Source organism: Chlorocebus sabaeus, chromosome 23 (genome assembly GCF_047675955.1).
Source record: "Chlorocebus sabaeus isolate Y175 chromosome 23, mChlSab1.0.hap1, whole genome shotgun sequence".
Lineage (NCBI taxonomy): Eukaryota > Metazoa > Chordata > Mammalia > Primates > Cercopithecidae > Chlorocebus > Chlorocebus sabaeus.
The window spans coordinates 5,670,322-5,812,828 of NC_132926.1; the positions used below are offsets into that span (position 1 = coordinate 5,670,322).

Sequence of the window (142,507 nt, forward strand, 5' to 3'; positions counted from 1 at the left end):
TACATTTACTTGATTGAATCTATAAACCTATTCTGAGGTGAATGGCATTATCTTCATTTATAGTTGGGGAAATTCAAGTTCAGGGAAGCTACAGAAATTGCCCGAGGTTGCAAACCTGAGAAACCAGAGCCCAAATCTGAACCCAGGCCTGTCTGCTCTCTCTCTCCATCATACTAAGTTGCTATTTTTCCACAGGGATACAACAGAAAAGACCTAACTCCATCCTTCTCTTTGACTCTCCCTTCCTTGGCAATGCCACACCACGCTGTTCCTTTCCGGTGTTTTTCAACCTCTCCTTCAGACATAGAAAATTATCTACCACATCTGTCCTACACAGAAAGACCCACAGCATGTTATGAAATTTTTGTTATAAAACATTTAATGTTAACCTACAATACAATGTAAACTTTTATGAAAAAAATTTAAAGTACACTAGATTTCTTCAGTAAATTATCACATGACTATTTAGGCGCAGTACAAGTTGGGGCACTGCATCCTTTGTGGATGGATTTCCGTTGCTGCGTTCCTCACAAGTCCTAAAAAACCAGTTGTAGAGTGGAGCTCCTTGTTCAAGCACCAGATAATGATGCCCCTGATTTTGCATTCTGGGGGTTATCGCTCCTTCTCAGTCATTTTCTGAAACTCTTTGCTTGGCCTTGGCACCATCAGCAATTTTCACAACTGCTCAGTTGAAGGTTCTAGGTTCTTTTTAGCTTAGTTTTTAAAAGGTAAGTGTTATCCTCTGGCCATCTCTTATTCAAATATCATGGTGGAGGCAAGCAAGGAGAAAGAAGTATTTGCTAGAGGAAATTCTGCAGAAGTGGAAGAAAAGATCAGAAGGGCTCCACTGAGGGTATAAATATTCAACTGACTCCAATCGGTTGTCTTTGCTTGGTCACTTCCCATGGCTATTCAGCTGAATCTACAACTTCAGTCTTCGGAGTGCAGAACAAAACTTGAAACAAGTGCTTTTAGTTGATCGCTTGCCATTTGGAAACAACAGCTGAAATATCCCAGAGGTGATGTGGAAACAAGAGCAAATGCTTGCAGATCATCGGCTTCTCAGTGTCTTCTCCCTTGCGGGTCCCGTCAAAATCCCAAAAGTCCTTAGGAGTGACACAGATTGTACTGGCATTAAGTGACAGAATGTGCAGCCTGTGTTTGACTTAGGAGGAAAGGAAATGGCATGTAGGCAGCAGCACTAGGGTCAGCAAGAAGACCGGTGTAGGGTCTCAGTAAAGCAGAACTGTTTCAAATGGGACTAGACAGGGGCATGTGCTTCTGGTGAAGCCTCTTGAAACCTGAAGTAAATGGGTAGGCCACCCCAACAGTTGTACTGACATGAAGGAGACCCTTCTTAATATTCTGGCAGCTGACTTCCTTCACTGTTATCAAAAGGCAAGAGGCATAAAGTGCACATTGTAGAGTAAGATGAGACTGAATTATGACGGAAAAAAAATCGTAACTTCCCCGAAGAGGTGTGGACAAGATACCTACACAGTGTACCTAGCCTCACAAAGGTTCTTAATACCCTCCTGTGTGCTGCCAGGGAAAACCTGTGAATTCCAGACGGGGAGGAAGGCTCTGACTTCAGTGGGAAAATTCCTCGGTTGTCGGCAGGGAAGTTGCATGTAAGGTTATCTTCATGTGGAGAACATGGGTTATCCTGCTGTTCAGTCCAGATACACTTCATTGACAATAGTCAGATGGTGAGTCCCACTCGTCTGGCCTTGGGAGAGCAGAAAACCAAGTGGAAGAACAACAGGTAGCCAGGGACAGAGTTAAATTTTCTGAGAGATGGTGTTCTAGACAGCTACGCCAAGGCCACTGGCAATTTCTCAGGCTCTCCAGGTTAATTTCTGTGGGGTGCCTTACTCTGTCACGTGGGATTTACCCCAACTACTCAGGACTGCAGTGGATAGTAACCATATAATTGCTACCAGAAACAGTGGTCCTTAGGTTTTGGTTAAGCAAGAGAGAAAGCCTTGAGACTACAACTCTAGCAAGTTATGCTTTATGTTGATCTGAACCCCCGTCCTCACAGCATACTAGGAACTGCAGTAACGTCAGTTGGTTGCAGTGGTACGAGCCTGCACCAGTCTAGCTACAGAACACTTTGGAATACTTGTCAGAGCGCACTGGCATCTGTTAATACATGGCCTGACCCATGTACCCATTACTATAAACTGAACCACAGACGAGATATCCAGAGGTTAAAAAAAACCCTATTACTTCAACAGAGCAATAGAGAGAAAGGATAAAAGCTGCCTCCAGAAGGTGGCTGCATCAGAAACGAAAATGTGCCTTCCAATAGATTACACAGGCTGGGAGTTCTGTCTTGGCTCCCTTCAAGGCCTCTGGTGCTTTCTATCCTTAAAACAATAATACACTTCCACTGAGACAGGCAGGGCACTCTCCTGTGGTTCTGCTGGCTCCACCACAGGCCCTGCTAGTCCTTTGGAAAGGCACCAGGCTTGGCAATTCAGGAAAGCCCAGGGCTGGGAGGAGCAGCATGCACATGTCAGAAGAGGAATGAAGAGCTGCTATCCTTTGGTTCAGACCCCATAACCACCGCCTGGTACAGACTCCAAGGAAAAGCTGCAGTTGTGTGTAAAGATGAGTTCCACCACATACATAGGTGTATCTACATACACAGCCTTTGCAGGGCCACAGACCAGGTTTCCTCCTACTGCTCCAAGTGGGGTGCACAGGTGGTAAGAAAGGACAGCAAGAGCTGGACCAAAAAGAATGACCTCTCTGGGAACATGAGAGGGACAATGGCAGAAATAAGCACAAACCAGCCCAGGGCACTTTTATTACACTATTGTGGGCTAAGGAGCCCAGGGCATAAACTCATGGGTTTAAAGAATTGGCTCTTTATCAAATAAAGGAAAAAAAAATACACCTATGTCAGCCTCATTCCTTTGGTCATTACAAAACAGAAACAAAAGTTATTGAAAAATTGTGGGCAGTTCAAGGAACATCTCTGCTTCTCTGCTTTCTCTTCCCTCTCTTCCCCAGAGGCAGGAGAAGCAAGTCCTCAGGAGATGCTGCAAGTAGCTGGTTGATGGAGGTTTTTCACTTTTATTTTCCATAAAAGCAAGAATGAATGAGAACTAGTGGGAATGTCCCCTTCCCAGCTGGGACAATGGATGGGTTGAAGGTGAAGAGTCTCTGTTCACTGGAAGGTGCGTGCGCAGAGGCCGTAGGAAGGGTGGGCTTGCCGAGTAGGTACGTTTGTTGCTAACCTTGAGCGCACACACAAAGGTTGTGACTCTTGCGGGCAGCATGGTTTCTGATCCTTCCTAAGGATGCAGCAGTCTTTTAAAAAAAATATTGTATTATAATAATAATAATAATAATATGAATTTCTCTCTCTCTTTTTTTTTTTCTGTTTTGTCGTCGTCGTTTTCTTTTTTCCCTATTTCATTTAGGGACTGGGGTAGGAGGGGAGAGGAAGAAAAAAATGTCATTCGTCAGTTAGGTCCTGAACAAAAAGAACTTCTGTGTGGCTGAGTCCAGCTTCCTGTAGCGTAGGGGGATTGGGCCACTCCTCTGAAGGGATGCAGGGCAGCACTCGCCTGGGAAAATTGGCTTCAATCTGAAACTTTTCAGGGCTTTCCTTCAAGGAGAATAAGAAGTCGTGGATTACCTGCAGAGGTCATATAGAAGAAGGGCGGTGAAAAAAAGAGAAACACACACACACACACACACACACACACAACTCTGAAGTCAAATATCCCCCAACTCTCCCCAGGATGACTCTATATGAAAGAATCACATCACACTGGAATTCTAGATCTTTTCATTCCCCACGGCATATGCATAGGGCAGCCCTTTTAAAAGAAATCACACAAGCCCAACACTAGTCCTACTCTGAATTCATCTGTCTCTTCTGTGACGTGTATGATAAAATGCTAACTTAGAAATCATCACAAAGTTACAGAAAAGTTGGAAGTATAGGACACAGAATTTTTTTCTTTAAATCAGTTGAGACTGAAGTGCCAACTGTAAGACACATGGCCTCAAGTATTCTGAGGTGATCACAGACTCACAGGACAATCTTCTATATAACCACAACTTGGCTCTCAAAATCAGGAAATGTAACTGACACATTATTTCTATAATATAATATATTATCATTCAGACCCTATTCAAGTTTTGCCAATTATCTTTTACATAATAGCAAAAGGATCCAGTTTTTTCTTTTTTTTTTGAGACGGAGTCTCATTTCTGTCGCCCAGGCTGGAGTGCAGTAGCGTGATCTCAGCTCACTGCAAGCTCCGCCTCCCAGGTTCACGCCATTCTCCTGCCTCAGCCTCCGGAGTAGCTGGGACTACAGGCACCTGTCACTATGCCCGGCTAATTTTTTTGTATTTTTAGTAGAGACGGGGTTTCACCGTGTTAGCCAGGATGGTGTCGATCTTCTGGTCTTGTGATCCGCCTGTCTTGGCCTCCCAAAGTGCAAGGATTACACGCGTGAGCCACTGCACCCAGCCAAGGATCCAGTTTTAAGCCCATCAATCAACGTGTGGATAAAGAAACTGTAGTATATATATATATACACACAATGGAATACTTCTCAGTCATAAAAAGGAATGAATTAACGGCATTCACAGCGACCTTGATGAAAGTGGACACTATTATTCTAAGTGAAGTAACTAGAAATGGAAAACCAAACATTGTATGTCCTCACTGATATGTGGGAGCTAAGCTATGAGGATGCAAAGGCAAAAGAATGATACAAGGGACTTTGGGGACTTGGGGGGAAGAGTGGGAAGGGGTGAGGGATAAAAGACTACAAATAAGGTATAGTGTATACTGCTTGGGTGATGGGTGCACCAAAATCTCACAAATCCAACTAAATAACTTACTCATGTAACAAAACACCACCTGTTCCCCAATAACCTATGGACAAAAAAAATACAATAAAATAAACATGTTGCACCTCATATGAATCTCCTCTCTGTGGGAATGCCCTCCTTACCCTGCTCTGGCTCTCACAAGGTACAGGTAAAATCCTTAGTGAGAAGGGAGGCAGGATCAGGAGAGTCCATGATGCTAAAATTTAAACTGTGTGTGAGATGCCTGTGGAACAGGCCACTGCCATCTCTCCCTCTCTCTGCTCTGTGGCCCCTCCATCTAGCATTCTACTTCTAACAATTCTGCCAGCCTCTTTCAGATCAACCCAAAGATGATGAACGTGTCATTCAAGTTATTTTTCCTTTTTGGGAGGAATCTATTCTTATTTTCTTTTTGATACACCTCTCACAATGATGAATTCTCTGGGTTTTATTTCCCTCTGTGTAAAGCAGCCCTTTATTTCTTAAACTTAGCTCTTTAGGGACCTTTTTTTTTTTTCCCCCAGACAGGTCTCGCTCTGTCACCCAGGCTGGAGTGCAGTGGCACAAACACAACTCACTGCAGCCTCGACCTCTCAGGTTCAAGCAATCCTCCTGTCTCAGCCTCCCAAGTAAGTGGGATCACACATGTGCAACACCATGCCTGGTTAGTTTTTAAAAATTTTTGTAGAGACAGAGTCTTGTCATGTTGCCCTCCTGAGGGATTTTTAAAGGGCTATAATCCAGAATTTAAGCAGTAAATCCATGTTCCTCTTATCTAATCCATTCCTGATTTTATAAACTTCTCATATTTTAGTCTATCAGCCCCACTCATTTTCAGTTTCTTTCTCTCTTTGCAATTCCCACTAACGTTCACTCTTTCTTAAGATGCATCAATTAGACTTACACCAAGTATTCTTGGTATGAAACCAATATGGGTTTGATATAAGAGTGAAAAAAAAAAAACCTTTTTTTTTTTTTGTGAGATGGAGTCTTGCTCTGTTGCCCAGGCTGGAGTGCAGTGGGAGGATCTCGGCTCACTGCAACTTCTGCCTCCCGGGCTCTAGCGATTTTCCTGCCTCAGCCTCCTGAGCAGCTGGGACTACAGGCGCGTGTCACCATGCCTGGCTAAGTTTTTTGTATTTTTCGTAGAGATGGGGTTTCACCATGTTGGCCAGGCTGGTCTCAAACTCCTGACCTCGTGATCCACCCACCTTGGCCTCCCAAAGTGCTGGGACTACTGGCATGGGCCACCTAGCCTGGCCAGAGACAGGGTTTCATCAGGCTTGTCTCGAACTCCTGACCTCAGGTGACCCACCCACCTCGGCCTCCCAAAGTGCTGAGATTACAGGTGTGAACAACCATGCCTGGCCAAAAAAAACACTTTCTGATTCCTTTTTAATCACTGCTTGAGAATACCTGGTACAAACTTGGCTTTTGTTTTTCTTTTTTTTTTGAGATGGAATCTCACTCTGTCATCCAGGCTGGAGTACAGTGGCACGATCTCGGCTCACTGCAACCTCCGCTTCCCAGGTTCAAGCCATTCTCCTGTCTCAGCCTCCGGAGTAGCTGGGATTACAGGTGCATGTCACCACGCCTGGCTAATTTTTGTATTTTCAGTAGAGATGGGGTTTCACCATGTTGGCCAGGCTGGTCTTGAACTCCTGGCCTTAAGTGATCCACCGCCTTGGCATCCCAAAGTGCTAGTATTACAGGCATGAGTCACCGCACCTGGCTGGCATTTTTTATTTACTAATGGCAAAGGGTTGATAACCATCAGGAAACAGATTACATTACTACCAGAGGTCCCTTTCGGTTTGCAATGGACAGAAAAATTAGTTCTGGGCTTTGGATCTCTTATACATTTGTTTAAAACAAAGTCAGTTGCCTCTTTTATGACCACTCATGGGACCTGGCGATTGTTCTGCAGCGTATCCCTCTTATCTTAGCATTTCACTACTTTCCAGAGCTGAGCATTACCCATAAATCTATCACTCCTCAAGATTATTTACAAAGGACCAAGTTCACAGGAAGATGATACAAGGCCTTTTTTTTTTTGAGACAGAATTTTGCTCTCTTCATTCAGGCTGGAGTGCAATGGCACGATCTCTGTTCATTGCAACCTCCGCCTCCTGGGTTCAAGCGATTCTACAGCGTCAGCCTCCTGAATAGCTGGGATTACAGGCCTGCGCCGCCACGCCTGGCTAATTTTTGTATTTTTAGTAGAGATGGGGTTTCACCATGTTGGCCAGGCTGGTCTCAAACTCCTGAACCCAGGTGACCCACCCACCTTGGCCTCCCAAAGTGCTGGGATTACAGGCATAAGCCACCGCGCCCGGCCGACACAAGGTCTTTAAGGGTACTAAAAAATACTACAGCATTATTAGGTTTTATGTAATTATCTCTGTGAATGTTAAATTCCAGGCCGGCACTATCAGGGCACTGCTACTTTACACATTTTTCCATCTCTAAGCCCCATTTATGAGCAAGCATTTCTCTTAGACTCATCTCAGGTGGCCATGATACTCTTTTTTAAAAAACAGCTTTTAGTGAGGAACTCATTTAAAAGTCTTCAAGGATCAATGAAGACTTTTAAATGAATGAATGGCTGGTTCCCTTCTGGCTGTAAGCCTATTCTGTTCCACAGTGCTAACAAATTTTTCCTCCAAAACTCTCAGGAGAGTAAATTTTTGTTAAGTTTTTCATTCTTTTTTTTTTTTTTTTTTTTTTTTTGAGCCAGAGTTTCACACTTGTTGCCCAGGCTGGAGTGCAATGGCATGATCTCGGCTCACTGCAACTGCCTCCCAGGTTCAAGCGATTCTCCTGCCTCAGCCTCCCAAGTAGGTGGGATTATAAGCATGCGCCACCATGCCCAGCTAATTTTGTATTTTTAGTAGAGACAGGGTTTCTCCATTTTGGTCAGGCTGGTCTTGAACTCCTGACCTCAGGTAATCCGTCCGCCTTGGCCTCCCAAAGTGCTGGGATTATAGGCGTGAGCTACGACACCTGGCCTAGGTTTTTCATATATAGTTTTATCTATCAGAATTTTTGGGGTAGAAATTCCATGTAGTTTGTGTGTACAATAGCAAAATTGCTAGTGAACATGAAAGCTAAACTACATATACAAACCCACAGTTAAGAAACGGGACACCAGGGGAAGAAAATTAACACTAATTAACACCTACTACATGTGGATACTGTGTGAGGCACATCCATGTTATCTCAATTTAAAAATCCAAAGGTAGAGACATGGGGCTGGGTGCAGTGGCTCACACCTGTAATCCCAGCACTTTGGGAGGCCGAGGTGGGTGGATCACTTGAGGTCAGGAGTTTGAGACCAGCCTGACCAACATGGTGAAACCCCATCTCTACAAAAAAAAACAAAAAAAACAAAAAAAACAAAAATTAGCCAGGCATGGTGGCGGGTGCCTACTTGGGAGGCTAAGGCAGGAGAATTGCTTGAGCCCAGGAGGCAGAGGTTGCAGTGAGCTGGGATAGTGCCATTGCGCTCCAGCTAGGGTGACAAGGCGAAACTGTGTCTCAAAACAAAGTTAGAGACATGAGCACTTCCCCTAATATAAATAAATGCATAAACGAGAGAGAAATAAAACAAGGAAGCCATTTGCTTCTCTCTTACCAGAATGTTTCATAACTTTAATTTTGTATTAGTTCTCTGAGTCTTACATTCTGTACTGGCCAGTAAGCTCCATGAATTCCAAAACCATGTCTCACTCATCCAAACGATCCCTAGAGTATCTAGCTCAGTGTATGACACGCCTATCTGCAGTTTAAACTTATCAGAGGGCAGATTACAGTTCCAGTTCGCTAATGGGATATCTGAGGCCCTGTAAAAGTTTTGCAACTTGCCCAATGTTGTCCAGTTAAACAAACAGAAGCCATGAATGTACTACCCAGCCTCACCTGACTACAGTGCATCATCTTTTAATTATGAGGTTTACCCTTGATTATTTTGGGTGATCAGGAAAACTGCAGAATCCACTACAGCTATAAATTTGGAAAGGTGACATACTGACTCTCAATATAAACAAATTTTCTTTTGGTTACAAATACCAAAAATAGTAGTGAGTATTTAAGTGCTTACTAGGAGCCAGGCACAATGTTGAGAATTTAATTCTAACAACAATCCTACTAGGGAGTGCCTATTATTATTATTATTATTATTATTATTATTATTATTTTTTTTTTTTTTTTTTGACAGGGTCTCTCTCTATCGCCCGCGCTGGAGTGCAGTGGTGCGATCTTGGCTCACTGCAACCTCCACCTCCCGGGTTCAAGTGATTCTCCTGCCTCAGTCTCCTGAGCAGCTGGGACTACAGGCGTGTGCCACCACACCCAGCTAATTTTTGTAATTTTAGTAGAGGCGAGGTTTCACCATGTTGGCCAGGCTGGTCTCAAACTCTTGACCTCAAATGATCCACTCACCTTGGCCTCCCAAAGTGCTGGGATTACAGGCATGAGCACTGTGCCATGCCATGCCTATTATTAAACCCATTTTACAGATGAAGAAATTGAGGCTTAGAAATTAAGTAAACTGACCAAGGAAACACATTTAGTAACCCTGGAAGAATGAAAATTTGATCCTCATGCTGTGAGACTGAGTTTCTGTTTTTAATGACTTCCACGTGGAAATGACAAACACTATTACATGGCTATCATATATACAAAGTAGCCTCAGCAAATGGGGCCTCAGAAAATGAGTAGAAACAGAAAGACAACTGCATCCAAACTGCAAGTGCACTTATATTCAGGTATGTCATTCCAGTGCTTTTTCTACAGAGCAGGGTCTGGTGGGATTCTGAAGCCAAGGCAGGAAGACAGCACAGAAGAGCCTCCCATCTTCAAACACACAAGTCTTTTGAGGGACTTATGTAAGGTACCTTTTTTTCTTAGCAGAGCCCAAACATAATTACACAAAAACTTAAACATTGCTTTGAGCTGGAAGCTAGAACTGAAGGAGCCTACAGCAGTCCACTCTGCAGTACTGTTCCTGGTGTCCACTGATGGCATACCCAGCTCTCTCTGTTCCCTGTTCATCAGAGCAGCAGACACACCAACACCACTCTCAAGAGTCAGTAAAAGCTCCAAATCTACAGCCCAGATGCTACATACACTTCACAGAACTTAGGTGGTCCTTACTGTTAGAGACTGTGAAAAGTGGAATCGTCTCTCTACTCGAGAATCATTAGGCAATTTGAAGATGATCTTGACACTTTCAGGGTCATCAGGGGAAGGTTCAGGGGGCAGGCATTCCAACTTCCTTTCCTTTTCCTCCTGTAAATTCTGCAGAGACACAAAGCAAAGGTGAGGCTATGGCTTAAGAAATAAATACAATGACCATGTAGCTTTATTATACAGTCGTCAGAAGAAAAATTAATGTTTAAGTATTCTAAGAAAAACCTCTTGGGAATAGTCAAAAACAACCTAAAGTATAATTGCATCTCATGTATTATTTATTATGTCTAGGTATTTATTTGAGAAAAAGGGCAAAGGGAGCAGGGTGCCATGGTAGGTGCCTGTAGTTCCAGCTATTTGAGAGGCCACAGTGGGACTGCCTGAGCCCAGGAGTTTCGGGGTGTAGTGTGCCATGACTGCACTAGTGAATAGCCACTGCCCTCCAACCTGGGCAACACAGTGAGACCCCATCTCTTAAAAAAAAAAAAAAAAGAAATACATTGCTAGGGAACAAAAACAACAACAACAAAACAAAACAAAAACAAAAAGATAATGAGTAAAATGCCAAATCAGCTAATACTGGTATCAATAATGAATATTTAGGGCCAGGCATGGTAGCTCACGCCTGTAATCCGAGCACTTTCGAAGGCCAAGACAGGCAGATCACGTGAGGTCAGGAGTTCGAGAGCAGGTTGGCCAACACGGCAAAGCCTGTCTGTTTTTTAAAATTTTTATTTAAAAAAGAATGAGTATTTAAATGGTATGAAAAATTTAAATCACCCATAACCACAACATGTTCTATTTTTTTCTTTCCTTTTTCCTTTTTTTTTCTCTTAGTCTGTTTAAGGTGGCTATCATTTATTCCTTTTACACTTAAGACCAAGATGGCAAAGTCTCGGCAGTTTGGGAACCACAGGGAGTAAAGCCACAGGTCCATTACCCGCCGCCGTCTCTCCTCGGCCAACTTTTGTTGTTGCACCTCCTCCTCCTTCCGCCGCTTACGCTCCCGCTCCTCCCGTTTCTTTCTTTCTTTCTCCTGGTCAGCCCTAAGAGAGGCCAGGTAGGCCTCATCCTGCTGTTGTCTCAGCACTTGGGTCTGGTTTCTTTCTTCCCTGTGAACAGATCAAAAGCAAGAGAAGAAAAACAGCACTCTCACAAGTTCTGTTTTCTTATACTGAAATTTTCTGTGTGTGTGTGTGTGCGTGCGTGCGTGTAAAAACGTTGATATTCTTAGCAGATGACTATTTCACACTGCCATAAGGGATTCCAAAAGCAAAGCATGGCAGAATCTGAATAAGCCACCTTTTATCTCAGTTTAATTTGGCAGAAAAGAAAACAGCAAGTTTTCCTCTCCTCTTTTAAAATAAAATTTTTCCCCTAATTCTAACAAATGTAACACAGTACTGTTATTATGAAGGGATCATCAACATCATATTTTACAAGTAAATACCATTTTGGGTTACTGCATTTTTGTACTGATCTCATAAAACCAAAACACACACATATACATCCATATACACATTGTAGCAGATCTGAAAATGTAGAGTTTTCAGAGTGATTCAGAGATTCCCTAATCAAAGATAAAACACTATATAACATTTGGCATAGCTCCTATTTTCTCTCCAACAAATTTCTGTTTTGTCTTACCCAAAATATTTAGTCAATCAAAATAGTTGAACAGATAAAACATTCTTGCTTTATACTTTCTTTAAAAATTAAGACAAAATTTACATGCAATGAAATGCACAGATCTTAATGTACAATTCAATGAATTTTGATAAATGTAACCACATAATCACCACTTCAATCAAGAAAGAACATTTCAGTTACCTCAAAGTTTCCTCTTCTATACATTTTTTTACACAGTTAAAATAACACTATATTTATAGGATTTTGATCTTGCATTTTTCTTTTTTTTGGAGACAGGGTGTTGCTCTGTCACCCAGGCTAGAGTGCAGTGGTGCGATCATGACTCACTGCAGCCTCAACCTCCTAGGCTAAAGCAATCCTGCCACCTCAGCTTACAGGCGTGTGCCACCATGCCTAGCTAATTTTTGTATTTTTTGTAGAGATGGGGTTTCACCATGTTGCCCGGGCTGACCTCAAACTCCTGAGTTCAAGCGATCTTCTTACCTCAGCCTCCCGAAGTGCTGGGATTACAGGTATGAGCCAACATGCCTGGCCTGATTCTGCATTTTTCTAATATGTAACAAGCATGTCCCCATGTTATTAAAAGCTTTCCATAAATTTAAGTTTGCTTAACTTTCTTGAGGGCAAGTTGGCATTACAAATCAAAAGTCTTAAACATATACTTATATTGTCTCACCCAGAAACTGTACTTTCAGGAATTTAAATTTTAATCTAAGGAAACCATCACAAATTGCAAAAAATTATCTCCATGTATGCTATTTATAATAGCAACAAACAGAAAGTAATCCAAAAATCCAAAAAGAGTGGCCTGGTTAAATTATGATGTATTTAGATAATAGAATGTTATGCAATAATTTTTAAAATGTGGCAGAATATTTAATGGTGAGGGAAAAGGCTGTGATACATTCTTACATGAAGAAGGGTTGTAAAAAAGTATTGTCCCAATTTTACAAATAAATGTGTACATATAGAGGGGTGTGTGTTGTGTGTAAAATTAAAAAAATATGTAACAATGTTCAAGTGGTGGTAGGATTATCAGTGATTTTAAATTTCTTCCTTGTGCTTTTTTGTGGTTTTAGGATTTCCTATAATTAATGTACATAACTTATGCAATGGAGAGGAATTATAGCCATTCCACTTTTTCTTTTTACATCAAAGTTCTTTATATTGTATTCGGCTATTCTAAAACCACAATGTACATTCTTGAGCATAGAGGCCTGTCTTTATTTTGTTTATTCATTCATTTATTATTTTTTAAAGACAGCGTCCTGCTCTGTCATCCAGGCTGGAGTGCAGAGGCACAATCAGAGCTCACTGCCGCCTTCAACTCCTGGCCTCAAGCAATCCTCCCACTTCAGGCTCCCAAGTAGCTGGGACTACAGGCATGTACCACCATGCCTGGCTAATTTTTTCTTATTTTTTGTAGAGATGGGGTCTTACTTTACTGCCCAGTCTGGGTTCAAGTAATCCTCCTGCCTCAGCCTCCTAATGTGGTAGGATTTCAGGTGTTAGCCACTGCACCCAGCCCTTGTCTTTATTTTGAACATCTCTAAGAACAGATTACCTGATATAGAGTAATTTAGGTCAAACTATGTAAATATTTTGACGATAAATGGGCAAAGCTAAAAGCTAACAGTGGCCTGATGCACAGAAGAAGTCAGTATTGGTAGAGCCCCAGGTCAGCCCTCCAAATTTACAACTGGTCTCTCTCTGTTCCAGAAGGGAACTCCCTTGTACCTTTCTAGGCGTTCTGACACCAGGTAAGTCTGGTTAGCATCCATGATAAATGTCAGTTGGTTAATGAGGTCATCAGGTTGAATGAGGCCTTCTAGCCGTCCCACCACAGTCATCCTTCGATCCTTCAGCATAATCATGGCCAGGAATGGATAGGTGTTCTCTCGTAAAGCCTGTGAGACTGACAAAAAGACCCAACAGATCAAGGGCAGGACTTGACGGTGAAAAAGATCAACCCTTAGACTTTTCACAATGAGTGAGAGAGAACTATTTTAATCCTGGTTGAGGAAGACGGGAGGTATCATTTGGTCTCCGCCTTTCCCCACTTCCTAGTTTCTTTCTTTCTTTTCTTTTTTTGAGCCAGGGTCTCACTATGTTGTTCAGGCTGGTCTCCAACTCCTGGGCTCAAGTGACCTGACCACCTCAGCCTCCTGAGTAGCTGGGAGTACAGGCGTGTGCCACCATGCCTAGTTCTTCCCAGTTTTGTAATCTTTTGTTTTTGTTATCAATTTGCATGCCTATCCCTAGGTGCTTGACTAGAATAAGACAGGCTTTCCTTTTGGCGGTGTGGTTGTTGTGATGATGCCAGGGAAGGCTGCACAGTTCAAGGATAATGTCTACTTGATGGTAGGAAAAGGATCTATAAAGAATTTGGCACAGTTTTCCCCTGTACAAGGGCTCAAACCTAAAAGGGCACAAGGCTGCAAGTCTCAGCTTGATGATACTGATAATAATCTCCACCATTGTCTTTTTTCTCTTGCCTAATCCTTTCCTTACCCTTTCTCCCCATGTATCTTTTCTCTACCCGTAAAAAGGTTAGTTTATCTATTTTAAAGAAGTTTATTAATAGAAAGTTGAGGCTGGGCTGGTAGCTCACACCTTTAATCCCAGCAGTTTTGGGAGGCTGAGGTGGTTGGGTCATTTGAGGTCAGGGATTCAAGACCAGCCTGGCCAACATGATGAAACCCCATCTCTACAAAAAAATACAAAAATTAGTAGGGCATAGTGGTACGTCCCTGTAATTCCAGCTACTTGGGAGGCTGAGGCAGGAGAATCACTTGAACCCGGGAGGTGGAGGCTGCAGTGAACCAAGATCGCACCACTGCACTCCAACCTGGGTGATAGAGTAAGACTTGGTCTCAAAAAAAAAACAAAAAGAAAATTGGTTTCCAAATGACTAAACTTTTTACCATAACAGAGTTTTATCTATGTTTTCCTTATGGTGTGAAATAAGAGATTTTATAAACTTCTATTTAAAAAAGTCCTTACCTTCCTTCTACTCACAACCTCCCTTCTGCCCCCGTCAAAGCTGTATTAGAATGGCAAAATGCATGCAGGAATTTGGATGTTTAAAAACAAATAGGCTAAAGATTCAGATTCCGGGATGCAGGGACAACATCTGCCGCATCTTTGGTTCTAAAGTCATGGCACAGTATGTGGCATGCTAATATAAACTCAAAGGTTGCTGGATACAAGTAGCCGCAAAAATGACTACATTCTTCCTCACTGGATGCCTTCATATCTTTTACTAAACGTCTAAAAATACTTATCTCTAAAGATCTGAACTTTCCAAATCCGTATTAGTACTCAAGGTACTCAAACAACTGACTTACTATGCAAGGGCTCTGTTAAAATTGTTGATGAAAAGAATAAACTCTTCAGTAAAAAGCCCATTAAGATTAAAGGCAAGCTGCTAGCCAAGACTGGATATTTCTATGAATGTGGCAGGCTTTGGCAATGCTGAATGTGAAGAATGGCCTTTAGAATCTGGCAGACCCGATCATATGCTACAACTTGCTAATTATGGCGGGGCACAGTGGCTCACACCTGTAATCCCAGCACTTTGGGAGGCTGAGGTGGGCTGATTACTTGAGTCCAGGAGTCTGAAGCCACATGGTGAAACCCTGTCTCTACTAAAAATACAAAAAAATTAACTAGGTGTGGTGGCGCACACCAGTAGTTCCAGCTACTCAGGAGGCTGAGGCAGGACCATCACTTGAACCCAGGAGGTGGAGGCTACAGTGAGCCAAGACTGCGCCACTGCACTCCAGCCTGGGTGACAGAGCAAGACTCCATCTCAAAAAACAATTTTTAATTAATTAAATAAAAAACAAAAAAATAAAACTTGCTAATTGTGTGATCTTCAGCTAGTGGCTTAAACTCTCTGAGCCTGTTTCCTAAACCATAAAGTGAACGTAATATGACCCCCTATCTCTCAGGACTGCTGAGAGGATTGAATGAGACAATATAAAACAGCAACTAGCATCGTATCCTACCACAGAATGAACACTTTGTAATAAATGGCATGGCATGTCTTTCCAGACTATTCCAAAGATTCTCCAACAACCTGAATGAGGCAGAAGAAACATAACTTACCCCTGTATCCCTCAGGTTTGTTTGTAGAGCATGCCCAGAAGAGCATCCTTGTGTTTATTAGTGAAATAACTTCAGGTGCACAGAGTGTGTTGCTGTGGAAAGGTACGAAAAGGACATGAGAACAACTTGCTGACTACGCACTGTCACCAGAAAGAGTCAGAAAAGAGAAGGAAAATAATCAATCCACTTACCGACAAAACTCATCAGAGTCCTGGTGATCATCTCCATGAAGATAAACCAAAAGAAAGCGAAGCTCCCGTTTGGCATCGTTAAGTGCCTGTGAGAAACAAGATCACTCATTATTACGAAGACTGTGCCTTGAGCTTATATTTAGGCTAAGGGTCCTAATAGATACAGTTATGTATTTAAGAACAAAAGGAAAAAATAAGGAAAAAAGGTGAGTGAGAAATCAGAAAATTCCTGAGCTCCTACCTTCACACCCCTGGCATTGCTCTCCCTATAGAAACTCCATGCTAACAAGCTTTAATGAAAAGGTTTTAGTGTTGTTAGGATTCAAATTGTAAAAGACACATGAGAGTAGATAGGCTTACAAATACAGGTTCCCAACAAATCACAGAAAAGTCAGCTGCACCCACAGTCTAAGGAAGATTAAAAACAGGAGAATCTGACCATATGAAAGGGAGGTGAGAATTTTTCTACTTCACAGCTACAACATCCTTGTAAGTAAAAAATAACTGTGAAGACAACCCTGATCCTAGGCCATATGGAGTAGGAATGATGGACTGTACTATCCAAAGGCGTTCTAAAGAGCATAGGGTGTAAAAGACTTTCAGAGCCTTTCATCCAAGACTCCTGTGTGTGCTTCTGCGTGTGCGTGCTCCTGAGTACACTACACTGTACAACTGCTGACATGGCCAAGGGTGGTCTACCCTCAGGATCATAGCAGAGAGGGTACACGGGAGGTGCTCATCTCACTCATCTCTGTATCTTTAGCACTGAGGACACTGCCTGGCATACAGTAGGTGTTCAGTGTTTGTTGAGTGGGATGGGAACAGCCACCAAGGAGACTGACTATGATAAAAAGCAGATATGGGAAAATCAAAGCAGGAAGCAAGGGTGAGCATTTTTCTCTTTCTCCAGATAGATTCAGGAATTCTGGAGGCTACATAATAGAACCCCCTTGTGCCTATTCCCACGGCATTCCCATAGTTTTCCCTATTCCCATAGTGTTAATTCTATGTATTTCTCTGGCAAACTAGGGACATACCTAACACCCACAGAACTCTAATTTTTCCTCCCCTGAATGGTAAGGTCTTGAGTCAAAGATCTACATAGCTGAGGTTGAATGAGATGTGCTACCCTGAGTCTATGGTCTACGTCCTTGTTCAATTCTGTGAGCGACAAAGAAGATTTAGGCTTTGCCTTCAAGGGGCTTACAGTCTGGTAGCAGAGATTAGACATGAACACAAATAATATAGGAAAGAATATAAAATTGCTATCAAGTTTTAAAAGCTATGGAAGAACAAAGGGAAAGATTAGTATTCTAGATTGTGAGATAGGGGAGGAGAGGGCACAACAATCAGGGATAGTTATAAGTGGGGAGCAACATGAGCTAGTTGAAGGACTGATAAGATTCCAATTAGCAAAAATGTGAGGAAGGCATTCCATATGGAGGGACCAGCAAAAGCAAAGGCACAGAGGTAGGCAAGTATGGACTATGTTCAGGGAATGAGTCAGCTGGAACTGAGGGTATGGTAAAGTAAGTTATGCAGAAAAGACCTCAAAAGAAGGGCAGCATTAGATCAAAGAGGGGCCAGCTACAGGGTTTGGTCTTTTTTTATTACCCCCTGTAAGCACTGAAGAGCTAATTAAGGTTTTCAAGTAAAAGAAGGACATGATCAGTGCTGGGCTATGCTTTCCTTTGAGGGTAGAATCATCTCAGTAAGTTGGCATCTACATGGTTTGCGGCACTGACCTGGCTGTACGTTCCCTGGTAGAAGACAGGGTGTGCCCTCCCATATTTCTCTTCAAAAGAGTGCATAAATGAAACAATGTCCCCAACGGGGTCAGTGACCCGGCTGCGAGGGTCAGGCCGTATAAAACGAAGAGCAAACCTGGGGAAGAAGGAATAAATATCACATGAATCCAGTTTACTATAGTGCATATGGAGTGGGCCAATTTGTACAGATTCCTGTAACAGAGCCAGAGGCATCACAACAAAGGGAGGTGAATGGTCTGTGAGTGGACCATCAAATCCGAGAGTAGAGTCTGGTTCAAAAGCCATAAAGCAGCAAGTGTTATTCTATTGCTTGTTCAGGAAGAATGCAAACTACTGGGATTATAAATTCCAACACTGGCCTACATAAATTCTGAGTATTTTTTGTGGAACAATTTAGGGCTAGAAGGATTTGGAAGGGAAGACACAATATCCAAAAAGATCATGTGTCAGGCTATGCATCCAGACTCTCTAGAATGGCACCATCTAAATACTGTAGCCACTAGTCAAATGTGGCTATTCGGAATTTAAATCTATTACATACAATTAAAATTCAGTTCCTTAGTAATGCTAGCCACATTTCAAGTGCTCAATAGCCACATGTTTAATGGTTTTCATATTGAACAGCAGAGATACACAACACTTCTGTCATCACAGAGAGTTCTACTGGACAGTGCTTTAGAACAGAGGTCACTTTCTGGTTGTCCTACTTGCTCCTCCTTCTCCTTTGTTTTCCCGGGATTTTGAATATTGAGTTCACAACCCCAAACTATTCAAACTAGGGATAGGAACTTCAAATCTAAAGTTGCGGTTATGATTTACTTGCTCTTCAAAGGGGCAAGTACATTTTGCTTGATGATTTATGGTTGATGGTATCCATGGAGGAAGTTATAAAACTGCTCCACAGTACCCTGGCAGATGCGGAGTACTGGCAGCTCTTGTAAAGTGAAGAATACATACGTAATGGTATCACACATCTGTTTCTAAAGGGCCTACCCTATTTGCATAGTACCATTTATTTATCCTTTGGGTTTCCAGAGAAGGCAATGGGACAGAAACTAATGTGTTACCTAACATTAAACAAGCCAGTTGGATGATACAGCTGCATTAAAATTAGTAACACATGCCATGCATATTTTCCCTGGGAAAGCAAACAATATTCATTTACTTGGAAAATTTTCAGCACAGACAAGGTGACTAAACTATGATACTTTCCTTAACAAAAAGTGAACCAATTCATTATCCCAACAAATTCCCTGTGTATACAATTCTACTTGGAATTTCTCCCGAGTAATCAAATCAAATTCATCAACACAAACATTCCAAAGCGAATTAAAAGCACAAAATGCAGTAAGCTGTATACGTGGGGGAATGGTTAGAAATTCTTTAGTAGACTGATGTTTTAACTACTTTCTTTGAAATTAAGCATTTTAGAATTATCTCTTCAAGGCTTTATTTTTTTTCTTCATTATACAATATTCCTACAATCTACACAATGTAGGACAATCAGCTTTTTTTATTTTTTAGAAAAAAACAGAGATGTCAACTTAGTTTTCATTATGATTTTAAAGGTTTTTACCTGTTCATTCTTAAATAAAATGGGGATGGAAAGAGTACTAAGCAATTAATTGATGACCATGAAGAACATTGCTAAAGCAAGAAAGTCATTAAGCCGACAGCCTCATAAAACACCAAGGGGCCAATATAAAAGGTACTATCTGACCCTTGTACTTATGTAGCTGCTGGACCCACACCGTCAGACTCTGCGCCCTACAGCAGGGTAAAGGCTGTCCCATATTTGAAGGGAGGTACAGGTTCCCTGTATACACAAGGCCCAGACTACATATCCCAACTCCATCTGCTCGCCTGGATGCCCATGAACATTTTAGTTCCCCATATCTGGCTCTGGGCCAGATAACCCAAGCCTGACGTGCTAGGAAGTTATGCCTCACTCATTTTCTGGCCCTGGACCCTCTGTAGCTTCCAATGATGAGCTCTTTTAATGGTACATGAAGGAAGCTAGAAGAAAGGTGAAGGTATGAAGCAAGTGGGTATATACATAAAAGGGTCCAGTGTTTGCAACCTAGGGGTTGCTGGAGCAAAGCGAAAAAGTACAGAAGGTACCAGGCGTGGTGGCTCACTTGAGGCCAGGAGCTCAAGATCAGTCTGGCCAACAAAATGAGACTCCATCTCTACTGTCTCTACTAAAAATACAAAAATTAGCCGGGTGTGGTGGCGCATGCCTGTAATCCCAGCTACTTGGGAGGCTGAGGTATGAGAATCGCCTGAACCCAGGAGGTGAAGGTTGCAGTAAGTCGAGATTGTTGGCACTGCACTCCAGCCTGGGCGACGGCAACAGAGCAAGACTATTTCAAAAAAAGAAAAAAAAAAAAGAAAAAAGAAAAGGTATAACGGGAGTGTCTAGAGAGGTCCAACTATTGTGGGAGGAATCAAGGGCAAACTGGGTAATCTCAGAGCAAGAGAATTTGTTGGGATTGTGAGTAGTCAGGTGGAGAAGTAGTTTAGGAAAAAAGTTCTAAGGAGTGTGAAGCTAGGAGATGACAGTAGTTAGAAAGGAAAGGGTGTGGACATCAACTATGAAGTGTAGAGGTGACAAATATGGTTGGGGGAGGGGGAGACAATATAGCCAGACTGGTTTTTGCAAACAATAGGTAAGACTGATGTAAAAACAATTTCATTTCACAATGCCTGCCAATGCTTCAACAATTAAAAATAATTTTATACTGTATTAAAAGACAGTTCGGGAAGAGTATTCAATCTCATGACAAATTGGCAAGTCAATATTGATAGAGCATAAAACTTATTTTGGCCTAAATTTGAGCTCTGAAGTCTTACTATTCTACTAACACATAAATCCAAAGGCACATACCTAAATATATCAAGTATCGTGTAATAGGTAAACCGGAATGGAAGCATTATCAAGTAATAACCCCATCCAAGCAGCCCCTGAAAGTCCAAAAACAAAGTTAGACACAATTCTCTCAATCTCTAATATTTTATCAAATGGCTAGGTCAGATTTTCTGACTCTTTTTTGTCCTTCCATGTGATTTGTTCCTCTAAAATATAGTTCCTTCTTCCTGGCCACCTCATCCTTCCTAAGTGCCACCATCTTTGGTCTTACTTCATCTTACTATCATTTTCTTTTTCGCATAATTTTTGTATTAAATCTGCTTTAAGGTCCAGAGCTGTGTCTCCTGCCTATAATCCCAGCACTTTGGGAGGCTGAGGGGGACGGATCACCTGAGGTCAGGAGTTTGAGACCAGCCTGGCCAGCATGATGAAACTCCATCTCTACTAAAAATACAAAAATTAGCCAGGCATGGTGGCATGCACCTGTAGTCCCAGCTACTCGGGGAGGCTGAGGCAGGAGAATCGCTTGAACCCAGGATGTGGAGGTTGCAGTGATCTGAGATCGCGCCACTGAACTCCAGCCTGGGGACAGAGCAAGACTCTGTCTCAAAAACAAACAAACAAACAAACAAAAACCAAAACTGCTTTAATACTTATTTTTGGCAGCTACTTATACACTTGTCAAATTCAGTTGCAAGTTAATGTCCCCCAAATGATACATACTCATTCTTTCCTTTCTAGATTTATACATCAAAATATGGTATACAGAAATAGGCCAGGCTCGGTGGCTCAAGCCTGTAATCCCAACACTTTGGGAGGCTGAGGCAGATGGATCACCTGAGGTCAAGAGTTCGAGACCAGCCTGGTCAACATGGTGAAACCCCATCTCTACTAAAAATACAAAAATTAGCTGGGTATAGTGGCTCACACCTCTAATCCCAGCACTTTGGGAGGCCAAGGCAGGCAGATCACTTGAAGTCAGGAGTTTGAGACCAGCCTGGCCAACATGGTGAAACCCCATCTCTACTAAAAATACAAAAATTAGCCAGGTGTGGTGGTGGGCGCCTGTAATCCCAGCTACTCGGGAGGCTAAGGCAGGAGAATCGCTTGAACCTGGGAGGCAGAGGTTGCAGTGAGCTGAGATCACGCCACTGCACTCCAGCCTGGGCAACAGAGGGAGATTCTGTCCCAAAACAAAACACACAAACATAAAAACCTAAAATAATGTATATAGAAATAGGAAGAAAGATAATCACTATTACTAACCTTGGACATTGGTATATAAATGTTAAATAATTATATTAACCACAATGACAAATCCCCATACAGCTGCTTATCTTAGTAATAATGCTAATTATTATTGCTGTTATTAATTATTAAAACTAGCATACATCCAGGGCTCTATAGTTTATAAAGCATTTCACAGATGTCACATTGTGTTAACCTAAGACACTTTCTGTGTCTGCGGACAGGAAGCTCTGGAGCCCCATGGCTGACATGGGAATCTGCTACTGTACTTCAGAAAACCACAAAGCACTATTTAGAAACATGTTTTAAAACATCAAGTAGGCCAAGTGCAGTGGCTCAAGCCTGTAATTGCAGCACTTTGGGAGGCTGAGGTGGGCAGATAACTTGAGCTCAGGAGTTCAAGACCAGCCTAGGCAACATAGCAAGACTCCATCTCTACAAAAAATACAAAAATTAACCAGGATGGTGGCGCACACCTGTAGTCCCAGTTACTTAGGAGGCTGAGGTGGAGGACTGCTTGAGCCCGGGAGGTCTAGCCTGCAGTGAGCCAAGATCGTGCCACTGCACTCCAGGCTGGGTGACAGAGTGAAACATTGTCTCAAACAGAACAAAACAAAACAAAAATCAAGTACTCCACAAAAAGGCTTGATGATGGAGAAAATTCTAACTGTTGCAATGTTAAAGGGAATGTTCTCTTAGGATTCTAAATGCAAGTATAAAAGTATAAGAGGTGAGTATAACCCCAAGGATAAGAAAAAGAAAGTCCAAGAAGTTCTTCAGAGTTCATTATCAGGTACACAACTGACTTCCTTCACTAGACTGTGAGAAATTGAATTTGAAATGGGAAGATTGGCTCTTTATTCATGTCTGGATCCCCAGTAGCAAAATACCAGGCTATTGGAGTGCTCTTAAATATCTGTCAAATTTAAGTGAACCACCTCCTTGCTACTAGCCCTTCAAGGCTAATTTCAAAGACGTGGCCAAAGCTCCTACAAAGATTCCATGTACTTCCTCAAAAGTAGTTTAAGTAAACTGAAGCAACAAAGAACTTGAGTAAACAAATTGTAACTTAAGAGACAGAAAACACTCTCCAAATAACTGGCAAAGAATAGAAAACAAAAACTTAGCAGTTTCTATAACAATTCCTTGAGGAATCAAGGCAAAATTATATACCCAAGGGGCCAAGTCTAACAAACAGGTTTACATTCTAAATATTTATTTTGCTCCTGTCACAGGGAGATCAATATAACCAAGTGAATATACTTAAAAATAAAAATGGGGGAAATTCCAGCTATGAAATAACTTGCCCTTGGTTGAGGTCTTGAGACAACATAGCTGTAGATCCTGTGGTCAGCTGTATTAACCTGCAGGGGTCGTGATGGAGGCGGGTTGAAAACACTAGGTACACCCTCTTGTTCATTCAATCTGTCCTGTACAGCAGCCTGAGAAGGAAAACAGAGTAGCAAGAGTTTCAGTGATGCTCAAATCAACCCAGAAAAAGAGGTGAGGCAACTATTGCGTGGTATTCCAAAATAGGATGGCCAGTAATACACCAAACGGTCACTTGAGGAGTGTACCTTCACGGACCTTTTAACCGCCTATACTGGGAGGCAACGTGGAGAGATGGCTCCAGAATGCATACACAGTAGAGGAGACGAAGAAACTTGTCTGGAAGCTACATTTATGCAGCAAGCACACTGCCTTTATTCAGATGGTATGTATTATTTAGGGTTGCTGGGATATAAAGTGCTTCACTGTACAATCCCAGGAAAAGCCATCCTCAGAGAATACAATGTGGGCGGTACCCCTGGAGTTATGCAGTGAAGCAGTCCTGATGAGTGGCATCTGATGAAGGGGTTTGCAGCAGAGAAGCTTCGGTCTGATCCTAGCTCCATCTCTCAGAAAAGTTGCTCAATGTATGAGCCTCAGGTCAGGTGCGGTGGCTCAAACCTGTAATCCTAACACTTTGGGAGGCTGAGGTGAGAGGATTGCTTGAGCCCAGAGACCACAAATTCGAGACCAGCCGAGGCAATGAAGCGAGACCCTGTCTCTAAAAATAAAAAATAAAGAAGAAAAAAACATGAGCCTCAGTTTCCTTATGTGCAAAATAAAGGAACAATATTTCTCAGAGTTAATCTAAAAATGTAATGAGTTGGCCGTACATAAAGATCCTAATACAACTCCTGCCAGACTACTGATATGCAGTTTAAAACACTCATTCCCTCCTGAACTCTGTCCTTAAAATAGATATTTATCTCAATGTAGTAAAAAAAAAGTTGGCCTTACCCAAAGAGATATCTGGCCTTTGCCTTTTGGGAGGTAATCTACGTCAGACCTGATAAGCATGTCTTTGTTACTAGATTTTAGGTTGCAGCTGCAACACCCAGTAGTCTTAGGGTGAAAGCCGGCCATGCCAGAAAGACCAACCATGTGGTTTAGGGTGGGGAACTTTGGACAACTTGGTATCAGTTGACTTGAAGATTGAGTTCAACCATGTGGGCAGCCAAGCAAATCAATCATGCCTATGTAATGATGCCCTAATAAATACTCTGGAAGCACTGAAGCTTCCCTGGTTGGCAATACAGTAGTCCCTCCTTATCCACAGGGATACAATCCAAGACCTCTAGTAGATTCCTGAAACCATGTATGGTACCAAACTTGAATGCTGTCAATTGGAAGCTGTTTCTCTTCATGTCTTCCACTCAGAAAATGCCTTTTCCATCTTAACTAAGCACTTATCATGCACTGTGGCTGCAATTTTTGCAGAAGTGTGACAACAAAACTAGCATGAATTTCTTTTTCTTTCTTCACAATTTCACAAACACAAGCTAGATCTTAGCAACCTCAGCATACAATTTTTTTTTATTTCCTTATTAAGTCAGGAACTTTAACCCTTTTTTTTTTTCTTGAGACGGAGTCTTACTCTGTTGCGCTGGCTGGAGTGCAGTGACACGATCTCAGCTCACTGCAACCTCCCCCACCCCGGGGTTCAAGCAATTCTGCTGCCTCTCAGACTCCCGAGTAGCTGGGATTACAGGCTCCTGCCACCGTGCCCAGCTAATTTTTGTATTTTTAGTAGAGACAGGGTTTCACCATCTTGGCCAGGCTGGTCTTGAACTCCTCACCTCATGATCTACCCACCTTGGCTTCCCAAAATGCTGGGATTACAGGCATAAGCCACCACGCCTGGCCAGGAACTTTAACCTTTTCACTTAAAGGACATATTTCCTGGCTTCTCTCTGGCATATCTGAGTTGCCAGTATCACTACTCTTGTGCTTTGGGGCCAATATTAAGTAAAATAGGGGGACCTGAACAAAAGCACTGTAATGGCACAACAGTTGATCTGGTAACAGCTACTAACTGACTAACACGTGGGTCTGTATACAGTGTGGAGACACTGAACAAAGGGATAATTAACGTTCTGGGTAAGGTAGAGTGGGACAGAGTGAGATTTCATCATGCTTCTCAGAACAGCATGCATTTTAAAACTTATGAATTGTTTATTTCTGGAATCTTACACCTAAAATTTTCAAACCACAGTTGTCTACGAGTAACTGAAACCACAGAATGTGAAACTGTGGGTAGGAGGGGGCTACTATACTTCATGCATATTGTCATACATCTATGCCAAGAAGGTAATGTATCCTGACTCTGCAGGAGCGTAGTATGCAAGCTTCATGTCCAAAATCCTTTTAGTATGCAAGCTTCATGTCCAAAATCCTTTTAGACTCTGCCCCCTTTTTCTCTTTTTTTTTTGAGACGGAGTCTAGCTCTGACACCAGGCTGGAGTGCAGTGGTGCAATCTCGGCTCACTGTAACTTCCGCCTCCCAGGTTCAAGCAATTCTCCCACCTCATCCTCCCGAGTAACTGGGATTACAGGCAGGTACTGCCACGCCCAGCTACTTTTTGTATTTTTAGTAGAGATGGGGTTTCACCATGCTGGCCAGGATGGTCTTAAACTCCCCACCTCGTGATCCACCCACCTCAGCCTCCCAGAGTGCTGGGATTTCAGGCGTGAGCCACGACGCCCAGCTAATTCTGCCCTATTTGTCTCTTCCGTTAGCTGCTTTTAATGTATATGTTCCCTATAATAAACTATAACTATGACTGTAACAGCTTTCAGTGAGTTCTAGTGAATTAGCAAATCTGAAGATGGTTTTGCGACCATCTGAAACTGCAGGTGGTTTCAGAAGTGAAAGTGGTCTTTCGGAGGGCAGTGTGCCCTCTAAACGCAATTACTTGCTTCAAACTTGAAATTTGGCTAATATCAAGTAGGCCCCTAGTTTTATAATTCATTGAGGAAAGAATAATCTTTCAACAAATGATGCTGAGATAACTGGATATCCACATGCAAAAGAAAGTGGATTAACCCCTAGATCACACTATACATAAAAAGTAACTACAAATACATCAAATACATCAAAAACCTAAATATAAGAGCTGAAATTATAAAACTCTTAAACTAGGATATAAATCTTCACAACCTCAGATTAAGCAAAAGTATCTTAGATATGACAACAAAAGCACAAGCGACAAAAGAAAAAAGCAGATAAATTGGACTTCATCAAAAAGAAAAACTTTTCTGCATCAAATTACACTATCATGAATGGGGCAAGATGGCATGCACCTGTAGTCCCAGCTATCAGGGAGGGTAAGGGAGGAGGGCTTCTTGAGCCCAGGCGTTCAAGGTTACAGTGAGCTATGGTCATGCCACTGCACTCTGGCCTGGGCAACAAACCAAGACTCCATCTCTCAAAAAAACCAAAATACAAAAACCACAAACCACTATCAAGAGAGTAAAAAGATAACTCACAGAATGGGAGAAAACATTTGCAAATCAAATATCAGATAAGCGCCAGGCATGGTGGCTTATGTCTGTAATAACAGCACTTTGGAAAGACAAGGTGGGAGAATCACTGGAGCCCAGGAGTTTAAGACAAGCCTGGTCAATACAGCGAGACCCCATCTGTACAAAAAATAAAAAATAAATAAAGTATTAGTTGGGCGTGGTGGTGTGTGCTTGCAGTCCTAGCTACTCAGGAGGCTGAAGTGAAACGATCACTTGAGTCTGGCAGGTCAAGGCTGCAGTTAGCCGTAACAGTACCACTGTACTCCAGCTTGGGCAACAGAGAGAAATCCTGTCTCAAAAAACACAAACTGGCCAGACATGCTGGCTTACACCTGTAATTCCAGCAATTTGGGAGGCAGAGGCGGGTGGATCACTCGAGGCCAGGAGTTCAAGATCAGCCTGGCCAACATGGAGAAACCTCGCCTCTAGTAAAAATACAAAACTTAGCCGGGCATGGGGCACTTGTAGTCCCAGACACTCAGGAGGCTGAGGAAGGAAAACCGTTTGAACCTGGGAGGTGGAGGCTGCAGTGAGTTGTGATCATGCCACTGCACTCTAGCCTGTGCCACAGAGTGAAACTTCATCTCAAAAACAACAAAAACAAAAACAAAAACTTTCACAGCTCAACATGAAAAAGATAATCAAATTTAAAAACTGGCAAAGGACCTGAATAGACATTTTTGCAAAGAAGATACACAAATGTTCAACAAGAATATGAAAAAATGGCCGGGCGTGGTGGCTCACGCCTGTAATCCCAGCACTTTGGGAGGCCGAGGTGGGCGGATCACGAGGTCAGGAGATCGAGACCATCCTGGCTAACACAGTGAAACCCCATCTCTACTAAAAATACAAAAAATTAGCCGGGCGTGTTGGCGGGCGCCTGTAGTCCCAGCTACTCGGGAGGCTGAGGCAGGAGAATGGCGTGAACCCGGGAGGCGGAGCTTGTAGTGAGCGGAGATCCGGCCACTGTACTCCAGCCTGGGCGGCAGAGCAAGACTCCGTCTCAAAAAAAAAAAAAAAAAAAAAAGAATATGAAAAAATATTCAACATAATTTTAGCCGCTAGGGAAATGCAAATCAAAACCACATAGAGATAGTACTTCACACTCACTAGGGTGAGTATGATCTAAAAGACAAATATTAACAAGTGTTGGTGAGGGTGTGGAGAAATTGAGACCTTCATACAATGCTGCTGGGAATTTAAAATGGTATAATCACTTTGAAAACAGTCTGGGAGCTCTTCAAAAGGTTAAACATAGTGTTACCACATGACTCAGAGAAGTCCATTCCTAGGTATAGATCCAAGAGAAATGAAAACACATATTCACACAAAAACTTGAACACCAGGGCCCGGTGTGGTAGTGTGGGCCTGTAGTTCCATCTACTTGAAGCTGAGGTCAGAGGAATGCTTGAGCCCAGGAGTTCAACTGCAGTGAGCTATGATCAAACCTGCACTCCAGCTTGGGTGACAGAATAAGACCTTGTCTCTCTTTCTCTCTTTTTTTTTTCCTTTCGAGACGGAGTCTCGCCCTGTCGCCCAGGCTGGAGTGCAGTGGTGCGATCTTGGCTCACCGCAAGCTCTGCCTCCCAGGTTCACGCCATTCTCCTGCCTCAGCCTCCTGAGTAGCTGGGACTACAGGCACCCGCCACCACGCCTGGCTAATTTTTTGTATTTTTAGTAGAGACAAGGTTTCACCATGTTAGCCAGGATGGTCTCGATCTCCTGACCTCATGATCTGCCCGCCTCAGCCTCCCAAAGTGTTGGGATTATAGGTGTGAACCACCCACGCCCGGCCCAAACCTGTCTCTTAAAAATAAAAAAACAAGGCCAGGTGCGGTGGCTCATGCTCGTAATCCCAGCACTTTGGGAGGCCAGGGTGAGTGGATTGGAAGGTCAGGAGATCAAGGCTAGCCTGGCCAGCATGGTGAAACCTCATCTCTACTGAAAATACAAAAAATTAGCTGGGCGTGGTGGCGCACGCCTGTAATCCCAGCTACTTGGGAGACTGAGGCAGGAGAGTCGCTTGAACCCAGGAGGCAGAGGTTGCAATGAGCCAAGATCACACCATTGCACTCCAGCCTGGGCAACAAGAACAAAACTCCATCTCAAAAAAAATAAAAAGAAATACAGATAAAAAAACAAAAAGCAAAACTCTCCAGATCCTCTGTTCCATTTCCTATGCTCATCTCATTTGCATTCATTTTTTTTTTTTAAATTATACTTTAAGTTCTGGGATACATGTGCAGAATGTGCAGGTTTGTTACATAGGTATACACATGCCATGGTGGTTTGCTGCACCCATCAACCCGTCATCTACATTAGGTATTTCTCCTAATGCTATCCCTCCCCCAGACCCCCAGACCCCTAGTCCCCCCGCCCCGAGAGGCCCTGTGTGTGATGTTCCCCTCCCATCATTTATTACAAACTGAAATTCTCTAGAATTAAGTTCCATAAGAGTAGGGACTTGGCTGGATGTGGTGGCTCACAACTGTAATCCCAGTACTTTGGGAAGCTGAGGCAGGAGGATTGCTTGAGCCCAGGAATTCAAGACCAGCTTGGGCAACACAGCAAGACCCCGTCTCCACAAAAACATTAAAAATTAGCTGGGCATGGTGTTACATGTTTGTAGTCCCAGCTATTTGGGAGGCTGGGGCAGGAAAATCGCTTGAGCCCAGAAGTCAAAGGCTGTAGTGAGGTACGCTTGTGACAATGCATTCCAGTCCAGGTGAGAGAGCAAGACCCCGTCTTAAAAAAATTAAAAAAGAGTAAGGACTTACTTTTGTTCACTAATATAATGTCAGAGCCTGAGTTTAATTGCCCAAAAATGTGTTGAATAATGAAATCATATTAGGAATACATTTTTAGGAATCCAGCATCCTATTTAAATAGCAGATAATAATTAAAACAGTAATTTGAGATCAAAAAGGTGTTTGACAAAATTCAGCATCCACTCAGTATAAACTATTAATATACTAAGAATGGAAGGGAAACGTCAACAGATATTTATTTCCACGTTATATGCTAGGAATACAGTAGTTAAAACAAAACAAAAAAATCTTTGTTCTTAGGGAGCTTACATCCTTGGGGATCTATCTCAAAGTAACAACTGACATCACACTTGCTAATAAAAAATCAGAGGCATGGTCAGGCGCGGTGGCACACGCGGGTAATCCCAGCACTCTGGAAGGCTGAGCAGGGCAGATCATCTGAGGTCAGCAGTTCAAGACCAGCATGGCCAACAAGGTGAAAACCCATCTCTACTAAAAATACAAATTAGCCGGGTGCAGTGGTGGGCGCCTGTAATCCCAGCTACTCAGGAGGCTGAGGTAGCAGAATCGCTTGGACTTGGGAGGCAGAGGTTGCAGTGAGCAGAGAGCATGCCACTGCACTCTAGCCTGGGTGACAGAGCGAGACTCCGTCTCAAAAAAAAAAAAAAAAAAAAAAAAAATTCAGAGGCATTATAGTGAGGACAAAACACTATTATCAACTGACAGTGTTTTAAGTCTAGCTAATTCAATGGTCAGGAGAAGAGTTGCAGAGAACATGACTACTCAGACAATCTCAAAGAATAAACTATAAAATATGTAAGAAGAAGGTTCACATCAAAACATCTGGTTAAAAACTAAATATACAAAAACCAGTTGTTTTCCCAACAAGATACTAACAAACAGTAGGGGGTAGGGCAGTATACCGAGGGATTTAGTCACTAATTTTTCTATGATTTTATAAACTTTCTCACATTCTTTACCTTCCCACACTTTTATTTTTGAGTCATAATTCTGAAAAAAATCTACTGAAAAGATTCCTGCTATGGAAAAACATACGGTTTTGATTCTTAATTAGACCAGAGAAAAAGAAATAAGCTCAGAATGCATCCTATTATACCTCTATGTTCCAGTTATGCTGTTCCAAGGTATGGCGACACTGATCCATAGATTCTATGCCAGTCAGATCCTGAAAAGAAGGATAAAAACAAAAAGTTACTTAGAGAAAAACCAACAGTATACATATGAGTATTTCTACACCTAATGCTGCTAGGAAGATACACTAAAAAATGTTATAAGTGGGTGTGAAAGTATGGTAAAACTTCACCGATTCAGAATTTATACAGTCAGCTAACTGTTCTAGACACATAAAGAACTAAAAAAATGATAATTCCTTTTAAAACTTCAAGGCTTTCAACTAGGAGTACTGACTAAGATCAATATTCCCTCAAATTCAAGTTTGAAAAATTAAAGATTGTTCAACCTGTGGGCTAAGCAAAATATTACTTAATGCTAAACAACTATTCTGTTGATAGTACAGGTTGAGCATCCCAAATCTGAAATCTAAAATGCTCCAACATTTTTTGAAACATTTTGAGTGCTGAAATGTCTCAAAGGAAATGCATAGCGAAACATTTCAGATTTGAGATGCTCAACCAGTATAACATAAATATTCCAAAATCTCAACACAATCCAAATCTGAAACACTGTGGTTCCAAGTACTTTGGACAAGGAATACTCAACCTCTAAATAATGATGTAATGCGCCTTTTCTGCAAAACGTCATGCCTTTCATTAACTTATTTCGTTTTATATACTGGTATTAACCTAGTTTATAATATGAACTGTGTAAAACCTAACATACCCCACCCCCCCCACACTGTTTTTTCGAGACAGGGTCTTGCTGTCACCCAGTTTGGAGTGCAAAAGCGCCATGACTGCTCACTGCAGTCTCAATTTCCCAGGCTGAAGCAATCCTCCCACCTCAGCCTCCTGAGTAGCTGGCACTGCAGGTGTGCACCACCACACCCAGCTAAATTTTGGATGTTTTTTGTAAAGACAGGGTCTCCCTATATTCCTCAGGCTGGTCTCCAACTCCAGGGCTCAAGCAATCCTCCTGCGTTGGCCTCCCAAAGTGCTGGGATTATAGACGTAAGCCACTGCAGTTACAGTATTTTCTCACTATTTCCCTTCAGATATCCAACATTCAGCAAATCTAACAGTTCATGTATGTACACATCTCATGCCCAGAATTTCCACAGAGCTAAACTCTAGCATTCCTTTAAAGTCTAATATAAAAGCCAAAACCATCCATCTATCCATCCATCCTTTCATTTGACAAATGTGTGCTATACGCCTATTCTGTACAGCACTCACTTACTATATTGGACAGAAAATGAAGAAGATATAGTCTCTATCCTCAAGAAACTCCTCTAAACACCCAGTAAGCTTTAGGGCAAAGAGACTGATCTCAACCTGACAAGAATGTAGTAGCATGGACTGATGAGTCTGAAAACTGAAGTTCTTGCCTAATTCTGTACCTTATGGCCATGGACAGGCACATTTTAACTCTGAATTTAGTTTCCTTTATGTGCAATGTGAAGGGTTTAATGTGGAATGCATTTCTTTTCCAGAGCTTAAAAAAATGAAACAAAATTCAAAAACCAAAGTTTAGATTTTTAGGTATACAAGTTTTCATTTTTTATAATTATACATGTAGTACAAAAACTTGCAATCAAAAATTTTAATGTTTAAAATACTGAAATTGAAAAGTTCCTTTAAGAACTGCTGGCTTTGGCCGGGCTCGGTGGCTCAAGCCTGTAATCCCAGCACTGTGGGAGGCCAAGACGGGAGGATCACGAGGTCAGGAGATCGAGACCATCCTGGCTAACACGGTGAAACCCCGTCTCTACTAAAAATACAAAAAACTAGCCGGGCGAGGTGGCGGGCGCCTGTAGTCCCAGCTACTCCGGAGGCTGAGGCAGGAGAATGGCGTAAACCCGGGAGGCGGAGCTTGCAGTGAGCTGAGATCTGGCCACTGCACTCCAGCCTGGGCGACAGAGCGAGACTCCGTCTCAAAAAAAAAAAAAAAAAAAAAAAGAACTGCTGGCTTTGATAGTTCTGAGTCTGGATTTTAGGTTCTGACCATTATAGAACTCTTCTCATTTGACTATTCCCTTCTGGCTTCTAATAGGACCCCCTTCACTTTCAATGCCCTACATTACAACCCACTAAAGGATTGGGATGTCCAGGGCTCCTCCTTCTCGCTGTGGATTCTCTTTAAGAATTGGACTCTAGGCCAGGGGTGGTGGCTCACGCCTATAATCCCAGCACTTTGGGACGCTGAGGTGGGCGGATCACTTGAGGTCAGGAGTTCAAGACCAGCCCGGCCAACATGGTAAAACCCCATCTCCACTTAAAAAAAAAAAAAAAAATTAGCTGGGCACATTGGTGCTGCATGCCTGTAGTCCCAGATACTCAGGAGGCTGCGGCAAGGGAACTGCTTGAACCCAGGAGGCAGAGGCTGTAGTGAGCCGAGATTATGCCACTGCACTCCAGCCTGGGTAACAGAGCAAGACTCCATCTCAAAAAAAAAAAAAAAAAGAATTGGAATTGGACTCATCTTAACAACATCTTCCCAGTGTGCAAATGACTGCTCTCTCCTCTAAATACCAAAATTGTTTTCTCTCTCTATGTGCCTATTGTTTCCTATCTTATGATTATTTACATTCATTCTATTGCCGTCTCAGAGGTAATGTAAGTTCTCTGAGAGCAGGGAACGATTCACTGTAATATTCACCAGTACCAAGCACACAGTATGGGCTTAAATCATTGTAGAAGAATCAGTCCAAGTTAAAAGGATCTTTTTGTACAAGCTTCATCATCATAGCTATCAGCTGAAATCCTCTAGACACTATCAGAAAATCTGATTTTACATTAATACATTGTATTTTTTAATTTTGTTTTGGTTTTTTTTTTTTTTTTAGACAGGCTCTGTCGTCCAGGCTAGAGTGCAGTGGCACGATCTTGGCTCACTTGCAACCGCTGTCTCTCGGGCTCAAATGATCCTCCCATCTCAGCCTCCTGAGTAGCTGGAACCACAGGTGTGTGCCACCACGCTTGGCTAATTTTTCTATTTTTCTTGGGTAGAGACAGGATTTCACCATGTTGCCCAGGCTGGCCTTGAACTCCTGGGCTCAAGCGATCCTCCCACCTTGGCCTCCCAATGTGTTGGGATTATAGGCGTGAGCCACCATACCTGGCTGTTAGGGTTTTTTAACTTCAAATGTTCTGACTAGATGCCAAGCTGGTTGTTAAAACATTACAAATTTGTAGAATTTTCCTGAAAATCAGTAAGGCAGGAAAGAACTCAGGAAGCAGTGTTTGTTCTTAAAGCTCCTCAGCTGATTCTAATGTACAGCCGAGCTGGGAAATCCGTGGTATTAACAGTAATTCTTTTTTTTTAGACGAAGTCTCGCTCTTGTCCCCCAGGCTGGAGTGCGATGGCGGGGTCTCAGCTCACTGCAACCTCCACCTCCCGGGTTCAAGCGATTCTCCTGCCTCGGCTCCCCGAGGAGCTGGGATTACAGGTGCCTGCCACCACGCCTGGCAAGTTTTTGTATTTTTAGTAGAGATGGGGTTTCACCATGTTGGCCAGGCTGGTCTCGAACTCCTGACCTCAGGTGATCCACCTGTCTCGGCCTCCCAAAATGCTGGGATTACAGGTGTGGGCCACCACGCCTGGCCAGTATTGATATGTAATTCTAAGTAGGAGTAGAGATTATAAATCCCTCACTAAAATAACTTTTAGGCTGGCACAGTGGCTCACACCTGCAATCCTAGCACTGTGGGAAGCCACGGTGGGAGAATCACTTCAGCCCAGGAGTTAAGACCAGCCTGGACAATATAGAGAAACTCCATCTCTATAAAAAATACAAAAAAAATTAGCCAGGTGTGGTGGTGCTCCTGTAGTCCCAGCCACTCAAGAAGGATTACCTACTCAGGATATCCTGAGCCTGAGGAGGTCAAGACTGTAGTAAACTGCGCCACTGCACTCCAACCTGGGCGATAGAAAGACCTTGTCTCAATAATAATAATAATAACCTTAAATAAATGGTTATAAACACTGCAGGAGAGAACAGAGTGACTGCCATCTTTAATATACTGAAACACTTAACCTAACTTGCAACCAAAACACTTTTTAAGTAGTAAAGCACGGTGAGCTGGAAACCCAACTGAACAAGCCTGCTTTCAATCACTACTGATCAGTACTAAAACTATGCCCTAGAAATAAGTGATGTTGGACACACCTGGGACAGGATTATTCACTCATATAAAAACATACATTCACTATATATCCAGGATACAGATACAGTCCCTGCCCTCTTTAAATTTTCATCCTACTAAATGGAGACTGGTCAAAACAAACCACACATACTGAAGAAAATACACTAACAAAATTTTCATTTTGTTCTAGAAGATTCCTTTAGATTGGGTGCTCAAGGAAAGCTTCCTCAAGGAGATAATATTTGAGCAGAGATCTGAATGAAAGATAAGGGGCCAGTAATGGGGAAATATCTGGGAAGAGTATTCCAGGCAGAAGGCCAACATATGCAAAAACTCTGAGACAGATAAAAACCCACAGAACTTTACAGCAGAGTGAACCTTAATGTATGTAAATTTAAAACATCATTTAAGAGATCAGAGGATCTCTGGATGGAAGACAGACTTTGACAAAATAATTTAATTGTCTAGAAAATATGTGAAACAACCTCCTCAAAGGGGGATGGGGTGCTAACTAACAAACTTTGGAAATGAAGTCTGTAAGACTAAAGGCAACAGCCATTACACATAAGCGCAGTCCTCTACTTGATAAGGTTTTTCTCCATGGGAGTATGTATTAATTCTGAAGCCACTATATCTGCATATGTATCCCAGATTTGAACAATTAAGTAAACATCATGAATGGTGAAAGCCAGTTTTCTCACTGTAAAAGTGGGAGGTGACAGATAACCAAAGGAAGAAGGCTAGAATGGATAGAGTGGTAATGGACAGAATTGGAAACATCAACTCATGTTTAGCTTAATATAGATACAGATGACTGCATACAGAAAAACTTAGTTTAGTATATACACATGCATATCCCTTGCTCAGTCAGCTGAAAGGCCCTACAAGCAACAACATCCCAGTAGCATGCACACCTAATGCCTAGATATTGGTTTCTAATACCATTCTCTAATAAAAAGAATCAGGGCTCCTTGGAGAAGTGGCTGATTCTAGGACTGGGGCCAGAAATATATAAGATGTGCCTAAAGAATCTTGTGGTCAAAAGGATAGAGGAGGCTGGGAGTGGTGGCTCATGCCTGTAATCCTGACACTTTGGGAGGCCAAGGTAGGAGGACTGCTTGAGGCCAGGAGTTCAATACCAGCCTGGGCAACACAGCAAGATCCCATCTCTACCAAGGGAAAAAAAAAAAAGGATAGAAGACTCAACTGAAAAAGATCCCAGTGACTAAAGCTCGAACACTTTCAGCAATAAAATATTCATGATATAAATACATGGCTGAAGAAATAAATTGGGGAGAATAGAAAAATATCCTGTGCAGAAGAATTCCAAGTAACTTATGTAGATATTTTACCTTTACCTTCAAGGAAGTAGAACATAACTTTTTATTCCTTCCCAGAATGGGCTAGGCATGGTGCCTTCCTTCCAAAGAATACAGTATGGAAACAGTGGCGGGGGGATTAACAGTGGAGAAACCTGACCAACACTACCACAGCTAGGTGATCAAGACCAAAACATTGACAGTGATAAAGCATGCTGAGAGTACCTTTGCTTTGTTGTAGTGAAAACAGCACTTTACCTCCGTAAATCTTCCTGCCAAAAACCCATAATCCCAGCTCCAATTATGAGAAAAACATCAGGCAAATGTCAATTGAGAAATATTTTACAAAATACCTGACTGGTACTCCTGAAAACTGTCGAGGTCACCAAAAACAAGAAAAGCTCAAGAACCATCACAGCCCAGAGGAACCTAAGATATGACTACTAAATAGTATGCAGTGCCCTAAATGGGATCCCGGAACACAAAAAGAATATCAGGTAAAAACTAAGAGAATTAGAATAAAGAATGGACTTTTGTTAATCATAGTGTATCAGTGGCTGGGCGCGGTGGCTCACGCCTGTAATCCCAGCACTTTAGGAGGCCGAGGCGGGTGGATCTCGAAGTCAGGAGATCGAGACCATCCTGGCTAATATGGTGAAACTCCATCTCTACCAAAAATACAAAAAAATTAGCCGGGCATGGTGGCGGGCGCCTGTAGTCTCAGCTACTTGGGAGGCTGAGGCAGGAGAATGGTGTGAACCCGGAAGGCGGAGGTTGCAGTGAGCTGAGATCGAGCCACTGCTCCCCAGCCTGAGCGACAGAGCGAGACTCTGTCTCAAAAAAAAAACATTAGTAATAATAGTGTATCAATATTGGTTCATCGATTGTGACAGGTGTACCACACTAATAATACAAGGTGCTAATAGGAAACATTCAGCATGAGATTTATAGGAATTTTCTATATTATCTTCACGATTTCCTGTTAATCTAAATCTCTTCTAATGACAAGTTTATTTAAAACGTAAAACAAAACTTGAAGGAGGGAGGAAACAAGAAGGGAGAAAACATTGGAGGCAGAACCAGCTTGACAAGTTGACAGATAAGGTCTGAGAAGTAGGCAGGGGAAAGATCATTCATGTCAGGCAATATTTTTCCATTTTACCTGTATAAGAACCACATGAGGAGCCCTGTTTTTTCTTTCTTTCTTTTTTTTTTGTAGAGATGAAGATTTCACTACGTTGACCAGGCTAGTCTCAAACTCCTGGCCTCAAGTGATCCTCCCACCTTGGCCTCCCAAAGCATGAGCCACCATGGTGTGCCTGTATGAGGGACCTTTTTAAAAAATGCTACAAGCTGGGTGCAGTGGCTTATGCTTGTAATCCCAGCATTCTGGGAGGCCAAGGTGGGAGGATCACTTGAGCCCTGAAGTTCAAGACCAGCCTGAACAACATAGCAAGACCCTGTTCTCTACTTAAAAAAATAAAAATAAAAACAGGCCGGGTGTGGTGGATCACGCCTGTAATCCCAGCACTTCGGGAGATTGAGGTGGACAGATCACGAGGTCAGGAGTTCGAGACCAGCCTGGTCAACATGGTGAAACCCTATCCCTACTAAAAATACAAAAATTAGCCAGGCATGGTGGTAGGCACCTGTAATCCCAGCTATTCGGGAGGCTGAGGCAGGAGAATCACTTGAACCTGGGAGGCAGAGGTTGCAGTGAGCTGAGATCGTACCATTGCACTCCAGCGTGGGCAACAAGAGTAAAACTCTTGTCTCAAAAAAAAAAAAGAATGTATAGATAGTGATGAGAATCACTAATCCAGACCCTTCATTCTAAATTTAGTGACAGTGACATGATCATATGCACATTTTAAAGTAAGTCATTCCTGTTTGCATATGAAGTCACTGTAGAAAGCATGAAAGACAGCAAGACACCAGCAAGAAGATTATATAGATGAAGTCCATGGAAAAGAGAATGATGGCATAGAATAGAATGACAGCAGTAAAACGGAAAAGAAATGGACATATTTGGGGTTTATTTTAGAGGTAGTGCCAGAAGGATCAGATGATAGATTAAAAGTGGGGGAGTGGAAGAGAAATATTAAGGTGTACTCAAAGGCTTACGCAAATGGAGTAATGGTGTTATTTATAAACAACGAGGTAAACTATTTACCTTTGTGAGAAATTTTTATGTATGGTAAAGTAAATCTGTCTAAAAAGAACAAGAGATATAAAACCCCTCATTGCTAAATTTGACTGGCTTTAAAAAAGTAAAAAGAATGGGAAAACGTGGAAACAGACTGCCAGCTGAAGGTAAAAACGCTATTTCATCGCACTAAATGCATTGTGTGGGAACTACCTGACCTCACTGCTAGTCAGCAGGATAGTTTTCTAGTGATCTCTTCAAAAAGCCAAAGTAAGCTAGTGTGCTGAACTCATTTGGCATTCACCGTCTGGAAACAGTTGCATTCATAACTCAGACAGGGTTGATTACCTGGGTTTTCTATCGGTTTTTTTAAACCTACTATAAGTTAGGTAGAGTTTATTCATTTATTTATATTTTTGGAGATGGAGTTTTGCTCTTTGTTGCCCAGGCTGGAGTGCAGTGGCGCGATCTCAGGGGCAACCTCCGCCTCCCGGGTTCAAGTGATTCTCCTGCCTCAGCCTCCTGAGTAGCTGGGATTACAAGCATGCGCCACCATGCTTGGCTAATTTTGTATTTTTAGTGGAGACAGGGTTTCTCCATGTTGGTCAGATTGGTCTTGAACTCCCAACCTCAGGTGATCTGTCCGCCTCGGCCTCCCAAAGTGCTGGGATTACAGGCCTGAGCCACCGCGCCCGGCTGGTAAAGTTTAAATATTAGAGAAAGATTAGAAATGGTGTGGGGTAAGAGGCTACCCTGTGGTGGTTCCAATCATTAGTAATACAATTGGTTTACATTTACATATTTCCTTCTAGTTCCCCACACTCCAAGGAAAAGGTTTAGGGCTTGATTCAACCTCTTTTATAATTAAATAAAATTATTATAGGGGAAACTGTTTAATGGTCTTTTCTTCTCCATTCTAGACTGTATGTATGCTGAGGAAAATCTATTCATCTCTGCCTTTGATGTTTACAGGAGTCTTCTGGTGTTTTCTCTCCTGGCTAGAAAACCAACTTTTCCACCCCACCTCTCACATCACTACACACAAGTCAAGGTTTAAGGAGCCTTCTCTATTTTCTCTTACCTGTGTGAGACTTCTCTCTTTTAGATATTTATAATTTTGCACATTTTACAAATTACTTCCTTATAACTCTTCATAAACTTCATACACTCTTCATAACCATGGTTATACAATACTCTAACTGGCTACAACAATTTACATATAGATGTTACGGCTGCTTCCAATTTTCACTATTAAAATAGCACTATGATGAACACTACTATTTATAAAGTTTGCCTGTATTTAGGATTTCTTCTGGATCTAGGTAAAACTTGGAGCCAAAGAATATACATTATTTTTAGAGTTCTTGACCCACAGTGCCAAAACGCATTTCGAAAGGACTATTCCAATTTATATTGGAAGGGCTGGATTCAATAAGTCAAATGCTAAGTATGTCTCAAGCCAATATTCATTGCCATTTCAGTGCCAACCAAAGTTTTGCAATGCCAGATTTGTTCAGAGAGAAAGAATACTGCAGTTTTGGCTGGAGACATTCCAGTAGCTTTGCTACCAATTCTCTGTTCAGCAATAAAATAATGTTTGGCTATCAGCACTTCTGGAAAAGAGGTAAAACAGAGAAGCAGAGGAATGCTAGACTTACATCAGTCACAAGCTTCAAGCTCCCACCAAAGTAATTTCTTCAGAACTCCAATTATAATTCTTTTTTTACAGTTTTTTATTTTTATTTTTAGAGACAGAGTCTCGCTCTGTCACCCAGAGTACAATGGCGCGATCTCAGCTCACTGCAACCTCTGCCTCCTGGGTTCAAGTGATTCTTCTACCTCAGCCTCTGGAGTAGCTGGGATTATAGGCACCTGCCACCATACCCACCTAATTTTTGTATTTTGAGTAGAGACAGGGTTTCATCATGTTGGCCAGGCTGGTCTCGAACTCCCGACCTCAGGCGATGCACCCACCTTGGCATCCCAAAGTGCTGGGATTACAGGCATGAGGCACCACGCCCAGCCTAAATTTTTTTGTATTTTTTAGAGAGAGGGTCTCTCTGCCACTCAGTCTGGAGTGCAGTAGCATGATCATAGCTCACTATAACCATCAGCTCCTGGGCTCAAGTCATTCTTCTGCCTCAGCCTCCCAAGTAGCTAGGACTACAGGCACGTATCACCATACCCACTTTTTTTTTGTTTTTTTTGGGGGGGCATAGATTGCGGGGGTCCCACATGTTGCTCAGCCTGGTCTTGAACTCCTAGCCTCAAGTGATCCTCCCACTTCGCCTTCCAAAGTGGTGGGATTACAGGTGTGAACCAATGTGCCCAGCCAGGATTCTCTTTTAAAAGGAACTTTCTTTTGAGGAGGGAATCTATACTCCCAAGACCCAGTGCAATGCCTTGGCATAAAGTAGGAAATGTCTGAATAAATGAACGAATCCTACCTCAGTCTAACAATCAACTTTTGTTTATCTCTCTCTAGTTTCTTTTTCTTTTTTTTTGAGACAGATTCTCACTCTTGTCGACCAGGCTGGCGTGCAGTGGCGAGATTCCAGCTCACTGCAATCTCCGCTTTCCGGGTTCAAGTGATTCTCCTGCCTCAGCCTCTCAAGTAGCTGGGATTACAGGTGCCCACCAACACACCCAGCTAATTTTTGTATTTTTAATAGAGACAGGGTTTCACCATGTTGGCCAGGCTAGTCTTGAACTCCTGACCTCAAGTGATCTGCCCCCCTCAGCTTCCCAAAGTGCTGGGATTACAGGTGTGAGCCACCAAGTCCGCCCTTCTAGTTTCTTAAACACTGATCTTCTCATTATTACTCATTTATTCCTACTCTGTTTCAGGAACTAAGATAGCTATCTTCACATTTTCCTCAACGATCCTGTAAGACAGATATTGCTATCTTGCCTATTATCAATTGAGAATATTGAATCTTTGAAAAGAATTACATGAAAGTATCCCATACCAATTTGGGTATACCTTCTTTGTGATACCTTCTTTGAGTCATGCTTTAGTAAGAGATAGATCAGGGATCACAGTATTTCAAAAGCTAGTCTCCAAGTGACTGACACCTTCTTGTCTTCTGACTTGGGAGAGGAGGAAGTAAGTGCTTAATAAAGGTCAGCTAAAACTGGCATTATGTGAGCGTGGTGGCTCATGCCCATAATCCCAGAACTTTGGGAGGCCAGGAATTTGAGACCAGCCTGGCCAACATGGCAAAACCCGGTTCTGTATGAATACAAAACAGTTAGCCAGGTGTGGTTGTGCATGCCTGTAATCTCCAGCTACTCGGGTGGCTGAGGCACCAGAATCGCTTGAACCTGGGAGATGAAGGTTGCAGCGAGCTGAGATGGCACCACTGCACTCTAGGCTGGGCGAAAAGAGTGAGACTGACTCAAAAAAAAAAAAATTAAAAAAAAAAAAGTCTATTGACACCTAAGGTGGCTTGAGATAGCATCGTACAAATTAGCTGCAATGGATATAAGGGTTAACTATGGCACCCCCTTCTCTAATCTTTTAGGGCCGAGTGTCTAATGTCATCAACTGCCACCATAAATCCCCCACTGGTCTGGGACAGACAGGTGACAGAAAAAAAAAAAAAAAGGAAAGAAAACCATCCATTGGGCAGGTCCATCCCAGTCTGTCTTACTGAGAAAAATCCATTGCTCCATGATCCTTTCCCTCCTTCCTCCTCCCTTCAGAGATGACTCCCCTTCCATAAACTGACTTTCCAAGGATTTTGGAGAGCACTGCATTTAACTATAGCAACTTAAAAATGTAATTGCCTGATAGTATCAGTGGGAGAAAGGCATTATTTACTTTTGGGGCATTTTACTATAGACTGAACCCCAATCAATCTCTAGTAAAATGCACAGGGGAGACTGGGAAAGTGTGTGAACTATTCTATACTACTTTCCTACTCCAGCTTTGGTCAAGCATCTAGTAAAATATATAGGGGAGATTGGAGAAGTGTGTGAACTACTTTCCTACTCCAGCTTTGGTCAAACTTCCGCCTCTCCCAAGTCAGAAGTCAAGAAGGTGTCAGTCACCTGGAGACTAGCTTTGGAAATACTGTGATCCCTGATCTATCTCTTGCTAAAGCATGACTCAAAGAAGGTATGGCAAACAATAATAGATGGTGTGTAGTATTTTAACAAGATGGCTCAAACAGCTATTTGGATAGGGATTGGGTAACCAGGGTGTAGTCTCCTCATTTTCCTAAGTGGAGTTTATCTTTCCATATCTCATCTGTTTATACTAACAAACGCTGCACGGGGTTGGTGTGAAATCTCAGCTGAGATCTAAATACTCTCTAAATTCCAATTGGCTTGTTGGTTTTAGCTTGCTAAGAATGCGTATTTCAGGTCTTGTTTTCAGTTATTCCCAGAGAGAAACTTGGCAAAACTAGGGATCTTTGTTCTCTCCTTCCGACCACACAGACAGCTTTGCTTTGCTTTATGTAATAGACAGTATGCCTTCTCTGATAGTAGCAGGAGAAATGAAATCTGAAATCCGTTCAGGAAATTAAGTGATCATGGCTAGGCTCTGATCTAATTTAAACTCTTAAACACACTCAGATCTTTATTATTCACATTTAATTACTGATACTCCAATTAAGAACCGGCAACTTACTAAACATCTACCACCATGTAATAAAATAGATACTGTAAGTATTGAAACCCTTATTTTCATCACTGAGAAAGCCAGAGATTCAAAATGTACATGCCTTGTCTAGGAATATGCAGATAATGGTAAATGGTGGAGCAAAGACTGAAATCTAGACTAATTACTTCCAAAGTCCAGATTCTCTCTTATGCCAAAATGCCTCCCATTATTACTAGAAATTTTCTTTTCTTTTTTTTTTTTTTGAGATGAAGTCTCGCTCTGTTGCCCAGGCTGGAGTGCAGTAGTGGGATCTCGGCTCACTGCAAATCCCGCCTCTTGGGTTCAAGTGATTCTCCTGCCTCAGCCTCCCAGGTGCCCAATACAGGCATGAGCCATTGTGCCCAGCTAAAATAGCTTTCAATAAATCCTTAATTCACAAAATTTCAATTTCTGGGATGGGCATGGTGGCTCATAACTGTAATTTCAGCACTTTGGGAGGCCAAGGAGGACAGATCACCTGAGATCAGGAGTTTGAGACCAGCCTGGCCAACATGGTGAAACCCTGTCTCTACTAAAATACAAAAATTAGGCAGGCATGGTGGCAGGTGCCTGCAATCCCAGTTACTCAACAGGTTGAGGCAGGAGAATTGCTTGAATCCGGGAAGCAGGCGCTGCAGTAAGCCAAGATTGTGTCATTGCACTCCAGCCTGGATGACAAGGGCCAAACTCCATCTCAAAAAAAAAAAAAGAAAAAGAAACTTTCAATTTCTTTATTGTATATACTAGTAGCTGAATATCAGCCCATAGATGTATATAAAATTGTTCTCCTTTAGGCATAAGATCAACAAACATGTTAATACAGTTTTTCTCTATGGACAAAGGGTTTGGAGTCAAATAAGACTGGAAAATGGTGCATATCTGGCTAGGCTCCGTGGCTCACGCCTGTAATCCCAGCATTTTGGGACGCTGAGGCGGACAGATCACTTGAGGTCAGAAGTTCGAGACCAGCCTGGCCAACACGGTGAAACCCTGTCTCTACTAAAAATACAAAAATTGGCCAGGCGCAGTGGCTCAAGCCTGTAATCCCAGCACTTTGGGAGGCCAAGACGGGCGGATCGCGAGGTCAGGAGATCGAGACCATCCTGGCTAACACGGTGAAACCCCGTCTCTACTGAAAAATACGAAAAACTAGCCGGGCGAGGTGGCGGGTGCCTGTAGTCCCAGCTATTCGGGAGGCTGAGGCAGGAGAATGGCGTGAACTCGGGAGGCGGAGCTTGCGGTGAGCTGAGATCCGGCCACTGCACTCCAGCCTGGGCGACAGAGCGAGACTCCGTCTCAAAAAAATAAATAAATAAAAATAAAAATACAAATACAAAAATTAGCAGGGCGTGGTGGTGCATGCCTGTAATCCCAGCTACTCAGGAGGATGAGGCAAGAGGATCACTTGAGCCTGGAAGGCGGAGGTTGCAGTGAGCTGAGATTGCGCCACTGTACCCTAGCCGGGGAGACAGAATGAGACTCTGCCTCAAAAAAAAAAAAAAAAAAAAAAAGTGCATATCAAATATCTCTTTTCAAATACCCCTTTTAGAAATCTGCAATATAGGCTGGGGGTGGTGGCTCATGCCTGTAATCCCAGCACTTTGGGAGGCCGAGTCAGGCGGATCATGAGGTCAGGAGATCGAGACCATCCTGGCTAACATGGTGAAACCCCATCTCTACTAAAAATACAAAAAATTAGCCGGGCGTGTGGCGGGCGCCTGTAATCCCAGCTGCTCGGGAGGCTGAGGCAGGAGAATGGCATGAACTCAGGAGGCGGAGCTTGCAGTGAGCTGAAATCGCGCCACTGCACTCCAGCCTGGGCGACAGAGCAAGACTCCGTCTCAAAAAAAAAAAAAAAAAGACATCTGCAATATAATCTTCTAAAGGCTTTGAAAGGTTCTGCTTCTAGAAAAAAAGAAAATTTAATCTCACAACTTCACATAAGGGAAGGTCTAAAAAAAAAAAAAATACTAACATCCCTTGAAGAATTTTCACTTAGAATCAGTTTGGCAGCCTGGGCAACACAGTGAGACCCATCTCTACAGAAAACAAAAACAGTAGCTGGGCATGGCGGTATATGCATTTAGTCCCAGCTACTTGGGAGGCTGATGTGGGAGGGTCACTTGAGCCCGGGAGGTTGAGGCTACAGTGAGCTATGGTTGTGCCACCGTACTCCAGCCCAGGTGACAGAGCAAGACCCTGTCTCAAAAAAAAAAAAAAAAATCAGCTTGGAAACACCAGCTGTGGAACCAAATGGTCTGTGCAAATCAAGATATAACCATATCTTAATCTCAAATAATAGATTCTCAAATATTTGATAACTGATTGGACCCAAATAGCAGTACACAAGTGTGGATGTTTACTGTATAAATATTTGAATATACATAAATACCACATGAATAAACATTTCCAAAAAAAACCCCTACAATATTCTTTATCCAAGCAATTAAAATAGGTGGGGGCCGGGTGTGGTAGCTCACACCTGTAATCCCAACACTTTGGGAGGCCAAGGCAGGAGGCCTTAAGGACAGGGGTTCGTGCCCAGCCTGGGAAACATGATGAGACCCTGTCTCTACAAAAAAAGGAAAAGAAAAAAAAAAGAGTAAGTGGAAGAAGTGGCTGAGCTTTGTTGGAAAGTTAGAGACACAAGCAATTTTAATTTGTGCAGCAGCAATAGAAAAATTTAAGGCTGGGTGCAGTGGCTCATGCCTGTAATCCCAGCACTATGGGAGGCTGAGGCAGGCAGATCACTGAGGTCAGGAGTTCGAGACCAGCCTGGCCAACATGGTGAAACCCCGTCTCTACTAAAACTACAAAAATTAGCCAGGTGTGGTGGTGAGCACCTGTAATCCCCAGGTACTTGGGAGGCTGAGGCAGGAGAATCACTTGAACCCAGGAGGCGGAGGTTGCAGTGAGCCAAGATCAAGTCATTGCACTCTAGCCTGGGAAACAGAGCAAGACTCTGTCTCAAGGAAAAAAAAAAAAAGAAAAAGTAAAACAAAAAACAAAAAACACACATGCAATAACCCTTTATTCTAATTCTACCACGCACTAGCTTGGTAACCTTAGGCATCTTTCTTAGGTTTAGCTTCCTCATTGGTAAAATGTAAATAAAAATAGTGCTCAGTCCCTTGGGTTGTGCAGATTAAAACAGGTTAGCTACTATTACTACTGAGAAACAGGAGGTCTTCCAGTATCTGAGTGAGGAAAAAAAAGAAACACGAAGGACACATTAAGGAGACATTTGTAAAAAGCATCCTGAGATGAGTCTGAACTAGCTTAAAAGGTTCTGAAGTAATACAATTAGATTTTGGGGGAACCAAATAAATTATCTTTCATTAATTCCTTTTTTTTTTTTTTTTTGAGATGGAGTCTCACTCTGTTGCCCAGGCTGGAGTGCAGTGATACCCTCTTGGCTCACTGCAACCTCTGCCTCCCAGGCCAAGCGATTCTCCTGCCTCGCCCTTCCAAATACAGGAGTGTGCCACCAGGTCTGGCTAATTTTTTTTGTATTCTTAGTAGAGATGTGGTTTCACTACGTTGGCCAGGCAGGTCTCAAATTCCTGACCTCAGGTGATCCACCCGCCTCAGCCTCTCAAACTGCTGGGATTACAGGCATGAGCCACCAGGCCCGGCCCCCATTAATTCCTATTCTAGTATTGATTCTTTCACTTAACAGACTTAATTCCACTAAAACAAACAGAAACAAAAAGTATGCTGGCTATATTCAATCTTTCCTAAACGTGAGTTTACCGCTCAGATTCAAGCAGAAACGTTGTTTTGAGAGACATGAAGGTATTTCACTTCAAAAACACTATAGAGAAACAAACTTTATAGGTCCTCCAAAAATAATCTAATAATTTGACCTTCCCTGTTCCCTGCCCATCCTTCACCCCTTCTAGGCTGAGAAAATCTGCCATTATGTTTCAAGACAGCTTGAAATCACACCCCTAGAATTTCACATGCATAAGATGTATATATATTAGCAAAATTTAATGTCAAGTCACAAAATGTTAAAAATTTATCACTGGCTGGGCGCGGTGGCTCATGCCTGTAATCCCAGCACTTTGGGAGGCCGAGACGGGCGGATCACAAGGTCAGGAGATGGAGACTACACTGGCTAACACAGTGAAACCCCGTCTCTACTAAAAAAAAAAAAAAAAATACAAAAAATTAGCCAGGCGTGGTGGTGGGCGCCTGTAGTCCCAGCTACTCAGGAGACTGAGGCAGGAGAATGGTGTGAACCCAGGAGGCGGAGGTTGCAGTGAGCCGAGATCACGCTACTGCACTCCAGCCTGGGCGACAGAGCCAGACTTTGTCTCAAAAAAAAAAAAAAAGGCCGGGCGCGGTGGCTCAAGCCTGTAATCCCAGCACTTTGGGAGGCCGAGACGGGCGGATCACGAGGTCAGGAGATCGAGACCATCCTGGCTAACCCGGTGAAACCCCGTCTCTACTAAAAAAATACAAAAAACTAGCCGGGCGAGGTGGCGGGCGCCTGTAGTCCCAGCTACTTGGGAGGCTGAGGCAGGAGAATGGCGTGAACCCGGGAGGCGGAGCTTGCAGTGAGCTGAGATCCGGCCACTGCACTCCAGCCTGGGCGACAGAGCGAGACTCCGTCTCAAAAAAAAAAAAAAAAAAAAAAAAAAATTATCACTTTTCAATCTTAAAACTTGACATGAGAGGATGCTCTAGGATTTAGATTCAACTACTTATTAAACATCTATTGCATTTTATTTTTTTGAGACAGAGTCTTGCTCTGTCGTTAGGCTGGAGTACAGTGGCGTGATCTCGGCTCACTGCAACCTCCGCCTCCCAGGTTCAAGTGATTCTCCTGCCTCAGTCTCCTGAGTAGCTGGGACTACGGACATGCGCCACCACACCCAGCTAATTTTTTTATTTTTAGTAGAGATGGGGTTTCACCATGTTGGCCAGGCTAGTCTCGACCTCATGATCCACCTGACTTGGCCTCCCAAAGTGCTGAGATTACAGGCGTGAGCCACGGCGCCCAGCCTATTAAACACCTATTAACCAAGCACTATAGTATGTGTTTTCTGATCCACTCTTTTTTTCTTGTTTTGTTTGGAGAACAGAATCTCACTCTGTCACCCAGGCTGGAGTGCAATGGTGTGATCTCAGATCACTGCAACCTCTGTCTCTTGGGTTCAGGTGATTCTCATGCCTCAGCCTCCCGAGTAGCTGGTACTACAAGCGCCTGCCACCACGCCCGGCTAATTTTGTATTTTTAGTAGGGTTGGGGTTTCACCACGTTGGCCAGGCTAGTCTCGAACTCCTGACCTCAGGTGATCCTCCCACCTCTGTCTCATAAAGTGCTGGGATAACAGGCATGAGCCACTGCACCTAGCCTTTCTGATCCTTTTTTTTGTTTGTTTTTTTGAGACAGAGTCTCGCTCTGTCTCCCAGGCTGGACTGCAGTAGGCAGATCTCAGCTCACTGCAAGCTCTGCCTCCTGGGTTTATGCCATTCTCCTGCCTCAGCCTTCCCGAGTAGTTGGGACTACAGGTGCCCGCCACCTCGTCCGGCTAGTTTAGTAGAGACGGGGTTTCACTGTGTTAGCCAGGATGGTCTCGATCTCCTGACCTCGTGATCCGCCCGTCTCGGCCTCCCAAAGTGCTAGGATTACAGGCTTGAGCCGCCGCGCCTGGCCTCTGATCCTTTCTTATAACACCCCTGTAAAGTTTAAAAATATTAGTCATTAAATGTAAGACCTAAAACTATAAAAATCCTAGAAGAAAACCTAGTAGTACCATTCTGGACATCAGTCTTGGCAAAGAATTTATGACTAAGTCCCCAAAAACATTTGCAACAAAAAAAAAAATTGAAAAGTGGGACCTAATTAAACTAAAGAGCTTCTACACAGCAAAAGAAACTATCAACAGAGTAAACAGACAAAATGGAAGAAAATCTTTGCAAACTATGAATCTGACAAAGGCCTAATATCCGAAATATATGAGAAACTTAAACAATTCAATGAGCAAATAATAGTAATAATAATAACCCCATTAAAAAAAAAAGGGCAAAAGCCAGGCGGAGTGGCTCATACTAGTAATCCCATCACTTGGGGAGGCCAAGGTGGGAGGATTGCTCAAAATCAGAAGTTCAAGACCAGGCTAAGCAACATCTCTAAAAAACATTTAAAAATTAGCCCAGTGTGGTGGTGTACACCTGTAGGCCCAGCTCCTCTGGAAGCTGAAGTGGGAGGACCACTTGAGCAGGACTCTGAGGCCGCAGTGAGCTATCATCACACTACTGTACTTTAGCTTGAGAGACAGAGCAAGAACCTGTCTCGAAAAACAAAAACAAAAACAAAACAAAAACAAAAAGCTGGGTGCAGTGGCTCACACCTGTAATCCCAGCACCTTGGGAGGCTGAGCTGGGTGAACCGCTTGAGGTCAGGAGTTCGAGACTAGCCTAAACAACACAGTGAAACCCTGTCTCTACTAAAAACACAAAAATTAGCTGGGTGTGGTGGTGTGCGCCTGTAATCCCAGCTACTCAGGAAGCTGAGGCAAGAGACATCGCTTGAACCTGGGAGGCAGAGGTTGCAGTGAGCCAAGATGGCACCACTGCACTCCAGCCTAAGCGATGGAGTAAAACATTGTCTCAAAAAAAAAAAAAAAGGGAGGTGGGTACAAAGTACATGAACAGACACTTCTTTTTTTTTCTTTGAGACAAGGGTGTCACTCTGTCACCCAGGTTGGAGTGCAGTGGCACCATCTTGCTTGGCTCATTGCAACCTCCATCCCCCAGGTTCAAGTGATCCTCCCACCTCAGCCTCCCAAGTAGCTGGGACAACAGGCCCACACCACCATGCCTGGTGAATTTTCTGGATTTTTGGTACAGTCTGGGTCTTGTCATGTTGCCCGGGCTGGTCTTAAACTCCTAAGCTCAAGAGATCCACTGCCTAAGCCTCCCAAAGTGCTGGGATTACAGGTGTGAGCCACCACACCCACCTCAGACACTTCTCAAAATAAGACATATACAGGGCTGGGAGTGGTGGCTCGTGCCTGCAATCCCATAATTTTGAGAGGCCAAGGTGAGTGGGTCACTTGAGGCCAGGAGTTCGAGATCAGCCTGGCCAACAGGTGAAACCCCATCTCTACCAAAAAATACAAAAGTTAGCTGGGCATGGTGGCACGTGCCTGTAGTGCCAGCTACTCGGGAGGCTGAGGTAGGAGAATCTCTTGAACCTGGAAGGCGGAGGCTGCAGTGAGCTGAGATCATGCCACTACACTCCAGTCCCGGCAACAAAGTGAGACCCTAAGGAAAAAAAAAAAATATATATATATACACACACACACACACACACACACACACACATACATACACACTCACGGCCAAAAATAGTCAACATCACCGATCATTAGAGAAATGTAAATCAAAATCACAATGAGTTACCATTTTGTACCAGTCAGAATGGCTACTACTAAAAAGTGAAAAAATAGGCATTGGCAAGGCCATAGAGAAAAAGGAATGCTTATATAATATTGGTGGGAATGTAAATTAGTTCAGCCACTGCGGAAAGCAGTCTGGGGATTTCTCAAAGAACTCAAAAAACCGAAACTATCATTTGACCCAGCAATCCCATTAATGTGTATACACTCAAAGGAGAATAACTTGTTCTACCAAAAAGACACACACTCATATGTTGATCACAGCATTATTCATGATAGCAAAGACATGGAATCAACCTAGATGCCCACCAACAGTGATCTGAATAAAGAAAATGTGGTACATGGCTGGGCGCAGTGGCTCACGCCTGTAATCCCAACACTTTGGGAGGCCAAGGTGGGCAGATCACGAGGTCAGGAGATCGAGACCATCCTGCCTAACACAGTGAAACCCCGTCTCTACTAAAAATACAAAAAATCAGCCGGGCGTGGTGGCGGGCGCCTGTAGTCCCAGCTACTCGGGAGGCTGAGGCAGGAGAATGGCGTGAACCCGGGAGGCGGAGCTTGCAGTGAGCCGAGATGGCGCCACTGCACTCTAGCCTGGGCGACAGAGCGAGACTCCGTCTCAAAGGAAAAAAAAAAAAAGAAAATGTGGTACATATACACATAGAATACCACGCACTTATAAAAAAGAACAAAATCACATCCTTCACAGCAATATGGATGTAGCTGGAGGCTGTCATCGTAAATTAATGCAGAACCAAAAAACCAAACACCACATTCTTACTTATAAGTGGGAGCTAAACACACTGAGTACACATAGACACAAAGATGAGAACAACAGACACTGAGGACTACTAGATGGGGTAGAGTGGGAAGGGGGCAAGTGTTGAAAAATTAAACTAAGTGTTGGATACTACGCTTACAATCTGGGTGATGGGATCATTCATACAACAAATCCCAGCAACAAATCATTTACTCATGTATCAAACCTGCACACTTACCCCCTTAGCTAAAATGAAAGTTGAAAGAAAAAACAAAACACCCACACCCACACAAATATCTATGTCATTTTGCAGATACAGAAACTGAGGCCTACAAGGATAAAGTAACTGTCAGAGATATCAAATTGCTAAGTTCCTAATATGGACCTCTTTCCCCTACACTGCTGCAAAGATGAGAATATGGTTAACTTTCAACGCTCAAAAAACAAAACAAAAATAAAAAAGAGGCTGAAGCAGGCAGATCGCTTGAGTCCAGGAGTTTGAGACCAGCCTGGACAACTTAAGGAGACCATGTTAGCTGGGTGTGGTGGCATGGGCCTGTAGTTCGAAAGAGAAAAAAAAAAGAATAGAACAAAAAACACTTTGGGATTGAGATTTCTGGTGAATTATTCACTGAACAAATATTAATCAAGCATCTATCATGCAGCAAGCACCAAACAAAGAAATCAGTTTGAACCCCCCAAAACTGTGTGGAGTTAAAAGACATGTAAATAATTTTATTATTATGACAATTACTACACACCAGTAAACAAATCCTTAAGTCCTTCAAGGAACTTACCAAGGAAGAAATCAAGGTTCTGAGCTGAAAGCTAGTGGAAAGAGAAATTTCAGGACAAGGGAAGAGCAAGTATGGAGGCATGAGAAGGAATAATATGTTAGGGAAATTAAAAAATATCACTGGAATAGAAATAGAAAGGGTAAAAATGTAAGGTTTGACAGTGAAGTCAGACCATGAGGTACACAGAAAAATTTTATGCTGCTCTAATCAATGCCACTCCAACTATTTTTGTTAGAAATACTGTTCTGGGCCAGGCACGGTGGCTCACGCCTGTAATCCCAGCACTTTGGGAGGCCGAGGTGGGTGGATCACAAGGTCAGGAGTTCAAGACCAGCCTGGCCAATGTGGTGAAACTCCGTCTCTACTAAAAAAATACAAAAATTAATCGGTCGTGGTGGCACACGCCTGTAGTCTCAGCTACTCGGGAAGCTGAGGCACAACAAAGTTGGGAGGCAGAGGTTGCAGTGAGCCGAGATCGTGCCACTGCACTCCAGCCTGGGCGAGAGAGTGAGACTCCGTCTCAAAAAATATATATATATATATATATTATTCTGAGGTCAGATGTGGTGGCTCATGCCTATAATCCCAGTACTTTGTAAGGCCAAGGCAGGTGGATCACTTAAGGTCAGGAGTTCAATACCAGCCAGGCCAACATGGCGAAACCCCATCTCTACTAAAAATACAAAAATTAGCTGGGCATGGTGGCATGTGCCTGTGGTCCCAACTACCTAAGAGGGGGAGGTGGGAGGATGGCTTGAGCCCAGCAGTGAGCCAAGACTGCACAATTGCACTCCAGCCTGGGCAACAGACACTCTGTCAAGAAGGGAAGGGAAGGGGAGGGGAGGCAGGGGTGTTCCTCCAGATCAAAATATATCATAAGCCTCTATAATTAAGTGCAATATTGGCACATATAGGAAAAGACCAATGGAACAGAAATTCCAGCTGAGGCTGGGTGCAGAGGCTCACACCTGTAATTCAAGCACTTTGGGAGGCCAAGGTGGTTGGATCGCTTGAACTCAGGAGGGTTCCTGTTTCACTGTTGCTTTAATTTGCAATTCCTTAAGGACCTCAAATCCTTAAAGATTTGAGCATTGGGAGTTATAACTAATGTAAATGACGAGCTGATGGGTGCTGACGAATTGATGGGTGCAGCACACCAACATGGCACATGTATACATATGTAACAAACCTGCACGTTGTGCACATGTACCCTAGAACTTAAAGTATAATAAAAATTAAACAAAAATAAATAAAAAAATAAATAAATCATAAAATTATTAAAAAAAAAAAGATTTGAGCATCTTCTCATATGCTTACATGCCATCTGTGTATCTTCTTTGGTGAGTTGTCTATTCTGATCTTTTGCCTACCTTTTAATGGAGTTGTTCATTTTAAGTTTTAAAAATATATTTTGGGCTAGGCACTGTGGCTCACGCCTGTAATCCCAGCACTTTGAGAGGCCGAGGTGGGCGGCTCACCTCAGGTTAGGAATTTAAGACGAGCCTGGCCAGCATGGGGAAATCCCAGCTCTACTAAAGACACAAAAATTAGCCGGGCATGGTGGCACACACCTGTAATCCCAGCTACTCGGGAGGCTGAGGCAGGAGAATTGCTTAAACCCAGGAGGTGGAGGTTGCAATGAGCTGAGATCACACCACTGCACTCCAGCCTGGGCAACAAGAGCAAAACTATGTCTCAAACAAACAAATCCAGTCAGTCTTCATGACTACTTACCTATGCTACGCAGTTAAGTATAATATAATCATATTTCTGTAAGACAAAGACAGAAGTTCTCTTACCCAGCGAGAATGGGACCCATAACTAATCAATTAACTGAAGTCAAAGTGAGTAATAAAAATATTCTACACAGTATGTCAACATTTCATTTTAACAAAGAACTCACAGTAACACAACAACCTTTTGAGAAAAGCCTATCCTTTTCTTTAGGGAATGGATCCACTGGCACTCCTTGGATCTTTTTTAGTTTTTTGAGAGGGAGTCTCGCTCGGTCACCCAGGCTGGAGGGCACTGGTGCGACCTCGGCTCACTGCAACCTCTGCCTCCCAGGTTCAAGCGATTCTCCTGCCTCAGCCTCCTGAGTATCTGGAATTACAGGCACCCGCCACGAAGTCTAGCTAATTTCTGTATTTTAGTAGAGATAGGGTTTCACCATGTTGGCTAGGCTGGTCTCAAACTCCTGGCCTCAGGTGATCTGCCCACCTCGGCCTCCCAAAGTACTGGGATTACAGGCGTGCACCCACTGTGCCCAGCTATTTTTTACTTTTTTTTTTTTTTGAGACAAGGTCTCACTCTGTCACCCAGGCTGGAGTGCAGTGGTGCAATCATGGCCCACTGCAGCCTCCACCTCCTGGGCTAAGGTGATGCTCCCACCTCAGTCTCCCAAGTAGCTGGGATCACAGGCCCACAGGCATGCGCCACTAAGTCCAGCTAATTTTTTTGTTGTAGTTTTAGCAGAGATGAGATTTCACCATGTTGCCCAGGCTGGGATCTTTTTAGCATAACCCATACTGATTTGATTTCTTTAAGTGGAGTGCAACCCTGAACACTTGCCAAGCAGTAAGTGCACAATCTTGCATCTCAATGATTTTTCCCAAAGTCATTTACAGTTAACTTGCCCACACCTAACTGAACAGCAATTTTTTTTTTTTTTAGCAATTTCCCGGACAGAGCCAGTTTAAAGCTTTTCATTTTGGTTTCATATCAATGAAAACTCCTTTTGCACTGGTATTTTATAGGTTTATGTAGTGTTTAATTAAATGCACATGACAAACATAACCAGCACACAGTAGTTTGGGAGAAAACATAACTGCCTCTTGTCAGGAGTACAACTGGACACTTGAGCGTATCACAGAGTAAAGTTTGCAGAAACGCTTGAACGTATTACAGAACAGAGTTTAGGGAAAGGAGGATATCTGTTCCAATTAATCAGTCAAGTGAAGGTTAAGGTTAAGAAAGCTTCCACATTAAGCGTTTGTAGATCTGTACATGCAGAAGACAAAAATACACAAACAACAAACCTGGAACTAGAATGGGGAAATAAAATAAGATTTGATTACTTTTTAAAATACAATTGTATGTTGCTAACTTGCAACAAGCATATATTACTACATTTTTTTTTAGACAGAATCTGGCTCTGTTGCCCAGGTTAGAGTGCACTGGCGTGATCTTGGCTCATTGGTACCTCCACCTCCTGAGTTCAAGTGATTCCCATGCCTCAGCCTCCCAAGTAGCTGGGATTACAGGCCCGTGCCACCACACCTGACTAACTTCTTTTGTATTTTTATTTTTATTTATTTTGATATTTTATTTTTATTTATTTATTTGAGATTCGCACTCTGTCGCCCAGGCTGGAGTGCAGTGTCACGATCTCAGCTCACTGCAACCACTGCCTCCAGAGTTCAAGTGATTCTCCTGCCTCAGCCTCCCCAGTAGCTGGGATCACAAGTGCATGCCAATATGTCTGGCTAATTTTTATATTTTTAGTAGAGACGGTCAGGCTGGTCTTGAACTCCTGGTCTCAAGTGATCTGCCTGCCTCGGCCTCCCAAAGTCCTGGGATTACAGGTCCCCAGCCTACTAGATTTTTTAAAGTAAAAAATAAAAAGAATGCTGTGAACTAGATAATAGTATCTCCAACTTTTTTTTTTTTTTTAAGATGGAGTCTTGCTCTTGCCCAGGCTGGAGTGCAATGGCGTGGTCTTGGATCACTGCAACCTCCACCTACCAGGTTCAAGCAATTCTCCTGCCTCAGCCTCCTAAGTAGCTGGGATTACAGGCACCTGCCACCATGCCCAGATAATTTTTTTGTATTTTTAGTAGAGATGGGGTTTCACCATGTTGTCCAGGCTGGTCTCAAACTCCTGACCTCATGATCCGCCGGCCTTAACCTCCCAAAGTGCTGGGATTAAAGGCATGAGCCACTGCGCCCGGCCAGTATCTCCATTTTATAGAAAATGAAAGAGGTTCAAAGAAGCAAGAACCTGTTTAAGATCGCAGAACTCACCAGAAGCTGTTGAAAAGCTAAGTCATATTTGCCTGGATTTTCAAAGCTCTTGTTTTCTCAACAGTGCCAAATTCTCTGGCAAAAAAACCTCAACTGGACCATCGTATGTTCTGTTTTCAATACATGAACAGCACCATGTGTTTTTTTCCCTTTAGGTAATAATCAGGTGAAGCCAAAAGAAAGATTTTCAAAATGAGTTATAAATTTGATTCTACAGCCCAGCATTCAGACTGTCATTTAAAAGGATGAGGGTCATACATTTCTTCCTCCTGTGCCAGCAGAAAAGGGATCATTTCTTCCTCTGCTGGCCTGCGTAACTCCTTTAGTTCCCCCTTCTCTCTGTCCATGTCATCCTTCTCCAGCTGTTCCAACAGCAATCTAGAGGCAGTGAACCAAGGCACTAGGAGAGTCTGCTATATTTGGAAATCTGGGAAAATGAACGCCAATAAAAGTAACCTTTCACATACCTGCATTAGCTCTCCTTAAAGCCTATGTCCGTATTCTTTCCCATTTGAAATGGCTTAAAACAATTGTCTGCAATAGTTACTCATATTCAACTGATTCCAAAACAAACAGAAGTGGAGAACTATAGAAGAATCCTAGAAGACATCAAATAGGCTGAGAAACATGATATTAAATAAAATGCCTTGGGGAGTTCTAACCAAATCATGTCACAAAAAAAGTGAAACACAGGAAACCTGAGATTTCCAAAATATTTTACTTTCCCTAATTTCAATATACCAAATGAAAAAACATATTGAGAACCAACTCCTAACGTGTCATCCTGTTCTGTCCTAACCCCTGTGGAGATTCCAAACACATACTCCATACTGTTAGTGAAGCAAACCTGAAACCTAGTGCCACTCCCTAGTTGAAAAATCCTTTGATGGCTCCTTTTGTCTACAGATTAAAGTTTAAACCATTTCAAAGCCCTGGCTTTAATTTACCTTTCTAGTCTTACTGTCCGCTTCCAATACTCTTCAGTTCATCACCACAGACACTTCACTTTCCCATCTCCCTACCTTGTGCAAGCTATTTCTTCAGCTTTGAATATTCTGCCCAACACCTGTTGAAATTCTATTCCTCTTCCAAAGTAGCAAGGTATATTGGTAAGAGCTCAGCCTTCAAGTACAGATGTAGACCCACTAGAATTCCACTACCTAGTAGCTTAATCACCTTGAGCAAATACATCGATAGATTTGTTTCCTTATGCATACCACCTATGGTACTTTAAAAACTGCTGTAAGGATTAAACGTAATAGTTATACTTTAACACTACGCCTAAGGCATAGTAGATACTTAATAAATGTTACCTGCTGGCCGGGTCCTGTGGCTCGTGCCTGTAATCCTAGCACTTTGGGAGGCTGAGGCAGGCGGATCACCTGAGGTCAGAAGTTCTAGACCAGCCTGGCCAACATGGTGAAACCCCATCTCTACTAAAAATACAAAAATTAGCCGGCGTGTGGTGCATACCTGTAATCTCAGCTACCTGGGAGGCTGAGGCAGGGCAATCACCAGAACCCGGGAGGCAGAGGCTGCAGTGAGCCGAGATCGCACCACTGCACTCCAGCCTGGGAAACAGAGAGAGACTCTGTCTCAAAAAAAAAAAAAAAAAAAAATGTTAACTGCTAAACTATCTTTCTCCCCTCATGAATACTCTTGGTCTTCCCTAAGCTCCACAGCACTCTTTAAATACCACATTATGGCCAGGCGCAGTGGTTCACACCTGCACTTTGAGAGGCTGAGGCAGGAGGACTGCTTGAGCACAGGAGTTCGAGACCAGCCTGGGCAACATAGGGAGACCTCGTTTCTACACACACAGAAAACTTTAGCCAGGCGTGGTAGCACGAGCCTGTAGTCCCAGCTATTCAAGAGGCTGAGGTGGAAGGATCTGCTTGAGCCTTCAGTTCATCACTGCAGTAAGCCATGATCATGCCACTGCTCTCCAGCCTAGGCAACAGAGCTAGCCCCTGTCTAAAAAATTAAAAAAAAAAAAAAAAATTTAAAAAGAAAATAGAAGAAAAAATTAGCCAGGGCTGGGAGTGGTGGCTCATGCCTGTAATATCCCAGCACTTTGGGAGGCTGAGGCAGGTGGGTCACCTGAGGTCAGGAGTTCAAGACCAGCCTGGCCTACACAGGGAAACGTCGTCTCTACTAAAAATACAAAAATTAGCCAGGCATGGTGGCAGCTGCCTGTAATCCCAGCTACTCAGGAGGCTGAGGCAGGAGAATAGCTTGTACCCGGGAGGCAGAGGCTGCAGTGAGTCGAGATCGTGCCACTGCACCCCAGCCTGGGCAACAGAGCAAGACTCTGTCTCAAAAACAAACAAAAATTAGCTGGGCACTTCTAGTCCTAGCCACTTAGGAGGCTGAGGTGGGAGGATTCACTTGAGTCCAGGAGTTTGAGGTTGCAATGAACTATGATCACGCCACCGCACTTCAGCCTAGGCTGAAGTGTGTGTGTGTGTGTGTATCATATACCCATTATTCATGTGTGTACTTGACTTCTCCATTAAGTTACACACAAGATGGTTGTGGATATAAATTTCTAAATCTCTACCACTTACTACTTGTGCAAGCTATTTGACCTCTCAGAACCTGTTTCTTCATTATTAAAATGAACAAGATTAACCCTTTACACTTTTATATTAAAAGATTTAAAAGAGTTAAGGGGCCAAGTGTGGTGGCTCACACCTGTAATCTCAACACTGTGAGAGGCTGAGGCAGGAGTTTGAGACCAGCCTGGACAACATAGCAAGACCCCCATCTCTACTTTTAAAGTTTCTTTTTTTTTTTTTCTTTTTTGAGACAGAGTCCCACTCTGTTGCCCAGGCTGGAGAGCAGTGGCACGATCTCAGCTCACTGCAACCTCCGCCTCCCAGGTTCAAGCGATCCTCCTGCCTCAGTCCCTCTAATAGCTGGGATTACAGGCATGTGCCACTATGCCTGGCTAATTTCTGTATTTTCAGTAGAGACGGGGTTTTGTCATGTTGGCCAGGCTGATCTTGAATTCCTGACCTCAGGTGATCTACCCGCCTCGGCCTCCCAAAGTGCTGGGATTACAGGCGTGAGCCACCGCACACAGCCTAAAATATTTTTTCTTAAAAAAAGAGTTAATGAACATCAACTGATGCTTGGTATAATGCTTGGCATCTAGTGAGTTTCAACAAATGTTTGTTTAATGGCAATCTGGATAATGAATCTGATCCAGCGATTGCTTATAGAATGGAAAAAAGAAAGATGCATTTCCCTCAATAAATCCAGTTTCATAAGGCAATCTTAATACAGTCAAACCTGCTACCCACCTCTCTTCTAATAAAGATCTCCACAGTTCTGGCCGGGCGCAGTGGCTCACGCCTGTAATCCTAGCCAAGGCGGGTGGATCATGAGGTCAAGAAATCGAGACCATCCTGGCCAACATAGTGAAACCCCGTCTCTACTAAAAATACAAAAAGTTAGCTGGGTGTGGTGGCACGTGCCTGTAGTCCCAGCTATTCGGGAGGCTGAGGCGGGAGAATGGCTTGAAACCGGAAGGCATGGGTTGAAGTGAACTGAGATCACGCCACTGTACTCCAGCCTGGGCAACAAGAGCGAAACCCCATTTCAAAAAAAAAAAAAAAAAAACTCCACAGAAGATGGAAGTTCCTATGCACTTTACTTCAGAAATGCTATCATATATTCATATTCATGCTCTCCCAGTATGAGACTAAAGATACCATAACTCACATTGCTTCATTGCACTTAAACAACATGTTAGCTTACCCCTGAAGAGTTCTAGGGGGTAAAATGGTCTGCCAAAGTTAAACAACACTCTGAAATTGGTGGTCTACCTGGAAGTGTAATGGAAGTGTAAGCTGGTTGTCTGCTGTTTACTCATTCTTTAATTATAATTTGCTGGGTCATCAATTCAATTTCTCTACCAAAAATTCCAATCAAATGTCAATTACATCTACGACAGCATTTTTCCATTTATACACTTCCAACCCACTGCTCAATTTAAGAGGGGAAAAAATAACCACTTCAAAATTTATTATAGTGAAGTCTATTCAAGGAAATTGCAGAAAAGTGAGAACTCGCCAAAAAAATATTTATTATCTCAGCATCTGCATTCCACACTCAACTGTACACTGACATATAAGTTGTACAAGACAGAAGTCAGAAGTCTGGGAAGGGTTCTGGAAGATGGACATAGCTTTAAATCTGACATCATCACTTTCTAGCTGTGTAACCTAAGCATTTTATTTCTTGGTCCTGATACCCTTCATCTGTAAATCAGCAACTGTAACAGTATGAACCTCATAGGGTTGTTGTATTAAATGAGGTTATGTACACTAAGTTTACAAAGTACTTACATCTGAAATAGTAAATGGGATTCCACCTAGCAGCGCTGAGCACTAAGGTTCTTCATAAATATAGCTGAATAAATGAATATTTACACATTTTATATAAGGAAATAAGTGTATCAATAACGTTAGGTCTAGCCTAAGTCAAATTAATAGCAGAAATACTATTTGGGGGCATTTTACAGTCCACAAGGCCCTCCTGACATCCATATGTCCATTTGATCTCCAAAACATCCTCAGGAAGTAGATTTTTTTTTTTTTTTGAGACGGAGTTTCACTCTTGCTGCTGCCCAGGCTGGAGTGCAGTGGTGCGATCTCGGCTCACTGCAACCTCCGCCTTCCGGGTTCAAGCGAGTCTCCTGCTTCAGCCTCCCGAGTACCTGGGACTACAGGCGTGCACCACCATGCTCGGCTAATCTTTGTATGTTTAGTAGAGACGGGGTTTCACCATATTGACCAGGCTGGTCTCGAACTCCTGACCTCGTGATCCGCCCGCCTTGGCCTCCCAAAGTGCAGAAATTACAGGCGTGAGCCACCGCGGCCGGCTTGGGGGTAGATATTTTTAAGACAGTCTCTTCAGAGATAAGAAACTGGTAACAAAGTGCCAAAGTTACCCACCCTAGTGGTATCCTCCAACCATTCTCCAGCTCAAGGGTAAGTGATTAGTGGCAAATGTTCTTAATACGACGTCCTGTATTAACATAACATTCCTGCAAGTTACCACCCTCCTCAAGCATAGTGAAGCACAGGAATCCAGGAATAAGCCAAAAGTAATAAATCCCGTCAGAAGCCACTGATGACACTCATCACCTTGCATTGTTTTCTCACTTGGTGTCCTCCCACACCTCTAGGGCGGGGACCAGGTCTGTGTGTAGATGCCCCCTTCCCGACCGGAACCCCCAACACGAAACCTGGTATCCAAGAGGCCCCAGTTTGTGGGAATGTTTGTGGAAATGGCATGGGATGCTGGCAGGAGGTTTTCCTATCAGAGACCCGAACTGACGCCAACTCCGCGGTAGGGATTAAGCGTCTCCGGCAGATACAGACTCGTTGGGCGGAGAGGGTCCGACCGATAAGCGGGCTGGGAAGGATGGCTGAGGACTGACGCCGCTAAAGGAAACCAGGGAAGCTGACACGCTGAGGGCACAGAAGCACAAACGAGGCGGGTCTGGCCGCAGCGATGGCTGGAAGGCTAGGGACCAACAGAGGCTTGGGGGCCGGGGGAATCAGGGCAGTTGGAGTCTGGGGGGAGGGGGTCGGCCTGCTGGTCTAAGAAGAATCTGAGCCCAATCTGAGGAAAGTTCTGAACTCCTCTAGGGGCCCACTCCCCATCCCGCGGAGGCATTTGCTGCACCGAGTACTCGCTGCTACCTGAAACTGCAGCAGCTTCTCTGTCTGCTCCTGGGTTAGATCCCGCTCCTCAGGCGCCGCCATTTTGCCGCCGCCTCTACGCTCCTGACCCGTCCGCACCGTCACCCGCCGGAACTGACCTCAGCCACAACCACATCCGGTCTGAACGACCGCCGGCGCGCAGCTGCGTCTGCGCGCGCTGGCTCACTAACCCCCACCCCACCCCTGGTCGCCGCCAGAGGGCGCCACACTCGGGCCTATCCCGAACACCTCCGGAAACTGCCGAGGGACTGTCGGTACAAGTCGCCCTTACCCTTTAGGCGACGAAACGATCTGCTTGAGACCTAAGATTTCCGTGGAGTCTTGCAGAGCCGAGAGGGCCCGAATGTGCCTCGAGAAACTCCGGAGCGCCCCGAATGGCATTCGGCTGATTTCGGCTGCTCTCTAACCATTTCCCGGCAACCTCAGATATTCTTGGAGGTTTCTCAGGAGATGTGGACGTTCCGAAATACCAGCCTTTTGGTCTTTGGCCCCTGACCTAAAGTTTCCAAAAGCTCCTGACCATCTCTCGGGAGGTGCCGAAGGATACTGGCGCGGCATTTCCAACGCCGCCTTCGAAGCGGAAGCTGTGGGCAGGCTTCGACCACCGTCCCATTGCCGCTTCGGAGTCGCTTGCTAGAAAGGGCTGGACTGGGCTCCCCGGATCCTCGACGATTCATGGCGCCCCCAGCCGTCGGCAGAGCCTTCCGTCCACCGCCGTGGTTGCAGCGCTGGAGCCCCGGCCCGGGGCTTTTCCGTGCCTGGAGTCTTGTGTCTCCGCACTAGCGCTGCACTGGCCCCTTGTCCCTGTGACAGGCGAAGAAAGATCCCTGGACCGCGATTAGGAGACGCGGGTTCTAGCTGCCACCTTGCCAAGTGCTGGACATCCTTGGGCAAACCACTTGGGCTCCATTTTGCCATTTGTTGAATGAGATTCACCAAGAGCCCCTGACGTGCTGCCGCTGCCCCTTCTCCTCGAGGCAGTCTCCTGCCCTTCCCTTCTGCTGCTTACACTGCCCTATCACCATCCCTCAATCTCTGTCTTCCTCTGCACGTCCCTTGCCCCTTCTCGCCCGCCACCTCTCTTTAGATTTCCTGTTCTCATTTCCACCTCTGCCTCCGAACGCCTCCTCTGCCCACCTTCCAGAGAGGCCTAGGTCTTGGTACACGCTTTTCCACGAACGACCTGCGTGATTCCCAGCAAGGCTCTCAGCCGCCTGCGCCCCACTCTCATCCCCTTGCAAAGCTGATCTGGTGAGACAGAAAAGGCTTTGAGAGCTGGTTCTGTGAAGAGTACATGAAATTTTGGCTACTTCTTTCCAGACTTTATCAGGTCTGCACACACCACAACGTCCTGGAAAAACATCACATTGTACGCCCTAAAACACAACCCCCAAAAAGTGCTAATTTGAAAAACAAAACAAAACAAAAACCCTGCAAATTTGGATCTGCATACGAAATCTCTCCATTTAAAAATGGTGTCGGCGGGTCTGTGTGGCTCACACCTGTAATCCCAGCTCTTTGGGTGGCCGAGGCGGGCGGATCACCTGAGGTCAGGAGTTCTAAACTGGCCTGGTCGACATGGCGAAACCCCGTCTCTACTAAAAATACAAAAATTAGCCAGGGGTGGTGGCGCGCGCCTGTAGTCCCAGGTACTCAGGAGCCTGAGGCAGGAGAATCGCTTGAATCTGGGAGGCGGAGGTTGCAGTGAGCCCAGATTGCCCCACTGCATTTCAGCCTGGGCGATAGAGTGAGACTCCCTCTCAAAAATAAGTAAATAAATAAATAAATAAAATGTCAATTAATTAAAAACCCCCGAAGGCAAACTTGGAAGCAGACAGCTGCTACTCTAGAGAATTTATTACGGCAACTCAAAGCTCAAAGGAGACTCAGGGTTGTTCAACCTCACCAAAAACACTGGGTTCAGGTAAACTAAATGAGAGGTGGCAAAGTCAGGTGTCTTCAGGAATTGTGTAATTCTCACTCAAGATATATACTTGCCAGCAGGCACGGTGGTGCCACCGCGCACGGCTAATTCTTGCCTGTAATCCCAGCACTCTGGGAAGCCAAGGTGGGAGGATTGCTTGAGCCCAGGAGTTGGGGACCAGCCTGGGCAATATAGTGAGGCTGTCTCTACAAAATTTTTTTTTTTTTTTTTTTTAATTAGCCAAGTGTGTGCGGGGCGCGGTGGCTCACACTTGTAATCCCAGCACTTTGGGAGGCTGAGGCGGGCAGATCACAAGGTCAGGAGATCGAGACCATCCTGGGTAACACGGTGAAACTCCGTCTCCACTAAAAAAAAAAAAAAAAATTAGCCAGGCGTGGTGGCGGACGCCTGTAGTCTCAGCTACTGGGGAGGCTGAGGCAGGAGAATTGCTTGAACCTGGGAGGCAGAGGTTGCAGTGAGCTGAGATCGTGCCAATGCACTCCAGCCTGGGCGACAGAGCGAGACTCTGTCTCAAAAAAAAAAAAAAAAAAAATTAGCTGAGTGTGTTAGCACGCATCTATAGTTCTAGCTAGTTAGGACGCCGAGGCAGGGATGATCACTTAAACCCAGGAGGCAGAGGTTGCAGTGAGCCATAGTCACCACCGCACTCCAGCCTGGGTAACAGAGCAAGACCAAGACCGTGTCTCAAAAAAACAAACAAAAACAAAACATAACAAAAAACAGATGGTTTCTGCCTTTTAGCTGTAGAGGATGGCTTCCATGTATTGCCAAAACTGCCCATTTTTTTTAAGAGCACATACATTCGCATCACAAAAAAATACATGTGAGGTGATGCATGTTAATCAGCTTCATTTAGCCATTCCACAAAGTACACATATTTCAAAACATCATGTCATATATGATAAATTTTATTTGAAAAACATCACATTGTATACCTTAAAAAGTAAAATATGCTAATTTGAAAAGAAAAATTCTACACATTTGGATTTCTATGTGAAATCTCCCCATTTAAAAATGGTGTTGGCCAGGCGTGGTGGCTCACACGCCTGTCATCCCAGCACTTTGGAAGTCCGAGGCGGGTGGATCACCTGAGGTCAGGAGTTCAAGACCAGCCTGGCCAACATGGTAAAACCCCATCTTCACAAAAAATACAAAAATTAGCCAGGTGTGGTGGCCCACGCCTGTAATCCCAGCTACTTGGGAGGCTGAGGCAGGAGAATCACTGGAACCCAGGAGGCGGAGGTTGTGGTGAGCCAAGATCACACCATTGTACTCCAGCCTGGGAGACAGGAGTGAAACTCTGTCACAAAAAGAAAAAAAGAAAAGAAAAAAAAAGATGTCAACTAATTCAATTTTAAGGAAAATTACTCTGCAAGTCAATCAGAATTGAAAGAAGCCTCATAGCCTCTATTTGCCATGGGAGACACAGACCTGGGAAGAAACTCAAACTTTTTTTGATAAGTTCAAGATGAAGAGTGTGAAAAGTGTTACCAGTTATTGGCTTGCCTTTTCTTTTTTTCTTTTCTTTTCTTTTTTATTTATATTTTATTTTTGAGACAGAGTCTCACTCTTGTAGTCCAGGCTGGAGTGCAGTGGTGCGATCTTGGCTCACTGCAAGCTCTGCTTCCTGGGTTCACACCATTCTCCTGCCTCAGCCTCCCGAGTAGCTGGGACTACAGGCGCCCGCCACCACACCCGGCTAATTTTTTTGTATTTTTAGTAGAGACGGGGTTTCACCGTGTTGGCCAGGATGGTCTTGATCTCCTGACCTCCTGATCTGCCCACCTCAGCCTCCCAAGGTGCTGGAATTCCAGGCGTGAGACACCACATGCAGCCCACTTTTTTTTTTTTTGAGACAGAGTCTTGCTCTGTCACCCAGGCTGGAGTGCAGTGGCACTATCTCGGCCCACTGCAACCTCCACTTTCCAGGTTCAAGCAATTCTCCTACCTCGGCCTCCCAAATAGCTGGGATTAAAGGCACGTGCCAGCACGCCTGGCTAATTTTTGTATTTTTAAGTAGAGATGGGGGTTTCTCCAGGTTGGCCAGGCTGGTCTTGAACTCCTGACCTCAGGTGATCCACCCTCCTTGGCCTCCCAAAGTGCTGGAATTACAGGTGTGAGCCACTGTGCCTGGCCTTCTTTTCTTTCTTTTCTTTTCTCGTTTATTTTCTTTTCTCTTTTCTTTCTTTTCTTTTCCCTTCTCTCTTTTTTTTTCTTTCTTTCTTTCTTTTTTTTTTTTTGAGACAGGGCCTCCCTCTGTTGCTCAGGCCAGAGTACAGTGGCATGATCATGGCTCACCGCAGCCTCAACCTCCAGGGTGCAAGCGATCCTCTCACCTCAGCCTCCCAAGTAGCTGAGACTACAGGCACACACCACCACACCAGACTAATTCATTTATTTTATTTTACTTTATGTTCCAGGATACATGTGCAGAACATGCAGGTTTGTTACATAGGTATATATGTGCCATGGTGGTTTGCTGCACCTGTCCACCCATCCTCTAGGTTTAAGCCCTACACGCATTAGGTGTTTGTCCTAATGCGCTCCCTCCCCTTCCCCGCACCTCCGGACAAGCCCCGTGTATGTTGTTCCCCTCCCTGTGTCCATGTGTTCTCATTGTTTAACCCCCACTTACGAGGAAGGACATGAGGTGTTTGCTTTTCTGTTTCTGCATTAGTTTGCTGAGGATGATGGCTTCCAGCTTCATCCATGTCCCTGCAAAGGACATGATCACATTCTTTTTTATAGTGCAAGGTATTCCATGGTGTATATGTACCACATTTTCTTTATCCATTTGATCATTGATAGGCATCCATGTCTTTGCTAATATAAATAGTGCTGCAATGAACATACATGTGCGTATGTCTTTATAGCAGAATGATTTATATTCCTTTGGGTATACAGCCAGTAATGGGATTGCTCACAGCAGGTTCATTCTTGTATTTTTTGTAGAGATGGGGTTTCACCATGTTTCCCAGGCTGGTCTCACACTCCAGAACTCAAGCTATCTTCATGCCTCAGCCTTTGGAGTAGCTTGGTCTAACAGGCCTGCACCACCGAACCCAGTTTCTATTTTAATCCAAAGTGGATTTAAAAATTCCACCCAGGGCAAGAGGATTGCTTAAGCCCAGAAGACCAGCTTTGGCAACACAGTGAGACCTCTGTGTATATAGAAAATAATAAGTAAAGTAAATCAGATTCTATCATGCTCCTGCTTAAAACATTCTATTGGCTTCCCATTGTCCTTAAAATAGAATCCAAGCTCTTTACTGTGGCCTAAAATGCCCTATAGCTGGCTCCTGTGGCTTCTCTGACCTCATTGGTGCCAAGTCACTTCTCTCAAACTTTCACCTCATTATTCCTATTTAGACATCAGGGACTTTGCATCTGCAAGACCCTGTTTCCTTGAGTCCTCACATGATTGGCCCCTTTTGACATTCAGATCTCAGCATAAGATAATGCAGTCTCATCTGTAATCTCATCGCTTTGGGAGGCCGAGGCGGGTGGATCACGAGGTAAGGAGTTTGAGACCAGCCTGGCCAACATGGTGAAACCCCGACTCTACTGAATACAAAAATTAGCCGGGCATGGTGGCGCGTGCCTGTTATTGCAGCTATTCAGGAGGCTGAGGCAGGAGAATCCCTTGAACCTGGGAGGCGGAGGTTGCAGTGAGCTGAGATCGGGCCACTGCACTCCTGCCTGGGTGACAAGAGCGAAACTCTGTCTCAAAAATAAATAAATAAATAAATAATAAAAATGCATCTCATAGAAGACCTAAACATGTTGCATTTTCCCCAAAGCATTTATTACTACATGGCAGTATCTGATTTACCTGTTTATTGTTTACCTCCTCACTCTGTATTCTAGAAGGGTTACAGAAACCAAGCTTGCTTTGGCCACCGCTGAATCCCCAGTGCCTAGAACTGGGCTGCACGTGGAGTACAAGGTCTATAAATATTTGGCCCAGGCTAGCCCCTTAGAGAAAGGGCCTAGGAAAACAGGTGGACTTACAAGAGTAACACTAAGGGAAGTCAATTGGGAGATAAAGCCACTGCCTGTGGGATGCAGAGAGATGGGATTTAATTAGAGCATCTCAAATCAGAAGAGAAAAGAAGAACCACTTTAATTTCAGGTGTTGGGCTAAGAAATGCTGATAACAGGTGACTTTAAAGCAGAAATATTTTATTGCTCTTGGTTTTGTTTTGTTTTTTTTTTTGGAGACTGAGTCTTGCTGTGTCGCCCAGGCTGGAGTGCAGTGGCGTGATCTTAGCTCACTGCAAGCTCCACCTCCCGAGTTCACGCCATTCTCCTGCCTCAGCCTCCTGAGTAGCTGGGACTACAGGTGCCCACCACCAAGCCCGGCTTTTTGTATTTTTCGTAGAGACAGGGTTTCACCATGTTAGCCAGGATGGTCTTGAACTCCTGACCTTGTGATCCGCCTGCCTCAACTTCCCAAAGTGCTGGGATTACAGGCGTGAGCCACCACACCCGGCCTACTGCTCTTTTAAAAAAAAATCTCTGAGCCAGGTGCGGTGGCTCACGCCTGTAATCTCAGCACTTTGGAAGGCTGAGGTGGGCAGATCATGAGGTCAGAAGATCGAGACCATCCTGGCTAACACAGTGAAACCCCGTCTCTACTAAAGATACAAAAAATTAGCTGGGCGTGGTGGCATGCACCTTTAGTCCCAGCTACTAGGGAGATTGAGATAGGAGAATCATTTGAACCGGGAAGCGGAGCTTGCAGTGAGCCAAGATCGCGCCACTGGACTCCAGCCTGGACGACAGAGTGAGACTCCGTCTCAAAAAAAAAAAAAAAATGTGTTTATAAAAAATTGCGGCCGGGCGCGGTGGCTCAAGCCTGTAATCTCAGCACTTTGGAAGGCTGAGGTGGGCAGATCATGAGGTCAGGAGATCGAGACCATCCTGGCTAACCCAGTGAAACCCCGTCTCTACTAAAAATACAAAAAACTAGCTGGACGAGGTGGCGGGCGCCTATAGTCCCAGCTACTCGGGAGGCTGAGGCAGGAGAATGGCGTGAACCCGGGAGGCGGAGCTTGCAGTGAGCTGAGATCCGGCCACTGCACTCCAGCCTGGGCGACAGAGCGAGACTCCGTCTCAAAAAAAAAAAAAAAAATTGCATGATTTGTGAACTGTGAAAAAGTTTAACACCTGAGCTGGCAGAATGGGAAAGGGAGGAAAAGCAACAGACCTGCCTACAGATGGTTTAAATAACCCATTTGCATTTAAATCGTTCCTACAGTCTTAGCCTCTGCCTGGTTGTGGGGGGGCATGTTTCCCAGGAGACATAGTGTAGTTTCCATTGAACTGCTTGCTGCAATGACTACCTGGACACTTTGGACACCTCGTGCCGTAAACCTGCGAGTGGAGGAGTTGTCAGACCAGCAGGGTAATCCCCCTGTTTACAATGAGGGGCCAGGGTTGCTGTTATACACCACAGAATCAGGAGTGTGTCTGGAGCTCAGGGGACTTACCAGGACATCTTTTGTCACTTCCACACCTAGTGATAACAGAAAACAAGCAATTGCAACAACCACAGCCCGACAAGGGAAGGTAATTAAAGGCTAAGACCCTTCTGAAATAAAAGTCTGGATTGCCCAGGCTGGGAGAGCATTTAGGCCAACCAAAGTACTAGCCAAGGGTGAGGGAAATGCGAAATTATGGAGGAAGGAGATGATGATGATCACTTACAGCCTTGTGACCAGTTGCAGCTGCAGAGAGCTTAGTTTTTTTCACCAGCTAGCTCACCTTGAGTCTTTGTAGAGATTGTTGCTGGCTACTACATCAAAAGGGATTTTTATGAATGTTTGGACTCCTACCGTCCCTCTTGGAAGGAATGAGGGCATTTTGTTCCTACGGTCATGGAGAACTATGGGACTAGATATAACGGGAGGGAGTGAGCAGTGCAAGGAAGGGATTGCATCCAACATCTCTTACATTTCACCTGAGATCTTTGCAGTCTTACCTATCTCCAAGGCCCTTGGTCACTTGTTGCACCCCCAGCCACTTCTGTGCTGACCAGTTCTACTTGGATGGTCACCCCCATGGTGACCAGCTTGCACAGACCCAGTGCAACAGCATGTCACTTGCACGTGTACTACACGCTTTGGACTCCCACCCTGGAGCATTTCTATTGCTACTGGAGCAGGAGACACCATGGACCAGCGTAGTGCTTATCTGTGTGTGACCCAGAAGTGCAGTGGAAACAATGTCCTGCAGAGCAGATTTTTGGCCAATAAGAGATGGGAGTGTGACCCCTGAAAGAGCCGGTCCTTCAAGATGGATCCTGAGTGGCTAAGTTGGCCTGAATTCAGAATACAGCCAAGCGGCCATTCGCTGTCTCTAGGTCACCCACGTAACCTGCATTCCCGGAAACCCACATGCTCATGTAACGTTGGGACTTTCATACCTGTCCTTGTTCATCCTGCCTGAAATCACTGCTGCTGGAAAATCCCATTTCACTTCCTGAACTGCTATTGTTTGAATATGGTTTGTTTGGCTCCACCAAGTCTCATGCTGAAGTTTGATCCCCTATGTTGGAGGTGGGGCCGTGTGGGAGGTGCTTGGGCGATGGGGGTGGATCCCTCATTAATAGCTTGATGCTGTTCTTGTGGGAGGGAGGGAGGTCTCACTCTTAGCTCTCAAGATAACTGATTGTTGAAAAGAGCATGGCACCTCCTCCCCTCTCTCTTGCCTCTTCTCTATCCATGTTATCTGCACAAGCCTGTTCCCCTTCACCTTTTGTCATGAGTGGAAAACTTCCTGAGGCCCTTATCAGAGACAGATGCTGGTGCCATGCTTCTTGTACAGCTGCAGAACTGTGAGCCTAATAACCCTCTGTTCTTTATAAATTATTCAGTCTTAGGCATTCCTTTAGAGCAACACAAACAGGCAAAGACATGGACCTAATCAATAGACTATGGCCTGTATCGACGAATCAGAACTCAACAAACATCAGTCAATCAGAACTAGACAAGATTGTGTCCCTCATTTGCATAAGTAGACCATAGTGAGAACCTGGGCGGAGCTTTCTTTGTAAAACACAACTCCTCTCTTTTTTCTCTTGGAAGGTACCTTTGTTTTCACTGAAGGATGCATCTCTCTGGTTTGCAAACTGTTCATTAGAATGAAGTCTCTCTTTTTTTAAAAAGATAATCCGCCGGGCGCGGTGGCTCACGCCTGTAATCCCAGCACTTTGGGAGGCCGAGGCGGGCGGATCACAAGGTCAGGAGATCGAGACCATGGTGAAACCCCGTCTCTACAAAAAATAGAAAAAAATTAGCCGGGCGCAGTGACGGGCGCCTGTAGTCCCAGCTACTCGGGAGGCTGAGGCAGGAGAATGGCGTGAACCCGGGAGGCGGAGCTTGCAGTGAGCCGAGATTGCGCCATTGCACTCCAGCCTGGGCGACAGAGCAAGACTCCGTCTCAAAAAAAAAAAAAAAAAAAAGATAATCCTTGGCCGGGCGTGGTGGCTCACGCCTGTAAACCCAGCACCTTAGCAGGCCGAGGTGGCTGGATCACCTGAGGTCAGGAGTTTGAGACCAGTCTGGCCAACATGATGAAACTCCATCTCTAATAAAAACACAAAAATTAGCTGGGTGTGGTGGTGGGCGCCTGTAATCCCAGCTACCTGGGAGGTTGAGGCAGGAGAATCACTTGAACACAGGAGGCAGAGGTTGCAGTGAGTCGAGATCACACCACTGCACTCCAGCCTGGGCAACAGAGAGAGACACTGTTTAAAAAAAAAAAAAAAAAAAAGACAATCTTTGTGAGTGGAATTTATATATTTATTTATTTATTTTAGATAGGCTCTCAGCTGGGCGTGATGGCTCATACCTATAATCCCAGCACTTTGGGAGGCTGAGGAGGGGTGGATTCCTTGAGGCTAGGAGTTCAAGACCAGCCTGGGCAACATGGTAAAATCCCCTCTCTACAAAAAATACAAAAATTAGCTGGGCGCAGTGGCACATGCCTATAGTCCTGAGGCAGGAAAATAGGGTCTGGAGGCAGGGAACATAAGGCCGATTCATACTTCAGCTATAACAGGAAATATCCTCTCCATAAAACCTATGTGTAAATAACTTTGTAACTTTACTTCATTCTCTCCATTTATGTAGGGTGTACCCGAAGTAACCAATGGAATCCTCTAGGGGATATTTAAACTCCCAAAAATTCTGTAATGGGGCCCTTGAGCCTCTATGCTCGGGCCTGCTCCCACACTGTGGAGTGTACTTTCATTTGCAATAAATCCCTTCATTCTTTCCTTCTTTGTGTATTTTGTTCAATTCTTTGTTCAAGATGCCAAAAACCTGGAAATCCTCCACCATTAACAGTCTCAGCTACTCAGGAGGCCAAGGCAGGAGGATTCGCTTGAGCCCCAGAGGTCAAGGCTGCAGTGAGTTGTGAATGTGCCACTGCACTCCAGCGTGGGTGGCAGGAATAAAACCCTGCCTCAAAAAAAAAAAAAAGAAAAAAAAAAGAAAGAAAGAAAAGAAAAGAAAAGAAAAGACAGAGAGAGAGAGAGGGTCTCATTCTGTCTCTTAGCCTGGAGTGCATGGCGTGATCACGGCTTACTGCAGCCCTGACCTCAGGGGCTCAAGCAATCCTCCCACTTAAGCCTCCCAAATAGTTGGGACCACAGGTGTGTGCCACCACGCCCTCTTAATTTTTTTATCTGTATTTTATATAGAGGTGGGGTCTCCCTAAGTTGCCCGTGTTGGTCTTAAACTTGTGGGCTCAAGTAATCCTCTGACCTCAGCCTCCCAAGTAACTGGGACCATAGGCAAATACTACCATGCCTGACTCATTTATTTGAGTTGATTTGTTGACAGGAGCCACAGGATAAAATCTTGTCATCTCTCGCTGTGCGGTGTGCTGTCCCATGATGCACTCATTCATATGGTCTCTCTGGGAATAGACCGTGGGATCGACCAACGCACTTAGTACCAAGCAGTAGGCAGCCCCTTGAATTAGCCCTCTCGTTTTCCCAGCCTCACTTTCCTGTTCCCTCAGGCCTGATTCCCTGGAATTGCACGTCCCAGTAAAGTATAAGCACGTAAGCTTTCAGTTAGGCTATATTTTCTATGATATTGTGTATCAAATTAGTGGCTCAACCACAGAGAAAATAAGAAATTCTTTTTTTTTGCGGGGGGAGGGATGGAGTTTCATTCTGTTGCCCAGGCTAGAGTGCAGTGGCATGATCTCAGCACACTGCAACCTCTGCCTCCTGGGTTCAAGAGATTCTCCTGCCTCAGCCTCCCAAGTAGCTGGGATTACAGGTGCGCACCACCACCATGCCTGGCTAATTTTTGTATTTTTAGTAGAGACAGGGTTTCACCATGTTGGCCAGGCTGGTTTCATGCTCCTGACCTCAGGTTATCCGCCCGCCTCAGCCTCTCCAAGTGCCAAGGTGTTGGGATTACAGGCGTGAGCCACCAAGCCCAGCAAAAAATAACAAATTCAAGTGAATTTAAAACACGGTAATGTGGCTGGGCACGGTGGCTCACGGCTGTAATCCCAGTCCTTTGGGAGGCCAAGGCAGGCAGATCACCTGAGGTCAGGAGTTTGAGACCAGCCTGGCCAACATGGTGAAACCCCATCTCTACTAAAATACCAAAATTAGTTGGGCGTGGTGGCACATGCCTGTAATCCCAGCTACTCAGGAGGCTGAGGCGGGAGAATCGCTTGAACCCAGGAAGCGGAAGTTGCAGTGAGTCAAGATTGCGCCATTGCACTCCAGCCTGGGCAGCCTGGGCAACAGAGCGAGACCCGATCTCAAAAAATAAAAAACAAAAACAAAAAACCATACAGTAATGTCGATGTATTCCTTTTTGTTTTTTTTTTGAGATGGAGTCTCATGCTATAACCCAGGCTGGAGTGCAATGGTGTGATCTCAGCTCACTGCAACCTCCGCTTCCCGGGTTCAAGCGATTCTCCCGCCTCAGTTTCCCAAGTAGCTGGGATTACAGGCACCTGTAATCATGCCCAGCTAACTTTAGTATTTTTGTAAGGACGGGGTTTCACTATGTTGGCCAAGCTGGTCTTGAACTCTTGACCTCAGGTGATCTGCCTGCCTCAGCCTCTCAAAGTGCTGGGGTTACAGGCATGAGGCACCATGTCCGGCCTATATATTCCTTATAGGTTATATCCTGAGAACAAAAAGAAAAGCAAAGAAATCTGAAATGGTTTTAAATAATCCTAGTGTCAGTAATAATATTGATATTGCTACTTTATTTATTTTTGTTTTGCTTTGTTTTTTGTTTCTTTTTTGAGACAGGGTCTTGCTCTGTTGCCTAGGCTGGAGTACAATGGTGTGATCTTGGCTCACTGCAACCTCCGCCTCCTGGGTTCAAGTGATTCTCCCACCTCAGCCTCCCAGGTAGCTAGGACTACAGGCGCACGCCAGAATGCCCAGCTAGTTTTTAGTAGAGACAGTGTTTCACCATGTTGGCCAGGCTGGTCTCAAACTCCTGACCTCAAGTGATCTGCCTGCCTCAGCCTCCCAGAGTGCTGGGATTTACAGGCATGAGCCACTGCACCCAGCCTGATATTGCTACACACACACACACACACACACACACACGTACTTATATATGTACTCCCAGTGGGTCCTGAAACCACGAATAGTACCAAATCTGTATGCTGCCAGTTGAAACCTGTTTAATCTCTCCCACCCACAAATGCAATGCCTTTTCCATCTGAACTAAGCACTTATCACATACCGCGGTGTAACTTTTGCAGTTTGGGGTGTGACAGCAAAACTGGCACAAATTTCTTTTTCCTTCTTTACAATTTCATGGATAGATCTGTTTCTATCACAGATCTTAGCAACCTCAGCATACATTTTTTTCTTTCCTTATTAAATCAAGAACGTTCACCTTTACACTTAAAGAAAGGAATTTATGGCTTCTCTTTGGCGTATCTGAGCTGCCAGCATCACTAGTCTCGGGCTTTGGGACCGATATTAAGTAAAATAAGGGGAACCTGAGCAAAAGCACTGCAGAACGGTAACAATTGATCTGATAACTGCAAAGTGACTGATGGGTGGGGAGTGTATACAGCATGGAGACGCTGGACAAAGGGGCGATTCACATCCTAGGCAGGATGCAATGGGAGGATGCAAGATTTCATCACGCCCCTCAATTCAAAACTTATGAATTGTTTATTTCTGGAATTTTCCATGTAGTATTTTCAGACTGTGGTTGACCACAAGTAACTGTAATCATGGAAAGTGAAACCAAGGATTATAAGGGACTACTGTGTATATATGGAGACAGCAAAAAAGAGTGAATATATTATGCATTAGAACCAAGATTTTCAGTGAAAGGAAAAATATATAGATCTAAAGAGATTAAGTAAAAACATTATTTTAAATTTAATTAAGAAATATCAGTAACAGTACAATGCGTTTTCTTTTTCAAAAAAAATGTATTTCCTAGTTTTTTTTTTTAAGAGACGGAATCTCGCTCTGTCGCCCAGGCTGGAATGCAGTGGCGCCATCTTGGCTCCATGCAAGCTCCACCTCCTGGGTTCACCCGCCATTCTCCTGTATCAGCCTCCCGAGTAGCTGGGACTATAGGCGCCTGCCACCATGCCTGGCTAATTTTTGTATTTTTAGTAGAGATGGGGTTTCACCGTGTTAGCTAGGAAGGTCTCGATCTCCTGACCTCGTTATCCACCCGCCTCGGCCTCCCAAAGTGCTGGGATTACAGGTGTGAGCCACCGCGCCCGGCCGTATTTCCTAGTTTTCTTGACTAAAGAGGTTTGTAAGAAATAATTAGACTGAATGCAGTGGCTAAGCACACGTTAGCTCCAGTAGGTTTTTTGTAGAATCTACTTTTTTACATAGACAGTCATGTAGTATGCATATAAAGATAGTTTTATGGTGACTGTGCCTGTAATCCCAGCATTTTGGGAGACTGAGGTGGGAGGATCGCTTGAGGCCAGGAGTTCAAGACCAGCCTGGGCAAAGTAGAGAGACACCGCCAACCTGCCACCGCCCTGCTGTTTCTACAAAAAAAGAAAAGAAAAAAAGAGGATTGTTTAACCTTTCATTCAAATCTGGATTCCTTTTGTTTCTTTTTCCTTTTTCCCTCCCTTCCTTCCCTTCATTGTTCTCCTTATTGCACTGGCGGGAACCTCCAGTGTAATGTTGAACAAAAGTGGTAAAAGCGGACATCTTTGCCTTATTCCCACTCTTCGAGGGAAAGTGTTCAGTCTCTCACCATTAAGTTTAATGTTAGCCGAAGATTTTTTGTAGCTGTAAGACTGAGGAAGTTCCCTTCGATTTGTAGTTTGCTGAGCATTTTTATTAGGAATCTATGTTGTCAAATGCTTTTTCTGTTATTGAGATGATCATATGACTTCTCCCTTTTGTTTTTTTTTTTTGATATGAATAATTATACTGATTGATTCTTTTAAAATTGTGGTAACAAATATCTAACATAAAATTTATCATTTTAATCATTTTATAGTGTACAATCCAGTGGCATTTAGTAAAATGTTGTACAACCATCACTACTACATAGCTCCAAAATATTTTCATTAACCCAAAAGGAAACCCTGTGTGCATTAGCAGTCACTTCCCATTTCTCCCTCTCCCAGCTCCTAGCAACCACAAATCCACATTCTTTCTCTATGAATTGGTCTGTTCTGGATATTTGATATAAAAGGAATAATACAATATATGTGGCTTTTGTGTATAGCTTCTTTCATGCAGGATAATGTTTTCAAGGTTTAACTACGTTGTAGTGTGTATCAGTATCAGATTTTGTTTTTTGAGATGGAGTCTCACTCTGTTGCCCCCGGCTAGAGTGCAGTGGTGCCACCTCAGCTCGTTGCAACCTCTGCCTCCCAAGTTCAAGTGATTCTCCTGCCTCAGCCTCCCCAGTAGCCGGGATTACAGGCGCACACCACTGCACCTTGCTAATTTTTGTGTTTTTAGTAGAGACAGAGTGTCACTCTGTTGGCCAGGATGGTCTTGAACTCCTAACCACAGGTGATCTGCCCACCTCGGCTTCCCAAAGTGCTGGGATTACAGGCGTGAGCCACCGTTCCAGGCCTGTTTTTTTTTTTTAGGCAGGGTTTTGCTCTATGGCCCGGGCTGGAGTGCAGGGTGCGATTTTGGCTCACTACAGCCTGAGATTGCTCAAGCCATCCTCCTGCCTCAGCCTCCCAAGCAGCTGGGACTACAGGTGTGCACCACCACGCCTGGCTAATTTTGGTATTTTTTGTAGAGATGGGGTTTTACCATGTTGCTCAGGCTGGTCTTGAACTCTTGAGCTCAAGCAATCCTCTCACCTCAACCTCCCAAAGTGCTGGGATTATAGGCATGAGCCACTGCGCCTCACCCTTCAGTTCTTTGTTTGGCCAAATAGTATTCCATTGTATGAATGTACTACTTTTTTTTTTTTTTTTTGACAGAGCCTCACTCTGTCACCCAGGCTGTAGTGCAGTGTTCGGATCGCGGCTCACTGCAGCCTCTGCCTCCCAGGTTCAAGCGATTCTTGTGCCTCAGCCTCTGGAGTAGCTGGGGTTACAGGCATGCACCACTGCACCTGGCTGATTTTTGTATTTTTGTTAGAGACGGGTTTTCGCCATGTTGGCCAGGCTGGTCTCGAACTCCTGACCTCAGGTGATCCACCCGCCTCGGCTTCCCAAAGTGCTAGGATTACAGGCATGAGCCACTGAGCCCGAACATACTACATTTTTAATCCATTTGTCAGCTGATGGGTATCTGCCTTTTGGCTATTGTGAATAGCACTGCAGTAAACATTTGTGTATAGTTTTTGGGTTGAATACTTGTTTTGATTTTTGTGGATATATACCTAGGAGTGGAATTGCTAGATCATATAGTAATTCTATTTTTAACTTTTTTTTTTTTTTTTTTTTTTTGAGACAGAGTCTCGCTCTGTCCCCCTGGCTGGAGTGCAGTAGTGCAATCTCAGCTCACTTCAAGCTCTGCCTCCCAGGATCATGCCATTCTCCTGCCTCAGCCTCCTGAGTAGCTGGGACTACAGGTGCCCACCACTGCGGCCGGCTAATTTTTTGTATTTTTAGTAGAGATGGGGTTTCAGCGTGGTCTCGATCTCCTGATCTTGTGATCCACCCGCCTCGGCCTCCCAAAGTGCTGGGATTACAGGCATGAGCCACCGCGCCCGGCCTATTTTTAACTTTTTGAGACAACACCGAAGTGTGTTTTACAATGGTTGCACCATTTTACATTCTACCAGCAGTGTGCAAGGGTTCCAATTTTCCCTCATACTTGTCAGCCCTTATTTTCTCTTTAAAAAAATTATAGCCAGCCTCATGGGTATGAAGTGGTGTTTCACTGTGATTTTCATTTGCATTTACCTAATGACCAGTAATGTGAAGCCTCTTTTCATGTGACTTCTAGCCATGTGCATATCTTCTTTGGAGAAATATCTATTCAAGCTCTCTGCTCCTTTTTTTTTTTTTTTTTTTTTTTTTTCGAGACAGGGTCTTGCTCTGTCGCCCAGGCTGGAGTGCAGTGGCACGATCTCGGCTTACTGCAAGCTCCACCTCCCAGGTTCATGCCATTCTCCACCTCAGCCTCCCAAGTAGCTGGGACTACAGGCACCCGCCACCATGCCCAGCTAATTTTGTTTTTGTATTTTTAGTAGAGACAGGGTTTCACTGTATTAGCCAGGATGGTCTCAATCTCCTGACCTTGTGATCTGCCCGCCTCAGCCTCCCAAAATGCTGGGATTACAGGTTTAAGTCGCTGTGCCCGGCCGCTCCCTGCTCACATTTTTAATTGAATTGTTTGTCTTTTTGCTGTTGAGTTATGAAAGTTTTTTTTAAATGTATATTCTGGATACCATACCCTTATCAGATATATGATAAAATGTTTTTCAAATATTTTCTCCCATTCTGTAGGTTGTCTTTTCTCCTTCCTTCCTTCCTTCCCTCCCTCTCTCCCTCCCTTCCTTCCTTCCCTTTCCCTCTCTCTGTTCTCTGTCTTTCCCTCCCTCCCTTCCTTCCTCCTTCTTTCCCTACCTCCCTCCCTTCCTTCCTTCCTGCCATCCTCTCTCTGTCTCTTTCTTTCCTCACTCTGTCACCCAGGCTGGAATGCCGTGGCATGATCATGGCTCACTGAAGCCTCAACATCCTGGGTTCAAACAATCTTCCCACCTCAGCCTTCTGAGTTGCTGGGACCCACCACACCCGGCTACTTTTGTTGCTGTTGTTGTAGAGACAGAGTCCCCCTATGTCTCCCAGGCGGGCTTGAACTCCTGAGTTCAAGCAATCCTTCCGTGTATCTTCCTTCCCTCCCTCCATCCCTCCCTTCCTTCCATTTCACTCTGTCACCCAGGATGGAGCACAGTGGCACAATCATGATTCACTGAAGCCTTGACCTCCCGGGCTCAAGGAACCCTGCTACTTCAGCCTCCCCAGTAGCTGGGTCTACAGATACATCCCATCATATTAGCTAATTTTTTATTTGTTGTTTTTTTTAGAGACGAGTTCTTGCTATGTTGCCCAAGCCGGTCTCAAACTCCTGGGCTCAAGTGATCTTCCTACCTCAGTCTCCCAAATTACTGGGATTATAGGAGCGAGCCACCGTGCCTGGCCTGTTTTCTTTTTATTGAGTTTGGATCATTCTTTGTTTTCTAAAATTACTCATCAGATACACGATTTGCCTATTGGTCTCTGGATGGCAAAGTTGTCCCTGGTTGAGAATCACCGCTCTAAATATTACTACCACCACTTTACAGGAAATTCAGGTTCAGAAGAGTATGTTAAATGCCACCACAGGAATGTGAACAGGATAGTCCACACTGAGATAAACTCTACAGGACAAACGATAGGGTTTCTTTAACAATAACACATTGTAAAGAAAAGAGAGAAATATGTCAATTGAAGATTTAAGAAAAGAACTTTTTTTTTTTTTTTTTTTTGAGAGAGAGTCTTGCTCTCTTGCCCAGGCTGGAGTGCACTGGTGTGATCTCAGCTCACTGCAACCTCCATCTCCTGGGTTCAAGTGATTCTCCTGCCTCAGCCTCCCAAGTAGCTGGGACTACAGGCATGCAACACCATGCCCAGCCAATTTTTGTATTTTTAGTATAGATGGGGTTTCACCATGTTGGTCAGGCTGGTCTCGAACTCCTGACCTCCAGTGACCCACCCACCTCAGCCTCCCAAAGTGCTGAGATTACAGGCATGAGCCACTATGCCTGGCCAGAAAAGAACATTCTTTTTGTTTGTTTGTTTTTTGAGACGGAGTCTCGCTCTGTGGCCCAGGCTGGAGTGCAGTGGCACCATCTCAGCTCACTGCAAGCTCTGCCTCCCAGGTTCAGGCCATTCTCCTGCCTCAGCCTCCTGAGTAGCTAGGATTACAGGCACCCGCCACCACGCCCGGCTAATTTTTTTGTATTTTTAGTAGAGATGGGGTTTCACCATGTTAGCCAGGATGGTCTCGATCCCCTGACCTTGTGATCCACCTGCCTCGGCCTCCCGAAGTGCTGGGATTACAGGCGTGAGCCACTGCACCCGGCCGAAAAGAACATTCTTAAAGGTAGTGAGCTAGAAAACTTCCTGAAATAAAATTTCACCATCTGGAGAGAATGACGCCCCACGAGACTCTAAACCAGGAGAATGCTAAGGAGCGGAAGTAGAACTGGGGCCTCCCATACCATAGGGACCTAGGATAGGAGGTTAGCAGAGACCGCGCTGTGAGGGAATACTCCAGTTCCCAGTACAGAAGAGACAGGCACCTCCTAGAAGTCAATTTAAAACTACTCAGTCTGGCCAGGCGCGGTGGCTCACGCCTGTAATCCCAGTTCTTTGGGAGGCCGAGGCGGGCAAATCAGGAGGTCAGGAGATCGACACCATCCTGGCTAATACGGTGAAACTTGGGCCCTACTAAAAATACAAAAAATTAGCTGGGCAAGGTTGTGGGCGTCTGTAGCCCCAGCTGCTCGGGAGACTGAGGCAGGAAAATGGCGTGAATCCAGGAGGCGGAGCTTGCAGTGAGCTGAGACCGCATCACTGCACTCCAGCCTGGGCGGCAGAGCGAGGCTCCGTCTAAAAAACAAAACAAAAACCACTACTCAGCCAGGCGCGGTGGCTCACACCTGTAATCCCAGCCCTGTGGGAGGCCGAGGCGGGTGGATCACTTGAGCTGAGGAGTTCGAGACCTGCCTGGGCAACATGGTGAAACCTTGTCTCTACAAAAAAATTACAAAAATTAGCCAGGTACAGTGGTGCGTACCTGTGGTCGCAACTACTCGGGAGGCTGAAACGGGAGGATCCCTTGAGCCTGGGAGGCAGAGGTTGCAGTGAGCTGAGATCGAGCCACTGACTCCAGCCTGGGTGACAGTAATGAAACCCTGTCTCAAAACAACAACAAAAGAAGTAGAACTCAGTGTTTCTCTCAATGTTTACCCCAGAGAAAAGGCAAAGCGCTGGAAGATCGGAAGATCCCCTGCCACAAACAGGTAAGGGTCAGCCTCTATAAGCAGTGCAGGCCCAGGGAGCACTGTGCTACTTTAATAGGCAGTAAAGATACTGAAAGGCAGGAGAAAGCTGTTAGGCAGATGTCACAGAAGAAAACGTCAACTTTATGCTTGGTTATCGGGTTGGGAAAAAGAGAATCCAGGTACAGGACATCTTTTAGTTGGATGTATCTGCAGCCTTCATGTGGCCTCAGAGGGCCTGAATTTTCTAGGGAGATACAAGCAGATCAGGGACAGGCACAGACTTACTGCAAAAATCATGAAATCCCAGGATCTACAACTATGGTGGAGCATCCTCTGTCCATGCCTCCCAGGGACCCTGCGCCCCATCCAGCACCAGCTACGACGTACCAAGGCTCCCAGGAGCCTCAGAACATCTCCATCTTCATAGATGTGTGTTTCATAGTGCAGGGGCTGTGAAAGGAAAATAAATCTTGGGGCCTCCAGATTGCTAAGCTAAAGGGAAAAGGTCAAGCTGGGAATTGCTTGGGAAAAACCTGCTTCGCCTTCTATTCAGTCACCCCTCTGCTCACTGAGATAAATGCATATCCGATTGCCTTCTTTGGAGAGGCTACTCAGAAACTCAAAAGAATGCAACCATTTGTCTCTTATCTACCTATGACCTGGAAGCCCCCTCCTCATGGAGTTGTCCCACCTTTGCTTCAAGTTGTCCCACCTTTCCGGACGGAACCAATGTTCACATGTAAATATGTTGATTGATGTCTCACGTCTCCCTAAAATGTATAAAACCAAACTCTGCTCTGACCACCTTGAGCACCATGTCGTCAGGACCTCCTGAGGCCGTGTCACGGACGCGTGTCCTCAACCTCGGCAAAATAAACTTTCTTTATTAACTAAGACCTGTCTCAGATATTCGGGGTTCACATTTTAGTAACCATCTCCATAGAAGGATTCTGAGTGGAGATGCCCCAGACCTTTGGCAAATCTCCTATCAGTGCTTGGGACCAGCATGAGCTACCTTTATGGCTCAGACCAATAGGACAATTTGCTGAGGTCGGATGCACCCCCTCCAGAGAATCCCTGATCTCCCAAAATTTGGTGGAGATCTAAAGTTTATTTTGCTGTACCACTCCCTTGTTTGTAGTTTTACTTGCTTGCAGCAAGAAGATCTCTTGCTTCCATGATGATTGAAGGCAGGTAATTCCTTTATGGAGTTTGAGCTCGCTCCCAGCAGGGAAGATGAGTTTGAGTTTTTTCCTGCTTCTAAGATGGTAGAGAGCAGTCTTCAGCCTGAGACCCATCCCTACCTAAGTAGCTGAATTGGGGTTTTGTCTTGGCTAAAGTTTTTTTTTTTTTTTTTTTGTTTTGAGACGGAGTCTCGCTCTGTCGCCCAGGCTGGAGTGCAGTGGCAATCTCGGCTCACTGCAAGCTCCGCCTCCCGGGTTCACGCCATTCTCCTACCTCAGCCTCCCGAGTAGCTGGGACTACAGGCGCCCGCCACTGCACCTGGCTAATTTTTTTTCTATTTTTTAGTAGAGACGGGGTTTCACCATGGTCTCGATCTCCTGACCTTGTGATCCGCCCGCCTCGGCCTCCCAAAGTGCTGGGATTACAGGCGTGAGCCACCGCGCCCGGCCTCTTGGCTAAAGTTTAACAACCAGCTGGTCTTAATTTCTCTTTACCATTAGAGTGCTTAGTGACCATATTGTTGGGTTTGTTGTTATTGTTGTATGTTCTAGTCTTTCTCCCATTAGATTTGACCAACTCTACGTGACTTTGTCAAATCCGAGTGCGAATTCCAAAATATGGGTAACAAAGCCTCTCTAATTTGGCTAAAATTTCTTGCAGCTGCAAAGAGGGAAAACAAAAAACAAAAAAAACCCAAAAACCATGTGCTTGGTTTCTGTGTTTGTTTTCTGTTTAAAAAAAAAATTCTTTTTTTTGGTGGCAGGGACAAGGTCTCATTCTGTCACTCAGCCTGGAATGCAGTGGTGTGATCTTGGCCCAGCACAACCTCTGCCTCCCGGGTTCAAGCGATTCTCCTGCCTCAGCCTCCCGAGTAGCTGGGATTACAGGTGCGTACCACTAAGGCCCGGCTAATTTTTGTTTTTGTATTTGTATTTGTATTTTTTTATATGGAGTCTCACTCTGTCACCCAGGCTGGAGTGCAGTGGCATGATCTCGGCTCACTACAGCCTCCACCTCCCAGATTCAAGCGATTCTTCTGCCTCAACCTCCTGAGTAGCTGGAACTACAGGCGCGTGCCACCACACCCAGTTAATTTTTGTATGTTTAGTAGAGACGGGGTTTCACCATGTTGGCCAGGATGGTCTCGAATTCCTGACCTCAAATGATCCATCCACCTTGGCCTCCCAAAGTGCTGGGATTACAGGCATGAGCCATTGCACCTAACAAAAAAAATTTTTTTTATTTACTTTTCTTGCATCCTAACCTCCTTCCCTCTTTGCCATATGCACTACCAAAAAATCTAGTGAAGGCTTCCAATGACTTAATCCTCCTTAAATAATTCAAACAAAGGCACCACTCACCCTTTTTGAGGTGTTCTGTTTTCTCTGTGGAGTTTTAAGAGTCACGAGCAGATTTTTCTTAGGTCTAAAGCTCTGTTTTCCTGTATTGTATGACCTGACCTCTTGGGCTTTGGGAGTATCAGAGATTATCTTACACTGTGAGAGGATTTGACCTTGGTGTGTGTAATGGCGGATGAGAGCTACAAAGTAAGGGTGGCTGAGCACAGTTTACAGGAAGTGGTCTTGGCTGTTGGTTTTTTTTTGCTCTCCTAGGAAGTTGTTGTTTAAGGATCCTAATTCTAGTTCAGAGATGCTCTCAAAATTAATCTAAATTTGGCTTCTCTGTGCATATTTGTGTGAGGAACTGAACTGTTGTTTTCATAGGTAAATGAGAGACTAAGTTTTCTTAGCACCTAAGAGACAGGGCATTTGCTCCTCCCTGCTGAAAGGCACCCCTGGGTGACTGGGGGCCTCATGGGAGTGTCTGGGGGATTCACCCCCTGTGATGTGCAGTGGCCCCACGAGGAAATCCACAACAAAAATTAATTTTAAAAAAAAGGCTTGTCTAAGAAACACATATAAGGGCTGACACTCAGCGTTCTGAGCCCTTTCAGAGGTCATAGACCTCTGGAGAGAGAAACAGAGGGTGGAAATGACTCAGTGGTGACACACTTTGGAGTCCTGCCCACAAGCAGTACACATCCATCCACCACACAAAAACCCTAGGCCACAGCTCAGTGCCTCCTTTTAAGAAAAAATAAAAAAAGTGGGAAACAAATAATCTAAGAATGAGGAGAAAACTATGAGAATAATCACCTTGAAAGCACTCCATAGGTTTTATGGCATCTCTACTTGCCAGACTTTATGTAAAATGAAAAGTAATATGGTCTTTGTGCACATTTACATTAAGGAAAGAGAGCCCTAAGGTCAATCAGCAACTATAGAGTTCCTAAGTCCTCTTTTTCTCTATTTTCTTTTCTGCCTGCTTTAAGTCTGCTGTTACTTTTCCTATTAAAATAAAAACCATTGTTTGGATCCAACAGGTTCTTTTTGCAAGCTGGTGAATTTGTATTTATCTCATGGCTAAAGTTCTGAAGTAAAAGCTATAGGATCTTTGTGTATGTGTGTGTGTATATATATTTAAAAGGCCTTTATAATTTCTATAATTTTATGTTAAATTGGCAATTAAATCTGTTTTAATTTCCCTCTAGCACACCATAGTTTTTTCTCCATACCTTATGATATAAATTTTGCTATTTGATTTTCATCTGAGTTGTTTCCTTTAGTATGCAACTTGAAGGCAATTTAGCTGACAATTGCCTAGGGTAGTGAAACAGGTTATAAAGAATTTGCAAGTCTAAGGAAAATAAAAGATTTTTATGAATCTATAAGATGTACTTCTTTTTTTTGAGATGGAGCCTTGCTGTGTTACCCAGGCTGGAGTGCAGTTGTGTGACCTTGGCTCAATGCAACCTCTGCCTCCTGGGTTCAAGCAATTCTGCTGCCTCAGCCTCCCGAGTAAATGAAATTACAGGTGCTCATGCCCAGCTAATTTTTGTATTTTTAGTAGAGACTGAGTTTCACCATGTTGCCCAGGCTGTTCTTGAACTCCTGACCTCAAGTGATCTGCCTGCCTTGGCCTCCCACAGTGTTGGGATTAGAGGCGTGAGCCACTGTGCCTGGCCAGAAAACATTCTTTCCAAAAAAAAAAAAAAAAAGTGAACAATTTTTGTCTAATTCAAAGCTTATTTAAAGATTATATGGTTATATTAAAAAGGTAAAAGAAACCAGGAAATGAGAGAGATGTAAAGTAAGTTATATTTTAAAAAAAAGTTTTATTTTGTTTGTTTGGTTGGGTTTTGTTGGTAAGGAGGCTTAAAGAGAATTTTTTCTTTTTTTTTTTTTTTTGCGACGGAGTTTTGCTCTTCTCACCCAGGCTGGAGTGCATTGGCTTTATCTCAGCTCACTGAAATGTCTGCCTCCCAGGTTCAAGCAATTATCCTGTTTCAGCCTCCCAATAGCTGGGATTACAGGTGCCTGCCACCACACCCAGCTAATTTTTGTATTTTTAGTAGAGACGGGGTTTCACCATGTTGGGCAGGCTGGTCTCGAACTCCTGACCTCAGGTGATCCTCCTGCCTTGGCCTCCCAAAGTGCTGAGACTACAGACGTGAGCCACTGTGACCAGTCATGAGAAACAATTTTATATGAGCAAGAACCTTGTATGGTAAGTTTAGTCCTAGAATAAAATGACTGGTTGTTTAACAAAGAGGGGTGTTTGACCAGGCATAGTGGCTCACACCTGTAATCCCAGCACTTTGGGAGGCCGAGGTGGGTGGATCAACTGAGGTCAGGAGTTCAAGACCAGCCTGGTCAACATGGTAAAACTCCATCTCTACTAGAATTATAAAAAATGAGTCAGGCATGGTGGTTTGTGCTTGAAATTCTAGCTACTCAGGAGGCTGAGGCATGATAATCACTTGAACCTGGGAGGTGGAGGTTGTAGTGAGCTGAGATCGTGCCACTGCACTCCAGCTTGAGTGACACAGTGAGACTTTGTCAAGAAAGAAAGAGAGAGAGAGAGAGAAAAGAAAGGAAAAGGAAGGAAGGAAGGAAGGAAGGAAGAAAGGAGAGAGAGAAAAGAAAGGAGAAGGAAGGAAGAAAGGAGAGAGAGAAAGAAAGAAAAAAGAGAAAGAAAGAAAGAAAGAAAGAAAGAAAGAAAGAAAGAAAGAAAGAAAGAAAGAAAGAAGAAAGAAGAGAAAGGAAGGAAGGAAGGGAGAAAGAAAGAAAGAAAGATGTTCAGGACAAACCAGAAAGTCCAAGCATGGCATGAACAGTCTTTGTAAGTCATAATAAGAGGATTTATTTAAAAAAAAACTTTTATGTGATCAAGTTGTCTATTAAAGGGAAATTATAATGGTCTTTCCAGAGATTGGGCTTGATGTAAATGAAAAAAATGCAGTGAATAATTGGTAAGAGCAATGAAACTTTCTTAAGTGATTGATTTACTGTTAATAAATCATAAGAGATTTAAATATTTTTTAACCCAAATTTCAACTTCTATTATAGCTTGCCATTTTTGGTTTTCTCTCCTCTTTTAAAGGGCAAGACAGTAATGCTCTTCAACTTATTTTTCAGCTCATTTAAGTTTTTTTCCTTGAGTTCTATTTGTTGTGGACTGATGCAAACAATGTTTTCTTAAAGGTGTAAAGGAAATGTTTTCTTCCAACATAATATTTGGTGCAGTGCTGAAGGTTTTTTCTTTTGCCCTTTGGTAACCAGCCTAACAAATTTTATGGTTTACTGAAACAATTCCTATGCCATTATTATCAAGTTTTGGTTTGCTGAAAAAAAAGTGAGATTAAAAGAATTTTTTTTGCTGGGCATGTTGGTTCATGCCTGTAATCCCAGCTCTTTGGGAGACTGAGGTGGGTGGATCACCTGAGGTCAGGAGTTTGAGACTAGCCTAACCAATATGGTAAAACTCCATCTCTACTAATATTACAAAAATTAGTCAGCCTGGTAGCAGGTGCCTGTAGTCCCAGCTACTCGGGAGGCTGAGACAGGAGAATCACTCAAACCTGGAAGGCAGAGGTTGCAGTGAGCTGAGATAGTGCCACTGCACTCTAGCCTGGGTGACAGAGCAAGACTCTATCTCAGGAAAAAAAAAAAAAAAAGAATTTTTTTAACTTTAAGGTTATTACATTCATTTATCTTTCTATATGGGCTTTTAAAGTCCTTGTGATACTGAGTTAAAGAGCTTTGACTACTGGGTCTAAGAGGGACACCAAGTCTTGCTAAATGTTGAACACTGACATCAATTAAAGCCTCATCTTCAGGCCAGTAGAAGATGCCAGTCAAAATAAACTGCGTTCCTGAGACATGGAGCCAGAAATTAAAGCTATTTAACTCCTCAAGGCCCAGGGACTATCACAGAGGAAGTGGGCATGTGAGATTGTAAAAGCCAATTTTGAGAGATAAAATAAGTTTAGTTTCTCTATAAATTAATCATTAATGTCAAATGCATGCTGATGCAAGACCAGCATTAACAATGTTTTCTCAAAGCATTAACCAACTCATTAATAAAGGTTATAAAAGGCTTATGGAAGTTACAACTTATGGTCAAGATTAAAATTTTATAGATTACTTATAAAATTTTGAAAAATGGCCGGGCGCGGTGGCTCACGCCTGTAATCCCAGCACTTTGGGAGGCCGAGACGGGTGGATCACGAGGTCAGGAGATCGAGACCATCCTGGCTAACATGGTGAAACCCCACCTCTACTAAAAAATACAAAAAACTAACCAGGCGAGGTGGTGGACGCCTGTAGTCCCAGCTACTCAGGAGGCTGAGGCAGGAGAATGGCGTAAACCCAGGAGGCGGAGCTTGCAGTGAGCTGAGATCCGGCCACTGCACCCCAGCCTGGGCAACAGAGCAAGACTCCGTCTCAAAAAACCAAATAAATAAAATAAAATTTTGAAAAACAAATTTAATTGGCTTCATGTTGTTTTCATTAGGGCTTATTGTTTACAAAATTAAGTCTCCTCTCTCAAAGAATGAAGGTTTCCTCTTTTTTTAAAAAATCCTTGAGTTAGCACTTTGGTCAAAAGAATGACTTATTTTACAATGACCTGTGGTATCAAGTGTTTTCAACCTTTAATATTTGACAAACTTTCTGAAATCAAACTATAAATTACGTCTTTTTCTGACCTAATTAATGCTTTACGATATTAGATTCCCTAAAGTCCAAAAATGACACAATTTGGCTTATTTGGTATAAAAATTATACAGAAAACACAGTCAAATATGAAATGGTGTTTGGTTTTCTTTGGGCTATATTTATATAAATATGTTATTAGTATGTGTTCCAAAATTATGGGAAACCCCTATAATTATTATATGACTTAGTGTACATTATCAATAATAATTATAATTGTTACATTAAATTATTTTGTGCCACAGATGTAACAAATATCCTTGTCAATTGTGTCTTTGACTATGGCTGCCCTAAAACTTTTTGTCATCCACAGACAATTGTTGTCTTGTTTTGGTCCTCTTTAGAAGGTTGTTTTATAATCAGCTATAAAATCTAATAGGTGCTCTTGAATACAAGTTTCTGATACATTTGGAGATTGTGACATCAGAATAGAATAAAACTTTCAGGACTCACAGAGAAGTGAAAAGTTCATGAATATCAAGCTAAACAGCAATTAGCTACATGGAATGAGCTAACAGAAGACTGATGTAATCTTTTTGACTTTTTGCTGAAAACATTGCTAATCCTTTGTTTTGTTTTTTCAGAGTCAAGGGAAGTTTTCTTTTGAGCTATTGACAGCTTTTTAATAATTCAGTATACTCCTATGAACAACATTTTGAACATATTTTTTGCTCTCTACCTGATTTCTCCAGAATTTGGAAACTATCTGTGAGTATTCTTAACTTATGGTAACATGGTTATTTACATCAGTACGATAAGAATCTGTTTTCGGCCAGGCGCAGTAGCTCACAACTGTAATCTCAGCACTTTGGGAGGCCAAGGCGGGCAGATCACCTGAGGTTGGGAGTTTGTGACCAGCCTGACCAACATGAAGAAACCCCATCTGTACTAAAAATACAAAATTAGCCAGGCGTAGTGGTGCATGCCTGTAATCCTAGCTACTTGGGAGGCTGAGGCAGGAGAATCACTTGAACCTGGGAGGTGGAGGTTGCCAACGGTGAGCCAAGATCATGCCATTGTACTCCAGCCTGGGCAAGAAGAGCAAAATTCTGTCTCAAAAAAAAAAAAAAAAAAAATCTGTTTTCATTTATTGCAGGACAGAATTGGAGAAACTGGTTACTGACTGGAATGGTATGCTTTCCTTTAAGGAATCAAACTTGACCTATGGGGCCAATAAAAGCACCTTGGGAAAACTGGCCTCTTACCTTGTCTACACAGTCCCTGTACAGCATTCCTGACCTGTGGTAAGTAAAGAATGTCACTTTCTGACAGGCCTAGGAGCCACAAGTTTACCTTGGAACTTCAAGAACAGAGGAATTCACCCAACTCATAGGTTATTTGATGATATAAATCCATGGCTGGGCTCAGTTTTAAAAAAGTCTTATCTGAGATTCCTTCTATGGAACAAAGTCCATTCATAGCCTTAAAAGCCTATGTAAAAAAATTATTCTTGCTGCACTGTGTACAAACAATCAGGCCAAGTATAATAAAGCAAATCAGTCCTAACATGACTTTAGTAAAAATGTGAAACTAGACAGAGAAAAATTATGTTTCAAAAACTGTAGTACACCTGTTGTTAGACTCTAATCTCACCTAATGTTTTTCATTTTTTATTATTTTCTACAGTTTGGACCGAATTCTAATTTTTCTTGGCAACAAGTCTTAAAAATAATGTTTTTAATTTTTTTCGTTTTTTTTTTTTTTTTTTTTTTTGAGACAGAGTCTTGCTCTGTTGCCCAGACTAGAGTGTGACGGTACGCTCTTGGCTCACTGCAATCTCCATCTTCTGGATTAAAGCAATTCTCCTGCCTCAGCCTCCCAAGTAGCTGGGATTACAGGTGCCTGCCACTATGCTTGGCTAATATTTAGTATTTTTAGTAGAGACAGGGTTTCACCTTGTTGGCCAGGCTTGTCTCAAACTCCTGACCTCAGGTGATCCACCCACCTTGGCCTCCCAAAGTGCTGGGATTACAGGTGTGAGCCACTGTGCCTGGCCCTGTTTTTAGACATTGGCAATGGGCAGCACAGGACTGTGATCCCTGAGAGAAGAGAAACAAACAGAGTGAACCCTGTGATTTTCCAGGTGTAGGAAAACAGCCGGTTGCCTGGCAAGAGTAACACTATCTTGAAGGGAAACCACCATAATGACCCATGTTTGACTAGTGCATACTAAGGCGATCCTGTGGCAAGGTCAGGAAACAGTGCCTGTAATGGAGATAACCCCTTGTAAAGAAACAGTGCCTGTAGCAGAGATAACCTCTCATAACGACGTTTATCTAGGCTGGGTTGCAGTGGCTTAATCCCAGCACTTTGGGAGACTGAGGTGGGAGGATCTCTTGAGCCCAGGAATTTGCGATCAGCTTGGACAACACAGTGAGACCCTGTCTCTTAAAAAAAAAGAGAGCTTACTTAAATTTCCCAGTGGTCAGGAGTTTCACAAGAAGTCTGAGGCTAAAATTTCGCTATAAAAAGGATACTTTCTGGAGGGCAGTTGCAGAGATCCACTGCCATGTGGCTGCCTGAGACAAGGCTTCTGTTTGTCTCTATTAAATGTTTCTTTTTGAGAAACTGGATTTGTCAACCTCTTTCTTCGGCTTCTCAGTTCCATTGGCCTTTGGAGGTAGGTTATCTTAGATCTGCTAACAACAGAACACCAGCCTTTCTGCCTGAAGGAATTTCTTTTCTTTTCTTTTTTTTTTTTTTTTTTTTTGAGACGGAGTTTTGCTGTTGTTGCCCAGGCTGGAGTGCAATAGCGTGATCTTGGCTCACTGCAACCTCCACCTCCTGGGTTCAAGCGATTCTCCTGCCTCAGCCTCCCAAGTAGCTGGGATTGCAGGCATGTGCCACCACACCTGGCTAATTTTGTATTTTTAGTGGGGATGGGATTTCTTCATGTTGGTCAGGCTGGTCCTGAACTTCTGACCTTGGGTTATCCACCTGCCTCAGCCTCCCAAAGTGCTGGGATTACAAGTGTGAGCCACTGTGCCCGGCCTGCCTGAAGGAATTTCTAAGCTGCTAGGAAGGGAAGGGGAACCCAGACAGAGTCCAGTAGTCTCACAGAGGCAAGAGACAGAGATAGGAGTTGGGGGAAGTTGAAGTGGCTAGGATTTGCAGGGTAAGGTACTGAGAAGAGGGAGCTAGGCAGGGCAAGAATTCCAGAAATGGGCATAGGAATTACCTTTAAATCATCAGCCAAATAATTATCTGTGCCTCCATGGAATAAAACTCCAATAGTCTCGGCAAAAATAATTTACGAGCATGAAAGTTGATTCTTCATCTGGGCATGGTGGCTCACACCTGTAATCCTAGCACTTTGGAAGGCTGAGGTGGGCAGATCACTTGAGGCCAGGAGTTCAAGACCAGCCTGGCCAACATGGTGAAACTCCATCTCTATAAATAATGATAATAATAATAAATTTTAAAAAAAGAAAGTTGGTTCTTTGAAAAGATCAACAAAATTGACAAACCTTTAGCTAGATGAACTAAGAAAAAAGAATATTCAAATTACTAAAAGTAGAAACAAGAATGAGGACATTGCTACTGATTCCATAGGAATAATAAGGATTACAAAAGATTACTGTGGCCGGGCATGGTGGCTCACGCCTGTAATCCCAACACTTTGTTTGGGAGGCTGAGGCCAGAGGATCACCTGAGTTCATGAGTGTGAGATCAGCCTGACCAACATGGAGAAACCCTGTCCCTACTAAAAATACAAAATTAGCCAGGTGTGGTGGCACACACTTATAATCCCAGCTACTCAGGAGGCTGAGGCAGGAAGGAGAATCACTTGAATCTGGGAGGCGGAGGCTGCGGTGAGCCGAGATCACACCATTGCAATTACACTCCAGTCGAGAGCAAAACTCTGTCTCAAAAAAAAAAAAAAAAAAAAAAAAGATTACTGTGAGAAATTGTACACCAACCTAGATGAAATGAACAAATTCCTAGAAACACAAAACCTATCAAGACTAAGCCATAAAGAAATAGAAAATCTGAGTAAACCTATAACTAGTGAGATTGGATTGGTAATCGAAAATCTCCTAAGGAAGAAAAGCCCAGGATCTAATGGCTTCACTGGTGAATTCTATAAAACATTTAAAGAAGAACTAATATCAACTCTTCTCAAACTTCTGACAGAAGTTGAAGAGAACACTTCCTAACTCTTTCTATGAGGCCAGCATTATGCTGACACCAAGGCCAAATAAAGACACTACAAGTCCCAGTAATAGCATAAAGAAAAGAAGACACTAGTAGAAAGAAAAACTGTAGATCATTATCTCTTGTGAACATTGATGCAAAAATCCTCAGCAAAATACTAGCAACTGAATTCAATAGCATGATAAAAGGATTGTGTACTGTGACCAAGGGGGTTTATACCCTGAAAGCAAGAGTGGTTCACCATACAAGAATCATCAATGTAATGTACTGCATTAACCGATTTAATTAAAAAAACACGTGATCATCTAAACAGAGCAGAAAAATCATTCGGCAAAATTCAACACCCTTTCATGATTAAAACAGTCAATAAAGTAGGAACAGAAGGTAGTTATATAATGTAATAAAAGCCATACATGAAAAATCTGGCCAGGTATGGTGGCTCATACCTATAAATTCCAAACACTTTTTGGGAGGCAGTGGCAGGAGGATCACTTAAGCCCAAGAGTTTGAGACCAGGTTGGGCAACATAGTGATACCCAGCTCTATAAAAAAGAAAAGAAAAGAAATCCACAGCAAACATCATACTCCATGGTGGAAGACTGAAAGCTCATCCACTGGGATCAGGAGCAAGGAGAGAGTCAACCTAAAATAACAACAGATTCAGTGGCTCTAAGAAAAAATGAGATTACTTGGGAATGAATGACAAATTGTATATTAGTCTGTTTTCATGTTTCTGACAAAGACATACCTGAGACTGAGTAATTTACAAAAGAAAGAGGTTTAGTGGACTTACAGTTCCAAGTGACTGGGGAGGTACACAATCACAGTGGAAGGCAAGGAGGAGCAAGTAATGTCTTACATGGATGGCAAAAGGCAAAAAGAGAGAAAAGCTTGTTCAGGGGAACTCTCTTGTGAGACTTATTCACTGTCACAAGAACAGCACAGGAAAGACTTGCCCCCATGATTTACCTCCCACCGGGTCCCTCCTACAGCATGTGGGAATTCAAGATAAGATTTGGGAGGGGACACAGCCAAACTATATCAGATTGTGTGAAAGGAAAATAAAATCTCAGGACCCCAAACTCACTATTCAAAAGGAAAAGTTAAGCTTGGAAACTAAGCCACACAAAAAGCTGCCTTACCTTTTGTTCCTAAACAGATAGGTATAAGATAGAAGGCCACATGTCTCCCCAGGTGGCCTCCCTCACCCTGACAATGTAAATTAACAGCTTATCTTCACAGGTGCGGGACAAAAGGAGACTAGAAATCATCCCCCCATATACCCCTCAGAAAAATGCATATTTGACCTCTTCCTCTACTCTGTTTATCTTATGTACAGATTTACTGAGTGTAAGATATGTAATTGACTATTCCTCTACCCTGTCCTTTTCACATGGAACATGTGGATTCAGTGAGCACTAATCAAAGCCTCAAAAGAATGCAATGGCTTATCTCATTTGTCTACCTTCCCTTTTTTTCCCTTTCTCCTTTCCCCTCCTGCCCATTTTTCCCCTTTAAATAATGAAGTCCTCAAAATCTTCTTTGGAAAAAAGTGCATGCCACAGATCGTACTGTCTTGTGTCTCTTCTTTTTGGGTGCATGCACAACCTTGGCAAAATAAACCTCTAAATTGATGGAGACCTATCTGAGATACTTTTTTGTTTACAGTTGCATCCCAGGGAATACATGTACCATGGTGAACCATTGTGGGGGGCACTCAGAGAGAAAAAGAAAGGAAAGGGGTTTTAAAGGCAAAATGAGGAAGGTTACATTAGTTGTTTTGAAAACATTATCCTTGGCTACAAGGATTGATAACAAGGGTAGCATTAGTCCAAGATTGAACAGGCAATTGCTGGACAGGTGTCCTTGCAGAAATATTCTTTGTGCATGGGTGTGACGACCTTTGTGCAAGATTGTGGTTTCAGACAGTCCTTGTTTTTTATTGTTGTGTTGGTTTTTTTTGTTTTTTTGTTTTTGTTTTTGTTTTTTTTTGAGACAGAGTTTTGCTCTTGTTGCCCAGGCTGGAGTACAATGGGGCAATCTCGGCTCACTGCAACCTCTGCCTCCCAGGTTCAAGTGATTCGTCTGCCTCAGCCTCCTGAGTAGCTGGGATTACAGGTGTGTGCCACCATGCCCGGCTAATTTTGTATTTTTAGTAGAGACAGGGTTTCATCATGTTAGTCAGGTTGGTCTTGAACACCAGACCTCAGGTGATCCACCCATCTCAGCATCTCAAAGTGTTGGGATTACAGGCATGAGCCACCGTGTCCAGCCTCAGACAGTCCTTGTAATATTTTCTATCATAGGCGTGTGTGCATGGAAGCCCCCCTCAGCCTCCTGAGTTCATTTTGTTAGGGTTTGGCATAAGTGACTCCAGTTTGATTTGGACAACTTGTGCAGAAGGATGCCCACTTTTGCTACTTCTATTCAACATAGTACTGGAAGTCCTAGCTAGGGAAATTAGGCAAGAAAAAGAAAGAAAAGCAACTCAGATTGGAAAGGAAGAAGTATCTGTGTTCGCAGATGGTATTTATTTATTTAGAGACAGGGTCTCACTCTCACTGCCCAGGATGGAGTGCAGTGGTGTGATTGTTACAGGACAGGGGTAACCCCAAGAGAGGGTTCTTGGATCTCATGCAAGAAAGAATTCAGGGTGAGTCCTTGGTGCAAAGAGAAAACAGGTTTATTAAGAAAGTAAAGGAGGGGCAAAGTCTCGCTCTGTTGCCCAGGCTGGAGTGCAGTGGTGGGATCTCAGCTCACTGCAAGCTCCGCCTCCCGGGTTCACGCCATTCTCTTGCCTCAGCCTTCTGAGTAGCTGGGACTACCGGCACCTGCCACCATGCCTGGCTAATTTTTTTTTTTTTTTTGTATTTTTAATAGAGACGGTGTTTCACCATGTTAGCCAGGATGGTCTCGATCTCCTGACCTCATGATCCGCCCACCTCGGCCTCCCAAAGTGCTGGGATTACAGGCGTGAGCCACTGTGCCCAGCACTGCAACCTGTGTTATCGGCAAGGTCTTTATGACTTGTATTTTGTGCTGACCTCCTATCTCATCCTGTGATTGAGTATGCCCTAACCATCTGGGAATGCAGCCCAGTAGGTTTCAGCCTCATTTTACCCAGATCCTGTTTATGATGGACTTGCTCTGGTCCACACGCCTCTGACACAATCATGGCTCACTGCAACCTTGACTCCCCGGGCTCAGGTGATTCCCTCACCTCAGCCTCCTGAGTAACTGGGACTATGGGCACCATAACACCATGCCTGGCTAATTTTTTGTAGTGTTAGTAGTGATGGGGTTTGCCAGGTTGTCCAGACTGGTCTCAAACTCCTGGGCTCAATCTATCCACCCATCTCCACCTCCCAAAGTGCTGGGATTGCGGGTATGAACCATGGAACCTGGCTGATAAGCTCTTATCTGTAGAAAACCCTAAATATTCCACACACAAAAAAAATGTTAGAGGTAATAAATGAATTTAGCAAAGCAGTAGGAATCAAAGCCAATACACAAAAATCAGTTAAATTTCTATGCATTAACAATAAGCAACCAAAAAAGAAGACAAAATTTCCACTTACAATAACATCAAAAAGACCAATCAAAAAGCTCATGCCTGTAATTCCAGCTCTTTGGAACTCTGAGGATGAGAGGATCACTTAAGCCCAGGAGTTGAGGCTGTAGTGAGCTATAATCATGCCACTACACTCTAACCTGGGCAAGAGTAAGATCCTGCCTCAAAACAAAAAACAAATACTAACAACAAAAACTCGTGCAAATAGACAGCAATAAATAAATACATTAATTTAATTAAATAAAACAATTAAAAAAAAAAAACTCAAAAAACCAGTAACATCAAAAGGTTCTCAAGGTGTTACCAATTAAATTGAAAGTTCCAGCTGGGCTTGGTGGCTCACACCTGTAATCCCAGTGCTTTGGGAGACCGAGGCAGGAGGATCCCTTGAGGCCAGCAGTTCAAGACCAGCCCAGTTAATATAGCGAGGCCCTGTCTCTAAATAAAAAAATTAAAAAGAAAAAAACAAAAAAACCTGGAAGTTCCCTTCACCCCAACTCCACTTCTACCTCCAGTGTGGGGGCACGTCTTTCCTTTCTCTCTTCCAGTCCATATTTCATAGTAGCCCTTCAAGTCCCTCATTAGAAATAGCAGACAGCCCAAATCCCATGGTGTTTCTTTGCATCATCTCCCTGTACCCCGTGTTTAAATGTCACAGCGTCTCACAGAGCCTTGACATACCATTTGCCGTCTGTTGGTCTCACTGGATTGTAATCTCCGCATGGCCATGGCTGGATTTTATAAAACGTTGCTGTCCTGGTGCTTGGCAAAGCGCAGGCAGGGAGGAGGCATTCAGAGCCTGTTCACGGAGGGCAGCGGGCAGCGGCGGAGAGTGGCAGGCTGTCTGGATAAACCAGGTCTGCCTTTCTCAGGCTGGTTCATACCTAAAGGACATTTAAGGGGTCCAGCCGGGCCATTCAAATTCTGGTCGTATGAACTGAAGCCTCCTCAAGGGGAGATACACACCAAAAATGCACAAAACAACACGGCCTAGTGGGAAGGACCTGGACTTGCATGAAAAGGTGCGGGGCAGCCTTTCCCAGCCTCAATTTTCCTCCTCTTACAGAGGCGGAGGCTCATAGAATGAGGTGCATGACACCCCAGCTTAGGAGAAGAAACTTTTGCAGAATGAATCAGGAGCCAGGTCTGCGTTCCCGAGGCCACAGCTGGCCTCCTATCGCGGCCCAGTGCACAGTACGGCCACTTTGTGCCCTGCGCTTCGCCTCCAGACCGGGCGGGAGCTGTGCCTCGCCCTGGTGTCCTGGACACGAGCAGCTGGGCGCCGCTGCGGAGAGAGGGAAGCGCCGCGCGGGTCCCGGGCCCAGCGCTGCGCCCAGTCCTGAGGCGCCCTCCTGCGGCCGCTGCTCGGCGACCTCCCGGCCCTGCGGCTGCGGCCCCGCCCCCGCGCTGACGTCACCGCATTCCGGCTCCGCTCCTCCCGCCGCGGCGTCCGCACCGCAGTGACAGCCAGCCGGGCCCGGTGGCGGAGAGGAAGTGCGGTCCGCGCCAAGCTCGTCCCCGCCGAAGCCGGCTCCCCGCGGCTCGGGTGACAGCGTCGCGGCCGCCGGACGCAGCGCGGGGCAGGCGCGGGCAGAGCCGAGCGCAGCGGAGGCTCCGGCGGAGGCGCGGGGAAAATGGCTGATGACTTTGGCTTCTTCTCGTCGTCGGAGAGCGGGGCCCCGGAGGCGGCGGAGGAGGACCCGGCGGCCGCCTTCCTGGCCCAGCAGGAGAGCGAGATTGCAGGCATAGAGAACGACGAGGGCTTCGGGGCATCTGCCGGCAGCCATGCGGCCCCCGCGCAGCTGGGCCCCACGAGTGGGGGTGAGTCAGCGCGGGGCCTGGAGCGGGGCTCAGGGCGCGCACCCGGGGGACCCCGGCCGGGGCCCAGCGGCACAGGGTAGAGAGCCTGCTCTAGGTCAGCCGGGGCAGGAGCTGGGGGACGTGGGGAAGAATCTTCTTGGAGCTCTCCATGTAGTACTTCCGAGCTGGGGATGAGGCCTCCCCTGGGGCTGTGGATCCGGTGACTCCCGGGACAGGAATTCGGTCATGACATTTCATCCCCAGGCCAGCTTCCCCGCTGCCCGGCTCTGGAATCCAACCCCAGCTTAGTTTGGAGAGTCCCTCCTGAGCCTCCTAATAGCCTGGCTGTCCCAGGCTCCCAGCTAAGTGTGCAGGTGTGGGCAGAACACAGCCGTCCTGGTCCCTCGGGCTTAGCTCTCTCCTGCAGCTGGGAAAAAAGAGGACCCTGGGTGCTCCAGGAAGTCACTAACCTTCCCCCGTGACCACCTGCCATTCCGGCAGTCGCTGGGCTAAGCGCCTTGGTTACATTTAATCATTTCATACATGTTACAGAACCCATTTCAGAGATGGTAAAACTGAGACTCAAAGGGGTATGCTATTGAAATAACTAATAAGTGGCAGATCAAGAATTTAAACCTGATTCTTTTTATTTTTTATATATTTTTTCTTTTCCTTTTTTTGAGATAGGGTCTTGTTGTGTTGCCCAGGCCGGTCTTGAACTCCTGGGCTCAAGCGATCCTCCCACATCTTCCTCCTAAAGTGTTGGGATTACAGGTGTAAGCCACCACACCTGGCCGTGAATTTAAACCTATTTCTGTCAGACTCGAAGCCCTCTCCACCTGACCACACTGCCTTCCAAGTGTCTGGCTCTGAGTTAGACACCGGAGTGTGGGCCGCAAAGAGGCATCAGTCAGATGCCCGTAGGGCCCTTCAGGGTTTTGTAGTTGTCGACTTAATGGTTTTCCAAAGGTGGTCCAGAGCTATCATGATTTACTGTAATTGGCTTCAGGCTTCAGAGTTCATGCCTCGTCCCTGAGAGATCATCTTTATCAATGATGTTCCTGCCCTGGTTCTGGCTAGCAAGAATGATTTTGTGAAATATTTAGTAAAAAAGTAGATATCAGCCAGGCGCGGTGGCTCTCACCTGTAATCCCAGCAGTTTGGGAGTCCAAGGCGGGTGGATCATGAGGTCAGGAGATCGAGACCGTCCTGCCTAACACAGTGAAACCCCATCTCTACTGAAAATACAGAAAATTAGCCGGGCGTGGTGGCAGGTGCTTGTAGTCCCAGCTACTTGGGAGGCTGAGGCAGGAGAATGGCGTGAACCCGAGAGGCGGAGCTTGCAGTGAGCTGAGATTTCACCACTGCACTCCAGCCTGGGTAATAGAGCGAGACTCCGTCTCAAGAAACAAACAAAAAGTAGATATCACCTTCATGGGTGCATCCAAAACAGGTTTTACTTCCTGTTAATGTCATTTTGGAGAGGTTTATGGGCCTGTTGTAATAGTGCTGACATATATACATATAGATATATTTTGGTTAATGATGTTTACAAGGCTCTTCACAGTCATGTGTGTATTCATTCAACATTTGCTGAGCACCTACTGTGTGCCAGGACACTAGGGATACAGAAATGAATAAGACAGTTCCTGTGGCTGAGGAGTTTGAAGCATCTCTGTATCTCCTTGATATGAGAAATGTAACCAGGCTTTTGTAACATGCAAGAAACTGGTGGCCCAGAGAATCTGAGTATCTTGCCCAGAGTCACACAGCCAGGAGTGACCGATCTAGGGCTTGATCCCACACCTCCCAACTCTGGGCTCCATTCTCTTTCAAATGCTGTGGAGCCTGGGCAACATGGTGAAACCCCATCTCTACAAAACATATGAAAATTAGCCAGGTGTGGTGACATGTAGCTGTAGTTGTAGTTCCAGCTACTCGGGAAGGCTGAGACAGGAGCATCGCTTGAGTCCGTGAGGTGTAGGCAGGTTGCAGTGTGCTGTGATCATGCCACTGCACTCCAGCCTGGGCAACAGTGAGACCCTGTCTTTAAAAAAAATATGTGTAGCAGTCACCTCCTTGGGAGGAGATAGGATGTGGGGTGAGAAGCACTGGGTCTTTTGCCACCTGTCTGAGACAGCAATGGAGGGCTTCTGAAGTGGCAGCTTCCAGCACCTCAGTACAGACCCTGCCCTGTCCCAGGGAATTCCTGAGAAATGCCTGCCCCAGTTAATGCACCAGTATTCATTGGTCCACACCTCTGTGAGACCACCCTTTTCTTCAGTCTGGCTCACTGGGGCCTGTTGGGGGAGGGGTGCAGGGAAGAGGAGTGAGGCCTTGTGGGGAGGTCCTGCTGAGGGGAGCCATTGCCAGAACCTCAGGAGAGAGGATGGGATTCAGGCCGAGGGCAGCCAGACGCCTCCGGCAGCTGAGCAGTTTGTGGCCTCTCCCAGGACGGTGGGGCTCCAGGGGCTTAGAGCCTGGATGGGAAGTTCTGTCCTTGGCAGAGATGGGGCACAGATTGGCCTCAGACCCGAGGTGACAGGGAGAGAAACAGACACGCTTGCTTCTTCCAGGGAGCTGGCGGGGACACAGCCTTCTGAGGGTCTCCCAGGCACATACCTGCTGACTCTGCAAAGCCTCAGCTGCCTTCCTTAGTCTAGTTGGGGAACAGAGAGGTGTTGAGGGATGGTGGCTCAGTGGGTGGCCAGACGGACTAGAATTGATCTGACCTTCTCAGCCTATGCAGTGCTGAACAGGTAATCTTCCCCTGACCAGGGATGTGTGCCAGGAGCCTGGATGGGGCAGAGAAAAGGCACCCTGGCCTGCTGGGAGTTGAGCAAAAACTGGCTGTAGCAGCAGCCGCCAGTCAGTACCTCTGAGGCACCTTCTCTTGGATGTTGGGGTCCTCAGATTAGCAGTCTCCGTGCTGCCGCTGGGCTCCGGTGCCCCTGGGGAAAGAGGGATCTGCTGTAGACCTGTGCTGGAGCTGCAGGGAGCCCCTCCTCTCTGGCGGGGCCTGTGGCCCTGGGTGATCTGGGTGATGGACACTGTTTCCATTCATCAGCCTTGGGTAGGTTTCCATTTTCACACCCAGTTTTCTCAGCACCAGGCCTGGCTCTGACTTGCCTGTCAGTTCTGGGCAAGCCCATTTCCCCCGCTGGGCCTCAGTAAGCTCACAGGAATGTTCTGGACCCTCTCTGCCCTTGTTCCAAAATGGGCCAGGCAGCTGAGGGAAGCAAACACCCAGGGGTTTATCCCCGGGACGTGCCTCTGCCTCAGTCCTGTTCTGCCGGCCTGTGAGTGTGGACTCCCGGTGATAGATGTGCAGTGAGCGGGTGGAGAGCCCTGTGGGAACAGGTACTTGGAACGCTGTGTGGGTGTGTGTGGACTCCCAAGGAGGCTGAGACGGCATCTCCAGAGGAACACTCTGGAGGCTGAGGCTGGGCAGAGACTTTTTCTGTCGGTCAGGGTAGGCTCCGGGCAGCTGCGTGCAGATGTGGGGTCTGAGACTGGGGTTGGTCAGGGCGGAGTGGAGTGGTGCAATTTCTTGAGAAGGCCAAGTGTACTGACCGGCATCCCAGGAAATAGACAGACCCTGGTAACGTGAGGCCCTGCTAGAGGAGACAGCCCTGCAGAAGAAGTCCCTTTGCGGAAGATGCTGCCACTGAAACCCTATTGGTCCCACTGTGATTTAGGGGCCAGGACACCCATGCAGGAGAAGCCTTATCTGAAGGAGTGGGGGTGACAGCTGACAGAGTTGGTTGGAATCCATTACTGTTTGACTCTGAAAGTAAAGTCAATTATGATTTATGTCACCCGGGGATTATTTCCATGGGATTAAGTATCCTTCCCTTCAGTCCCCAGGCCAAACACACTGTCGCTGCTCACTGCCCTCTCTGGCTGGTGAAGGGCTGTTTGACTATCTGCCTTATAACCTCATGTGGCCTCCATGGCTTTTTGCTAGGAGGCACGGCAGTTTCTGAGAGCCTTGCAGATAACAGCAGGCCTCAAAAGAACAATTCAATTTGCATTTAGCCAACAGTCACTGCTCACCCCTTCTGTGCTGGAGCCCTGAGGAGCTGAGTAGGACACAGAGCCGGGTAAGGGGGTACACATGGGCCCTGGGGATCATAAGTAATTGCACAAGAGGGTGGGGGATACTGTATGATATCCTGGAATACCCCAAAAGTGAGACCTACCAGAAGTGCCTGGGGAAGTAGAGGAAGCAGAAGAGGGCTTCCCAGAGGAGGTGACTTATGAGCTGGACCTTGGAGAATAAATGGATCCAAAAAAGCGTTCTTTAGAGAGGGAAGCAGGACGAAAGCATGGAGATGAGGGTGGTGTGTTTGGGGAAGGAGGAAACCAGAATTTAGGGTTTGTGGGATGGGCTGGTGGGAAGTGAGCCAGGAAAGGGCAGGGCCAGATTGTAGAGATCCTCATGTTCCAGGTTAGATGTATTCATCTGGCAAATATTTATTGAGTCTCTGTCATGTGCCAGGGACTGTTGCAGGTGGTGAGCCTCATCATGGATGAAAGCAAGTCCACACCCTCATGGAGGGTCTGTTCGATGGGGGAAGACAGATCATAAACACATAGACAAATAAACAGCAGGCTGTAGTAAGCGCTTAATACTGCTGGAGGAATAGGAAGGGGTGCCCAAGGGGTGGATGCGGGTGTGGTCAGGGAGGCCTTTAATTAGGCAGCATTTGAGCAGAAGCTGAAGGGAGTGAGGGAGCAGCCTTCCAGGCAGAGGGAACAGCACCTGCAAAGTCCCCAAGGCAGGAGCAGGCGCTACAGGCCACTGTGGTCCATGGGAAGTGGATTTCTTTGGAGTTTGTTTTCATGACATTTTGAGTCAGAGGAGAGGCACAGGTAAGTGCATGTTTTACGGACTGTCAGCCCTGGCAGTTGGTTTGAAAGAGGGATGGGAGAGGCTGGAGTCAAGGGGGCCTGTGAATGGGCAAAAGCCGTGCATTCATTGTCTTTCTTTCATGCATTTATTTACTTGTTTATTCAACAGATAATGATTGCGCACCTGCAAAGGCACAAGTGCGTGCAGCTCTCTGGGAAAGACACAGGAGAAGAGAAAGAGACACAGTTGTGTCTTCCCAGCTGTTTGCCCCTATTTAGCAGGCAAAGCAGTTGTGCTGGTGCAAGATGCTGAGGGCCGGGCCTGGGGCTGAGCTGCGGGAGAGAGTGGAGGGCAGCTGTGAATGTCACTGTTGTAGCCGAAGCCCCAGGAATTGGTGACTAATCAGATGTCAAGGAAAGGGACAGGGAGGAGTCACTGCTGAGGGCAAACTTCATTCCTTCTGGGAGGGGCACAAAGAGAAAAAATGTGCCAGGTGCTGTCTGGTGGGAACTGCAACTCCTGCTCACCCAGGAGGAGCAGCTGCTTCAGGCACCTCAGGGATAGGCCCCTCTTTTCCTTATCCAGTATAGCCCCCAGCCTGAGCTTACAGCAGCTCAGCCTACTCACCCGCACAGGCTCCACAGGTAATCCGGCCATTCCCAGCCATGGCCAGGGGTCGGTGATTTCGGGTAGGTAAGGAGCTGTTACTGGCTGGGTGATTTTGAGCAATCGCATGGCCTGTCTGAGCCTCAGCTTGAGTATCTGTAAAATGGGTTGACAACAATTTCATTGCAGGGCTGTGGTGAAAATAAAATGTACTAATGGCTGTGAGAGGCTTTGTAAACAGTCAGGGATGGGATTGAGCCTAAGTGATATATATATCTGTTATGTCTGCTATATGTGGGTCAATATATACATGGGTGTACACAGAGTTTGGGTTGAGGGGCTAATGTAGGACTATTTCCTGCTTGCTATAAGCTAAACAGTGAGTAATGCTATCTCCTTGTTCTCTTTCCAGCTGGTTCTGAGGACATGGGGACCACAGTCAATGGAGATGTGTTTCGGGTAAGCAAGGCTCTGTCTCAGCAGTGGTGAGGACCAACAGCCCTGATCTCAGTAACTTAAAGCCTCATTGTTGTAGGCTTACAGCTCCAAGTTCTCCTGTTCATTATATCTGATGCGTTGGGGTGGGAACATAGAGAAAGGTTTTTGGCATGTTTTCTTGTCATGTAGAGGGCAGGGAAGAAGAATAAGGACCACTAGTGATCGAGATTGATGGGGAGTAACCTCAAGTTGCCCATGGTGATGTCTGGTTTTGGGAGGGAGAGGTCAAGTAGCCCACGGTGGCATGAGATGAAGGCAGCGCAAGGCCTTCCCTGACCATGTACCACTGACGGGAGGCAGAACCCAGGCCATCTCCACACACAGGGCGGGCTCTTTGGTCCAGATATTCCACTTCCAGAATTTTCCCAAAGGAAATAATTGGACAAGGCCACCCAGATTCTCTGCAGGATTATTTATAATGGCAGACAAATTGGAGATAACCTAAGTGTCCAGCATCAGGGGACTGAATAGATAGATTAGAAAACCATGCTGTTGTTAAAAAGGGCAATCAGGGCTGGCCGCAGTGACTCACGCCTGTAATCCCAGCACTTTGGGAGACTGAGGTGGGTGGATCACTTGAGGTCAGAGTTCAAGACCAGCCTGGCCAACATAGTGAAACCCCATCTTTACTAAAAATACAGAAAATTAGCCCGTCATGGTGGCAGGTGCCTGTAATTCCAACTACTTGGGAGGCTGAGGCAAGAGAATTGCATGAACCCAGAAGGCGGAGGTTGCAGTGAGCTGAGATCATGCCATTGCTCTCCAGCCTGGGAGATTAAGAGTGAAACTCCGTCTTAAAAAAAATAAAAAAATAAAAGGGCAGTCAGAGCTTCTTGTATTGACACGAAAAGATGTCCACAATATATTAAGTGGAAAAAGCAGCTTGCAGAATAATATACACAGTATGGTCCTGTGGTTTGTTTGTTTTTTTTAATATGTTTGGGCCAGGTGTGGTGGCTCACACCCTAGCACTTTGGGAGGCCAAGGCAGGCGGATCATGAGGTCGGAAGATTGAGACCATCTTGGCTAACACGGTGAAACCCCATCTCTACTAAAAATACAAAATTAGCTGGGCGTGGTAGCGCTTGCCTGTAATCCCAGCTACTTGGGAGGCTGAGGCAGGAGAATTGCTTGAACCCTGGAGGCGGAGGTTGCGGTGAGCCCAGATCGTGCCACTGCACTCCAGCCTGGGCAACAAGAACAAAACTCTGTCTCAAAAAAAAAAAAGTTTGCACTACATATCTGAAAGGATGTGTACCAGCTGTTAACAATGGTTAGCCCCAAGGGCGGGGTGGGATGGGGATAAGAAAAGGGCATTCACTTTCACTAGGTTGTTTAAAAATTCTTTAAGATAGCACAAAAAAGGAAAACCCAGCCAGGCACAGTGGCTTACGCCTGTAATCCCAAATTTTGGGAGGCTGAAGTGGGAGGATCGCAGGAGTCCAGGAGTTTGAGACCAAACTGGGCAACATAGTAAGACCCTGTTTCTACAAAAAATGAAAAATTAGCTGGGGCAATAGTGTGTGCCTATAGTCTCAGCTACTCAGTAGTCTGAGGTGGGAGGATTGCTTGAGCTGGGGAGGTCAAGGCTGCAGTGACTATGATTACACTACTACAGCCTGGGTGAGTCTTTTTTTTTTTTCTTTTCTTTTCTTTTCTTTTCTCGAGATGGAGTTTTGCTCTTATTGCCCAGGCTGGAGTGCAATGGCACGATCTCGGCTCACTGCAACCTCCGCCTCCTGGGTTCAAGTGATTCTCCTGCCTCAGCCTCCTGAGTAGCTGGGATTACAGAAGTCCACTAGCTAATTTTTGCCTAGTAAATTTTTTGTATTTTTAGTAGAGACGGCGTTTCTGTTTTTTTTTTTTTTTTTTTTTTGAGATGGAGCCTCACTCTATCGCCCAAGCTGGAGTGCAGTGGCATGATCTCAGCTCACTGCAAGCTCCACCTCCCGGGTTCACGCCATTCTCCTGCCTCAGCCTCCCAAATAGCTGGGGCTACAGGCGTCCACCACTACACCTGGCTAGTTTTTTGTATTTTTAGTAGGGACAGGGTTTCACTGTGTTAGCCAGGATGGTCTTGATCTCCTGACCTCCTGATCCTCCCGCCTTGGCCTCCCAAAGTGCTGGGATTACAGACGTGAGCCACCGCGCCTGGCGAGACGGCATTTCATCATGTTGGCCAGGCTGGTCTCGAACTCCTGACCTTCAAGTGATCCACCCAACTTGGCCTCCCAAAGTGCTGTGATTACAGGTGTGAGCCACCTTGCCCGGCATGACAGTCTTTAAAAAAAAAAAAAAAAAAAGGAAAACCCTAGTAAGTGTATTTCTAGTTAAGACTGCTTCTGTCTGCACCTGCCTGACTCTCTTCCCCTTGAATACACACAAATCCATTTTAGTACTTTGAGGGAACTCAGACCACAGAAGCGTGCAATCGTCCTCACCTCGGCCCCCCAACCAGATGCCTGGTGGGGCTAAACCTCCCCTCAGAGCCTTCATTCCCACTCGGACTGGGCCAAAAACCCTTGATCCTGGGGACTTCGGCTGTGGGATCTTCTGAGCCCCGCCCTGGAGGAGCTGGCTTCTTAAATCCTCTGGGGGAATAAACAATCCTTATTTTCTTATGTAAGAGGGATGGGCTGGTACCTTATGCAGGGAAACTGGCCAAGTCCTGTTTCTGGAAAATTACTTAACTATCAGCAAGCTGGAAAAGTCGATCTCTAGGACTTCAGCAGCTTCATGTCTGGTTGGGCCCGAGGGAGTCAAAGAATGAGGATTTGCTGCTGTGCAGCTTGGTAGATCACTGAGACTTAGGCTGCCCAGGCTCTGGGCACATTCAGAAGAACTTTGGTTGACCCCACAGTTCTCTGTCCTAAAGTGGACCCAGAGCTGGAGATATGCTTGGAACCACAGAAGTATGTAGAACGTGGCTGGGCACACTGACTCACGCCTGTAATCCCAGCACTGGGAGGCTGAGGTGGGTAGATCACTTGAGGTCAGGAGTTCGAGACCAGCCTGGCCAACATGGAGAAACCCTGTCTCTACTAAAAATACAAAAATTGGCTAGGCAGGATGGTGGGTGCCTGTAATCCCAGCTACTCAGGAGGCTGAGGCCGGAGAACTGCTTGAACCCGGAGGCAGAGGTTGCAGTGAGCTGAGATGGCACACTGCACTCTGGCCTGGATGACAGAGCGAGACTTTGTCTCAAAAAAAAAAAAAAAAAAAAAAAAAAAAGGACCTAGAACACTCTGAGCAGGATCATTTACCTTTCCTAAAGATTAGCATCGTGAAGCTCAGAGCGGTGAAGTGGTGAATGCAAAGTCACCTAGGAAATCAGCCAGTTCTGGAGTGCATCCCCTTTGACTGACTTGGCCCCTCGCCTTCTCCCTCCCAATCCCTCATCCCTGGGTGAGCCCTGGGTGAATCTGAGGAACCCTGGGCCTCTTTTCCAATCTCAGTGAGAACTCTTATTTTCACTGTTACTAAGAATCACAGCAGGTGTGTTTATTTGTAAATCATATCACATCAGTGCCATCCTAGAATCCTTACAGGCAGGGCAGGGTCACAGACGAACTGAGTCACTCAGAAGCATGGTGGCAAATCCCCAGCTTGCCTATGTCTCCTGACCTCTGACCCGGTGTGCTTTGCATTACCGCTCTGTTGCTGGAACTGGCTGGCCGCAGCAGCTGGGTCACAGGTGGAAAGCCCCAGCTCTTTAAGATTGAGCGTAGCAGGTCTGGCCTGCACCTGCCTGGGGAGGAGAAACCTTGGCCTGTACACACCCAACACTTTCAAGGATCCTGGACCAAGCTTTTGTGCTTCCTTTGTTACTCTTTTCTGCAGTCCATGTACCACGAGCGGGTCCAGCTGCAAACCCGATTGCCAACACAGCCTAAGGACAAGCCTGCCTACACCTATTCCAGCTCCATTTGGCACAGCCAGGGAGGGGCAGGGACAGAAGGGCCCTGCAGGACTCTGCCTCCCCACCTCTGCACAGATCCTCTCTCCTTTCCCTTAATACTCCCATCATCCTCCTTTGAGCTACTTAGAGGAATCAGCAGCTCAGCTTAGCTTAGATTTAGCTGATCAATCCCAAAGAAGGATGTGGCTCATCCTCTTGGCCATCCCTGGAGTCGCAGCACACGCTTGGCTGGTGTGGGTCCACAGAGGCTTTCATGGGTGGGCCCAGCAGAGGGGTCCCTCAGGAGAGGGATTCTAGGGAGCTAGACTGAGACAAGCCTGGCCCTGACTGTCGCCTCCTGCCTTCTGGTCCTGGCTATTCCTGCCCCTTTCTCTCTGCAGAGCTTGGGAGGGGTCAGAACATTGCTCTAGCCACTGGTGAGCTCTCCTGGTTGCCACCCCTCCTGGCCGTGACTTGATCTCCCCACTGAGAAGCTCAGGTGATTAAAGGAGAGCCCAGTTGTGGCCCCTGACACTGTCACTGGCAAGGGTAGGGGTAGGGCAGGGGCAGGAAAATCAGTTCTGAGCAGCCCGGAAATAATAAGTGGCAGCTGCTTCTCGGGGCTTTACCTGCTGGCAGTGGCACTGTGCTCTCCTGGCCACGGTGCACTGAGGGCAGCAGGCGTGGGCCCTGCCACACTGGAACAGCGGGCGACAGCAGCCATGCTGTCCCTCACGCACATGCCCTCCATGGGCTGCGGAGTGTTTCCATAGCATCTCGTGAGCCTCACTTCCCACCGGCAGTAGGATGTTGTCACTCATTTAACAGGTTTGAGAGCCAAGCTGCCCGGGGAAGGGACTTCTCAAAGGTCACGAGTCCGGTGAGCGGTAGAAGGAGGATGTAAAGCCCAGCCCCTCTGATGGAGTGTCCAGCGCTCTCCCGTGCCCTCCACACCCCTGTGTACCCAGCCACTTGTTTATTCATTTGGTTTATATGTTTGATCATTTATTCATTTCGTCAGTGCACATTCTTTTATGGCTACACACCTGCTAGGGCAGCAAATAAATGGATATGGAGGCAAATCCATTGGGTAGTTAGTCTCCAAAGAGCTCTCTTGGCTGGGCGCGGTGGCTCACGCCTGTAATCCCAGCACTTTGGGAGGCCAAGGCGGGCAGATCATGAGGTCAGGAATTTGAGACCATCCTGGTGAACATGGCGAAACCCCGTCTCTACTAAAAATACAAAAAAATTAGCTGGGCGTGGTGGTTAATACAAAAAAATTAGCCGGGCCGGCACCTGTAGTCCCAGCTTCTTGGGACGCTGAGGCAGGAGAATGGCGTGGACCCGGGAGGCGACGGAGCTTGCAGTGAGCAGAGATCGCGCCACTGCACTCCAGCCTGGGCGACAGAGCAAGAGCCTGTCTCAAAAAAAAAAAAAAAGAGCTCTTTTTTTTTTTTTTGAGAGATAAGGTCTCGCTCTGTAGTTGAGACTGGAGTGCAGTGGTGTGATCAAGGCTCACTGCAGCCTTGACCTCTTGGGCTTAAGTGATCCTCCTGCCTCAGACACCTGAGTAGCTGGGACTACAGGGAGGGCCATCATGCCTGACTAATTTTTAAATTTTTTTATGGAGATGTGGTCTTGCTACATTGGCCAGGCTGGTTTCAAACTCCTGGGCTCATGCAGTCCTCCTGCTCAGCCTCCCAAAGTGCTGAGATTACAGGTGTGAGCCACTGTGCCTGGTCCCACACTCGCTTCTGATAGAAGACAGGGACCTGGAAAGAGGCAGATGGGAGCCCAGGAAGGGAGGGCTTGGCTCTGGGGAAGTATTAGGAGCTAACAGATTGAGTTCTTCTCTGTGTAGGCACCAGCCAAGAGGTTTACGTGCATGATCTCCCTGAGTTCTCCCAACTCCCTGTGATGTCGGTTGTCATTATTGTTTTAATCAGGGGGGTTAACAGCTCGCTAGAGTTGTGTAGATAGTAAGAGGTAAAACTTGAATCCAGGATCAGGTGCCAGAGCCTGCCCTAAAGTTAGGGAACACAACTGTGAGGGGATGCTGGCAGGGGGTTCCGAGGCTGCCCAGGGGGATGTGGGTGGCCTTGGTCAAGGGAAGAGCATGTGCAAAGCCGCAGAGGGTTGGTCATTCAGTCCGGGGTTCACCCGAGCCTGGGAGCTGCTGCACAAAGGGACGTGCCAGGAGAGCCAGGAGGGGCCAAAGGTTTCGGGTGAGCCCTGCGTAGCCCCCACTAGAGTGCATCAGTGGGCCTTGCAGCTGGTTGCAAGGGGTAGAGATGTGGACCCGGTTTGGCCAGCCTTGGCACCTTGGGCCTGGGGCAGGACACCGTGGGGCTGAAAGTTTCCTTAAGGCTGTTCCCGCGCCCAGGCTGCAGGCTGCAGGCTGCAGCAGAGGTTTAGATGGAGTCAGAAGACCTGTACTTTCACTTTCTGCTTTTTCCCAGCTAGCTGGCTGTGCGCTAGTCACTTAACTGCTCTGAGCCTGGTTTCTCATTTGTAAAATGAGCATTGGAGGCTCCGCTCCGCTGCCACACAGGGCTGTGGAAAAAGTGCTCTGTAGCCCTGGACGCTTCTCACAAATTCCTGACCCAGCCCCTATTTGAGCTTCGGGTGGTGTGTGGGGGTGTGTCCCAGAGGAAGGCGGGCCAGAGGCCTGGGGGCAACCGGAGCTGGGGACCCAGTCTCTAGTCTTGTCTTGAGAAGGAGACAAGCAGGAACACAAATCATGCATCACAGAAGTGGTGCATGGGCCCTATTGCTACTGTGTGACGAGTCACACCCAGCAATTCAGTTTGAATCCTGGCTGTGTCACTTCCTGGCTGGGTGACCTTGGCTCTTTGGAGATAGAGTTTCCCTACCTGTGAAACAAAAAGAATAAAACTTGGCTGGGCGTGGTGGCTCCTGCCTGTAATCCTAGCACTTTGGGAGGCCGAGGGGGCCGGGTCACTTGAGGCCAGGAGCTTGAGACCAGCCTGGCCAACATGATGAAACCCTGTCTCTACTAAAAATAACAAATTAACCGGGCGTGATGGTGCCCACCTGTAATCCCAGCTACTCGGGAGACTGAGGCAAGAGAATCATTTGAGTCCGGGAGGCGGAGGTTGCAGTGAGCAGAGATCACGCCACTGCGCTCCAGCCTGGGCGACAGAGTGAGACTCTGTCTAACAAAAAAAAAAAAAAAAAAAAAGGGCCGGGCACTGTGGCTCACGCCTGTAATCCCAGCACTTTGGGAGGCTGAGGCGGTTGGATCACAGTCAGGAGTTCAAGACCAGCCTGGACAAGATGGTGAAGCCCCCGTCTCTACTAAAAATACAAAAATTAGCCGGGCATGGTTGTGGGCGCCTGTAATCTCAGCTACTTGGGAGACTGAGGCAGAGAATTGCTTGAATCCGGGAGGTGGAGATTGCAGTGGGCTGAAATCACGCCACTGCACTCCAGCCTGGGTGACAGAGTGAGACTCCATCTCAAAAAAGAAAAAAAACAAAACAAACAAAAAACACCAAAAAACAAAAAAAAAAACCATGTAGGGTTGCGAAGATTAAAGAAAGCCATTTAATTGCAAGTTCTCTGGAGTCTTAATTTAGGGCAGGCTTGGCCAGGCGTGGTGGCTCATGACTGTAAACCTGGCACTTTGGGAGACCGAGGCAGGTGGAACACCTGAGGTCAGGAGTTCAACACCAGTCTGGCCAACAGTAGAGACAGAACCCCGTCTCTACTAAAAATACACCACACCTAGCCCGGTGTGGTGGCAGATGCCTGTAATCCCAGCTACTTGGGAGGCAGAGGCAGGAGAATCGCTTGAACCCAGGAGGCTGAGGTTACAGTGAGCCAAGATCCTGACATTGCACTCCAGCCTGGGCAACAGAGTGAGACTCCGCCTCAAAAAAAAAATTAGGGCAGGCTTTATGGAGATGGCAGGCCCTGAAGGATACAGATGAAAAGAGACTCCTGCCCAGGGCCCCTCTCCACTCCTCTCCTCCCACATCTGGCTGCATGTGTGTATTGATTTCCCGAAGGCTTCAGGCCCACGTGACTCCTACACGTGCTGGCTCTTGGCCTGAAATGCCCTTCCCCATCTCTTACCACTGTGCTCTGTCTCCAGGTAAGAATGGTGCCCTCCCCCACTCTCTTTACCTGACCTGTGTTCCAGCAAGGTTCACACTTCCCCAGCCATGGTTCTCATCTGCGAGGGACTCCCTGTCCGGACTTCCTGGAAGATATCTCGCTCATCCCTGTCCCCAAGCCTGAACATCTGTGAATTCATTCAATATTCTTGAAAGGCAGCCGGACGCGGTGGCTCATGCCTGTAATCCCAGCACATGCCTGTAATTACATGCCTGTAATCCCTTTGGGAGCCAAGACGGGCGGATCACGAGGTCAGGAGATTGAGACCATCCTGGCTAACATGGTGAAACCCTGTCTCTACTGAAAAATATAAAAAACTAGCCGGGCGAGGTGGCGGGCGCCTGTAGTCCCAGCTACTCGGGAGGCTGAGGCAGGAGAATGGTGTGAACCCGGGAGGCAGAGCTTGCAGTGAGCTGAGATCCAGCCACTGCACTCCAGCCTGGGTGACAGAGCGAGACTCCGTCTCAAAAAAAAAAAAAAAAAATTCTTGAAAGGCTCCTGCAGCCAGGCTGTCCCGGTGCTGGGTGCTGTATAGAAGCAGGCAGCCTCTGCCCTCCTGGAGCTTGCTTACTTTTTTGGGGGGAGGGAAGGGGGAAAACACAGATAATAAACAGGTAAACAAGCCAAGGCCTCAATCAGGAGGCAGAGGAAACCCTAGGAAGATATAGCCCCTCGATTCTAGGGGAAGAATGTTCCAGACAAAGCCTCTGAGGGGATACAAGATGAGCTTGCATGAAGGCCAGTGTGGCAAGAGTGCACAGATAGAGTACAGAAATCAGAGGCCCAGGGAGAGACCAGATCACTTGAATTTTGTTCTAGCCATAGTAGGGAGCCTTCACATGTTTTATTTTAATTTATTTATTTTTATTTTAGTTTTATTTATTTTTTGAGAGAGTCTCACTGTGTCACCTAGGCTGGAGTGCAGTGGCACGATTTTGGCTCACTGCAACCTCCATCCCCCGGGTTCAAGCAATTCTGCCTCAGCCTCCTGAGTAGCTGGGATTACAGGCGCCTGCCGCCACATCTGGCTAATTTTTGCATTTTAGTAGAGATGGGGTTTTACCACGTTGCCTGGGGTGGTCTTGAACTCCTGAGCTTAGGGAGTCTGCCTGCCTCAGCCTCCGAAAGTGCTAGGATTATAGGCGCCAGCCACCATGCCCGACTGCCTTTGGATATTTTAAAGTATGACATGATAAATCGGATTTAGGCTCTGAACAGGTCATTCGGGCATTTTGTGGAGATGAGGCTGCAGGAAGCAGAGACCATCTGTGGTCCAGGCCAGGGGTGGTGAGGGCCGGAGGGAGAGTTTTAGAGATTGTGATGACAGGCCCTGCTGATGACTTGCTGAGGGCATGGGAAGGAAGGAGAAATCAAGGACGAACATGAGGCTGGGGCCTTAGTACCCTTGGGAAATTGTTCACTGTCCCTAGGCTTTCATTTTAACATCTGGAACAAAAATCCAAGAAAGCAAAGGAGGTTTTGTAAAAATGCTGTGCGACACAAGGCGAGTGGGTGAGTGGCGATTGGAGGAGGCAGCCCCCACTGCCCCTTCTCATAGACCTAAAGGCTGAGGTCTCGATGCCATGTGGATGCCACCCTAAAGACAACGCTCAGATATGACCCTCTCTTCCCTTCCTCCTCCCCCACAAGGGCATTGTGGTGCCTTTTTCTCAGATGGAGGGTGGGGGCAAGTTTGGGGAATGAAAAGTCAAGTGGCGTTTGGGATTCCTGAACACCCACATGGGCAGGCACAGAGAAAGGGCTCAGTACATGTTTGCTCAAGGAGTGGGGATTGGGTGGTGGTCAGATGGCTGCCTTCGTTGTATTTTTATTTTTATTTCCAACTTCTCTGACCTCTCAAGTCATTTTAGATAGAGGTAAGTGTTGGGAAGAAAATAAAATAAGGCACCTGGGTAAACCCATATACCCAAAGTAACAGTGCAGTTGTCTGCAGATGGAAGGCTCTGTAGGTTTGGGCAGCGGTGCTGGGAGGAGTCCTTGTAGCCTGGCCTCAGAGCAGCGTTGTTCCCAGAAAGGAGCAGCGGTGAACTTGTGTTCTCCGGATACGGGCCCCAGAAGGGCCCACTGGGATGTTAGGAGAGAGTCTCTGAATTGAAATGCAGTGCTGTGCTGGAAGAGGAGTAAGGGTGGCGCCCGGCTGCCCTGATGATCCCAGGAGCCAGGCTGCACCCCTGTCCTGGGCCTGCCCTTCCCTCACTCCCCAGACAGCTGGAGACGGAAGCCCTGATGTGCCATCTGTGTTCCCTCTCCCAGAGCTCCTCCTGGAACCGGGCGCCTGCTGGCTCCAGGATCTTTGCTCATTCAGGCACTGAGGATAGGTGGGCGCCATAGGACAGAGGGTGTGCCAGACACTCCTGTGAGGAGAAGATGTCAAACAACACGGGCAGTCATGGCAGTTTTGATAACTGCTTGAAGGAGGAGGGAGGGGAGACTATTGCAGGCCAGAAGCCCCAGGAGACAAAGGCGGGGCGGCTGGAGTGGAATGCCTGCAGACAGGAATGTGGAGGGCGGGTGTGGCTGGACCTGGATTGGAAAGGCTTTGCCAGACCAGAGGGTGCCACGCCCTTGTGAGCAGAGCTCACAGTCCTCAGCGCTTTGGGTCCCCAGCTCTGGCAAGCGGTGGGGAGACATGAGCAGAGCCCCTGCCTGGGAGTCAGGGACCTGGACTCCAGCCCTGGCTCTGCCACTACATTGTACCATGTCTCTGGGCCTCAGTTTCCTCCTCTGTAAAATGGGAATAATAATAGTAGTAATTCTAGCTACTATTCACTGAGCCAGCAGTCCACAGCAAACACTCTTCTAAATGTCTCACAAATATTCTAGCATTAAATCACAACAGCCCTTAGGGGTTCTTAATATTATTCCTTTTTTGTTTTCTGAGACAGAGTCTCACTTTTATTGCCCAGGCTGGAGTGCAGTGGTGTGATCACGGCTCACTGCAACCTCCCCCGCCCCCAGATTCAAGTGATTCTTGTGCCTTAGCCTCCCGAGTAGCTGGGACTACAGGTGCGGGCCACTATGCCTAGCTAATTTTGTGTTTTTAGTAGAGATGGGGTTTCACCATGTTGGTCAGGCTGGTCTCTAACTCCTGACCTCATGTGATGCACCTGCCTTGGCCTCCCAAAGTGCTGGGATTACAGGCGTGAGCCACCGTGCCTGGTCTATTCCCATTTTTCTTTCCTTTTTTTTTTTTTTTTTTTTTTTGAGACTGAGTCTCACTCTGGACCGGGCTGGAGTGCAGTGGCATGATCTCCGCTCACTGCAACCTCCGCCTCCCAAGCTCAAGCGATTCTCCCAAGTCCCAGCCTCCTAAGCAACCACCACGCCTAGCTAATTTTTCATATTTTTAGTAGAGACGGTGTTTCGCCATGTTGGCCAGGCTGGTCTCAAAAACTGGCCTCAAGTGATCCACCTGCTTTGGCCTCCCAAAGTGCTGGAATTATAGGCATGAGCCACCGTGCCTGGCCTTTTTTTTATGTAATTAAAAAAATTTTTTTGAAAATAGTGACAGGGTCTTGCTGTATTGCCCAGGTTGGTATTAAACTCCTGGCCTCAAGCGATCCTCCTGCCTCGGCCTCCCGAAGTGCTGGGATTATAGGCATGAGCTACCATGTCCAGCCCCATTTTTCAAATGAGAAAACAAAAGTCAGGCAAGGTTAAGCAATTTCTCCCAGGCCTTACAAACATTTCATAGTATGAGAGGTGGCATCTGAACCGAGACAACAGGCTGCAGAGTCCAAGGTCTTCCCCATGGTGTGATCTGAGCTATGATCATGCTGCATTATCTCAGGGATTCTTCTCTACTCAACAAACATCTACTGAGCATCTGCTGGGCCAGGCGCTGTGCTGGGCTCTGGGGACACAGCAGTGAAAAGGACAGAGATGACATCCTGATGGCAGAGACAGACAAACACATTACAAAGTAAGGTCCTTTTGGGCTGGGCACGGTGGCTCAAGCCTGTAATCCCAGCACTTGGGGAGGCCAAGGCCGGCGGATCACTTGAGGTCAGGAGTTCGAGATCAGCCTGACCAACATGGAGAAACCCCGTCTCTACTAAAACTACAAAAAATTAGCCAGCCATTGTGATGGGTGCCTGTAATCCCAGCTACTCAGGAGGCTGAGGCAGGAGAATCGCTTGAACCTGGAAGCAGAGGTTGCAGTGAACCAAGATCGCGCCACTGCACTCCAGCCTGGGAAACAGGGACACGTCATCTCAAAAAAATAAATAAATAAAGTGAGGTCTTTTTGGACTAAGTGTTAGGAGTTGATACAACCACAATAGAGATTTTAATGACAGTAACATAAGGGACTCACTGTGCCAAGCAGTATTTTTATATTTTATTTTTATTTATTTGTTTTTTGAGACGGAGTTTTGCTCTTGTTGCCCAGGCTGGAGTGCAATGGTGCGGTCTTGGCTCACTGCAACCTCCACCTCCCAAGTTCAAGTGATTCTCCTGCCTCAGCCTCTGGAGTAACTGGGATTACAGGCACGCGCCACCATGCCCGGCTAATTTTTTGTATTTTTAGTAGAGTCAGGGTTTCTCCATTTTGGTCAGGCTGGTCTTGAACTCCCAGCCTCAGGTGATTCGCCCGCCTCGGCCTCCCAAAGTGCTGGGATGACAGGTGTGAGCCACCCGCCCAATGTTCTTTATAATTTTTAACTCATCCTTATGTCCTCCCATCAGGGTGCATACTGTTATTTAGCCCATTTTACGACAAAGAAAGTGGCTGGCACACGCTTTCTTGAGTCTCCTGCTTAGGGGGTATCAAAACCTATGACTGGGCCGGAGGCAATGATCAGGCACAGAGAGGGTGAGTAAGTTGCCCGCAGTCACACAGGTGGTGGAGTGTTGCTGGCAGAGGGAACAGCAAGTGCAGAGATAGGTGTAGTCACCGGAGACGGTGGGTATGAGGTGGTTTGAGGTCGAGTTTTCCAGGCATGAGCGAGTCCCCAGCGGGGCAGCAGAGGCAGTGGGGCAGGTGCGCTGGCTGGATAGACTGCTGCGTGTTTGTGTTGTAGGAGGCCAACGGTCCTGCCGATGGCTACGCAGCCATTGCCCAGGCTGACAGGCTGACCCAGGAGCCTGAGAGCATCCGCAAGTGGCGAGAGGAGCAGAGGAAACGGCTGCAAGAGCTGGGTGAGGGTGGGGCTGAGGCGGGGTCGGCTGGGTGGGCTGTGTGTGGGGTGGAATGTGTGGGGAGTCCTCTGAGTGCATGGAACCCTGCATGCCTTAATGTGGGACTGGGCCGGTGTGGCCCTGAGGCTGCCTGGCAGGGGCCAGGGGAGGAGCAGCCGGGGTGGCCAGGCCTGTGCATCCCAGCTGGAAAGCAGCTGCTCATTCTTCTGTGGGGTCCTAGATGCTGCGTCTAAGGTGACAGAACAGGAATGGCGGGAGAAGGCCAAGAAAGACCTGGAGGAGTGGAACCAGCGCCAGAGTGAACAAGTAGAGAAGAACAAGATCAACAACCGGTGAGAGGCCTGTGGGGACATGAGGGGGCTGTGGGGACATGGGAGGGTGGGGACATGAGAGGGTGGGGACATGAGGGGGTCGTGGGGACATGAGGGGGTCGTGGGGACATGAGGGGACTGTGGGGACATGAGAGGGGCTAATGGGGTCATGAGGGGGTCGTGGGGACATGAGGGGGCTGTGGGGACATGAGGGGGTCGTGGGGACATGAGGGGGCTGTGGGAACATGAGAGGGGCTAATGGGGAAATGAGGGCGTCGTGGGGAACATGAGAGGGGCTAATGGGGACATGAGGGGGCTGTGGGGACATGAGGGGGGCCATGGGGACATGAGAGGGGCTATGGGGACATGAGAAGGTGGGGACATGAGGGGGCTGTGGGGACATGAGAGGGGCCGTGGGGACGTGAGAGGGGCCATGGGGACATGAGGGGACCATGGGGACATGAGGGGGCTGTGGGGACATGAGGGGGGCCATGGGGACATGAGGGGGTCGTGGGGACATGAGGGGGCTGTGGGGACATGAGGGGGGCCGTGGGGACATGAGAGGGACTATGGGGACATGAGGGGGCTGTGGGGACATGAGGGGGTCGTGGGGACATGAGGGGGCTGTGGGAACATGAGAGGGGCTAATGGGGACATGAGGGGGCTGTGGGGACATGAGGGGGGCCATGGGGACATGAGAGGGGCTATGGGGACATGAGAAGGTGGGGACATGAGGGGGCTGTGGGGACATGAGAGGGTGGGGACATGAGGGGGCCGTGGGGACATGAGAGGGGCCATGGGGACGTGAGAGGGCTGTGGGGACATGAGGGGGGCCGTGGGGACATGAGGGGGTCGTGGGGACATGAGGGGGCTGTGGGGACATGAGGGGGGCCATGGGGACATGAGAGGGACTATGGGGACATGAGGGGGCTGTGGGGACATGAGGGGGTCGTGGGGACATGAGGGGGCTGTGGGAACATGAGAGGGGCTCTGGGGACATGAGGGCGTCGTGGGAACATGAGGGGGCTAATGGGGACATGAGGGGGCTGTGGGAACATGAGGGGGGCCATGGGGACATGAGAGGGGCTATGGGGACATGAGAAGGTGGTGACATGAGGGGGCTGTGGGGACATGAGAGGGTGGGGACATGAGGGGGCCGTGGGGACATGAGAGGGGCCATGGGGACATGAGAGGGGCCATGGGGACATGAGGGGGCTGTGGGGACATGAGGGGGCCGTGGGGACATGAGGGGGCCGTGGGGACATGAGGGGGGCCATGGGGACATGAGGGGGCCGTGGGGACATGAGGGGGCCGTGGGGACATGAGGGGGCTGTGGGGACATGAGGGGGGCCATGGAGACATGAGGGGGGCCATGGGGACATGAGAGGGACTATGGGGACATGAGGGGGCTGTGGGGACATGAGGGGGTCGTGGGGACATGAGGGGGCTGTGGGGACATGAGGGGGGCCGTGGGGACATGAGAGGGACTATGGGGACATGAGGGGGCCATGGGGACATGAGAGGGACTATGGGGACATGAGGGGGCCATGGGGACATGAGAGGGACTATGGGGACATGAGGGGGCTGTGGGGACATGAGGAGGTCGTGGGGACATGAGGGGGCTGTGGGGACATGAGGGGGCTGTGGGGACATGAGAGGGTCCATGGGGACATGAGGGGGGCCATGGGGACATGAGGGGGCTGTGGGGACATAAGGGGGCTGTGGGGACATGAGAGGGTGGGGATGAGGGGGCTGTGGGGACATGAGAGGGGCTAATGGGGACATGAGGGGGTCGTGGGGACATGAGGGGGCTATGGGTACATGAGGGGGGCTATGGGGACATGACTGAACATTGCCCAATGCTTCCTGCCTTTGAGGCTGTGCCCTTCAAGGTACAAGGTCTTCCAGGAAGGGAAAGGCCTGTGCTGGGAAGAGCTACCCTTCTGTCTAGGGAACTGCTGTATGCCAGGCTCTGGGGTAGGCACTGAGGAGGTGGAGATAAGGAGGACCCAGTCTTATGTCCTCAAAGGGCACAGAGGAGAAACACACACGTTTGACTGAGCTCGAATACACTAGGGCCCTCTGCACGAAGGCCATGGAAGCAAGGAAACAGGTCAGGGAGGGACCTCTGTGTCTTGGGACTTGGGCTTTGGAAGATGACTAGGAAGTCATCAGGGAAAAAAGGGCAGGGGGTAGGGGGCGCATTCTAGACCTGGGTACGAAAGAAAAAAATGTGATGTATTGGGCAACGGGACCAGGGAGTGGTGGGAGAGAAGGCAGGAACCTGTGGGCTCACGTTGTAAGGGCCTTGGCTGATGAGCTGGGCAGTGACATGGGCGGTGGGGAGCCACTGAAGGGGTCTGAACAGGAGTAACATGATCAGGGATGGATTTTAGAGAAGGCGCTGGGGCCAGGGTGAAGGTCCCCGTTCTCCTATTTGGGTCTGTGGATCGTTGCTGAGCCTTCCAGAACTATGCTTCCTAACACTTCTCCCACGGGAGGTACTAATGCTCTCTCTCTCTCTGTCTAACCTTCTGCCTGCCTGTCTGTCTTGCCATCTGTCTCCCCCCACCTAACCCCTTCCCTCAACCTTTCCCTCAAGGATCGCTGACAAAGCATTCTACCAGCAGCCAGATGCTGATATCATCGGCTACGTGTACGTGTCTCTTTTGCTTCTCTGTGGGGGGAGCTAGAGAGGGAATGGCCACCACAATTTCTTGAGTTTCCTGCTTGTGGGATATAAATGAGTGTGGCTGGGCTCGGAGCAATGGTCAGAGCAGGAGGCAAATGCCCTGGTGGGTGCAGGCACCAACCACCTCCCTCCCTCCAGCGAATTGGAGGCTGCTTGGCTAAATCAGAGCCCTGCAGGATAAAGGCAGAGAAAGGAATGTGCTTGGCACTCATTCCCATGTGGGAGGGGCAAATGGCAAGGCACCCAAACTCCCTCCCTCTGAGATATCTCTTGGTGAGTGTGTGGGGTGAAGGGTTTTTTTTTTTTTTTTTTTTTCTGGGATGGAGTTTTGCTCTTGCCACCCAGGCTGGAGTGCAGTAGTGCAGTCTCGGCTCACTGCAACCTCCACCTCTTGGATTCAAGCGATTTTCCTGCCTCAGCCTCCCGAGTAGGCCGGATTACAGGCACATGCCACCATGCCCGGCTAATTTTTGTAGTTTTAATAGAGACAGGGTTTCACCATGTTGGCCAGGCTGGTCTCGAACTCCTGACCTCAGGTGATCCACCCACCTCGGCCTCCCAAAGTGCTGGGATTACAGGTGTGAGTCACCGTGCCTGACTGAAGGGGTCTTTTATTGAACAAAACAGACACTGAGCATGGGATGCTGGGGGCATGTGAAGGACAAGAGCTGCTCCTCTGTGACATCCGTCTGTTCCTCCTGCCCCAGTGCACTAACTTTGGCCATCAGCCCCTGCCCAGACCACCACAGGCCCGCTCACGTTTCAGGTTTGGGTCTACTTGGTGTGATGAGTAATCGAGACCAGGGCTGGCAAACAGGTTTTATCTCATGCCAACCTCAGTTGATTGGTAGAGGCATCCTGGAGGGTGGCGGTGGGGATTCTGGAGCTGAAGAGAAAGTACTTTCTGTTCTTCACTCTAGGTGTGCCCTCGCAGCCTGTTGTGTGTTGAGGCTAAGCCTCCTCTTACAGGGCACAGAGCACACCAGAGCCTTCGTCTGCTTCCTTCCACTCTCCCTCATTCAGTACTCATTGGCACTCACCTTGTGCCAGATTGGGAAGACACCCACAGGCCGCTCCCCACGGTGCTCACGGTCTGGAGTGTGTTGTGATAAGGGCCTCGTGGAAGGACACAGTGAACTCTGGAAGCCACTGTCTGCCTGGGGAGCCTGGGCAGGCTTCAGAGATGCAAGACCTTCAGCTGACCTTCAAGTGTGAGAAGGAGTTTGCTGGACAGGGAGGGTGGGAAGAGAAGGTGGGAGGAGCAGCTGGGGCCAAGGCATCCGGAGAGAAAAGGCCCAGCTGGCTGCAGTGGCTGAAGCTCTATAGGCCGGAATGGTGAGGATGGGTGGGAGCTGAGGCTGGGAGGTGGTTGGCTTGGGGCTGGTTGCAAAGCTCCTGTTGTGCCAAGGCTGAGCTCAGACTTGATCCAGAAGGCAGTGGGGAGCCACAGGAGGCTTCCAGCAAGGGATGGGGATGTCAGATGGGCATGGGTGCTGTGAAATACCACAGGGTGCTCAATGCTTCTGTTGAGCCTGAGCAAATGGCCCAGAGAGCACCCAGGAGAGCCCTGAAGAGAGAATGTAGACCAGGGCTTCTCAAACTTTTTTTTTTTTTTAAGACGGAGTCTCGCTCTGTCACCCAGGCTGGAGTGCAGTGGCATGATCTCAGCTCACTGCAAGCTCCGCCTCCTAGGTTCAAGCAATTCTCCTGCCTCAGCCTCCCGAGCAGCTGGGATTACAGGTGCCTGCCACCACACCCAGCTAATTGTTTGTATTTTTAGTGGCGATGGGGTTTCACCATGTTGGCCAGGCTGGTCTCGAATCCCCGACCTCAAGTGATCCACCTGCCTCTGCCTCCCAAAGTATAGGGATTACAGGCGTGAGCCACTGCGCCCAGGCTCAAACTTTCACATGCCTGTGAATTATCAGGGGGTCTGGTGAAAACCCCGATTCTGATTCAGCAGGACTGTGGGGAGGCCCAAGGGTCAGCATTTCTGACAAACTGTGTCGTCATGCTGGTGCCATTGGACCATGGACACTTTGAGCTGCAAGGACGGAGGAGAGCCTCTGGACCCTGAAGGGACAGCTCCTAGGATAGCTTCCCTCATCCCCACTTGCCACCCAGCTCCACGCGGCACTTCTCTTTTTCCCAGGCCCACTTGCTACCTCATTGAATTCTCAGGCCAGTGAAATAGTTGGTAGGGCAGAGCTATGATCCTCATTTTACAGGCTATGAAATGAGCACACAGCCAGCATTGCTCGAGAGGGGCCAGGTCACCTGATCCGGGGTCAGATCCTCCGTGGAGAGCTCCTGCCATCAGTTGTGTCTGGCATCGGCAGAACTGGTCCTGCTTGAGATGGAGAGGGGGCTTCCAGGGACTTTTGAGGGACCCTCACTGGCCAAACAGAACATAGACCCAGCTCTCCTCACCTAAGCATCCCTTATTGTCTTTCTCTTAATGAGTCCCATGTTAGATTTTGTTCACTATACTGTATTTACTTGTTTCTCTACTGTCCCTTAGTCAGTGGCTTCTGTAACTGTCAACCAGAACTTCTGATGAAGGACCGCCAGTTTTTATCCTAACTTGATTCCAACCAAAAGCAGACTCCAGTGGAGCATTCATGCCCCAGGCTTTGGCTCCACAGAGACAATGGTGGTTCTGGGCTACAAGGGGCTCTGTAGTGAAATATGCTTGGGATGTGGTAGATTCCATCACATACCCACCTTGGAGGGTCACGATGCACACAGCATATTAAAGGCTTTGAAAGTCTTGCTGTAAAGATCCTCTTTAGCTGGGTTTTCCATAGATATTTGACCACAGTCTTTCTGGGGAATCCTCACACAGAGCATTCGGGCAATGCTGAACTAGGTGCTTCTGTTAGGTGGTTAGTCAATGTCCTACTTCTGCCAAGCTTTTGGAAATGGTGAAAATAGCTAAGGTCCTGCATTAGGTCCTCCAAGGGTCTTTAGGTGTCAGGAACCCCAGGTTGGGAACTCCTGATGGGGAGGTCATGAACAGAAGGTGCCTAGGCTGGGAAGACCTTTCTGAGCAGGTAAGGCCTGCACTGAGACCCGAGTGGCAAGAAGCAGCAAGCCAGGAGCAAGTCTGGGGGAAGTGTGTTCCAGGAAGAGGTGATAGCAAGGTCCTGCCTCAGGACCAAGCTAGGCTTCCTCTTGCGCCAAGGCTGCCCTCCTCTGAAGTCAGGGGGGCGCAAGGCTGGGGAGGACAGAGTGCCCCAGAGTAGGCTGGGCAAAGCGGCCTTGCTCAAGGGAAGGGCTGGGGAAAGGCAGACTGCTATAAACCCCCTGTCCTATCTCCACCTGCAGGGCGTCCGAGGAGGCTTTCGTGAAGGAATCCAAGGAGGAGACCCCAGGCACAGAGTGGGAGAAGGTGGCCCAGCTGTGTGACTTCAACCCCAAGAGCAGCAAGCAGTGCAAAGATGTGTCCCGCCTGCGCTCGGTGCTCATGTCCCTGAAGCAGACGCCACTGTCCCGCTAGGTGCCTGCTAGGTGCATGGCCACAGAGCACGGGCCGGGCCTGGGCAGAGGAGGAGCAGCTGCTTTGGTCGGGGTGGACACTCGCAGCAGCTGCTACCCACAGCCTATTCCACTCCTCCCCATCTCCAGGCGCTGGGAGGGGGACCCTCACCCCTCTCACCCCTCTCTCCCTCCTGGCCCTATGGTCCAGCCCCTCACACCTCCTCTCAGTCTACTCAATTGTGACTGTCCCTCCTGATGTATTTTTTTTTCTTGGCTTAAAGGGTGTGTTGTTAACTCTTTTTACACTAATTTATTATCATTCTCATTTCTCTGGAAGCCTCAACTGGTGTCAGGGCTCAGTTTGTGCTTAGAACTTTCCCAGCTTCATGGCCTTGAGAGAACGTGAGAATGTTTCCCCGTTTCCCAGCCAAGTGGGAGCCTCAAGTTGTCTATGTCTGTTGCCTCCATCTCCAGGAGGAAAGACAGCCTCTCGCAGAATGCTTTTGTAACCTCGATCCTTTAGCAAGTCTGTGAGGTAAATTCTGTTATTCTCATATAGCCAAGGACACCAGGGTTCCCAGAGGGGAAGTGGTTTGTAGTGGGAGGGAAAAGCAAGACAGAGGCTCCTGGTGATAGCTTCCTTCTAAGCCTGGGGAAGAGCCCTGAAGACCCATGAGACTCCCTTCCTCAGGGTTGGCTGGGACCCTCTGGATGTGGAGGGTCCACTGCCCTGTGTGTTTTGCTTCCTCCTTCGGCTGGGCCCATCTGTGGATTGGGGATAAACAACCAGTGACCACACCTTCTTCCCCTTCAGCAGAGTTTGCAAACAGGACGCTTATGACCTGCATGATGTTTAAAAAGATTTGAGTAATTGCCAGTAAATATTAGCTTCCTAGGGCTTCTATAAGAAGGTACATGAACTAAGTGGCTTAGAACAGAAGTTTATCGTCTCATAGTTCTTGAGGCCAGAAATCTGAAATCAAGCTGTGGCAGAGCCATGCTCCCTCTGAAGGAGCTGGGGAAAGGTCTGTTCCACCTGCTTCTGGCTTCTGGTAGCCTCAGGCATCCCTTAGCTGGCAGATGCATCACTGCAATCCTGCCCCCATCAGATGGCTGTTTGCACATTGCCTTATAGGTATGTCTGTCTGTGTAGCCAAATTGTCCTTTTTTTTTTTTTCTTATCAAACAGGGTCTCGCTTTGTCACTGAGGCTGGAGTGCAGTGGCACAATCTTGGCTCACTACAGCCTCAACTTCCTTGGGTCCGGCGATCATTCCACCTCAGCCTCTCAGGTAGCTGGGACTACAGGCACGTGCCACCACATTCGGCTAATCTTTGCATTTTTAGTAGAGATGGGGCTTTGCCATGTCACCCAGGCTGGGCTCCAGCTCCTGGGCTCAAGCGATTTACCCACTTTGGTCTCCCAAAGTGCTGGGATTACAGGGATGAGCCACAGCACCCAGCTTAAGGTCACATTCTAACGAACTAAAAGGACGTCAACATTTTTGGAGGGGGACACCATGACACCAACACTTACAAACAGTGGTCATCCTCTTGAAAAGTGTCACAGTCCTCACCACTCCATGTCCTTGTCTTGTATCTGGAGGCCAAGAGTCACCACAGTGCACTGCTCTACACCTATCATCTCTGGCTTAAAGCTGACAGGACACGGTGGAGGTGAGACACTTAGCTGGCCCTAGTACAGCCCTCCACGCTAAGATCTAGACTCTTGGGGGGTTCAGGAAGGGGCGTGTCTTCACTCCTTTTCCTTCTGCCAGCTTGAAGCTGGTGTTGAAAACAGCAGAATCACACACAGGAAGAGCGTTTGAGGAGAGCTGACCACAGACCAGGAACGCCTGTTGGAGACTTTCCATGAAGGAGGAACTCACAGGCCACCTGTCCTCCAGAGTTTGCTCAGGTCCTCAGCCTCCTCTTCCAGAACCATCAAACATTACATACACAAATCGCTGGAGAGCTTTGGGACTGTGTTCTTCCCACTGTACCAGACTGCTTCTCAGCCTGTTTCCTCTTCTATACTGTGTCAAGACCCAGATGGTCTAGGCTGGGCATGGTGGCTCACGTCTGTAATCCCAGCAGTCTGGGAGGCCGAGGCAGGTGGATTACCTGAGGTCACGAGTATTCTTCTAAAAATACAAAATACACAAATTAGCCGGAAATGGTGGCATACACCTGTAATACCAGCTACTCGGAAGGCTGAGGCAGGAGAATTGCTTGAGCCCGAAGGTTGCAGTGAGCAGAGATTGTGCCGCTGCACTCCAGCCTGGCTGACAGACTGAGACTCTGTCTCAAAAAAAAAACAAAAAAACAAACCAGATGGTCTAGATAGTGGAGCCCCGTAGACTCTTGGGAGGTGGGAGCAGGATGAGGAGCTGATGGCGGAGTGGAGGGCAGAACCCTCTGTCCCTGACCTCACTATGGGAGGCCTCATCTGAAGGAAGGTGGTCCTACTGAAAGTTTGAAAAACTGCTGGGTAGAGCATTTTTCAAATGGCATTACTCTAGGCCCACTGAACTAGAATCTCAAGGAGTGACCTTGAGATTCTTTTTTTTTTTTTTTTTGAGATGGAGTTTTGCTCTTGTTGTCCAGGCTGGAGTGCAATGGCGGGATCTCAGCTCACCACAACCTCCGCCTCCTGGGTTCAAGTGATTCTCCTGCCTCAGCCTCGCGAGTAGCTGGGATTACAGGCATGCACCACCACGCCCAGCTAATTTTGTATTTTTAGTAGAGATGGGGTTTCTCCATGTTGGTCAGGCTGGTCTTGAACTCTTGACCTCAGGTGATCCGCCCGCTTCAGCCTCCCAAAGTGCTGGGATTACAGGCCTGAGCCACCGCATCGGGCCAAATCTCTGCTTTCAAAGTGCCCTGGGTGGCTGTTACTAGGAAAGTTCGGGAATAACTAGACTACACGATTTCGAAGCGCCACACCAGTCTAAAGTCTGTTTCCTCCAAAATCAAAGACCAAAAACCATGGGGATGATACTGAATTAATTCACCATACTACAAGTGGATTTTTAAGAGTTTTTTAAGAGTTTATTAAGCAGGGGAGTGGACGGGAGATGTGGCACAAATAGAGGTATGTAACATTCAAACAACAGAATCTAGGATTTCTGAAAAACTTTCAGTTACGGTTACACAAAGGGTCACTTCCTCCCCCAACGACACATGGGCCTCTCAGAGGAGAGGAGGCAGTAAGTCCCATGGTAGGACCAGTGGTTGCTCCTGGGTTTTGGAATCATTTCTGCGGAGCTTTCAAGGCCAGACCTTGGGCTCAGGGTCGAGACTTCATAGCGGTGACAGCTAGACCCAGCAAGAGGGCTGTGACCGTGAAACCCTGGGCGGCGATCCGGGTGCGCATCATGAGCTGAGAGCGCCGGCTGTCGCCCCGGTAGAAGGAGTAGAGGCCGTAGGTGAGGGCGGCCACTGTGGCCAGGCAACCTGAGGAGGGGACAAAGCAACTGGGAAACAGCAGGTCGGGCCCCGCAGGTCATTCTCCGCTTTAGGTCTAGCTTCCCCAAAGCCAAGATCTCTGGATCACAGCAGAGGTAGGGCGGAGAGGGTAGGTCGAGGTGAGGTCCTCCTCGTCACAGAGTCCTCCCAATCCTAGGCCCCAAATCCCGCCCCCTAAACTCGCTGCTGCCGCTCCAATCAGTTTCGCCCCTCACCGCCCCGCCCCCTCGTTACTTCTCTGGTCCGCTCTCATTCCGCTCCCCGCTAGCGCTCTGGTCCTCCTCTACTTCCTTCCCTCCGACATCACTCTCCTCTCCTTGCGCAGTTCCTACAGCACCCACTTACCTATGGGTACCACCGGGTTCTCGCGGGTCTTGCGAAGGAACTTTTCCTTGAAAGTCTCTGGATCCCTGTAAACAGTGGGGCTAAGCCCTTCAATGACTGGAGGCTTCGATGGTTCAAAGGGAACCTCCGGAATCACAGGGCCGGGAGTTGCCATGTCCGGGCCACAGCAGCACGAGAAATTAGGGACACCGAGCTCTGCCTCCCGGTAAAGGTCACGAAAGGGGCGGGGAAACGAATAGATTGAGCGTTGTACGCAGGCGCAGGTGCTCGTTGCATCCTGGGAGTCCTAGGCTCAGAACGGTAGCGCTACGAAAGGACTACGTTTCCCCAAATGCCCGCAAAGGCTTGTGCACGCCTTCCGGAAGGAGTTTGTTACACGAGGTCTGAGAGTAAGAGGCACTTTGAGCTGCTGGTGCCTTGGTCAGCGCGATGCCTAAGGCCAAGGGCAAAACCCGGAGGCAGAAGTTTGGTTACAATGTCAACCGAAAGCGTCTGAACCGGAATGCTCGACGGAAGGCAGCGCCGCGGATCGAATGGTGAGGGGACTGGGGTTCCGGGTGGCGGTGGGCCTTGGCCGGGAGGGTCCGCGAGATGACGGATCCGCGATGTCTCTCTTTGCCCGTAGCTCCCACATCCGACATGCCTGGGACCACGCTAAATCGGTGCGGCAGAACCTGGCCGAGATGGGGTTGGCTGTGGACCCCAACAGGGCGGTGCCCCTCCGTAAGAGAAAGGTACTGACATGGCAGGGTCTCGGTCCTTGTCTTCTTTACTCTTCCCCCGCTATACTGACCTAGGTTTCAGAACTGGGTACTGCCCATACCTTCCCTCAGGCCCTTCCCGAGTTTTCGACCTCCCCACAGTTGGAACTGACGGTGATCACGGGTCTCTTTACGACCTTCATCACACTCCCCCTGCACACATTCCCCACACCCTCTCTACTCGGTCTTTTTTCTCTGAAATTAACCCATTGGCATCTCAACGGTATTTTCCTTAATGTATCTTTTTCTACCCTTAACTTTGCTAATTAGTACTGCGTAAGTGTTGGAGATCTTTACACCTTTTCTTTGTTGTTCTATCATCCTTGGTCTGAGGCTTCCCTAGGCTTCCCTGACGGCAGTCTGCTCCCCGGGTTCAAGCGATGTCCCACCTCAGCGTCCCAAGTAGCTGGGGTTACAAGCGTGTGCCACCACACCCGGCTAATTTTTGTCTTTTTAGTAGAGACAGGGTTTCGCCATGTTGGCCAGGCTGGGCCTCAAGTGATCCACCTGGCCCCCTGGAGGCTTCAACTATTAAAAGAATCTAGATTCCCAAAAGAAAAGCAAGCAATTCATCTTTCTCTGCCTATCTATAAAATGGGTATAACACTCCTTGCCTTAGGGATTATCTAACCCGTGTGGCTGTAGCCTCACATTTATTCAAGAAATGGCAGTGCCATTTTTCCTCTGGCATGAAAGAATAAAAAGAAACTTGCCTAAGGCAATGGGACAAATGCATTCAGCAAACCCATTCATTAGGTTAACTACTTATTGAGAACATGTCACATCCTAAGCACCCTGGGGATTTAGTAGAGAACAAAACACAAAGTTCTTGTCACCAAGGTTATGTTGGGGGTAAAAGGCACAGACCCATTACTTGAGGCCAGGAGTTTGAGACCGACCTGGCCAACATGGCAAAAACCCATCTGTACTAAAAACACGAAATTTAGCTGGGCATGGTGCACAATTGTAATCCCAGCTACTTGGGAGGCTGAGGCAGGAGATCACTTGAAACCCCCGGGAGGTTGCAGTCAACCAAGATCGCGCCAACTGCATTGGAACCTGGGCAACAGAATGAGACTCTGTCTCAAAAAGAGAGAGAAAAAAAGCCTCCAGGGCATTAGTTCTCATTGTTACCTACTTCTGCCTAACCTTTGGCAGGGATTCTTATGGGTTGGTAGTTGTGTTGGGATAAGCAGGAGTCTATAACTTTCCCTCATCAAAGATCCTTCTGGTCTCAAGGACTCTGTTCTCTGCAGGTGAAGGCCATGGAGGTGGACATAGAGGAGAGGCCTAAGGAGCTTGTGCGGAAGCCCTATGTGCTGAATGGTGGGTTTGGTCCATATATTCCTTTAGGTCACTGTCCTGCACTGTGGGAAACTGGGAAGGGCCCTAAGATGTTCTCGTTTTGCAGATGGAGAAACCAAGTTTCAGAGGGAAGAAGTGAGCTGGTTCAAAGTTCACAGAGTTAGGACTGTGTCCTGGCTGGGTCATTTTTCATTGTACTGACTAAACCCTGACCTTACTGTGTGAACTAAGGTCAGAGATGTTCAGGGAGGATGTAGCTAGGTGCCTGGGAGAATAGAAGAGAAACTAGTAAATCTCAGGCATGTGTGTGGCTTATCATGAATTTAAGGATGAACTGATTTTCAGGGATTCCACCATCTCAATAAATGTTTCCAATGACAAAATCGATTTTACATATATTAAGGCTATAGACAGTGAATGCTAAAACAGAGGAGAGTAAACCCTACAGGAAAGTGGGAATACTCTAGAATTCTTCATTCATCCTTCCCCTTACTTGTCAGGCAGTTTAAGCAGCTCCCCTAAAGATAAAGGATTTGAATGGCCAGGCATTTGATACAGAATTCCTTGAGTTCCTGTCTTTATCTCAGTGGTTCTCATGAGAATTACTGCACAGGATTGTATAAACAAAGCCATGTGCACTTACTGTAGTCAAAGGGAAATATTTTTAAAAATTTTAAATTGTGGTTAAAAAGTACATAAAAGTCACAATCCTAACCATTTTTGAGTGTACTGTTCAGTCAAATATACTCACTTTGTTGTGCAACAGGTCCCTATAACCTTTCATTTTGCAAAACTCAAACTGTACCCATTAAACAACTCCCCGTCTTCCCCTACCTCCGACCCCTGGCAACCATGTCAAAGATAATTTTATATACAATAGGACCTAACCCCTGGATATTATTTGCCTACTTCCTTTCTCTGAGGTAGCTCTTTCTCTCAGATGAGAAATGGAGTAGGATTTGCCTGCCTGTTTTAAAAATGAAGCCATTAGTTGGCTCCACATCCTGGCTTTTTCTCTCCCATGGAGCACTAGTAAGGTGCCGGGGCCCAGCTTCAGGCCCTAGACCTGGAAGCTCTAGATCTCACGTATTTAGACCGTCCGATTTCATGTGTTGCAATAATACATCAAGAGCTTCTTTGAGAGGCTTATAGCTGGAAGGGAGCCCTGTCCTGTGGCAGGTATGTGCCTTCATCTCTATCCTGAGACCTGCCACTAAGTAGAGGTTATTAGTTTGTTACCTTCCTTGTAAATCCACCTGAGGCCCGGAGAGAAGTGACTTCCCTTTCCAAAAGTTGCCATACTGGTAGATGATTGGGTCATAGGAGACAGAGTCTGGGATCTAAGAGGCTGAAGAAGGTTCCAGCAGTGAATTGGGGAATGGGGAGGCAAAGACCCCCAGGTGGTTGGTGTGGTGGGTCTTGTGGCTTGGGAGTGGGGGAAGGGGTGACTGGACAGCTCAAAGAACCCAGAAAGCAAAGCCTCATTCCCTGTTTCCCCGCTTCTCTCATCATCCAGACCTGGAGGCAGAAGCCAGCCTTCCAGAAAAGAAAGGAAATACTCTGTCTCGAGACCTCATTGACTACGTACACTACATGGTGGAGAACCACGGGGAGGACTATAAGGTGAGCCGGCTGAGGCCACGTGGGCTGGCTGGGAAGGTGCCCCGGACCATTCGCGGCTTGATCTGCTTGTGCAGCACCTGTTTTCTGAAACAGTGCAAAGAAAGGGAGGAAAAAGAGACTCTAGGAAATGGATCCTACTGACAGGGACCTAACTTGAACGAATGCTTAAGGCAAGGATAGACTGAGTGGCCTTGGTTCCTGTCTCACAAATAAATGTTTTGCTTGCATATGGTGTTTTTTGGTGCGTTTTTGTTTTTGAGACAGAATCTCACTCTGTCACCCAGGCTGGAAGTCTATTTTTGGCTTCCTTAACAGTGGAAAGATCCGGCTACAAACAATGGAGCCTTGGGTCCAGGTGGGATTAGTTGGTTATGATGCGTCATGAGCTCCTCAGCTGGCCCCAGCTCCTCCCTGGCCCACTGGACTCTCAGGCCTTCCTGGTCTTTTTTTGAGACAGAGTCTCACTCTGTCACCCAGGGTGGAGTGCAGTACAGTGGTGTGATCATGGCTCACCACAGCCTCAACCTCCCAGGCTGAAACAGTCCTCCTGCCTCAGCCTCCCAAGTAGTTGGGCCCACAGGATGGTTAATTTATTGTTTTTGGAGAGACAGGGTCTCACTATGTTGCCCAGGGTGGCCTGGAACTCCTGGGCTCAAGAGATCCTCCCACCTCGGTCTCCCAGAGTGTTGGGAGTACAGGCGTGAGCCGCTGTGCCTGGTGCACCACAGCCTTTGAGGTTAGGATTCTGGACCTCAGGGGTAGATAGCAAGTGGCTTGCCTAATTGAGGATGAGCTAAGATTTCAGCCTTTGCCTGTCTAGCCCTCTCTTAAAGTAGCCCTTCTCCTTTCTTAGGCCATGGCCCGTGATGAGAAGAATTACTATCAAGATACTCCAAAACAGATTCGGAATAAGATCAATGTCTATAAACGCTTTTACCCAGCAGAGTGGCAAGACTTCCTTGATTCTCTGCAGAAGAGTAAGATGGAGGTTGAGTGACTGGTTTACATCACAGCTGCCCCAGGCTGAGGCCTGCCCCGGACCAGTGAAGCTGGAGTCAGGGTGTAAGGCAAGGAGGGCTGTGTGGCTCCAGAGGCGCTGGCCAGGTCCCATGGAATCAGAAGGTTACACACGCACACACACACACGCACACTCCCCGCTCTGGGGAAGGAACTGTTCTCAGAGGCTCCAATTTATATTCGTCTGGGGGTTCATGGAAAAGCCAGAACCTGCTGTTTTCAGGGTAGGTGGTTTTTATATATAATGTGTACCTAATAAAACAAAGGTATTTTACTTCTCTGATGATTTTGTATTTTCTGCTGTCAGCCAAACCCTGGGGCTGCCCCAGCGAAAAGCACCTCTACCGGGGCTGAGAGGCCATCCCACCTTCAGCAAGTGCTACATTCACATGCTCTTCTAGGCACGGCCCCCGGCCTCTTCCTGATTGCTCTCTGCCCGTTTCCCACACGGCAGTTCCTCTCACCTCTACAGAAGCTCGCCAGGAACCCTGGGCTGCTTGGAAGGGGCCTGCCTTGCCCACGCTAGTCCCACCCCTAGGCTGGGGGCTGGTGGGGCCTAGCCTGAGGCCAGCTGTGGCTTTACTGGCGGAGGGTAAGGAGTTCCGCCGGACTCTGAGTGAGCTGCCCTCTGAGTGACCTGCCTCCTCTGCTTTTCTTTGCATTGCTTATGTTGGCCTTGGTCCAAAGTGAATCCGAGGCCCCCAGCCTGGCTTCTGGGACTGGTGGACTGCTGAATCCTACTCTGTTGTATGCCAAGCACTGGGCTACACGTGGCATGGCCATCCTTTGGGGCCAGGCTTGCCTGATTCGGTGGCATGAGGTGATGTCCACGATGTAGCAGGATCACAAGCAGGGTATGGAGTGGGCACTGGGCATTTTCTTAAGTCCTGATACTTGATCCCCAACTATGAGTCATACAAAAACCTCATTCCCAGGGTTTCTTTTTTTTTTTTTTTTTTTTGAGACGGAGTCTTGCTCTGTCGCCCAGGCTGGAATGCAGTGGCCGGATCTCAGCTCACTGCAAGCTCCGCCTCCTGGGTTTTCGCCATTTTCCTGCCTCAGCCTCCCGAATAGCTGGGACTACAGGCGCCCGCCACCTCGCCCGGTTATTTTTTTTTTGTATTTTTTAGTAGAGACGGGGTTTCACTGTGTTAGCCAGGATGGTCTCGATCTCCTGACCTCATGATCCGCCTGTCTCGGCCTCCCAAAGTGCTGGGATTACAGGCTTGAGCCACCGTGCCCGGCCATTCCCAGGGTTTCTCAGTCACCTATCAGCTGTCTCTTGTCACTCATTGTTCTCAAAAAGGAGGGCCTGCCTTTTTTCCATAGATCATTTCATGTGAAATCTTGTATGATGCATGGTTTTATCCTCATCTTACAGGTAAGGAAACAGGCTACAAGGTGTCAAGGTGGGGTTTGAAGTCTGTCCAACAACTAAGCCTAGGCTTTCTGCTTGCTCTCTTCCCCTTTAAGGACCCCGAAGGCTGCCCATCAGTCCTACACCATCAAGTCAGGCTGGGAGAGCCCCAGAAGCCCCCTTACTGGAGCCAGCTGTAGCCTCCAGCAATGACTGGCCCTCGGAAGCACGCAGCGGTGTTTAGTCCGCAGTGGTGTTTAGTCTGCAGCGGAGCTCCTGAGGGCCTACTTGGCCCCATCACATGTCCTCCACAGGATTCCAAATTCAGGCCTTTGGCTGGGGTGGCCCCTTAACGTGTATCTTTATGCAGTTGAGGAAAGAACTTTAAGAAGCCTTCCCTACCACTATCCCCCACCCCCAGGCCATGTGATTGTCTTGTAGGTTTTCTGAGACAAGATCTTGATCTTGTATCCCAGGCCAGAGTGCAATGACGTGATCATGGCCCACTGCAGAAGCAGCCTCAACCTCCCAGGCCAAAGTGGTCCTCCCTCCTCAGCCCATCCCAGGAAGCCATCTCTGGTGGCCTCTCTTCAGAGGGATGGTAATAGGTCAGAGAATGGAAAATCAGAAGCCACCGCTTCATCTGAGTTACTTAGGAACAAAAGCCCCCAGTGCCAGGTGAGTGACCAGACACAGGTTCAACAGGTAAGTGTAGTGAAGACTTCCCTTCTATGTGAGGAGTGGACGCTTTGCATGGTCGGCACCACCCACTCCCCCAGGTCCACAGCCTTCCCTCCAGCTATCTCTGTTGGAACATGAGAGCTGCCCAAACATTTAACTCTGTTCCCAAGCTCAGCTAGGTTGGCAGCTGTTGGGTTTAGGCAGTGGGGGGAACACAGTATGACCCAGGCTAGATCATGAGCAGCTCAGGGTAACTGGACTGGTTCCCAAGAGGAGGTGATCGTGGCTCCTGAATCACAAAGTCATATTCAGGAGCAGCTGGGTAAGGGCACCACACAGCCAGTTAGGTGAGGTTCTTAAGGCCTGTTCACCCACTTTGCCCAGTCTACGTGTGGTGGAAACCAAAGCAGGTGAGGACTGTGCCTGGGCAAAAGGCCAGCAGCCCCACCAGAGGAGCGCAGCTGCTGACCACCAAGCCACAGGCTCTAGGACACTTACATTCTGTACCAGTATCACAGAGCGGTGACACTCTGGACCTTCAGTGCCCTCAGTGTGCTGCTGGGAGTGGTCTTGATAAAAGCAGCTCAAGTAGACATAAAGAAACTTTATTCTCCAAGGTCACCTCCCACAACTGGGGACTTTAAAAATTGTACTGTATAAAGATATTCATTAGACATACACAGATCTTAATTAGGTAAAATGGGACCCCCTCAACAATTAAACTGGTTCCAAAGGTGACCTCTGTTAAACTGCATTAAGTTTGGCCTAAAGCTGCCTCTGTACATAGTGAGTTATAACCTAACTTAATGTGTAAACACCCTGCAACCTAATCTAAGAGTCTACTCTTGTAACAAGTAGCCAAATCTCAGCCAACCATAGGCTGAAGGCTGCCAAAACATCCAAAGAAGGGAAACGCCAGACTGCAGCCAATCAGGCTATCTCTGTATGTCATTTCCATTCCTTTGCCTATAAATATAGCCTGCACACATTCTGAACCATCGCTTTTGGTTCTGAGTGCTACCTGGTTCATGAACCCTCTTCTGCTCAATTAAGCTGTTAAAGTTAACTTGTCTATGCAACTTTTTCTTTTAACAAATTGGTGTCAGAAGTAGGATCCGAAGTAGAACTTCAGTGACCTCCAGGAGCACTGAGTGACCACACAAAAAGGTATCTGCCAGGGCCCATCGTGCCCACTGATCTCTCACAGCAACTAGAGGCCATAGTGAGTTCTGGGATTCTGAGCTCCACAAATTTGTGTTTTGAGCTCTCCAAGTTTATCTGAGCAATTTTTACTGGACTGGGTCCTGGATTAGACTCAATCCCATAATAAACTGGATGGATCCAGTTAGAGGCATTGGGTAGGTTTTCCTTTTGATAATGGTCTTGTTTCAATCCAAGGAGTCTGGGACTCCACCTTCTGGAACTCCATCTAATTTTATATATAAGAATTATGAGGCTGGGTGTGGTGGCTGACGCCTGGAATCCCGGCACTTTGGGAGGTCAAGGCAGGAAGATCTCTTGAGCTCACAAGTTTGAGACCAGCCTGGGCAACATGGCAAAACCCCATCTCTACAAAAAATACAGAAGTTAGTTGGGCGTGGTGGTGTATGCCTGTAGTCCCAGCTACTCGGGAGGCTGAGGTGGCAAGATCTCTTGTGCCCGGGAGGCAGAGGTTGCAGTAAGCCAAGATCACGCCACTGCATTCCAGCCTGGGCGACAAAAGCAACATTCTACCTCAAAAAACAAAACAAGTCCGGGCGTGGTGGCTCACACCTGTAATCCCAACACTTTGGGAGGCTGAGGCGGGAGATCACCTCACCTGCCTGGCCAATGTGGCCAAACCCCTCCCTGCTAAAAATACAAAAATTAGCTTGGCGTGGTAGTGCACACCTGTGAGCGCAGCTACTCAGGAGGCTGAGGCAGGAGAATTGCTTGAACCTGGGAGGCGGAGGGTGCAGTGAGCTGAGATTGCACCACAGCACTCCGGCCTGGGTGGTGACAGAGTAAGGTTCTGTCTCAAAAAAAAAAAAAAAAAAAAAATCCCCAAGATTATGGACCCAGACCTTGTTTTTAGAAAAACAGGCTAACCTTACTAGAAACAACTTAGAATTAAAATGGCCACAATGAGGAAACTTTAAATAAAACTGTTTATTTGTGGGACACATTAGAAAAGAACGGATCAAAAACTGCACAGAAACAATGGGATGCATTTTAAATTGGTCTCTGCAGAGGCACCCAAAAGACTATACAAATCTAAAATTGCCTAAAAGATTCTTTACAAAACGCAAATGGAAGTCTCATGCAGCACACTAACCCCGACTGCTCCTTCTCTGTCTCTTCTTTACCTTGATGCTCTGAGTATAGTAACCCTTCTGCAAAGTCCCCTTTTCTCCTTGAGGCTAATGAAAGAGGGGAAGTTGGATAAATGCCTTGCAAAGTGAGACTCTCTAGTCAACCGGCCCTGCCTGCTGTAACCACTTTTACTCCATTGTCTAAAGCTGAGCTTAGAGCCATCATAAAGACTTAACTAATCCAAGAGAAAATACTCAAAAACGTACTGGGAAACTGAGAATCCTCATAGGAGCTTATGATCCAGGCCTCTAATCTTTACCAGTTTATTCACATGATACTGGGACCTGCTGAAGCTCGAAGATTGACATTGACGGCAGGAGTAGAATGGAAAACAGCCTGAGGATATTAAAGTCCACTCCAAAACCCAAGAGGAGGGCCAAAAGGAACTAGAAGAATTGCCGAAAATCTTTTAAATTCAATCCCTAAGACCTTTCCACAAAAAAATTGATTGGCCAATCACATAATCTTGTGGGCAAAAGATGAACCAGTTTCAGATTATAGAGCTCATTTAGAAACACTAGTTGTGAAACCTGCAGAGACAGAAATGACATTAACTGCTCTATTTAAAAAGGACTTCATTCAGAACTTCGCAGTGTAATTAAGAAATATAAACCAGGATGGAAAGCGACAGATATCGTTGCTCTAGGATTTCCAAATTACACTGAACCCTTCATCTTGTTTGTTCATAAACACAACAATCAGGCATTAGGAGTTCTTACTCAAGAACATAGTTGGCCCAGCACTTTGGGAGGCTGAGGCGGACAATCACCTGAGGTCAGGAGTTCGAGACCAGCCTAACCAACATGGTGAAACCCGGTCGCTACTAAATACAAAAAATTAGCCAGGTGTGGTGGCACACGCCTGTAATCCCAGCTACTTGGGAGGCTTATGCAGGTGAATCGCTTGAACCTGGGAGGCGGAGATTGCAGCTAGCCGAGATTGCACCATTGCACTCCAGCCTGGGCAAGAAGAGCAAAACTCCATCTCAAAAAATAAATAAATATATGAAAAAGAACATAGTTGGGAAAGCACAGGCCCATCACGTATTATGGCCTGCAATCAGACCCCATAGCTAAGGCATGTCCTAATTGCTTAAAGGCAGTGGCAGCAACCACCAGATTGGTAAAGGGTTCATCTGACCTGGTTTTAGGGAATGAACTTTTTTTTTTGCAAGTTCCACGTGCTGTGGAAAGTCTATTAAATTCCAGTCAAACCCAGCATTTTTCAGCAAGTAGACTAACATCATTTGAAATTACTCTTTGGCAAGATATGTCATTACAACCCAAAATGAGTTAATAAAAAGCAGACTCTTCGCAGTTCTTCTCTCACTTGAGCTTGTCATATAGCTCAAGGGAAATCAGTAAATGCTTATATACAGAGCAGATATGCCTTTGGAGTAGTCCACAATTTTGGCATGTTATGGCAACAAAGAGGGGTTCTCAATTCTAGTGGAGCCCCCATTAAAAACAGACTCAAGTGGATGAACTTGCTACTATCCTGTTGCCATCACAAATTGCTCTAAGTTCCAAGCTATCTTGAGTAAAGGAGAAAAATAAATAACAAATTCTTGCAAGATTGAAGCCCATACATGGAAAGCTGAACCTGAATATCAAGGGACTGCCCTGGCAGATTTTCATGCTAAATCAGATAGTGCTGAAACAGTTAGGATGTGCAATTGGAATGAATGCCACTAGACTGATGACCTTTTTGAAGACCCATCTAACAGTGCCATGCACCTGATCTGGAAAGCCAAAATTGTCTGACAGACATAAACATAATGTTACGTGTGAACTCACGGAGAGCCTAGATGGCCCCCTGGTCCTTCCTGAGCCCTTGAAACTTCCACTGTTAAAAGCTTTGCACTCAGCCAGGCATGGTGGCTCATCCCTATAATCCCAGCACTTTGGGAAGCTGAGCTGGACAGACGGCTTGAGCCCAGGAGTTCAAGACCAGCCTGGGCAAGAGGGTAAAACCCTCTCTACAAAAATTACAAAATTTAGCTGGGGATGGTGGCGCACACTGGTAGTCCCAGCTACTCAGGAGACTGAGGTGGGAGGACTGTTGATCCCTAGAGGTGGAGGTCGTAGTGAACCACGATTGCACCACTGCATTCCAGCCTAGGTGACAGAGTGAGATCCTGTCTCAAAACGAAAAAACCCTCTGCACCTCACAATTCCTCATGAAATGAGCAAAATGATCCAAATTATAAAAAATATTGATAGTGTGACTCCTCTAAAATGCTAAAATGGGTTATAACCAATATTTGGTTGGTCAAACCCATAATCCTGGGAAGATAATAAAAACTCCAAGCGGTGTATTTCCACTGCCACCTGATGGACCACTGGAACGTTTACAGACGGCCCTCATTCAACTGCCGCCCTCGATTAAGTATCAGTATGTTCTCGTAATAGCTGGCATGTGTTCTGGTTGGACAGAAGCCTTCCTGTGTAGGAGAGCTGGTGCTGTGACATGACAGCAGCTAAGGAGTTATAAGAAAATATGTTTCCTTTATGGGGCATCTCTGGAAAAATCTCCAGTGACAGAGGAACTTATTTTATTGGACAAACTATGAAGCAGCTAAATAAAGTGTTAGAAACACAGTGACACTACCATCGTCCCTTTTACCCTCAGTCTTCTGGAAAGGCCAAAAGGACACACAATATTTTAAAACTAAAACTGGCAAAATTAACTGAATTGATTGGATTATCTTGGCCAAAGGTACTACCATTAGCTTTGAATTTCATTTTTATTTTTCTGATCTCTGAAGAAGAAAGTCAACCATTGCCTTTGGTCCGCGGATCAGATCCACGACAGACACAGATTGACCCCCATGAAATAGTTACTAGAAAGCCTGTGCTCCTAACAGAACTTCACATAGTTCCTCCTCTCCTAAATGCTCATATGACTAAATACGACAAAGCTATAACGCATTATGTCACACTGTATTTTGACAAAATAAACTTTCTGTGACCCACAGAGGACCATCACACCCTTCACAATCTGTAACCTGAGACTGGGTCTTCTGGAGATGATATCAGAGAAAAAGTGCCCTTAAACCTCATAGAGACGATACCAAGTTCTTCTATTACCCACAGTATGGCAAAACTTCAGGGCTTCGAACCGTGGGTCCACATCTCACAGCTCAAAAGGACCTCTCCAGACTCCTGGAACTACACATCTGTTGGAGACTTGAAGGTAAAGCTACCCAGGGAAGTTTTTCCCCAGAAGCAGATGGCATCCTAGACACGAACAGCTTTCTCTAGATTGTGGATGAAGACTTCACTGCAATCACAAAAATCTTATCTTTTTCCCTCTATTTCCTATTTTCTGCCCCCAAATCCTTTCCCTTTCTTTATGGGAAAATCCATGGGACCATAATCTGGGGCTGGCTTTAGCAAAAGCTAATGCTCTAGCAAGAAACTGGAGTAACTGTTGGGTCTGAGTTAATGCCAAAATCAGGAAACGATTCCATTAATGCCAGTATCTCTCCATGTTCCCAATGAGTTACCCCGAAACCCCAAACCCCAAACCCCAAAGGAAGAGTGGAATGCTAACCTTTTTTTTTTTTTTTTTGAGAAAGAGTAGTACAGTGGTGCGATCTCGGCTCACTGCAACCTCCGCCTCCCGGGTTTAAGAGATTCTCCTGCCTCAGCCTCCCGAGTAGCTGGGATTACAGGTGTGTGCTGCCATGCCCGGCTAATTTTTTGTATTTTTTAGTAGAGACGGGGTTTCACAATGTTAACCAGGATGGTCTCAATCTCCTGACCTCATGATCCGCCTGCCTCAGCCTCCCAAAGTGCTGGGATTACAGGCGTGAGCCATCGCACCCGGCAGCTAACCTTGATATTCTAAATACCACTACTTGCTTCCCTACGCTCACTGTAAGTGGTACCCTGACCTTTTCAATTAATAACTAATAAGTGCCAATATGGAAAACCTGTCCAGCTAATGCCTATGCAAGGAATACTGCCTACACCTATGCTTTCAGGCGTCACATATTCAGGACCTGGGAACTACCTATGTGGCTCCAAGCGATTGCTTATATAATGTCACTGGGTTAAATCCAGTAGGGTCCCTTTGCCCTGGCTGTGGTTATGCACCCTTACAGCATGCTATAAAGGGACCACATACAAACAAGTTCCCCATTGGAGCTTGTTTAGGAGCTGTGCAGACTTATGGTGGAACATAAGTGACCCCTGCTCAAATGCTACCAGGTGGCCCCCACTTTCCAGCTTCAGAGGGTACATATTAGGTCTGTGGATAATTTGCTTACTCTGTCCTGACTTCAGATCTTGCTCTTTCGCCTGACTCACACTCGCCTTGCAAACAGCTTTCCCTGAAAGTCCCCATAATCAGAGGTCAAAGACTAAAATGAATACCGGCCTCGAGACAGATGATGAGTAAGTTTCCACCGAGCAGATGTTCCAGTGGGGTTCCTGGGACTCACTTTCCATGGCAGTGGGGTGCCAACTGTATGGAAATTAAAGTTAATGCTAAATTGAAAAACATTTTGTAGCATGGAGATTCACACGGGGAGAAGCCACAGATGGATGAATGGATGAGGCCATCTGTGTTCAACAAAAACACTAAATGGAACTTCATGCAGCTTTAGACTTCCTTTGCCCAGCTAGAAGCTTGTGTGTGGTGCTGAACAAAACCGAACGCTGTGCTTATCTTTCCCGATTCTACTACTATGGAAAGCTTAAAAAGGCGGTGGTGGCTGCCGCTTCTGTAGATACTGCCACCAAACACATCAAGGACGTTTCTCAGGGAAAAGGAACACATGATGTGCTTGCAGGAACAGCTAGTGGTCGGTTTGCAGGCATCCTGAATAGTAGATAGCAAGCTCAGCCGTTTTAAGGTTTTCTAATCTTTATCTTTCCTTTAGTGGGTATCCCAGTCACCATGACTTTTGTTACCAAGCTAACTAAAAAATCAAAAACTTTAAAATTAAGTTACTTCATAGTGAACTATGTCTTTAATTGCTGTTATACCCTGAACAGGCTATGAGCCACAGCGCTTGAATGCTGTTGAACTATTTTTTATCGTTGCGACTGTGACCTTGAGTTGTTTGATTCCGATCAGTTTGGTTTGTGGAGACTCATATTTAGGAATGCATTCCAGTTTCTTGGTATTATGGCCCTGATAGCCATCCTAAGGTCCTCACTGATGTGTTGTAGTCGTAAATACACCAGTGCAGTCATCCTTTGTACCTCCAACGGTCTCATTACGGTTAGAGGAACAAAAACATGAAGACATAAAGAATCCTCTAACTGATTTAACGTTGTAAACTGTGAGTTCCATAATGAGGTCAAATAGTGACAAGGTAGTGTCAGTGCCTGGGATTTTGGTCATTCTCTCAAAATTAAGGGACTGAGCAAAATGGGGGACATTGTGAAGCTGAATTAAGTCTGGCCTAAAGCTGCCTCTGTACACAGTGAATTATAACTTAAAGTGTAAACAACTCATCACCTAACCTAAAAGTGTGTTCTTGTAACCTGTAGCTGAATTTTAGCCAATCACAGCAGCCAAACCTTCAGTCAATCATCAGCTGAAGGCTGCTAAAACATGTTCAAATAAGACAAATACCAGACTGCAGCCAATCAGGCAATCTGAGTTATTTTCGTTTTTCTGGCCATAAATGTAGCCTACACACACGGTGGGGCTGAGCATTCTGAACTGCTTTTGGTGCAAAGTACTACCCAGTTCATGAATCTTTATTCTGCTCAAAACCAGAACATAGTTTTTAAACTCTGTTAAAGTTGTCTAAGGTTTTTTTTGTTAACACCTTCAAGCACTGAAGAACAAGGAGTTCATAGAACAAAGGAGAAAAGTCTCTTACCCTTCCAATGACAAAATGAAAAGCTGCCAGCAAAGTTTCAAAGGCTACTCTAAAACCCAAGTCCTTCCTTAAAATTTTACATAGGAGCACATAAACCACTTCTTACTGCAGAAAGTGAACCAGCACTTTAAAGAACAGTGATTCTTTACATGGCGCTCAAGGGCACAGCAGCCACTATTCCAAAGATCACACTCGCTTCTGGACTTCAGAATTTCCCACCCTCCTTGCGGCCTGTTGAACTGTTTTTATCACAGTTCCTCTTCTTGCACTGGTCACAGTGTGGAACTGAGGCATGCTGGGTAAATGTCAAATGAAATGAAGGCAAGAGAAT

The 142,507-nt window shown here is 46.2% G+C and overlaps 5 protein-coding genes and 1 long non-coding RNA gene across 7 annotated transcripts in view; 2 read left to right on the forward strand and 4 right to left on the reverse strand.

Annotated features, from left to right (window-relative positions):
• Positions 1–361: 361 nt before the first annotated feature.
• FAF2 (Fas associated factor family member 2) lies at positions 362–61,720 on the reverse strand. The gene is made up of 11 exons (XM_008015372.3): positions 61,595–61,720; positions 30,608–30,676; positions 23,179–23,313; positions 20,642–20,718; positions 17,731–17,869; positions 15,986–16,071; positions 15,795–15,886; positions 13,422–13,599; positions 10,975–11,146; positions 9,999–10,142; positions 362–3,652 (listed from the first exon to the last, which is right to left on the reverse strand). Exons 1-11 carry the CDS (start codon positions 61,655–61,657, stop codon positions 3,470–3,472), a joined length of 1,338 nt encoding a protein of 445 aa, XP_008013563.1. The 5' UTR covers positions 61,658–61,720; the 3' UTR covers positions 362–3,469.
• A 1,861-nt stretch (positions 61,721–63,581) lies between these two features.
• LOC140709949 (uncharacterized) lies at positions 63,582–83,646 on the reverse strand. Its single transcript, XR_012090766.1, has 3 exons — positions 83,566–83,646; positions 66,196–66,275; positions 63,582–63,904 (listed from the first exon to the last, which is right to left on the reverse strand). It is a non-coding gene; the product is annotated as an uncharacterized lncRNA (long non-coding RNA).
• Positions 83,647–97,406: 13,760 nt separating this feature from the next.
• CLTB (clathrin light chain B) lies at positions 97,407–123,720 on the forward strand. Of its 2 annotated transcripts, XM_037992771.2 has the most exons (6): positions 97,407–97,807; positions 103,660–103,706; positions 116,826–116,943; positions 117,164–117,275; positions 119,857–119,910; positions 123,274–123,720. In XM_037992771.2, exons 1-6 carry the CDS (start codon positions 97,621–97,623, stop codon positions 123,443–123,445), a joined length of 690 nt encoding a protein of 229 aa, XP_037848699.1. In that variant the 5' UTR covers positions 97,407–97,620; the 3' UTR covers positions 123,446–123,720. The 2 variants fall into 2 exon arrangements, with proteins under 2 accessions (XP_037848699.1, XP_008013562.1); XM_008015371.3 differs by lacking the exon at positions 119,857–119,910.
• Positions 123,721–126,450: 2,730 nt separating this feature from the next.
• HIGD2A (HIG1 hypoxia inducible domain family member 2A) lies at positions 126,451–127,392 on the reverse strand. The gene is made up of 2 exons (XM_008015369.3): positions 127,239–127,392; positions 126,451–126,881 (listed from the first exon to the last, which is right to left on the reverse strand). Exons 1-2 carry the CDS (start codon positions 127,390–127,392, stop codon positions 126,715–126,717), a joined length of 321 nt encoding a protein of 106 aa, XP_008013560.1. The 3' UTR covers positions 126,451–126,714.
• Positions 127,393–127,511: 119 nt separating this feature from the next.
• Positions 127,512–132,218, forward strand: NOP16 (NOP16 nucleolar protein). The gene is made up of 5 exons (XM_008015370.3): positions 127,512–127,774; positions 127,864–127,972; positions 129,256–129,325; positions 130,821–130,927; positions 131,781–132,218. The coding sequence occupies exons 1-5, from the start codon at positions 127,668–127,670 to the stop codon at positions 131,922–131,924; spliced, it is 537 nt and encodes a 178-aa protein (XP_008013561.2). The 5' UTR covers positions 127,512–127,667; the 3' UTR covers positions 131,925–132,218.
• A 3,892-nt stretch (positions 132,219–136,110) lies between these two features.
• ARL10 (ARF like GTPase 10) overlaps positions 136,111–142,507 on the reverse strand; it is a 14,242-nt gene continuing 7,845 nt past the window's right edge. Inside the window, exon 4 of the mRNA XM_008015366.3 lies at positions 136,111–142,507. This exon is cut by the window's right edge and continues 1,771 nt beyond it. The gene's annotated coding sequence lies outside the window, so the exon portion shown is untranslated.

Bases quoted from the DNA above. Each gene is read 5' to 3' on its own strand.
- FAF2 (XM_008015372.3), bottom strand. From the start codon at position 61,657: ATGGCGGCGCCTGAGGAGCGGGATCTAACCCAGGAGCAGACAGAGAAG. The intron at 15,887-15,985 runs GTAAGTGGATTG...ACCTTTCCACAG, and splicing joins GACTCTGATGAGTTTTGTCG to CAACACACTCTGTGCACCTG. The intron at 10,143-10,974 runs GTAATGGACCTG...GTGTCTCTGCAG, and splicing joins CCGAGGAGAGACGGCGGCGG to AATTTACAGGAGGAAAAGGA.
- NOP16 (XM_008015370.3), top strand. From the start codon at position 127,668: ATGCCTAAGGCCAAGGGCAAAACCCGGAGGCAGAAGTTTGGTTACAAT. The intron at 129,326-130,820 runs GTGGGTTTGGTC...CTCATCATCCAG, and splicing joins GAAGCCCTATGTGCTGAATG to ACCTGGAGGCAGAAGCCAGC. The intron at 130,928-131,780 runs GTGAGCCGGCTG...CTCCTTTCTTAG, and splicing joins ACCACGGGGAGGACTATAAG to GCCATGGCCCGTGATGAGAA.
- HIGD2A (XM_008015369.3), bottom strand. From the start codon at position 127,392: ATGGCAACTCCCGGCCCTGTGATTCCGGAGGTTCCCTTTGAACCATCG. The intron at 126,882-127,238 runs GTAAGTGGGTGC...TCCCCTCCTCAG, and splicing joins GAACCCGGTGGTACCCATAG to GTTGCCTGGCCACAGTGGCC.
- CLTB (XM_037992771.2), top strand. From the start codon at position 97,621: ATGGCTGATGACTTTGGCTTCTTCTCGTCGTCGGAGAGCGGGGCCCCG. The intron at 103,707-116,825 runs GTAAGCAAGGCT...TTTGTGTTGTAG, and splicing joins TCAATGGAGATGTGTTTCGG to GAGGCCAACGGTCCTGCCGA. The intron at 119,911-123,273 runs GTACGTGTCTCT...CTCCACCTGCAG, and splicing joins GCTGATATCATCGGCTACGT to GGCGTCCGAGGAGGCTTTCG.